Source organism: Haemaphysalis longicornis, unplaced genomic scaffold, assembly GCF_048455015.1.
Source record: "Haemaphysalis longicornis isolate Haplotype H1 unplaced genomic scaffold, Haemaphysalis longicornis Haplotype H1 scaffold_1, whole genome shotgun sequence".
Taxonomy (NCBI): Eukaryota; Metazoa; Arthropoda; class Arachnida; order Ixodida; family Ixodidae; genus Haemaphysalis; species Haemaphysalis longicornis.
In genome coordinates, this window is record NW_027526203.1 from 414,464,979 (window position 1) to 414,609,157 (window position 144,179).

The 144,179-nt window shown below is 48.6% G+C and overlaps 2 protein-coding genes and 2 non-coding genes across 4 annotated transcripts; 2 read left to right on the forward strand and 2 right to left on the reverse strand.

Annotated features, from left to right (window-relative positions):
* Window positions 1–8,066: 8,066 nt before the first annotated feature.
* LOC144156386 (U1 spliceosomal RNA) lies at window positions 8,067–8,231 on the forward strand. Its single transcript, XR_013319770.1, has one exon. It is a non-coding gene; the product is annotated as a U1 spliceosomal RNA (small nuclear RNA).
* A 17,635-nt stretch (window positions 8,232–25,866) lies between these two features.
* Window positions 25,867–85,736, forward strand: LOC144155556 (dual specificity protein phosphatase 22-B-like). Its single transcript, XM_077687072.1, has 6 exons — window positions 25,867–26,004; window positions 42,589–42,708; window positions 44,357–44,473; window positions 67,892–68,016; window positions 70,996–71,167; window positions 73,324–85,736. The coding sequence occupies exons 2-6, from the start codon at window positions 42,688–42,690 to the stop codon at window positions 73,558–73,560; spliced, it is 672 nt and encodes a 223-aa protein (XP_077543198.1). The 5' UTR covers window positions 25,867–26,004; window positions 42,589–42,687; the 3' UTR covers window positions 73,561–85,736.
* Window positions 85,737–99,169: 13,433 nt separating this feature from the next.
* Trnan-guu (transfer RNA asparagine (anticodon GUU)) lies at window positions 99,170–99,243 on the reverse strand. Its single transcript has one exon. It is a non-coding gene; the product is annotated as a tRNA-Asn (tRNA).
* A 2,960-nt stretch (window positions 99,244–102,203) lies between these two features.
* LOC144161534 (terminal uridylyltransferase 4-like) lies at window positions 102,204–105,344 on the reverse strand. Its single transcript, XM_077692191.1, has one exon. The coding sequence runs from the start codon at window positions 105,342–105,344 to the stop codon at window positions 102,204–102,206; it is 3,141 nt and encodes a 1,046-aa protein (XP_077548317.1).
* Window positions 105,345–144,179: the final 38,835 nt, after the last annotated feature.

Below are 144,179 nucleotides of genomic sequence, written 5' to 3' on the forward strand. Positions count from 1 at the left end.
CGGTTTCTTCGCTCGCTGTTTCGCGCTCCATTTCTGTTTGCCTTATAGCTTGTCCTTTTAACCACAGACATTTTTCGCGAGCCTTTCCTGCGGCCACCTGCTCTATTTCCGTCATCCTTTCGAATTCTATTTCGACGTTCTGTAGTTCAAACTGCTTCTTTTTTTTTTCTTGCCTCTGCACGGGCCCGTTCTGTCGCCTCACGCGCTTCTTTCTCCTGTTGGCCTATGCTTAAACTCAGCGCCTGTTAATAATGGGGAGCCGGGAAATATCAAACTTTATAAATTAATTTCGCAAACTTGGAGCTTATAGTGAGGCTCAAAAATCGCATTTGCCTATCGTGGCTTGCTTGTTTACATCACAAGCTTGCGACACAGTTCAGTTAAATCTGGATGTAAAGAACCTCAATGTAACGATTTCCTAGAGTTAACGAAGTTTTTCCTTTTCCCATTGCAATACCCATTGAAGCCCAGGTGTTTACGACCTCTATGTAACGAAGCTGTGTAAGGGTCAACCTTGATGTAACGAAGTCGCTAAGGTGATCATCCATTGTTTTTATCACTTTTACTGAAAGATCGGCCGCAGAATTGCACTAATTTAGCAAATACCAGCAGTACTGTATGGAGCCAACAGCTACGAAAACGTTTAGAATTGCCTCAACCTCAAAGCGAAATTTGTCACGACGATGATGATGAACGGAGCACTAGTGCAATCCCGTAGTTAATAGAGAGCTTTCGCTGACCACTTTCCACGGTCCGCTCCGGTATCGGCGGCCCGCTCGGCGCAACCGGAGCCAATATACCGTTCTCGGCCAAGCGCGCCACGCCTGCGCAGTGGCGCTCCCGCTTTTTTATCGGAGCGGAGAGGACCGTGAAAGACGGTCAGCTAAAACTCGCTAATGTAGCAGCCACTTCTGGTTTTGTCTGTGTAGCGTGACGCCACACCAGGTAGCAAAAATAACTACAGTCCACTTTTTCTCGCCGCACGGCAAACTACCGTGCGTTTCCACGTTTGAATGCGGTGTTGGCTCGAGAATTAAGTCTTGAGGTGCTAGGTCCGCCTGTCGGCAATTAGTCGCGCGTCTCCACGGCAATCTGTGGTATCAGTTCGTCGGCGCTGTGTTCTGATGCTAGAAAACGAAAAGCCTTGTCTTTTTCGAGGCAAACTCACAATTTTATATGCCGTCTCCGCCTGCGAAAAAGAACAATGTCGTCGAGTATCCGAGCGAACACCTTCTCAACAATTTTGAACGCGGAAAAGATAATCAAATTGGCAAAATGGTACCCTTTCAGCATACGGCAAAAGTGATACCCAAGTTTCGTCTGTGATTACGGGGGTAAGTGATCTTGCCTCTTTGGAGGGCCGTTTAGCGCCTAAGCTCTTGGAAAGCAGCAGGCACAATAACTTCCACGTTTGTCACTGTGAAACAAATTTTCGAAAGGCGAGTTCACCTTCACTGATGTCTATCGTTTTGGTTTCTTTTCTGCTTCCTTCACGCGAGTCTTTACTCGAAAGCTACATGTAACGAAAACCTGTATGTAACAAAAAATTGCGAACTTTTGTCTACTTCGTTACTTCCAGGTTTAACTGTATACGCAAACACTACCGTGCTCACTCTCAGTTCACAACGCTTGCTTCGCATCAAGGTCCTGCCGCGGACGCCAGCATTGCCAGCTGTTGTAGATCGGAGGGAGAGCGAACCTGCGACGATAACCCGTGATAGAAGTGGTCCGTCTCTGATGCCCAGCTTAGACGCAAGTGGCAAGGAAAGAGTGCGAAGGAGCCCTGATCGTCAACAGAACAATGTTTATTAAGCAAAATGATCATCGAACGTGACTGAAGTACAATTCGGAACACAGTTTACAACTATGAATAACGGCAGACACTGGCTCAACACTATATACATACAACTTAGCAATGATGAACAAAATGCACCACGATATATTGTGTTTTTGAGAAGCATTTGCCTCGGTTTTTTTCAACTTAACTGTTGGCTCTAGTGTTCGTTTTATTTTTTATTGTGTGATTTATATTTATTTCATGGCGGTCAATGGGAGAGGCCTTAATCCTACTGAGGACCATATCGGCTGATGACGATGAGGATGAGGATTTCTTAGGCAGAGAATGGAGAGTTTTTTTGCACGCGCTGAACAAGGTTGATCACGCTTCCTTCGAATACTTACGTCAGTACATGGACACTAGTCGTACTTTGCTAACTTGTGAAAATTTCATTTTTGTGTGTGCTCCCTCCGACTGATAAATAGCTGATTATGGCTTGGATCAAAGAGAAACTGCTTAGTTTGACGTTTAAACTTCGTTTCCGTTTCTGGGATGAAGCAGTGTATAACCCCCCTCAGTGAGAGAGAGAGAGAGAGAGAGAGAGAGAGAGAGAGAGAGAGAGAGAGAGAGAGAGAGAGAGAGAGAGAGAGAGAGAGAGAGAGAGAGAGAGAGAGAGAGAGAGAGAGAGAGAGAGAGAGAGAGAGAGAGAGAGAGAGAGAGAGAGAGAGAGAGAGAGAGATTAAACATCTTTCATTTGGAGCTGAAGGGTGAAGGATGGTGAGGGCACCGGTCCGCTAGTTCTGCGTACTGTGGCGGCTCAAGTAAAATTCATAATTTTATATTTTGGGGTTTAGCGCGCCGTGACACCTGAGTGGAACTGTCGGGTCATGCTAGTGTTCTTGTAGAGAAAAACTGCTTTTGTGACGCTGCAGTGGTCTCAAGCTGTCCCGAAGCGGCGCGAGATTGATCGGCGGCTTTCCAAGTTAAACTAATCGCTTCTGAAGGATGGCGAATTTGATAAAGCAGTGCGCTGCGTTATCGAAGAAGTTACGAACAAAAATGATTTGGGGTTTTTAAACAGTAGCAGCTCCTGAAACAAAACAATAAAGGTGCTGCCACACAACGCGGAAGCTCCTTACCTTCGAGGGGCGTTGCCAGTGGTTCTGAGGAGATCCGCTGTTTTGCTCCATTATGAGTGCGTGTTCCATGGCCAAGGGTCTAGCGACATTCCTTTTGTTCACAATGCACTTAATTTTATTGAAGAGTTGACTTATCGTTGGGCAGCTGTATGTACGTGCACAAGTCCACATTTCCTTTCTGGGTGAGAAGCCGACCAAGCTCCTGCTGTGCAAATAATGATATAGTCTCAGGAAAGAAGCTCTTGAACTTGAGCGCGATGACCAAGTCGTCATTGGAGACGCCTGAGTTCACAGGGCTTTTGATGAGCATTGCGAAAACCTTTCGAGTTCATGTTCATCTCCTGATGCCATTAATGCATTTGATGAGCTACTTCTACGCGTCCATCCGTTGCCTGATGCAGTCATGACCAAATGATGTGCGCATCCATTTTATCATTTTCTCTCTCACAAAATCCTTTCGCCTACAAGCAGTGATGCTACGAGACTTCTTAAGGTTCCTGGCTATCGGCCTGAATGACGAAGTTACGAAATTTTCACGAAGTTGCTTTAGACATGTTTGCAAAGCGCACCTACAAATTCAGTGGGTGCGTATCAAATATGCGGCGTTCGAGGTGGCTCCGTTGTAACAGACGTACATGCCGCGTGAGGTATTTTTGAGCCCTGCATAAATGGGGGTGCTGGAAGCAGGTGGCCATGCCTCAGATAAACCTTGCCAAGGCTTTAGGCCGTGTATCGAAGAAGTTTGTCTATCAGTTTGGATCAATGCAAAGTTGTTGACATACTATTTGATAATATCAAGTTTTGCTGCTCAAACTGTAGTACCGGGCTTGTCAGTGAAACTCCCACTCAGCCTATCAATTGATTTGGTCACCGGTACTCTTTACCGGCACTTTTTAGTACTTAGAACTACTCTGCCTTGCTGTCAAAGCACTTGGCTTTGACAAATGTCAAAGCACTTGGCTTATGTCGAGGACATTGCCTCCTTCTGTGGGCTCAACTCAGTATCAAAAGATCTCTGAGGTATTCCTTGCTTTTTGGAGAGCTATTTCCTTTATTATGGTCGGCTTCTCTAGAATTTCACCCCCGGAAGGAACGTAAGGGTACCACTAGACTGCTTTAAGTGCAGCCAAGAACGCAGATTCTCTAACTTTTGCGTCACCGCCTCACGCCGCTTTACGCTAGAAACTCTTATATTCTACCGTGCCCTGACGGGCAAGGCTTTTCTGATAGCTAAGACATGGTACTTAATGCAGGTGATTGCATGTGCTAGCACCAAAAGCCTGATTTTTTTATTGAGGAAGTTTGCTATTCAGCATAAGGAAAAATTAAATGTACAGATACACTCCGGATTCCCGAAGGAATCGGAGCAAAGGGCCATGGTGTGGACCTTGTATCGACGCCATGAAATCTGGCGGTTGTCCGGGGTGAGGGCCGTAGGTGGCGATGTGCACAAGGCGTAGGCTTCGCAAGGAGGGTAGCTCCACACCAAATGTTCTGCTGTAGCCTGGTCGACAGGAGCGGGGCGAAAGAGGCACGTGGAGTTAAAAGGGCATGATACAGTCTGAAATTTGGTGAAGTCTTTGCGACATATAGATTGTTTGGGGTGTTTAACGCGCCGATGCAACGCAGGCGATGAGGCGCGCGGTAGTGCAGGGGTCCGGATTAATTTTGACCCCCTGGGGATCTTTAACGTGCGCCGAAATCTCGTTCACACGGGCGTTTTTGCTTTTCGCCTCCATCAGAAAAGCGACCGCCGTGGCCGGGAATCGAACCCGCGCCTTCGTGCTCAACAGCACAACGCCTTAGCCACTGAGCCACCACGGCGGCTCTTTGCGACATATAAATGGCATTAAAACTGGAAAGTCATGCAAAAGGACAATTTGCGTGCAGGGGGCCTCAGTATAGGCTATTTGGGCGTTCGTCAGATAGTTTTTCCGGCTCCGCTTTTTGCGTGATAAACCGAACTCTTCTTCCTTTGCTTTATGCAGGCGGCTTTAACCCAACAGCTTCAGTCATAGGTTATTTCGATGTACACTTCTCTCTACGATAATAATGGGAATTTTTAAAACAGGTGGTTCCAATTTCAAAGCTTGTGTCAGTGCGTTTCTCCTGATGATATTCGGCAACTCTGACGAAGAAAACGTTTTATCATGACCCACCCGGCTCATTTTTTACCCTTCCGAACACCGTATATAAATCCCAATGGCCAGGACATTCTGCGTGGAGTTAAGCGTATGCAATGGCGCCGGGATTTTTTTTTTTTTTGTGGTATTTTTGTGCCTTCTGTTGATTGCCAGTTATGGGGAGCCCCTGACTCCATTAATCATGCCTTTCTAGACTGCTGACGTGTCGTTTTTTTTTACGAGCGTCTTGAGGAGAACTGAAAAAGGACATTTATTCTGAGGCCCTTTCCAATAAGATCATTGGCTGCGTGTGCGCGTGGTAATAGGACCTACGACCTTCGGAACGCGCAGCCTGTGATCGTCCCGGTCAGCTGATTGGCACGCTGACGTTGGCGAGCGTCCAACTCTGGCGGTTTTCAGAGACGTGGTGCCTGCCGCGCAGTGGGCACACTCGGCGACGACTGAGCCTCCTGACCGGGTGACGGTATTTGATGAACTCCTTGCCACGATTGTATTTAGATAACATTGTACGCACACTCGCACACACACACACACACACACACACACACACACATATATATATATATATATATATATATATATATATAAGGTTAGTAGAGACAGAGAGAAACGAGAGAGAGAGAGAGAGAGAAAAAAAAAATTTATTTCTCCAGCAGAGGCTGATGTGTGGGCGTCGCCCCGTGGAAGGCGTCCCTAGTCCGGGATGCCTTGACTTCGGCTGGCCGTCCGTGCTCGGGTCACCAACTTAAGCTGGATATCGGGGTCCGGGCTGGCCAGGGAAGCCCTCCACTGCTCGAAGGTTGGCTTGGAAAGGGGGGGCAAGTCTGGAGTTCGTTGGCACTCCCATATGATGTGGTAGAGGGTGCCAGGCTGGGGACAGTAAGCGCAGAGGGAAGGTTGTTGGGTGGGGAAGATGAGGTGGAGGCGGGTGGGATGTGGATAGGTATTCGTTTGGAGCCGCCGCCAAGTTGTAGCAAGACTTTTCTCGTTTGTCTCTGTCTCTACTAACCTTATTTTTTTCGCGCTCTATGTGAGTTTTTATCTTTTCAGACTATATATATATAAAGAGAGAGAGAGAGAGCGAAAGCGAGAAAGAGATGTTGCACGCATGGGAATTACATGCACGTGTATTTGTACTCCCTTGTAGAGCGCATACGCACCGACGAGAAATGCCATACGAGTGATATGCATGAATGTGTAGAGCTATAAGCATCTGGCCATGACATTAGCTGATCCTTAACTGATTTAATCTGTTTCAGGGAAATGGGTTTGAACTTCATGTTACACAATAAAAAGACCCATGGCCGTGTGGTTTTGATTCCTGCATCAGGAAAAGAAGGACCTGGCTTCAATATGCACAACTTCCTAACTGGCAGAAGCATTTGATATTTTCAGGACTGTGCTCGACTGCGCACTTGCCGTCATGAGCCATGAAAGACATGAACCATGGTAGATGAGTCGGTGGTGTAATTATAGGCCATGATGGCACAAGCGAACCCCGGGGCTATGCCACCCGCACGTCTTCGCCTTCATTCGGGAGCCCACGGCGGAGGGCGCCACAGCCCACTTCTTCTTTGTATTGTAACAATATTTATTCGCAAAGCACAATAACAACAAAAATTGGCCCAGCTTGCACTAGTGGTGCAAGGCGAGAGAAACCTAGCTGCTTCCGGTTGTGCTAAGTTGCTAGCTTTGCTAGGATTTCGTAAGTTTTTTTAGGTTTTGCGATGTTCTTGCTAGGCTAGGCTAAGCGTTGAGGGGTGAGGCCAAGTTTAGCCGGATTTTACAAGGCCGTTGCGGTCAATTCTTCACACTGACAGCGAATTCCAGAAGAAAAGAAGCTAGGCCAACCCACAGCTTCACTGTTTCTCCAGCCTTTCACCTCTAGCGCAAGCTGCGCCATTTTAGATGCAACGCATCTCATGCTCGCCCCTCTGTCCTTCCTGCGTCTGTCCGGCGTTGTCCGCACAGCTGCACCTTTCCTCCTCTCCTCTCTCCGATAGCGAACACTCTCTCCCAAACAGCTGCGGGTTGGCGCAGCGCGCTCTCACTCCGTTGCTAGGCACCCGTGGGCGGCGCTGCGCATGTGCAGTACTCGCTCTCTATCCGCGCTCTCCTCTCCTTCGGGCGCTGTGAATATAAAGCGGCATGCCGCGCTCAGACGGTCTCAGTCGATGGTCGACCGTGTTACGCTTGCACTCTCTCGCAGTGCTCGACGATTGCTTGATGCAATCGTCGAGCCCCTAACTGTGCACTTTACGAACCACAAGGCACTCATTCTCGTCTGCAATAAAGACCGTACCTGAGCATACGTGTACTGCATGTGCATTGCATGGTGAAAATGGAAAATTACGCCCACCTCCCCTTCGCGTGAGAATCCCTGCTATAAGCGTAATCAATACGATGGAAAACGCCAATGGAACCCCTCATGAGATGCATTGCATCACACCAGGGTTCCCGCGAAGGGAGGTGGGCGTAATTTTTTGTTGGAGTTTTGAGGGCTCAAGAAAGACTATCACCTTTGAAATGGAATAGTAAGGGGTGCGCATACGCGTACGACCCTTGTGCTCACACTCGAGTAGGCGGGGAAGCCGGCTTCACTGTTATAATACCCTATTTGCGGTGGTGCACCCTTTACAGGGAGCGCAGTTTTTTTTCTTTGGATTTAGTAGGGGCGAAGCCCCTTAGGGGTTCGGGCTGTCGTCGTCTCCTGTCGTGGTCGTTTCATGTAGTCAAGGTACTAAGACACCGGGACACTCATTTTCCAACACCTCGCGCTAGTACGTAACGCGTACTAAAAGAAAAGTGTATAATGGAGAAAGCCGGTTCAAAATAAACTAACATGATCTAAAGATTTCTGAAATGCTCCCTGTCCGCTTCAGCAATCGTCAAGCACAAGCAGAATCTGTTTGTAGACGAATTATAAGTTGTGTTACACTCAAATACCCACCGGCTGTGGACGCTAGGCCTGATCGGGTCGGGTGGTCGGTCGAAGCAAGAAAAGGCATACTTACTTGGTGCCGGGGCCTTGTTCATCACCGAGGACGAGCCCCCAGGGTGAGGCGCGGGCATTGCACTGCGCTTGCGTTAACCCCTGCCCCTACCCCAAACTGGGGCAGATGGGGCATGCAAATTGCTTAAATCTGGTTCAACTCAAGAGACGGCGCCACCGCCTCAGCAAGCGAACGATTGCTCCTCCCAGCGGCAGTCAGCGCGCGCCGTGTGGCATGAGAGAGACTTACAATCTTTGAGTACACTTATACACTCCATGCTTCACCCCTTCCAAGGTTTCAGGTTAGTGAAGATGGCCCCGGAGTTTTTTTTTTTTTTTTTCTGACGCCACTGGACCACGCCCATGTTTAAACAGCTCCGCTGGTAAAACAGCAATATCTCGGTACATGTACTTTGATAAGGCGTGACAGCATGCAATTCCAGCCTGTCATCGGTCACGCTATGGTGCTAAGAATATGCAAGAATTTTAATTGCTCAAATAGTAATGATAATTTGCAGAAACCGTTCTGTATTCGCTGAGGAGCGAAATTAACCGAGATAAAAAAAAAAACACTTGTTTTCAAAAGCTTGTTACGAAGACCTTGCTTAGTGCTACCAAGTACTGTGAAATTGGTGTGGCGTTACGCTAACGTGCCTGGTATTTCTCATAACTTTCTTTTAGGCAATGGTCGTACCCAGCATCATTTACTACCGCCATCCGCTTTTCATTGTTTTTATTTTCCATGCTCCCACGCAATATGTCTGCTTTTGAAGACATACGAAGTACGTCGGCAAAGTTTACAAAGGGGATAAAATGGCTCTGACATTCTTGTTCGCGACCGAAGAAGCCAGTGTTGATTTCTGGGGGTCGACTGCTCGACATGAAGGCGTAAAACCAGTGCGTTTTCCCCGGTTTCATTTTTTTTACCAAAGTGCATTATGCAGTGACATTATTATGCGAAGTTCGTGCGGGCGGTTTTCAATGTGCTTCTAAACCTAAACAAGGCTATAAAGAGCGCGAAATAAAGGAAAGCAGATTTCACATGATTTATCTCTCTTCTTATACGTTAGCACTTTTAGTGAGGACCTCAGCACCCACAAAGAGGGATTTACTCGCCAAAACTGCCTCATACATCTCAGGGTCTCCCAACTGCTTTGGCAAAGCTTCCCAAGGTTTAAACGAAGGTTTTGTGAATTTGACGCTCAGAAATGAGGCCAGCTAGGAATTATTGAATTCCTGACATGCACAGAAATTTGGAACACACAGGAGTTTTCGTTTACCGCCTGTATAAGAGAGAAAAAAAAATAGTCGCCACGGCCCGGCCACAACTTCTGACCCCATGCTCAGCAGTGCAACTGCTCAACCCGCGTAACCACAACGAGGCATTTTCGGGTTTTAACAGACTAGCAGAGGTTTCATCGTATGTTGTAATTCAAAAGCGAACAGCACCGCAAATAGCAAAAGGAGACAGCAGTAGGATGAAAGGCACGAACGCTCACTTCAAATATTGATACTGATTGATATCGGGACAAATAAGTGCGAAATAACAATGACGTAGGTGTTACCAGACATGCGCGTGACGGTTGGCTTGGAGTGCATTTGGATAAGTGTTAGGGCGTCAATCGCTCTTTTATCGGCAAAAGTAAAGGTTGGCGAGCGGGGATGTAATAGAGGTTCGAACAATAGGACGTTGCGGAACAGACTGCGGCACTATCTGAAAGCACATAAAGAACGAGCCTTTCGGGGTATGTAACCACGCCTTCATGGTAACGCCCATGTGGTTATTGTTTCGCGCGTATGTGTGAGTCCTTATTTCAATAAAATATTACTTGAAATTATACTTCCCCTTGTTTCTGTTTTTTTTTTATTCTGATTTGGGCTTCTGTTGCGCTATTAGCTTTCCTTTCTCTCGGGGAATGGCTCTGATGCCGCTTTACAATAACGAAAAAAAAACTGCCGCTCAATTCTGCTTGTGGGTAGCTAAAAATTAACAACCAGCTTTCAATTTTATAGCTGAAGTTGACAAGTATTGAATCACTGTCGCCAAAAAATGAACCACAAAGGCGAAAATATGAGCGCGAACGCACAATGTTTATAATTCTAGATCAAGATGGTCAATTAGTGACATAATTAGTGTAACTTTATAAAAAAAATTCAGCAGCATTCTATCAAATACCCATGGCATGTCTTTACTATTTCAGAAAAAAAACTTTTGAAATTCGCCTGACCAGGTTAACTTTATGCGCCCGAGTCAAACTTCACGTCGTTTAATCACCCTGTATTCATTTGTCTCCATCGAAGATGGCAAACAGTTCTTGGTTTTAGATCAGCTATATTCCTTTAGTCTTTTCGGTTCTTTTATATACCACACGGATCACTAAAAAAAAAGCTTAAATTTATCACGAAATGACCACGTACTGCTCTTGTCGAGAAGAGGTCGAGTATTTGCTGAGGCTGCCCTTTGACCCGACGATGCGCCTCGTCGTATACCGGCCGCTCCAATGATACCCGGCAATCTGTCGGCCGCTGGGACAGCATATCGCCGGGGGACAAACACTGATGCTTTCTTGCACACCCACGCACTGGCTGCATTTTCTCTCCAATCTTGGAGTGTTCTCTCGGATTGATGGGGTCGGCCGACCGGGAGCGACAAAGGGGCAGAAGGCAAACGCGTGGAAGGGAACGTAGTGTAGGTCACTAATGCCCTCTGCTCGGGCTCAGCGCGACCGCGGCGAGCGCGTCTAAATTGCTCGCTCCGGGCAAGAAGACTGCGGCGAGAACAAACTTGGTCGTCCTCGACCGGAAAGGAATAAGAAAAGAGACAGAAAAAATAACGATTGGAAAAAGCGCTGCTGCGGGCGATCTGGGGTCGTTACGACTTCCCTGAATAACCGCCAGGAGACCCCTCCCCAGGCCGATTAAGGGGATTATTGTAAGAATACCCTCTGAATTGTTTGGCGTCCACGTGTACAGTGTAATAACTAGAGACCGGAACTTTAGGCACGAAAAATCCAGGTTTTAGGCGCCTATAATTAGGCACTGAAAATAGCCATTTAGGCATATATAGGCACTTAATACTCTCGTTTAGGCATATGTAGGCTCAATTCGTGTTTACTTCAGAAGAATATTTTAGCACAGTTTTTGTTTACTTGCAGTGATACCGCGGAAAAATCATGTGCTATGGTAAAGCAATTTTATTTTTTTCGGGAAAATAGGTCGCACAAGAGTTGCCATTTTGAAATTTGCGTGAAATTCAGTGGGACTCACCACCAAAAGAAAGGACTGGAGGCCATGAAAAACGACACCAATGTCAATGATTTGCTGCTTGAAGTTGTACCCTCTTTCAGTCGATAATTGCGTGCGAAAAAAAAAATAACGCTCAACGTCCACGGAAGTTGGGGGAGCGCTCTTGTACTTCTGAATGATCTGATTCAATCTGGACTATGACAAAGTTTGCTGATGAGAACATTCGACCGATATTTTACCGCACGGATTCCAGAAACTTTATGATGGTGGCGGATCTGTCCTCGACCTCCCAAATGAGCTCAGCAGACAGAGTGGCGCCAAAGCCCTCAGCTGCTGAAATGCCTTCTGCTAAGAATGCGAAATAAGCACACGAGTGTGCCCTGTCACGTTGAAGTGTAGCGTGCTGCAAATACTTTGGGCGGCGACGCTTTTGGCGATTGCAAAGCTGTTTATAGAACCGGAGTGTTTTGTGTTAGTTTTGAGCACTCAGCCGAGTTACTGAAAGTGGAACTACGGGCGGTCGTAGAAGAGGCAAAATCGGTAACTGCCGCTTGAAGACATAACTGCGCTTGAAGAAAGATCTTGACTGCAACTGATTATTCATTTACGGAGCAGAACAACCTTCCCAGCTCTTCACAACACCGATGAATCCCATGAATAGTACAGTGAAGGGCAATAATTTTCTAAAAATTGCTGAGCCATTCTGTCCTGTAGATGCATATCATTAGCGAAGCTACGGGAATAACGTCATTCAGTGACTGCACTATATGCCGATTATCAACTGTAGACAGCCCGCAAGATTCTTTGGAACTAATGCTTTTAACGCTAGGTTTCCAAATGCACCTAAGGATTACCCGCCACGGAAGATGACGGGTGTCACTACTAGACTACTCGTAAATTGCTGAGATCCCCATTCCGAAGCTCCGTTTCTCGTTTATTCTTTGTGCTACACGCACTGCATCTTGCCAGCCGGTCACTACTAGACTACTTGTAAATTGTTGATATCCCCATTCCGATGCTCCGTTTCTCGTTTATTCTTTGTGCTACACGCACTGCATCTTGCCAGCCGGTGATGTACCAGCTGTCGGCGGCTGACAGTGCACGTGTTCGTGGCGTTCCCTTAAAACTTTGGTGCCTGTGGTTTGCACGTGGTTTCCCTCAGGAAGCGTCTTTCACCTTGACCGGTGTGTACGCGGCTGTGTCGCGTTCGTTTTTTTTTACTGCTGTTTTTTTTTCATTGCGTTAGCAATAGATAAGGCAACCGGCAGAAGTTTTCGCTGTTGGTCTGCGGGCACAGTGCGTCAGAAACACATAGAACAAAAGATTTCGTGCGGAAAAGGGTGACGTCGGTGAACTTGGCTGCGGTGTAGACTCTGCTACGTCCAATTAGCTAAAGGGAGAATCTCGCTGGTCCGTGGGAGAAAAGCCTCGATTTCCTCCCTTTTTCTACCTTTTTTTTTCTTAGAGTGCAGTTATGCACGCTATAAAACGCGGTGCCTGCGCCGCTCCATCGTTCCAGCACCGTTCCTCCGCTGTCCAACGCTGCAACGTGAACTCCCTATGCGTCGCATCTACACAGGGGTTCCCGCGAGGGGAGGTGGGGTTTTTTCGTGCAAACGGCGTCAAACAAACACCCCGTTGCGGGCTTCTGGAGTGAGAACAGCTCCTACAGGACACCGATTCAAACTATCCAAAAAAGGCAGGTATAGCACCAAAAAGGCATTAGAGGCGCCAAAAAGTCCATATAGTAAAAATAGGCACTAAAAAGCCGATATAGCCAGTTTAGGCACTATAGGCACAATAAACTATTGGGATGCTTTTATCATTACTGCGGCCGCTGTTTACTCAAGGACGGCAAGCTTTAAAACTTTGTCTGGTTCTTCCTGGCTAGGTTCTTAAGTCCCCCCCCTATACATGGAGGCCTCTGTTTTGCCTCGGCTAGCATAATGCGCAATGAAGGTGCGTAAAGACTGGACACGACTGCGGCATAATGCGAACCTGCACAGTTACCCACACGCAGATTTTACGGCGCGTTGTTAACAGCAGTTCTGGAATTGCCCGGGCACTAGGTATTGCTTTTTTATTTTACGGTCATCGCTGTACTTTCTGGTGAGGCAAAGGGGTGATTTTCGCGCCCGGACACGATATTTGCACCGTCTTTGCTCGACCAGTTTTATGCTGCTCTCCCATCTGCAACCGTCGCCTAAGGAACCAGCACATTTTGCGGGCACTTATAACGATCCCATTTCCCATGTAGCGCAAATTGTTATCACAGCAGCTACATAATGGTGATTTGCGAAAACATGTTTACGCGTTTCCCACTAATTCCGTTCACTGATGCCCTCATCTGCCGCGCGAAAGAAGGCGCAGTGATTTTCCCTCCGGCCGAGTTGGCTCTCTTTTCTGCGCTGCTGAAACTTTTATTCTTTTCATTCTACATTTAGCCTGAATGCCAGGACATGCAGGCGTCTTTCCGAGTAGAACAGAGGGTTTTCTTGTAGGCACGGCATTGCAGAGTAACCCGCCGCGGTGGCTCAGTGGCTAAGGCGTTGTGCTGCTGAGCACGAGGATGCGGGTTCGATTCCCGGACGTGGCGGCCGCTTTTCTGATGGAGGCGAAAAGCAAAAACGCCCCCCGTGTGTACGAGATTTCGGCGCACGTTAAAGATTCCCAGGTGGTCAAATTTAATCCGGAGCCCTCCACTACGGCGCGCCTCATCGCCTGCGTTGCGGTGGTGCGTTAAACCCTACAATCAATCAATCAAGCAAGCATTGCAGAGTATCGCAGTGGTGTTTCCTCCGCCTTTAAAGAAAATTCGCTGCGGTTCTGCAGGTATTAATTCTTCTGAAAAAAAAAAGCGCTTTGAGCGCAAAATAGTATATGATGTATCTTTCGAGGCCGAGCACCTTCGGCACACGTGGCACATTAGGCCACTCTGCAGGATGCGAGGTCGCTCTTAAGGCTTTCAGAGTTGTGTTCCGAATCTAAATACTCATTTGCGTCATTGTGGTCTCACCCCACCGTCTTTAAGTGTATTTCGCAAGTGGGTGGAATCAATGGAACGCTTTGGGCTCTCCGGGCGGAGTTTGTCTCCTCTGCGGCAGATATACTTTGAAGTTTATCTTTTTTATTCTCTTATGCGTAACATCATCGTTGCCTGCACTACTGTCATTCGGAGCTTTGCCACTGGGATTCTATTAATGCGATCCTCGTCATGCGCTGTACGTTTCAGCGACTCTGTACTCCTCGCTAGCTGTCATTTGATTTGAACTTGCTGGCACTTCAAAATCGTATGCAGTCCTCTTCACTTCAAGACAATCCCGTCGTCAGGCTTCACCGCGGTGCAATCGAGTTATCAATCATGCCTGCCGTCAACAGCACGGCACGCGCAAGGTGTTGTTGACGGCACGCGCAAGGACGTGCCTGCAACAACATATTTGGCGAATGGCGATGATTCGCGTAATATTTCACTTACCACTTCTGTCTGCATATCGCGTTACGCACGACGTTCTGCTTAGCGCGCTGTAGAAACGCAGATCCCATTTTTAGCCAAATTGACCCATTTTGTGTCATCCGTCAAGTTTACCTTTTTGCTGGAATGAATTGGACACTCACTTGCATTGTGGTGAAGCTTAACCACGGAATTAAATATTTAAGAATATTCAGTGCCCTCCCTCTCTTGATCATAATCATGATGTCCGCCAATAAATGGCACATAACCAATCAGACAGTCGGAAACTGTAAGGTTTTGTTAAATTTTAACAGGCATCAAACAACAATATAGAAATGTGTAAAGACCTGATAGGGAAAAAATAATCTGTCGTAGAAGTCATGTAATCAAGCAAAAAGAGCGAAAAGAAAAAAGGAACAGAAGGAAAGTGGAGTACTAACAGGAAAATTTGATTATCTATTCATTCGCATTCTTCAAATTACCTGCCTCTTAAGCCCCAACCACATGGAGCGATTTTGCAAGCGACTTGGGGAGCGACGCGACTAGCGACGAACTACTTTTCGCCGCGGACCAAGTCGCTCATCGAATCGCTCGGTTCTGGGTCGCCAGAAACAGTCGCTCGCCTCCCGGAAGTGGCCTCAGCGACTAGCCAATTGGAGAGCCCCTACGTAAGCACGCAACCTCCGGTTCTGGAAGAGAATGGGAGGGGAAGATTTTGCAAATCCACGCAGACGGCGTTTGCGGTGCAGCGGCAAAGAAAGCTTTGCGTGGCAAAGCTTGTGTACAAGCTGAAGCAGAAGAAAGAAGGCTCCCGCACACACTGGGTGAGACCCGTGTGGGAAAAACGACGTCAAGAAAGCGAATTCTTCACGGCGTTCATGTTGGAGCCGAGAGACGAGGCGCAGAAGGAAAAGCGTGCGCTATCGCTAACCCAAACCAGTTTTAGAGATGCAATGAAGTGCAAAAAGCAAGGTAGAAAGGCATAATACTCTTTAGTCATGCTTTTTATGACAAATGAACAAAAAAAAATGTTTGCAAACAACCAGCGTACTAAGCGCGTTACTAGGCGCAGTGCGGCAACATTGAAATCGCCATCCTCAGTCGCTCGAGCCGTCGCTGTCATGTGGTTGCCTCGGCGAGCGACTTCGGTTCGTCGACTGCGGATCCTAGTCGCGTCGCTCGTCGCGTCGCTGGAAAAATCGCTCCATGTGGTTAGCGCTTTACAGCCTCGCCATCCACGTTTTTCTCTTTTGTTGTGTAACCCCCTCCCTTTTTTTCTTTTCTCATCTTTCTCCGCGAAAGTTTCGCTCCTTCCTTTTCGCATCTGCCGATACGCGCTAGTAAGTGGTCTTTATCAAGCAGTCAGAGATGAGCCTGCCGACAACCCCCTTCCCCTTTCACCGGCGTCCATGATTACAGGAACGCGCAAGGACATGCCAACCCGCTATTCCTGTCTTATAATACCTCCCTCCGCAGCCTACGAGCCGTCTTATTGCATAAAATCAATCAATCAATCAATCAGGTGGGCAAATGAAAGCACACACAAAGCGTGCAAGATGCACATCCAGTGACTTTCCCAGTTACCCATTCGCGAGCAGGTAATTTTTTCTTTGCCCCGGAAATCCTCGACTCAGTACGTCCTCCACGCAAGTGAACGGCTCCAACAACTTTCGTTTTGCTCGAAATAAACATTCAGTCCTCGCTCACCTCTTCTTGGTCAATCCCTCTGTGTGGGAACGACCATTTCGTCCTGACACAACGACCGCTTCATATATATCTCCCTTTAGTTTTCTTTCCCCTTTTGTTTTTGTTTTGTACGGCTTCTCTCGTTTTGGAGGTGCTGTCACATAATATTCCCAGGCCCTGGCCAACCTCTCTTGAGCAGTACGCCCCACTTTCGTTTGCGGCGCTCCCCCCGTAACCATAACCAGGCGCTGTACACCGTCCCGTCTGAGTGCAGAAAAGCTTAACGAGGTTGGAACAGTCAGAAATGGACGCGACGCCAGGTCTCGGAACCGAGCAGGCAGTATCTCGGTAAGTGATAGCAGCGACCACCAGTCGTCTATAAAAACGGGACGCCAGTAGTAATGTCTGCGCCGCAGCAGCGGTCCTCGCAAGGCTGCAGCGCAACACCGTGCATGCCACTGTCCCGGCCACCACGACGACATCGGGCCCCTGTCCTCGATGCTCTATCAGCGCTACCGACGACGTGAGACGCCAAGGAGTGTCCCCGGCCCCTTCGCGCTGGCGTGGTTTGTACTACCCAGCTTATCGTTACTGCCATAAGCATGAACTACTGTACCTCTTCCCTTTGCTCTAACGTCATTTGTTCTTGTCTTTAGCTTTCCTCCCTACAAGCCCCAGTTTTTTAATAGTACCGCTTTTGTTCTCAAGTTTTGATGCGGTGCATTCGGGTTCGGCCACCGCAGCCTTCAAATCCTACGTGTAATGAAGCCAAGCATACCGTTCAACTAAAAGATGCTGTAGAATTTCGCGATGCCGCAGCGACATTTTGCATTGCACAATACCGCAGGGCGGACCTCATTTTTAAACCAAATGGGAAACTGGGCCTCGCCATTCTTCAAATTCCCTCCGTTGGTCGCAATGATTGGCCTTTCGGGTGCATTGCGGCAGAGCAGACAGCGAGGAGGGTTTTAAGTGTAGATCCCATGCATTAAACATTTATATCGTCCTCTCGTTCACTTCTTTCCTAAACCGAGGAGAAAGGCCAGCTGAACCGCATAGCACCATAGCACCAGTCGCAGTTAAATTTTAGACTTCACGTGATACGGGCGATTTTGCTAACTGTAGAAATATTAGTTTTTTTTTTTTCTGGTCAGAATACGGGCTCTTCCTGCTGCCTGCAGCATGCCCTACCATGCAATTTGTGTGAATCCGCCTCTTCCCAATTGTCACTAAAGCTCTTAAGGGGCTCGACTTGCCATCAAAACCTAAAAGTGTTTTATCGTGATTGCGTCTCAGTAATGGAACCGGCAGCTGATGATTTTGGCACAAACACCAAATATGGCAACTGAAAAGTGAACACAAACAATATTAAAAACCTAAATTAAAAGAGGGTATGCAACCGAAGCGCACTATCGGAGATGAATTATGGGGCAGCCGCTTAGAACCTTACTGAGCGCCTTGGAGGAATACTTGGGTCAATGGAAAGAATAATGATATCAGGAACGTTTAGGGGTAGGAAACTAGCGTCTTGGGTTTGAATTAAATCGCGTGGACGACTTAGTAGCCCAAATTGAGAGGAAGAAGTAGACTTGGACTTCGCATGTAATGAGGAGAGCCGACAACGGGGTACCAATAGGGTAAGCTGAGGCTGGCTACCGAGAGACGGGAGTAAAAGTAGGGGGAGACGCTTAAGTCGAAGGAGAATGAAATGGAAAATATTCGGAGGCAAAGAATGAACTTTGGCATCGCAGGACACTGCAGGATCGACTAGAGGAACGTGGGAGGCGCCTTCGTTCTGCTCTGGACACAAAGACGATGGTGACGATGTTGATGTTGATGATGAAACAAAGAATATTTTCGAAACATCTCCATGCCAAGTAACATGATGCACAGTGTCAGCTACAGTGACTCTCACGATATAATGATTAAGGAAAACCTTTCATGTACAAATATAAAAACGTTTTATTCAATGATGGCGAAAATAGTTTTCGTGTCAGTGCATGTAGTTTAGTTTAGTTTAGTTTAGTTTACACGTACATCTTTGCACCTCAAATACTTTAAGGGACCCTTCAACGCTTTTTTCAACATTTCCTGAAATATTAAGTACTTCCAGAACGTAGCCAACCAACACATCCAGTACTTAGATTAGGGGGTCGCAAAGCGCATTAGCCAAAAATCACTGCTCTATGCCCATCAGATAACTTGAAAACTCGCTCAAAAGATTTTTCTCTCTTTCCTGGTCTTGGCGTTCTTCGACCGGCGGAATTACGTCACTAAGGCCATGTAGCGGCTATTGGCCGGCTTTCCTTCAGTTGCAGCAATGAGCGCATTCGATAGTGAGTTTAAAAAGAAAGCCACAAAAGCAAAGCCGAAACGGAAGGCTTGTCTGCTGCGACGAGCAAATCACGCAGTACCGCTCCGTGCTGGCGATAACTATAGCTTTCGCAGTGCTTCCAGGCGCGAAAGAAAGAGCATGCCGGTCTCACCAACTTTTTTTGGGGTGGCGCAACGGAGTAGGTCTGTAGCATAACAAAAGTCTTGAGTACGCTTTGTTTGGTGCTGTTTGTATGGGACACAGACACAACGCGGTCTACTCATAGCTAAAGTTGATACAAGATGCTGTTTTATTAAAAGTTGCTGTCACTAATTTTATTTGTATGTAGGCTTTAGTTCGACCCTGTATCAAGCGATGTTACCGCATTGCAATTTTTCTGTTGTATTTTTGTTTATGTGATATACACGTATATGTACCCACTCTCTTCTGTAATGCCATCGGCCCTTGAGGGCAATTGAATAAATAAATAAATAAACGACGTACCGAATAAGCTTTGTAGGGATGTCGGTGCTATCAGTGCTAGGGATATATTTCAGCATTGAGGGGAGGGGGGAAGGGATCTCCCACGGAGAAACCGCCTATCGCGCTAGCCATCGGGCTAGCCATCGCGCTAGCCATGGGGCTAGCCATCGGTCTAGCTTCTCGTGCTAGCCATTCCGATTTATTATGTAATAAGAAATGAAGGGAGAAGGGACAAAGCCGACAATCACGTTTCAACTCGAAACATGTGGTCTGAGCTGCGATATTACGCAATGCAAACATAACACTTCGGATTACGTGATGTTACAGAGATCCCATTTTTTAGAATGGTCGTGCGTCTAGCCTCCTTATTCACCAACTAATTGCTCCCTTGGACGCAGGGAATGGCTATTCGGTGAGGTGTATTGCGGAAAAGCAAACCCACGTAAATTTTGAGAGTGTAGGATGGACACGTCAAGCCCATGATCAAACACATATCAGCAACAAAAAAATAATCGCCTGGTACAATCGATAACAATATTTTAATACCAGAAAGACAAAAAATCGAGGTTTGGTAAGCACCTGATCCAATAGATTCCAAATTGTTATTGATAATGAGAAGACGAGAAGCGACGTTTGATAGTCAACAGGTGGCTGTGTTAATCTTTCAATATTAGGAACAAAGACTCGTTTCTGATCAAGACGAGACGTAAAGTGTTTTTTTTTTTTTCATAGTTCGGTACAAATGGGATAATCTTTTCGATTGTCCTGCTCTGGATAGATATTCGTGAGAGCAAATGGCGATGTCGCGAGCACAAGCCTGCATTCCACATCCCCAGCATTTGGTCTTTCTGCGGACTAAGCGCGCTTCGGCTTGGGCAAGAAAACAAACAGGTGTACAGTTTAAACGTACAGTTACCCGCACCCATGTAATGGCGATTCCCGCTGCCTTTTGGAAGCTGCTCGCGTGGAATCCAGACTTTTGCCCCAGAGTTTAGCGTGGTACAGGGCGTGAAAAAGAATTGGACATGGCTACACACACGATATTTAGGACTAGAATTTCGGCCATACTTCAAGTACCTTGCAGCTACGACCAATATAAAACTGGGATAAACCGAGCTGCTTTATCTTGGACTTACTCAAGGCTGTTGACAGGCCTGTTAATAAGCCCCACGTAATGAAAGTGCCCATAATTGAAACATATTGTAAGCAGAAGCAGATTAGGGTACTTAACGCATGACGTTGCAGCTATCCAAGATTTTTTGCGGTGCTTTTTTCGGTGTGATGAGTCAAGTTCAGATGAGAAGTGAACATAGCAGCAATGTATTTAATCGGTGATACTGGCTCAACACAAGCATCGTTCATTCCATTATAGAGGACAATTTTACTCACTCTATACTTTATAAATGTTGGTTTTTGTCCGCCATTTTCTGTACCGCCATTTAGTGTTAAACAGCGACTCAGCCGGAGCCCATAAAAGGCATCCGACATATCCTTTTTTATTATAAATCTCACAATCGTCAGGAAATGAATTAATTAATGACGAAATATTACTTGCTATGTCGTTGATGTGAGTTATAGAGAGCATTGGACCTAGCAAGGTCCCAAAGGACTTTTGAAGAGATGGATGCCAAATAATAGATTAAATAATTGAATTGTACAGTCTCGAATTCGTTTTCCCCCAATTATACTATTAAGCCTGTTTTTTTTTTATCAAGTTGAAGGCCACAAAATCTGAACATAAATCGTTTACGACGGAAATGGTCTAAAACCATTGGGGAATCAGTAAAAGTGGCGCTAGTGCAAAGGACATACGCAGTGAAAAGAGCAGATCTCCAACTACTGAATGTTCACTTTGAGATAAACCCGTCGCGTTGGCTCAGTGGCCAGGGCGTTGTCCTGTGGTTTCCAAGGACGCTGACTCAATCGCGGCCGCAGTGGAATTTTTCTGATGGAGTCGAAAAGCGAAAACGCTCGTGTGGCGAGATTTAGGCGAACGCTAAAGATTCCCAGCTAATCAAACTTAATCCCGAGCACTTAACTAAGGAGCTCCTCACGACCCTGGTGAAGGATCGGCTCGTCAAACCCCAGAATTTGAATTTTTGACTTTGAGATTACATATTCCTTTTCGGAACCAATGTTGGTTGTTAGTAGGCAAGCTGTTTAGGTTAAGGTGGTGAAATAACTGTGAGAAGCAGACTGGTTCGTAGACGATCAGCGTGATAAACCCGAGCAAAGAAAAAATTACACCATCTCCCCGAAGGGAACTATGTGGTGATGCAAAGCATGCGGGTTCCGTGTAGGTTCCACACAGGAGCAGAACTGGCGCAGGCGGTGTCTCGGAGCAGACTGAACGCCGCGAATGGAGGAGAGAATGGAGGAGAGAATGGAGGAGAGACGCGCATGCGCAGTGGGGGTGTGGACGGCGCAACATCAACACAACCCCGATTATGAGATGGCTCCTGGAGCGACAGTGTCGCCGGTGTCTTCCTTGGCCGGCACGAGACGAGCGGAGCGGCGAGGAGGAGAGCGGCGTTATCACAGCTGGTTAGGGCTCCTGGAGCAACAGTGTTACCGGTGTCTTCCTGAGCCAGCACGAGACGAGGCAAGCGGCGAGGAGGAGAGCGGCGTTATCACAGCTGGCGTGGAGAGGGGGACGAGGAGAAGAGGTGCGGACGCCGGACGCCGAGGGACGACGGAGGGTCGACTAAGAGATGCTTTGCATCTAAAAGAAATACAGGGTAAAACCGAAGGCGTGAAAGCGCTGCACCCGCTCATTAATTCAATATTGTTTGACACGAAGGTACATGTTCACAATTATCTCTACCTCGTGTGCACGCGTCACAAGGAAACCATCCAACCGGCAATTTGAGGCATAGCAATTGAGTTCATCACGGTCCGGTATACTATGATCAAATGTGCGTTCTGTAGACACATTTCGCTTTCGTACAAGCAATAGACGGGTCAACCGCAGATACCCTCAAACCACCTCAGTAATTTCTCCCCATCAGATCATGAGGCCTGCTGAGGGAAATTGTTACGGCCTCCCGAGTAAAAACGCAACGATACAAGCATGAGTGAGCCGTCTATTGGTACGAAAGCGAAATGTTGAATCCAAAAAATTCACAATAGATAGCGTACCGGTATACCTTGGTGGTATACCGGCACGCGATGCTCAATTGCTAAGCCTCAGATCGCCGACGGTACGATTGTTATCGTGCGATGTGGGCCCACGTGGCGGGAAGAGTCGTATAGTTCTTAGTTGCCAGTGCAGTGCTGTAGTGCCTTCCTTTTCTTTCTCGCCTTCGCTCGCTTACGCTGCTCCATTACGCTGAAGGCTACGGTGGGTAATTGTGTTCCCAGAAAGAACATTCTCAAGTATACACTTGAAGGTGATTGAAGAAAATGAGATGGGCACGCGGTTTGGTGGCGTGCACAGTATTTTGTTTCGGGCGGGGAGGGGGGGGGATGAAAAATAACACACACACAAAAAAACGGACGAAATGATAAAAAGCAGGCAAGAAGTAAAAACCCCAACAAATTATTTAATACAAAATTGATTTTACTTTCCAGTTTTGCTTTTCTTCAAGGCCACCACAAAATTGCTCTTCGTCGCGGTTAGGGCAGACGTCAAAGTCGCGTGAGCGTGGTACATCGGTTGAGATAGAAAATAGTAACAGGCGGTCGTGATTTGATGGTACGTAGACTCGGTGACCTTGTCCTACCCCCTCTCTCCCAAACACTAAAATTCTAATGAGGGCCGCGACCCCTTTGGCCCCGCCTTGCGTAGGCCAGTGATGAAGTTACTAGCAGTAGAATCGTCAAACATTTTTAAAGGGACGCTGCGTCACTTCCAATAAACGCTTTCACTCTTTCCTTCGCGTCTGGAAACACTGCGAAAGCAATAGTTATCGCCATCGCGGAGTGGCACTGCGTGATTCGCTCGTCGCATCAGATACCCCTTCCGTTTCTGCTTTGCTTTTGTGGCTTTCTCTAAAGTGGCTATCGAATGCGTTTTTTGCTGCAACTGTCGGAAAGCCGGCCAATAGCCGCTGCACCGCTTTAATGACGTAATCCCAGGCGTGGAAGAACGCCAAGACCGCAAAAGAGAACAAAATCATTTGAGCCCGTTTCTATTTGATGGGCATGCAGCAGTAATTTTTGGCTAATGTATACTGTGACCCCATAATCTAAGTACTAGATGTGTTAATTGGCTACGTTATACCAGCATTTAAGATCTAAAAAAAATGTTGAAAAAAAAATTTCAGGGTTGCACCGAAGCGTGAACCAGTGGTACGACGCTACACAAAAGGGGAGAAGGCACGCACGGACGGCACAGTGCCATCCGTCCCCTCTTGCGTAGCGTCTTACCACTGGTTCACACTTCAAAAGACAATGAACTAACGAACTCAACTTGCTACCTAAGTCCTTTTGATATCGGTAAAATGTAAGTGCATCCCTGGTGACACGGTGGCCGGAGTTGTTACGGGAGCTGTGGGCAGTGGTTAATACACATTTCGTAGCATCACCGGACCCGTCCGCAGAAAGAAGCTGACACCCAGGATTTTTTTATCACTCCCTTTTCCTATGTCACGAAGTATCGTAACACTCCAAAAAAGAAAAAAAAACATCACTGTTGCACAGTCGTTCTTTTTTATTAGTAGTAGATGTTGATACCGAAACCGTTTTTTGTTGATATGGCTTTTAGTCGATGTGGCATGAGATAACCTCCTAATTTCAGAACAACCACAATTTTGAAATTATTCTGTCTTATAACGCTTTGTATTTTACATCTTGCTAATGTTATTAAATCTTAACATTAACCGAGATGACTGAATAGCCACATAAAATATCCAGTAGGTACAAAATATCCAGTAGGTACAAAATATCCAGTAGTAGGCCTTTGTTTCCTACAACTTCATTTACCCCCGTAAATAGGAAGCGTGTAATTATTCTGGCAGGAACATTCACCTCCATAACAGTGGATAGACAACGAAGCTTCATAAAAAAATTGCCGGATGAAATTGGCCGCCGACATTTCAGGCATGTTTTTATTAAATGCGTAAACATTCCTATGCGGGCTCAGCGAGGGAACCCATGTGTCTACTTTCAACGCTTGATCTGTCACATTTTCGCTACATAGAAAAATTATATCTGTAAAAGGCCTTATGGCCTTCATATTTCCATGGAGACTACTTATATGGCTCTAAACAATGTCTTTCCGCAATGCACTAGTGTATAGTACTGAAGCCGACTTTATGATCACGGTGCGCTGTGCTCAATAGGAATACACGGGTATAAGGCCTTCGTGCTTTGAAATCGGACAGATTATATTGCCCCCCAAAAAATGTCTTAACACGGCAATGAATTTGTGTGTAGTAGCAAAACCGGCTTTAAAAGGGCCCGGTTTATAACTGAGAGGGGAAGGTCTCTTTTCGGGTGTTCCTGGAAATTTTCGACGCGAGAGCGCAGGGTGCCCCACCTCGCTAAACCGCGTTGTTCGTCACTTTTGGCACTGTCACTTTCGTCGAACTGTCAATCAAGTTCACAGAGCGAAAGACTGCTGAGCGACCTGGAGAGGGCATCGCCAGGCAACGCCAGTATGTTGGAGTGTGAAGCCTCTCACAGAGGAAAAGAGCCGCGCGGGCAAACAAAAGCGTTATTTCAATGTCCATTCAAATAAGTGCAAAAAAGGGGAAAGAGCAAGTGTAATGTGTCGTCATAAAACTCAACTGCGCTTGGAGATAGAGTTTGTCGCAGGTGCCCCATGGTTGTTTTGTTTGTTTGTTTGTTTTGTGTGGTTGTTTTCCTGGCAGAGAAGAAATGATGAACTCTGAGCGTATTTTCACTAGGCGATGCACATCATGATAGCCCAGATTCATTGCTCTAAACTTCAATACTTTTGTTTTCTATTTTAGAGTGACAAATATGCATATTTTGTTTAAACGATAAATATAATCTGTGTTCTGCGCAAACCTGATCTCATAGTTCACACACAATCCTCAGACACTATTTTTTCTGCGTGAGTCATTGCTCCTGAATGACTCTGAAAACCACCAGAACAGGTGGTGCGATATTTCTGGACGTTAAATACGGCTGGGAAACACACCGAGAAAGCAAGAACACGAATGGTGTCGTTCGCTCTTCCTTCGCGCAGCCGACCATGGTGTCGCAAGTTGGTTCCCAGCTTATCGCGTACGAGGCGCCCGCCTAGGGACGGAAAAAATAACGGCCGCTCTCCTCGCGGTCTCAAAGGACGCCGCCGCCAGCCATTCATCGGTATCCCGAATGGGGAGGCGTGTGTCCCGTACCGGGTGTTAGCGCACCTCGACCGGCGCCGTTGGGCGCCAAGTGTGGCGCGTTTATCCCGAAGTGCCTGTGAGACATGCCGCGCTTCCGGGCCTCAGAGGGAGGACTCGGGAAAGAGTCTGGCCATCCGGCGAATTTTTTGTTGCTTCGTCCGCCTTTGTGCGGGTGCCGTCGAGGTGTCCTGAAACAGGAATGCCTCCCCATTGCCCCAGCCCTTTCCTCCGCTAGGCAGAAAGAATAACAACAAGGTCCGCCGCCAGGGGCGCGGCGGCCTGCGCGAGACGAGGCCATCGATTGGGGGGAGTGCGCTAATCGAAAGCGCCGCGTAGAGGTACACCAGCTGGGCAGGCTGCGCGCCGGGTCCCTCGGCCGCAATGCCTGGCAGCGCGGCCCCTGCGCAAGACGCCCTGCCGCCTCCCGCCGCTCCAGCGCGCCCCCTGCGATGCCCTACCTCGACGCCCACGCGGTGAGTCGCACGAGGCACGGCTTCTTCAGGACAGCCCTTCGGGGCATAACGCGGCCGCGCGCCCACAGACTCCGCGCATGCCGTAGCGTTTTAAGCCGGTGCGGCCCCAAGCGCCGGGTCCAGTGCCCGGCACGAGACCTGCGGTAAAAACTACAGGGCCGTGCAGGAGCTTTTGCTGCGTCCCCTGAAAGAAAGCACGTGACAGGGGCTGGATTCCCTGCTTAACATTCCTCTGGCCTGTCATTCACCCAATTAAGATCGCTTCGCTTCCATCCGCTGCTCGAGCTGTCTCGAAGGTGCAAGAATGTAGCGCTAAGCCGTGAGCCGAGTCGGTTGCACACGAAACCTCGATCAGATGTCCGCAACGTTCTGGAAGGGTGGACGAGCAAAGAAAACGCACGCCGCTGCGGCACACGGTACTGTGCTTTCTTCACTCTCCACCGTCTCCGGCCCGTTTGTGTCTCCTGGTGGTAGCACTTCTCCCGGCCAATGTTAGTGATCGTGCTTTAAGTCACCACTCACAGCAATGGGAGAGAAATGCACTTCATCGCTACAGAACGGTCACGTTCTCCTCTCCACCTCATCCACTTAAGGAATCTCCCGAGGGCGCAGTGAAATGAAAAGTGCCTCTTCAAACACCGCCGCAGTTCGGTAGTGTTTCCTCTTTTTTTTCTTTTTTCTCAAAAGGGGGGGGGGGGGGGGGGGGGGGAGTCGTACGTGCGCACCTTCGGCCGACTCATGCGACATTTGTGGCAGCTCGATGATTCAGTTCACGTCCCATGCCTCGATAAATGCGCGAGACCTGGCAACGCGAGTTTCGTTGTGCGCCAGACAACGGCGCTAACCATTGGCACTGAGCGGCGCTTCTACCGTTCTTTTTTTTTTTTCCCCTTTCGAGCTAGATGTAGGAGGGAGGGGCAAAAGAAATACGCCCGCTGTCGTTGCGGCGCGATATATGGGCTTCTCTGAAATTGAGCCGTTCTGCTGATCTCCCCTTCCGCCTGCAGCGTGTGCGTCTGTGACCGCCCGCGCCTGTGCGACGAACCAACTCGGCCGAGAGAAATAAATGACGGACTTGGAATGAAACTGGGCCTTCCGTGAGTTTACTGCCTTTTACGTCCGATCCTAGAATAACGTGGCTGACTCGCTTTTGCTGCGTCCTTTTCCCGCTTTTGGCTTCAAACCGTCTCTTGAGCCGCCGCACGCGGGATAAGGCTGTCCGAAAAAACACCGCCGTAAAGCGCTGAGGGAAACCGTGGGTCACGAAACTGAGCTCAGTGCAGCAAATTTGAAAAAATAGATGAGGGGAATTGAAGCAGTAATGTTGGTTGTGGGAAAAACAGCGGCTACAAGTGTAGAAACTGTCACTGGAACAACATGTACAGGTACGTACACTCTTAAGAGTCAATGGGTCTCTTTTGCCGCAAGAAACCCGAATAAACGAACACTGTCACTAATGCAGCGAAATCGGCCAATGAGAAAGCCCCGGATACGATTTGAGTCAGAATGCAGGCTCTGCAACACTGCGCCATGCCAAACGAAATGCAAGCATTGTTGCAGTGTCGCAGCGCACTGTCGATTCAAATCGTGTGCTCCAGGCTCCAGGCCTCGTCATTCACCGAATTCGCTTCGTTGACGACAGTTGGGCTCTGTGATTATTACCAGTTCCGGACTCACCGCTTAATGTCTGGAACTCCATCCGGTATTCGTTTCCCACGGGTATTCCTACGACGAAAACTCATTGAACTACCCAAAACATTTTCCGCGGGTAGTCCGCGGGTTACGTTATGTCAAACTGCAGAGGACGTCACAAGAGCAATGGCTTTGCTAACGAGATGACGTCAACACCCCGAAAAGGCAGGACGCAAGAAATGCACGCGCATCGTCTCGTTGGCACGAAATTTGAAGGTGTAACCGTTACCCGTTATTTTTATACAATGAATGCTGCAAAAAGATCTGGTGTTTTCGAAACGTGAGGTCTAGACAGGGGAGGGAATTGAGCACGAGGGTCATATGCCTGACAGAAATAAGCGCCTGCGATTCCACGAGACAGGGTTGGTGTTCCTAACGCCTTTAGAGACATTGGGAAGGCGTCTGTCACGAAGCGGAAAGGCTGAAAACAAGCTCAAGCGATGCTGCTGGTTTGGTTATGCCGCTTTATACTGAAATTTTCAGCGAAGTAGCAAAAAACAAAAAGAACGTAGGATTTTTTCTCCCGAACATTTGTGCCAGCAGCTCCAATTTTTTTTATTAACAAAACAGCAATACTGCAAACGAAGCCCACTCAACCCCTCAAACGCGTCACCATGGAAGCAAAAAACAAGGCAGAAATGAACTCAATGTTTGTTTATAACAGAAAGTTGGACAAATCGGTTTTCTGATGACATACATAATTGATGTGTGCTGCCTGTCTAGTTCGCACTCTTTTCTTGTGCTCCGGTCTTTTTTCGGGCTACAGAATTATGTATGTGCAATCTTTATTTATAACGTAAAGGCAATCGGTTTTTTCCTTCAATGCAGCCAATTTAAACCCTCCGATTTTTTCGCCACGCGACTTAGGCATAATTCATCGGCATTGTGCGAATATTTTTCTATGATCGAGCAATTTTAAAAAGTAAAAATGAGCATCTATGGCAATTTAGCCAAGCGGCTCGAAGTTAAAAGCTCTGCTGCTACACAAGAACGCATAAAAATGCCCCTTATTTTTCTTTTGAGCAAATTTGCCGAATCAGGAGTGTCAGCCAATCGTATCAAGGACTTCACTTATGGTGCTCCTTTTTTCGCTTAAGGTTGTTCGATCACTAGGCCAATTATCGCACGGGCCAGTCTTCCTTGTTCTACGGCTAAACACGGCGGATAGGAACTTTGGGCGAGCCGCCGTGGCGGCCTGCGAAGCTCACAGACCCTCGCCGTGACAGTCACCGACTTGTTGCAACAGAAAACATGTTGCAACATCAAACAGAGGCTGTTTGCTTTTGCAACAAGCCTCCGTATTGACGCGGTTTCTGTATACGCTGATGGGGTAAAACAACGTCTAAATGGGCCCTAGCTCTTTGGAAACTGACCGTAAGGCTCTTGGCAAACTGTTGGATGAGCCACTATGCTGCAGTATCTTTGCAGGGGTGACGGGTTCGAGATCCGCGCCGGGGCAAATGGCCATAATTTTTTTAAACGTGAAGCTTCTGTAACTGTTTGTCCGCATTTCGATGTTTCCATTTTTTGCCCTGCGTGCTTTTCTATTAATCGCTTCCGCCATGTACGTTCTCATAGTGTTGTCGGGGGTATTTCAAGTCTTGTGTTTAAAGAAGGACTTGCCTACTATTTTGCTGGTAATTTAGTATTGAACTTTAAAAAAAGAACTACATCTTTTGATTTACCATACCGTTTTCTTGTGAGCGCGAAGGAGGAGGCAGGCGCACACTAACCACTATTATGTGTTGCAAAAAGTACAACTTTTGAGTCGACACTCGCGGAATCGCTGAGGGGACAGTTACGCAGGATGAAACAAGCTTAGACGTGCGCACGACCAGTTTCATGTCGTGTTTCAGCCAATGCGACGTACACTGGTGATGAAACAGTGGGCACCTTGAGCTTGGTTTGGGCGTTGGTTACTTTCGTCCTTTCGTCCTGCGTAACCCTCGAATACAGCTAGAATGTCGATACAATAAAAAACTATTTTATTTTCTACAATAAAACTATTTTATTTTCTTAAATAAAAACGTTTTTATTTTATAGCAAGCCCACTTCAAATGTTCGCTCAGATTTAGGGTTAAACAATCAGAGCCACGCCCGCTGTGTGAGGCCAGTGACTGGTTAACAGCTGTGGTTTTTTAACGTGAACGGATATATAGTACACCTGCGCGCGTATTTTAACTCCACCAGAAAAAGAGAGAGCTGCCATGGTTTGCATGCGTTCGGCTCGGTTACTTATTCACGGGCATTGCATTGATGCCAGGTATGTCCCGGCATGGGCTTCGGCAGGGGGGAGGGGGGGGGGTGGAATGGGCACTTCCCCCCCACCCCGTTCCCCCAAGCCACACCAGAACAATTGTCCCCTTCCCCCCACCCTCTCCCACTTCCCCGCAGTGAAATGAGTGAGCCCCCCTCAAGACATACTTCCCGTCTTTACTTCCCGTCTACACTTCCCGTCTTTAGATGAAGGAAACTTAGTGAGCGTAAGACTTGCGGAGAACTTCTTTATTTGCATAGCAAATCTTCTAAGGTTAAACTAACGGTATTGCGAAGCTTAGGCTAGAGTTGTCTGCTTTCTCTCAAACCCACCGCGGCGGCTCAGTGGCAAGGCGTTGGCACGAGGTCGTGCGTTCACTTGCCAGCTGTATTTTTCACGGCGGCTAAAAACAACAACAAAAAAAGAAGGGCCAGGTGTAATGATTTCGGCTTACGTTATATTTCACCACGGGGTACAAAAGAATTTTCAGCTCACGTATACCATACCTCGGCTGGGATGTTTTTTTGTTTTGTTTTGTTTTTTTTTTTTTCTTTTATGCACTGTGGTTAGGTTAGCGCGTATCTTGTACGTGGTTCCGCAAGTGTTCAACAGTGCGACATTCGAATGTGCAAAAACAAAGAGTAGTTCTTATAAGAAGCTCTTTTATCACAGAGTGAGCTTCGGAAATTGCCGCGCTATGATAGCTCTTTAAAAGCCTACACCAACCAGTTTTCGTCGCTTCAGTAGGTCCTCATAGCGTGCCTAAAGAAGAAAAAAAAAGCAAGAACGCATAGGACATGGTAGAGCTGGTAACCTTGGCCTTCTATGTCCATGGAATGCGCTTTCGCACCGGGTTTGGAATGCCGTACCAGCGCACATGTTTAGCCGACCAACAAGAAAATAAATGACCGTCTGCACCACCGTAATTTCACTCCTCTCCCTGAACGAACAGAAGCGGGTAACCTTGATGACGCTGTCCTAGTTTTTTTAATTAAAGGAAAGCAATTAACAGTTCCGGCCTGATGGCTCCCGTGTTAGTCTTTGGTCGCTCCTGATTGACTGGCGCAGCGCTCGAAATGAACCGGCCGGGAGAGCACAGCGGTAAAAAAAAAAAGTCAAGAGACGATCCGAGCACGGTGGGTAGATTGAAGTGGCTCCGTATATTTACAAATAGCAACCGCCGCGTTTCAAATACCGGCCTATTTACCCAATTTCGCTCTGCATCGCTGTTGCGACAGAATAGATTGCTGGTTGTACCTCGGTGCTTGCTTGCTAAAAGTCAGTAATTTACCAGGGGCTGCGTGGTGTAGAGAACTCGATATTTGGTCTGGTCATTCGACGTTTTTCACGTGTCACGTGGGACAAGTGTTCCGCAGGCCAGTATAATTCAGTTACACAATTTATCTCTTCCTCGGCGTTTTAAAATATAAAAACAAAAAACGAATCGCTGGGAGAGTTTGCTTTAACACGAGAGTGTTTTATTCCCGGATATACAGCGATTTCACCGACGTCATATCCGTCATGTAAATGATGTCAGTACAACAGAGCAAGCGGCCTGTAAAGGGTGCTCCCCTGCACACAGCGTCTTCTTGCGGGGAAGCAATCTTTAGTACTAAAGAGTACGTTATACTTAGGGTTGTTCGTTTTTGGGTTTTATATTTTACACGAAAGTGTTTTATGCCGGTATACACCAAGATTTCGCTGACGTGATATCCGTCACGGAAATGACGCCTGTACACCTTTGCCGAAGCGACCCGCCAGCAGGACGTCGCTCTCCAAGCACACCCACAAGACAGCCGCCGAGCCGCAAATCATGCTCACCTGCAGATTTCGCTGCACCTTTCACTTTCGTGTTTTACCGATTCCTGTGACAGAGAATTCAACCAAGGTTTTTTTTTTTGTTTCGTTCGTGCCCGTGGGGCTAATCGTATTAAATATACGGTCTAAAGCTGACGTAATCCTACAATTTGTCTTATGCAACGAAACTGGTCCCACAGCAGCGTGAGATAAAAAAATACACACTTCTGTACAACACAGTGCAAAAGAAGGGAAATGTCGTAAAGGTCATTTCAGTAGCGGGAAAAAGAGAAAGGTAGGCAATGAAGGAAGCGCAGGGGCCATCTTCACGAGGTCATCAGAATGACCTGAATGGACAGTTGATAACCACTGGCGCAGCATCAGAAGGATCAGCTGACGCTGAGTAGTTAGAGTCTCTGAAATATAAAACATAAAAAAATTGGCCGCGTATCTGCTCCTTCCGTTGCAAATGTCGTCAAAAGACGATAGACTTCGTAGACATTTGCCAAGGAAATGCCCTCCTTTGCTTTCCCGCTCACCTCTCATGCTGTTCCTGTACCGTCGCGCTCATCCCAAGGTAAACACACTAAAGGTTCGCGCAAGGCGATTTGAATTTACCGCGTTCCGCTGCTACAGGCCGGGTTCCTCGATGCCAGCGCTGCAGTACGGCAGAGACGCGCGTGAATGGAGGCGGCCGACTACAAGGTTTATAGAACCGCGTGGTTGTGCTCCACGTGCGTTCCAAGCAGAACGTTGAACCTAGCTAGTGGAACCTTTCGTTGCTGTTGCCGCGTGATTTTTCATATGCCGCCAGGAGGCGGCGGTTTTCTGCAGTAGATGTCGAATATCACTTGTTATCTAAAAACCAAGCATACATGAATTTTTTGATAAAGGAACACTGTAAATATCCCTTGTGTACTAATTTCCTGTATTATATTTGCGTAATGTTATGTTCTTGTTCAACAAAGTTGACAAGTATGAACATATAAACCGGGTAGACGTTTACATTTGGTTGTGAGTATATAAGACTATTGTGCAATATCAGTTTTATTTTGGCCGGGTGGCTGAATCTAGTCACAGACAGACAGACGGACAGACAGACAGACATACAGACAGACAGATAGACATACGAACAGACCAAAATTTCTTGGTTTAAGTAGCCCAAGAAAGACTATCGTCTTTAAAAAGTTGCTTCCATTCCAATTGAGGACGGCGTCACCTCATCGCGTATCGCTGAATACAGCAACGCGATGAACTGAACAGAGCTCGCGTATGGCTTCTCCTTCGTTCCAATTTTCCGCACTGTTTTCGGAGGAAAACATGTTCAGCCAACTAGCCCAACGTTAAGCTTTAAAAATTCCCCGCATTTCCCCGAGGGGAAGAATGTGAAAGTGCGAATGCACGAGTTGAATTTGCGCGGTTCGGTAATGTTCACGAAAGAGAGATCACACACACACACACAACTACAAAGAAAGAAAGATGCATTTATGCACAGACACCTATTTGTGTTGTCGTTCTACTTGATTGCTAGAGCGGATCTCAGCTTTGAAATTTCGTGTCAGTACTCCTTTAAGCAGGTGCATTAGCCCTTCTCACGCCCGATTCTTGGCCAATCCCACACGTGGGTATGTGCCATGTCAGCGGCCAGGCAGCGCGCGCCCATCTCCCCCCGTTGCCAAGGAAGACGAGGAGATTCCTGGCCAATCCCCCACGTGGGTATGTGCCATGTCAGCGGCCAGGCTGCGCGCGCCCATCTCCACGTGCGCGGACATCGCCGGTGGACGCAGGTTCAGGGTCGCTTAAGAAGTGCATTGCACTTAATATCGCTGAATTAGCTCTCCAAGCATAGTGTATAACCACGCTGTCGCAGTATTTGCGATCGAAGCAGAATCATAATCTGCTCTGGGCAGCATAGCTCTGCCATGAAAGGCCCCTGCCTGGCGCCATCTCGAACCGGTTTGCACGTGCGTAGAGAGAGAAAAAGTCACAAGGACGCAAGCGTTTACTAAGCGCACCCGCAGCTGTCCAAAAATGGCTTAGTCGAACGCTTCTCAACAGCGTTGCGAAGGTATTATGCGAGAAAAAAAAAAACGGCCCTGTAGCATAGTTAGCGAATACAATATATGCGACTGTTAGGGGATACCAAAAGGAAGAGCAGGAAATATTATGGGATACCAAAAGGAAGAACAGGAAATATAATGGGGGGCACGGACGCCCTCGTGAAGCCCTTGAAAAATAATGAAATATCTTAGCTACATTCTCAGAAATCACCCCAGGTGGGCTTCACAGCCAAGTCCTAAAACGTCCAATCAGCCTGACCCAAGTGTGAATTTGGCGAATGACGAGGCCAAGCACGCGATTAAAGCAAAACAATAGAATCTTCGTGGGGACAACAGGGCAAATGCCCGCCTCGCGCTGTTCTCGCAGCGCAGATTCCAATTTTTTTATCTAATCACATGCTGAGCCTCGTCATTCGCCAAAATCGCACATTTGGTCGCGCTGCTTGGCCATTCTTGGGCGTTGTGATAAAGCCCACCTGCGGCGATTTCCGATAGTGTATCTCACTCTCGAGAGAAGTGTACACGGCCATGACTTACTTCAAGCACTCACTTAAGGGGCCCCGTGGGACACCCTGAAAGAACATTTGGTCACCATGCCCAATGGGCTAAGAAAATAAACATTATAGGTGCCACGATTAAATGTCAAAAGCACGAATTCATCTTATCAGGCTACCATTGGTGTTTAACGCTGTAAGCTGATAACAGCGACAAAAAACAACTGTAACTAGGAAAGATGTGGTATAAAGTACGAACAGGAGATGCACGCTAAAAGCGACTGTGGGGCTGCAGAGGGGGGACGGTGCGAGCGGTAGAGAGGCGGCAGGAGGCAGGACACAGGTTAAACGAGGACTGAAGGAATTTCGGTGGCAAAATGAAGCGTTCCAGCAGGGCTTGTTACTCCTGAAGAGAGGAGAGTTGCGGCTCTACTTGCGCATAGGTTGGTGTGCGATGTCTGCGAACCAGTGGGATGGATTGTTCCCTCTCAATTGGTTCATTTCGCTAAAATGCACCAGAATAACTAATCGCTGCGTCCAAGGGGAATATTTGACAATCGACACCGACATACGATTAGTATAAAAAATTTGATGTATGCTCTGTCGTCACGATATAAAAGATTCTCGCTCTGCTTGAATAATGTCACAGCGCCAACCGCATTTTTCTGACCAATTAAACTTGTGTGGTAGGCATCATTACTGGCATCCTAGTCATGTGCTGAAAAGTGAACTGTAGTTCACTTCATGGACGGTCATCATAGTCTGGGAAAATTCCTCGGGACACCTAAATCTGCTGACGTGCTTTGAATGCGGAAACTTTATGGCTTCCCCTGGCGATGCTTATCAAATACTGCTTTAAGCGCGGAGTTTCAAGTGGTCTGCTGTCTGCTGTCTGCTAAAAGGGAAGAAAGAGACGCAAGACGATTTACCAGTTTTGACCAAGTTTATTCAAACCCCCAAGGCCTCCGGCGTAGTTTCGACAACAGTAGCACGGGTGGCGGCCCCTCTGCTTTCTACGCCCCTTTCCGTCTTTCGCCGTCGGCTCAACATGCTCCGAAACCGGGCCGCCCTTGCCGCCGGAGTCACCATCAGCTGCAGGTTCAGCATCCTCGAGGATTGACGAGAGAGCGTTGGCAGCGTGATTTGCCACGGGAGGAGACATCCAACATACGCGTGGCAGGTCCGGGGCGCCGTCCTGGTCCCCATCGTTCGAGCCCTCCAGGTCGAGGTTGTGCTCGCTCCCACGCCGATTCTCCCTCTGCGGTGCCTCCAGCCGCCTGCAGGATCCTGCCCGGGCGGTCGTCAACAGCGCCGCCGACGCACCTCCCCGAGATCTCCCCTCCCGCAGCCAGCTGTGCCCAAGGGCCCCAATCTTGGCTCGCTCCTCCACGATTCTTCTACTCGCCGCAGCGGCCTTGAGCGAAATATGCCCCTCCATGTTGCTTAGGACCGCTGTGTTTACGACGATGCTGGCCAAGAGGTTGCGGAGGGCCCACCGTTGGCAGTCGCCCGGCCGGGAGGAATGCGCCGAAGCCGAGGCGCCGTCCTCTTGCGGGAGAGGCGGCGCAGCCTCCAGGTCGTCGGGTCCCTGCGGCCACTGCAGGTGACAGTCCCCGCTCGATGCACGGGCCTCCTCCACGATTCTTCTACTCGCCGCAGCGGCCTTGAGCGAAATATGCCCCTCCATGTTGCGTAGGACCGCTGTGTTTACAACACCGCTGTCCAAGAGGTTGCGGAGGGCCCACCGTTCACAGTCGTCAGGCCTGGAGAATTGCACCGAAGCAGAGGCGCCGTCCTCTTGCGGGAGAGGCGGCGCAGCCTCCAGGTCGTCGGGTCCCTGCGGCCACTGCAGCTGACAGTCCCCGCTCGACGCACGGGACCGTGCTGCGTCGCCCTCCCGGCCCGTCACTTGATCGGGCGTCGGCTCCGCCGGCAGTGAATGCCCTTCGCTGCGACTATCGGTGCTGTCGCTTCCCTGGACGCTTCTCGCACTGGGATTATCGCTGGGGAACGGCGCGTCCAGGCTCCCCTCACGGGTCCCTCGGGTGTTTTGCCCGTCCATTCTGCTGCGGCCCTGTGCAGGGAAAGGTGAGCCACAGTTGGTGCGACTCTCTCCGCAGCAGCCTCGAGGTGTCCGGGCTGCTCGCTCTCACGTGTCCAGGCGAATCTCGGCCTCTTCCGCCTCGTAGCAGTCCGAGACGGCGGGTGGAATTGCTGGGTGGCAGCTCCTTTCGCCTTCCGAACAGCGCCGGAGATCGATGCGCGTGGACTCCCGTTGGTCACAGCCAGTCAGCGTCGTCCACACGACGTGCGCGCGACGCTGGCTGACCCGGTTCACGTGCGCTACCCCAGTCGCCAGACGAATCGCGTTCATGCCCAAATCCCGACGGAATTTCGGCATTCTGCAATCTGGATGTTATAGGCGGACAGATGGTCCTATTACATAATATTTGCAACTGCTAACTCCTTAAGCACCACATTTAAGCGAATTGCAAATACCTATGAGCACAAAAGAAACAAAGAGAAATTCCATCAGATTGCTCCGAGGGTTCGCCAGGCGAAGCGAAACATTTCAGCCCAAGTTAAAGGTCCCCAGGTGGTCAAAATTCATCCGGAGCCCATCACTACGGCACGCTTCATCGCCTGCCTTGCGTAGGCGTGTTAAACCCTACAATATTAACCATCATCATCAAGTATCGAAACCTCGTGCTGGATGACAAGGCGCCGGTGAACATTTGGAACCCCCCATGTGTTCTGGTAAAGATTAGGTTTGCAGCTGCTCTCGAAAGGGGAAGGGGGTTGACGTCATTCGAAGGCTAGCGCATGGCTAGTTCTCGCCCAAGACGCCGAGCGCAAGCGTCAGGAGCCAGCATTTGCCGCCAGAAGAGCCGAGTGCAGGCGACAAGCCCGCCGAGACAACGAGGAACATTTAATAACCTGCCCCATCAGCCCCATCAGCACGTGTAGTGGTTTACAACAGCTGCGCTGGACATCCACTTTCTCAGGGCGGTATGGCGTCAATTTTTTAAAAGTGTACTGAGTGCCGTCTCTAAGATCGCGGTCGCTACCCAGCCACGGCGTCATCAGAGAAAGGTTCGGCTCGATGTCTGGTGCGGAGCCCTGTATAAATTGGATTGAAATTCAAAGGCCAAAAACCCTGGTGACCAATAAGGAAAATGATCAAGTGATATATGTTTCATTCGAACAGCCCTGTGGGTCTTCCTCCCAAGGTGCACCTGAGTGATCCTTCGCGGTGTCCAAAAGAGTGAATTTGACGACTAATGATGGCCCTTATACTCTCTGGCTCATAGTTTAGCTGCATTGTGCCATCGTGCAAAGCAGAGCCATGCATGTATTACGGGATATCACAGCAGTTACAACATTCTCAAGCCTAATCGTATAATGCGATTCGTCACGTCCTATACCACGCCCCTTCGGTCTTAATTATCACAATAATTACCAGACGATGCTTTGCAGCGAGGCACACCCACAGGTGCTTTTAGAAGTGTACGCCTCAATTTAAAAATAAACGATTAAGTACCTGATCTCTCAAAATAGAAAGTCTATAGTGCTGATTTTTTGACCTCGCTACAATCGTTAGATGAAGTTCATAACGTTTCAATACAACAGAAGTGGCATTTTAGTGTGTCCTATCTAGGATCACTGTTTCGTATTAGCAACCACTGGCAAAACCTTTGCAAGTATGGCATCTTGAAATGCAAAAAAACAAAACAGAAACCTTTCGTTTCTAATTCTGTCGGCTTTTAATGCACTAAAGGGAAATTTTGAATATGCATAGAAGCCGTTGTGGCTCGAGCTAAGACGCTTTATGCTTAAAATCCCATCTTTTCTAAAAAAATATTTTTGATGGTTTTATTTGTAGTTTCACTAAATTTTTTCACTCGCCAAGCTTCAAGTTTCCCGTTTATGCGAGAAAAAAAAATCCCAGTTGGGTCACCTAATTGGCTCACTTCCGCCCGAGCTTCAGTTTATTTTCATGAAGTGCCGGATCTGGCCTGAGGCTAAAGCTCTCTCTTTGGAACAGCACAAGGAAAACCTCAGGGATATTGCTCAAGAAGGATGAAACAAAAGCTGCTCCGTTCAACGGTGTTGCAACTCCACGCTCAAGGGCTCGCTGGCCAAGCGCACGATCCCTTGCCCAGCTGCAGTTCTGGCCGGAAATCATGAAAAGCGCGTTGCCGCCAGATTACGCTGCCTGCATCGTTGTCCCCCCTCCGTCTGCTCGTTTGTTTCCGAGCAAAGCGACGGGGAAAATGCGCCTGTTCGAGGCAGCCGAATCGGGTCAGTCTGTGCACGGGTCGCTGTAATTAGTTTAGCCGAAAGAGGCGCCAAGTTGCTCGCTGCGTGTTCGCCCGTGTCGGAGTTCTCTTTTCTAGCGGCCATTTAGGCTGCGTTCTCCGTCAAGCTTTACGCGAAATCAGGCCGTTTAGGCGTTGTGAAAGCATTCCCCCTAACTCATTTCCACATTCCTTGCATGATATCTCCAGAGGGTTCTTGGTTAAAATACACGACTACATCTGCATGTTTAATCGATTCACTCACTGGTTAAAAAAATAATTAGGCATTCCGCGAGGCCATTGCAGAAGTGCAATGGCGATGTTTTAAGGAAACGGAAGTGCGAAAGTTTGTACAAGGGCGTGGCAAGCATGGGAAGCCTCACATGGCTGTAAGAGGAGGCAGGGCGTCAGCACAGAAAAAGAAATGCCGCGTATCCGCTTTCTTCGCTTCAAATATCGTCGAAAGGCGATCTGCCACACCTGCTACGCAACACCCTGTCCTCTCTCCCTTGCCCACCACTCACGCTGTTCCCCACCCTTCTCCCTTCCCCAATGATGAATGGAATAGATGTTTGCTTAATTCAGTTCAATTTTCCCGCTTTCGCACTGCTCGCGCGCCATCTGTTGGCACTTTTTGCTTTCATTGTTCTCGGAACAACTCGAGGAGACAATTTTTTTTTGCTTTAGTGCTGACTTCTATGTCACCTCTCTTGGATAGCGTTCTAACGCAATTTTTTTAAAGTTTGCTTTCGCCGAAACGAATCCCACACATGCTTTTAATTAAAACAGCACCACTTCTGTCAGTTATGTGCTTATGTTCTGGCTCAAACATGCCTACTGTTTTAACCAGTCTTAGTATTTTGGAAATGTCTTGCCCATATGTATTTGTTGTACAAGAATTCCTTCAGGTTTTGTCCGGGCAGTTTAATCGAGTGGCAGGCAGACAGACCAACCAAAAATTTCGCCTTTATAAGTAACCCAAGAAAGGCTATAGTCTTTAATAACTGTGCCTAACGTACGAATCGGCACGCTTCGGAAACGCCTACGGCTTTTCCAGAACTTGTAGTGCAAATGCTGGTGACGATAGGAAACCTCCATTAATGCTCTGCAGCAGGCAGGTTAACGGGACTACGGATGGAAAAGTGGTGACAGTGACATTAAAAAAAACAATGTGCAATGCTCTGCAGCAGGCAGGTTAACGGGACTACGGATGGAAAAGTGGTGACAGTGACATTACAAAAAAACAATGTGCTTATTTCTATTATTAGCATTAAAACCGGGCCATTCTGCATAGCCCTAAACATAAAGCGCATGGTACCCCATGAGCAGATATTTATTCCAGCATAACACAGCAAGGCCCATAGGCTAGTATTCTAGGTAGCTTTTGACCAAGTAATCGATGAATTGGTTCAGAACGGCAGCCGATTAAAATACTAATACGTCTTGAAGCTCGTGAAGTGCGAGAGCATGCCTATTCTTGTAAATGCTGCTGAAAAAGAAATGCAATTGGTTGCAATTATATCGAAAAACACAATTTAGTGGAGCTACAAATTGCGTATTAAAAACTGAACAATTACTTGTAATTGGATATATTACTTTTTTGACGTTACTATACACGTAACCTTTTCTCTTACAATCCCTTGTTATAATACATATATGCGCAGTAAAATCCTTCAGCCTCATTTTGCCCCTGTCCTGGGCATCTTGTTATTAAGCTTCCGCAGCAGTACGGTTTTATTTTCTAATTTTTGGGAGTGAGGTCGTAGGGGGATCATAGCGCCACCCAACGAAGTTCCAGCTCAGCAACAGAGTCATGGGGACTAGAGTTTCATTGGGAGGACACATTTTTTTTTAAGGTCAGTTCACACTACTCGGGATGTGGGGCGGCCCGTCTATATATTGCCAACGTATTTTCTTTGCTGTGCGGAGGGCTCACGTTTTATTATCGCACTAGCACTTTTTCTTCATTGCTCTTTAAAGGAGCCATGAAGAGAAAATGCAAGTTGGTTTTATTCGAAAGATTTCGTGTTTTATAGTGCCCCCAGCGCTTGTCCGGATACAAACGGTGCTTTATTCACTGAGAAATTAAACAATTTAGGTTAAAATTTTGATTTTCCCGCTCAATCGTGCGTTTTCGTGGGCCCAAATGACATCACAGGAACCGACCGCTCTGCAGCCTAGAATACCTTCATTCACGCATCCGCCGTACAGGGTAGAGACACGTATACGCTGGCGCCGCCATTTTCGGTTGCTCGCTCGCCGCCGAAGCAAGTCATTGTGTCAAAACCGCGCTAAAATTATCGCCGCAACGCGGTTTACTAAAGAAGTTTGAATCATATTGTCTGTTTCGCGTTGCTAGGTCTCGTGGGAAACGAAAAGAATAACGCGTTGAGCCCGTTGGCCCAATTGCGGCGGCACGGGACCGTTCAAAGGTTGTCTCCACCCTGTACAGCGGTGTTGGTTTGTTCCCGCGTTTCTTTACGTTCCGTAACCTAGATGGCGCCACCATACCGTGGCAAGCGTTTGGTTTGTTTTTGCCCGCATTTAAACCTGGCTTGTTTTTGTTCTGGGAGAAAATATTCGTTCCCTGAAACAGTGCTCGCTCGACAAATGGAGTCACGTAAGACACCGTTGCTTGCGTCAATCGGCGAGTGTCGTCTGAGACAACTCCAAGCCCCGTAGTGCTGTGCAGCTAAACCAAGCATGGTGTGCGCAGTACGAACAGCAGAACGCATCAGTACTTCTATGTTTACATGTGCTTTCGTAACTTCCACTGTTTGTTCCATCATTCTTATTGCTTTGTAAAGAATGTGCCCTAAATTTAAGCGCAAATCGCTCGTTCGTCTAGTTTGTAAGCTCTACCTAATTTGCGTCTGCTTCTGCCAGCCTCCGCCAATCGCAGAGCTTAGCTCATGTGACATCATAGGTTCTGTTGCGGGAAATGAGCTGGTGGGTCGCATGACCATTCCCGTTTTTCCTAATTATGTAGCTTATTTGAGCGAAGTTTACGTTAAAAGTGGTGTCAGTATGATTCTAACGAGACAATCTTTTGAATGAACCAAACTTGTGTTTTCTCTTCATGGCTCCTTTAAAGGAAGTAACGGCTGACGTGCCCTGACCCCGCAGAGCTCGACAATAACATTTGTTGGTACTTAATATCGATGGTATCCAATAACGAAAAATTAAATAATGTGGACATAATCATCGGAACACATTTTCATACGATAATTAGGAACACAAAAATTATTTTTATCTCGAAACGGAACCTTTCAGTAATAGCAGCACGGGGTAACATAAGCATGCCTTTGTGCAAAGAAAGGTAAATGCGTAAAAAAGCGGGAATAAAGCTTGCGTACCAATGCGCAAAAATATGGGGGCAAATGTATCAGAAGTGTAGGAAAATATAAAAACAGTTGCAAAAGTGCAACAGACGAAATACCAATTCATAGATATAGTGGGGCGTCAGTAAGAATAAAGAACACTATAATTTAAAAATACGCTGATTTGTTACTGATATTTTGCGATATACACTTGTACCCTGAACTTCGCTTCATGCTGAAATTAAGGTGAGCTGTTGATTGGTACTCTTTATTTTTTAGAAGAATCAGACCAATTTAATTCATTCTCATAACTCTTTAAAATTTGTTTATTTGGGTAGGGCATTTTTTTTTGTTATAACTACTGTTGATGTTTTCCTGTTTCGCTGCAGAGCTTTGTCGCGTGTACATGCCTGGGAAATTTTTACAGATATGTTCAAATGGCCATAAGATATATTTTGTTTTAAAACATTGATCTATTTTTGACTTGCAGAAGTCGCCAGAAGAAATTTCATATAGTAGACGTACAACTAATTCCTCCACGATTATACGTTTGTAGTCATTTGTCGCAGCTGCAGTGCCCCAGGTGACGGACAGTATGCAATTTTGTGATAATGCACTAGCGTAATATGCAATAGTGATCTGCTCCTCATCTCTCGTGTCTCGCAGACCCCGGTCACACCCGCCGGAGAGTCCGCCCGCACCGCAGCGGGCCACAGCTGAGAGCCCCAGCAGCATGAAGCCTCGGAAGGCCCTACCTCGAGCACCATGGGTAATGGCATGAACAAGGTGAGCGCGCCAGCAGCGCCCCCGGTCGGCGCGACACTCGGCTCGAAAGTTCACCTAGTTCCCTACCGACTCGATCGACTAATCGAATCGCTCGCCCGCCCCCTCACTCACTCACTCACTCACTCACTCACTCACTCACTCACTCACTCACTCACTCACTCACTCACTCACTCACTCACTCACTCACTCACTCACTCACTCACTCACTCACTCACTCACTCACTCACTCACTCACTCACTCACTCACTCACTCACTCACTCACTCACTCACTCACTCACTCACTCAATCAATCAATCAATCAATCAATCAATCAATCAATCAATCAATCAATCAACGCTCAGACTGAATGGCTGGACCTAGGGACTTCAAATTTCGGGAATACATTCCCACCGTGCTGCACGGGGGGCTCACTAAGGTTAATTTCGGGAAATTACAGCCTTGAGGGAGTAAAAAGAGCTAAAGCGTGTTTTCGCATGCTCCTGGTTATTTCGCACCCATGATTGGTTTTTAGTGATGCATGTTAGCCATGCAAATGTCTACAAACTTGTTTTAGGGCTTCGCCCTAAGCAATCCCTATACTATAGGCTAATCTATAATTGGGTTAAATTGCTGGTTTTATACGAATTCCTCAGTATAGGTGGGACCGTGAAATATTCATGAAATATTAACGCCCAGCCATACTGCTGAGCCTATAGAGACTCGAAATTACGCGAGTCCTGTGGGGAAGGTACACGTGACGTGTGCAAGCGCATGTACCTACAGATGTGTGTGCGTATGAGCGTTATGTACACATCGTGTACACAAATGCGTAAACAATATAGGAAGAAAATAAATGATGGACAGGTGCCTCCTCCCCTGACAGGGATAGGGAGACAGCTGCCGGCCGAAGGTATACCCGGGCTATAAGGCGCCCCGTAGTTGAGGGCCCCGGAATATTTTGGCCATCTGGGGATCTTTGACGTTGTTCAAAAGCTGCACACACGGGCGTTGTGGCTTGCTGCTTTCATCAGGAAAACGGCCGGTACCGAACCCACCTATTCGTGCTTAGCAGCCTTCAGCATTCGCGCTGAGCAGCCTTATCCACTGAGACGCCGGGGGGGAATGGGGAATAAAAACCATCTCCACAGGATGGGCAATGGCGTTGCATTGGGTGTTCCCGTCAGGGAGGAGCGGGTTGGGGAAGAGTTGTGTTTTCCGACGTGCAGTCATGGAAAAATGAAATGCGAACACGAAAATATGGACCAGAGCACACAAATAGCGCGATTTCTTTCCATGCAGGTCAGATTGACATGTGGCCTTATTACAGTAACAATGCTGGGAAATTTGACTTTCCAGATATACCAATAGCGCACCATTATTCGACCTCCACGAACAGTATTTTTCAATTTTGAGTGTACTGGTTCATATCTTCGTGTTCGCATCTCATTTGTCCATGCCTGTACACACGCACACACACGTCCCCTGTCACCATATTCTTCAAGATGCATTAATCCGCCAACTCTCTTGGTAAGTCGAGCCCAGTCGTGCTTCAAGGACAGGAAAAAAAAAAAAAAGACAGGGCGCCGAATAGCAACCCATCGTTCGAGCTTAGGCACACCGTATACGGTGATGGGCTGCCGAACGATTTTTCTTGCGCGGATCACGCAGGTGCTGCCGGGGGTGTACATCGGGAACTTCCGAGACTCCAAGGACCCCGAGCAGCTCCAGGCCAACAACATCACGCACATCATATCCATCCACGATACGGCCAGGAAGCTGCACGAGGTGAGAGCTATAGCTGCCATCGCGTGGGAGCCTTTCACTCCGGCAGGTGCCCTAAAAGCGGTGCTTATCACGACGAGAGCGCTCTTCTCTGTTCCCGTGAAAGGACAAGGTCGCATCACTCGGCTTTTCGGGAAACTTGCGAAGCAACGCTCGTGGCGGCTGCGGGGCCATCGATATCGTGTGCCTGCGGAAGGAAACGCAGAGAGCAGGAATGGAAACCTCTCCGCTCCCCCTCTCCCCCAAAAATACAGATTAAAGGAAGTTGGCTTTAGAGTCACGCTAGATGCACTGATATTGACAGAACGGGGCATCAAATTTTGAAATCTCGGCCACGAGCCGTTCGTAGAGCAAACTTAATCAGCTGGACGCCAGAATACAAACATTTTGCCCATTGGAACTGTGCAGATTAGACATTTCAAAGGCATTGAAATACCCGCAACGTGGACGCGTCCCTGCTTTTTGAGTTTGTGTGTGTTCTGACGTTCCTGGCCTTGCACAAAATTAAATTAAAACTTTCGATGCGATCGTCAGGACTTTCTTTTTTTGTTGTTTTTGTCGTGGCTCAGAAACGGCGAGAAATAAGCGCTAGCCTCAGTAAGAAGGGCGCGTCCCTGTTGACTCGCGTGAATCACGTACAAAAAAAAAAAAAGAAAAAACCCATCCGGCAACCTTCGCAATTGAGATGCGAAGACTGAGGAAACAGCTGAGCTTGTAGTCTTTAATGGCTTTAAGTCGGCTTTTCTTAGGCCTTCCAATTTTATCGGTAAATCGGACACTGATCCCGCCGAGCGCACGCCGTCTCTCTCAACTGCCACTCGCCGACGCGCGCCTCCCCAACCGAACATCTGCGCCACGACGCGCACTCCCCACACCTGCTCGTCGGCGCTTGCCTCCCGGCCACTTCCCTCACACTTCTTCGCCTAGCATTTTCCTCCTCTCGACTTTGCTGCACCGAGTTTTTGGCGACGCCTCTCTCTCTCTCTCTCTCTCTCTCTCTCTCTCTCTCTCTCTCTCTCTCTCTCTCTCTCTCTCTCTCTCTCTCTCTCTCTCTCTCTCTCTCTCTCTCTCTCTCTCTCTCTCTCTCTCTCTCTCTCTCAACTAGGAGATCACGGAAAGGAAATGCTGGGCGCCCCGAATGCGATGATGGCGCATTCAGATACACACCGGTTTCATAACGCGAGGTACCCAGGTTTGATTCCGACCACCGGAAGGGCTTTTTTTTCCCCTTGAGGCGCGCACTCCCCAGACCTGCTCGTCGGCTCCTTGCCTCCTCGCCTCTTTCCCTCCCACTTATTGGCCTAGCCTTTTCTTCCTCTCCACTTTGCTGCGCTGAGTTCTGAGCGACGCCAGGCACGGATGGAACTCAGGCTTAAACAGCTCCGTTGTTAAAATGAATCCTGTACGAAAATACAGCAACCTATTGCAGCAGTTCACGCAAGGCGGCAGCTGTCGACGGGTTGACCGTTTGGATCTTCTCGATACTTTGGTGGGACCCGTTTAATTTGGCCATCGCATTGCATTATGTTGGTGAGCCTACTGGGTTGGTCATTGCGTCTTCACCTATGTAACCCGTGAGAGAGTTTGTATCCCGTTTCCCAATGGGAATCCTTTTAGGAACCGTTGCCTTGCCCTATCATCTCGTCGAGAATTCCTTCCAACAGGAATACTGACGGAGGCGAACCCCATAAAACCGTTACAAGCCCCACGAACGCCGGCGAGTGGGGACGCTCATGGGAAAGTTTATTGCTGTCACCGTAAAGCGCATAACGCGGTTAAGCCACTCCTCGGGGAGCCCCGGGGAGGAATTATTCAACGCATACATGCATGAAGTTGTGACGACGTAGAAGGTTCAGCGCCAAGCGTATACCTAAGGTGCTCTTTCAGCAACACAAGTCGCAAACAGTGCATTTTTTTTATTTTTCTGAAAGCTACGTTACTTGTGCGAGTGTTCTGAAACTGTGTTTTGACTTGAAATAATTTCGTTATGCACATGCAAATGTTCATGCAGAAAACGTACTTGCACGTGATCTCACTGTGCGCTCCTAAGGTTAGAGAAAAATTGTTTACTGAAGGTACATATTGTTTAAATGCGAATTCAGCCTAGTAACAGCGCAAAGGGATGAGGACGAGGATTAGCTGGGACACGGCGCAGGTGTCGCGTCTGCGCCTCGTTCCTTTGCGCTGTTCCTAGGATGTTCTACCAACGCGCCCAAGCTTACACCTTAGCAAATTCTGCGTGCGCGCGTTTGCGCACTTCACCACCACACGAGTTTTTTTTTTTTTTTTCGCAGACAGAAACGTCGCCCATTATGCAATATCTCCTGTACAGAACATTATAGGCGCATTCTTCCGACCCTTGTCACATGTTTCTAGCGCCATAAATTCTTACTCCTAGAAGGAATTTTGCGGACGCCCCATGCGGCTGTGCGACGAAACATTTTTGACTCTAGTAAACTGCTATACCCATGTAATTCTAAGCAGTAGCTTATTTTTTCAAAATATAAAAAGATGGGTGATATGTTTAATGCTATCCTGAATTAATAATATTTACTTTGTTGCCAGATCACTCAACATTTGTTTTTTATTCTTGGTCCACATTATGAAACTGAGTGACTCTATTAACGCAGTTTAAGGTTATCGTTAAGCCACCATCACCATCTAAAACTAAAAACTATATAGTTCATAAAACGGGGTTAAGTGCTTGCACATTTAACACATCGCCGCGGTTTTGCTTCGTTCATGGCAGTTGTAAATGTGGTCTCAATGAAACTGCTCAGTTGACTCAATTTTCTGGGACTCAACAATACCAAAAGGCAGCGGCTAAACAGCTTGCATCCTTGCATAAGCGAGAAGACAAAAGGAAACAAACGAACAAACAAACAGACTCAGAGGTTATACAAACAGAAGCAAAACACGTGCGAGACACCTAGGAATTACATGCTCTGACAAGAAATAATTCTTGTAAGTTTTTCTCGTTCCCCCATCCGCCTATTGCCAACACCTCCTGCAGCATCTAAGTACACTGAGAAGTTGTATTCACCTTAAGAAATCAACCTATGATCACCTTTGACTGCGTCGCAGGTTGCATAGGCTTCCTATTTCTACTTTGGGCATGTTGACAAAATTTTCGGTGCCCTCTGTTCGTTTTCGCGCCGTTCTGTAACCAGATGAAGTGGTAGAGGAACATAGAAGGAAAGAGTGGAGATAGCGCCACGCTGTCAAGGAGACAAGTCGAGGCGTGGCTCGCCAGCTGCCTCTACTTTAACGGGACTCGTGACTCTCGCCATTGCTTGTATACGCGCTGTATCGAATCGAGTCTGCAGCCAGTGCGAGCGGGGAAAGAAGTAAGAATGGGAATGACGGCGACAAACTGCCGATACTGGTGGGCAAAAAAGGAGCGACAAGCAGCCAAAGCCGCCGCTAAAGCGAGAAAACGTGACCGCTGAGACCGTTACGGCGTTAAGAACGATTTAAGAGGGACGTGCGAGGGACGCCGCGTTGCAGACTTTTGAAGCGGGAGCAAGGCTAGCGCATCGAGCCGAACCTCAAGTTCGCGAGGGAAAGAAACGAGATGCTCGCATTTTCTAAGTGATCCACCACTGTATCCTCAATTAATTTTAATTCATTTATAATATGCAGTTTTGATACCACTTGCTTAGAAAATTATTTATACTGTGCAGCTTTTCATTAGGGCTGCTTCTACACGCATAAGGCAAAAATGGCAAACCAGTTAAGCGCCTGAGGGGCTGAACAGAGTAAGCAGGAGCACCCTTCGCGAAGCCACTCCTCCGCAACGTGTACCCTGCCATCCGTCCTTCCAACAGATAACGCCTCCCTTTGCCCCGTTACGTGATACCGCCGCAACAGCCCGAGCATTTGTCACCCAACCCAACCTTTGAGCAGCGGATAGCTCTGCTGCCTCACTAGGGCCCGACAGATCAGCGACAGCCGGTGCGACAGGCCACGAGTGCCCCGGAATACGGGCACCTCAACACGAGGGCACTACTCGCTAAAATTTTTTTCAATAAAGTCTTTAACACGAAAATGTTTTGTTACGGGATACACAGATTTCAACGACATCATATCCGTCACGGAAGTGACGGCAGTACAAGAAGCGGCCTGTAAAGGGTGCAACCCTGCACACAGGGTCTTCTTGCGGGGAAGCAACCTTTAGTACTAAATAGTACGTTATATTTATGGTTGTTCGTTTTCGGGTTTTATATTTTAACACGGAAGCGTTTTATGCCTTCATACACCAAGATTTCACTGACGTCATATCCATCACGGAAATTACGCCAGTACACCTTTGCCGAAGCTACCTGCCAGCAGGACTTCGCTCGCCTAGCACACCGACAGCCGACAGCACAAGACGCCGCCGACGCGCAAATCATGCTCAGCTTCAGATTTCGCTGCACGTTTCACTTTCGTGTTTTACCGTTTATTATGACAAAGGAATCAACCACAGTTTTCTTCTCCTTCTCTTTTCCTTCGAAAATTAAGTTCTTGCGACATACACTGCAGCTGCTTCTGCCAGAGGTTAGGGCAGCAGCATAGGTGAAAAAAAGTTTCTTCCGCTGGTGGCCTACTTAGAGGCAGTTGATTCCAACCGGAGAAGAAAGTAAATGTAACCGCCCGGGGGGAAAGCGGCGGGGCCCCACGTGAGTGCGACCCGGCGAGCGTCACGCGAGCCTGGAGCGGGCACGGAATGTCCCAGATGGACGCGCCGCGCCAACAATGTCCTTTCGACACGCACAGCCGGCACCTCTGGTTGAAATCGATACGGCACGGCGCACCCTTTTTCCCCGGCACATCGGCCGCTCACGCAAGCGGCCGACTACCTCGTGCTCATCGCAGGCCATGCCATACACCACTCTCGTTCCATTATGAATATTTAAGCGGCACAATGCTGTATATAGGCACCCGCGTGATTGCCAGCATCTGTCTGTACATCCGCGTGTCGATTACCCCGCGAGCAGGAACAGGAGTGCACAGAGATCGTCCAGTCTCGTTAACCGCCACCCAAGCTGAGTGGCCTTCTTCCGCGCATTTATTGTCACGCGGAAAGGAAAGCATTGAGAGGCCCGCCCCTCATGATTCACGATCCATCTATACAGCTTGAGCTTAATCGAAACGCCATTGAAATGCATCGGGTGGACCACGGCTGAAGCATCCCCGACCGACGAATCTCCCGACATAAAACAAAAGCCCTTTTTCCTTTTCACAAACATTTTATTTTTTGTAGCCCATCTACCCGAAGACCAGGAACGCGGACCCGTTTTCCTTGCTTTTAATTCCCGAAAGTCTCGAGTAAACCAAGCCTACAGTACAGAGTAAAACGAAACACGCCTTACGACGATTTTTCACGCGGAATATGTGTACAACTTCGAATAATTGAATTCGACCACGCTATACATGAGCTGACACGTGCGCCTTCTTACGAACGACTCGGATCAGACTCCTCTAAGGCAAGGCGTGCGTTGCACAAGTTCCCTGAAATGTAAGTCAGATATGTGCCGGGCACTCGATTGCGCACTGTCTGTCTTACACCCTCTCAGCGAACAAATATTTCCATGCACGTGTACGGTTCTTCCTGGCGCTTCCGCCATTTAGTGGAACGTGTTTCATCACGAAATGGGCGCAGCTATTGTCCACTGGAACAAGCAGTAAAGATGCGACCGGCGCGCCGTCCATAGCGGAGCAGCATTTTGAGGCTGCCGTACCGTTAATCTGGATACGCCGCCGTATACACGGTAATTTGCAGCCTTTCAAATATTCAGCATGTATAAAGGCGGCGCCTTTCTTCTACATGCTTCCATGCGGGGATCAGTATATAACGTTTCGGTTTCGGGAACGAGAGCAGTTGACTGTTTTATGTCGCTTCTTACTACGCCGCCCGACGACGCAGCAGAAGCAAGAGAGCTCGTATTTTGGGCAAGACAGGCATTATTACCGAGGCCCCATGGAAGACAGAAATATTTATGGCAGAGAAAATGGGGCGTAACTTTTCTAGACCGTAAGCCTTGGCTGGTTGCGGCACGGAGCTGCACACTGCACGGGTCCAATTAATAGTGGTGCCGCCGTGACAGTTTTGCGGTATGGCGTCTAGACACCATATGAGAAGTCAAGGATTAAGGACTTGAATACAGTTCTCACAGACCGAGAGAAAAGCGTTGACATTGAACAAGGCGTTAGAAAAAAATATACATTATATACGTGGTGCGGCATGGTTTGGAAGCATTCGGTGTTAACGTGTTTTTCTTTCAGCTTACTATATCCTCGGCCCAACACCGAATTCGACGCAACGGCGAGGTTTATCAGCGAGGCCTTAAAGAAGCTACAAGTGAGGCAAAAAATAACTTGCCAAAATTCTGTTCCCTTCAGGTATCTTGTGTAGCGATTCTCAAATTAGGAGGAATCGTGTTGGCGATTTGCATCAAGAAATTGGACACGATACGAATCGTTACCATGGCGTCGTGAAGCTTGAAGTTACCATTATGAACAGCACAATCGAATCAGGTGATTCAAAGGTGGTGAAGCGTTTAAAGTTATGTGGCAACAATGACAGACACACCATGAGCAATTTCACTCTGTGAAGGACCAGCGAAGCGGTTTTATACACAATGCACAAGTGACACAGAATTATGAACAGAGGTACGAACGCATTAATTGGGAACTGCCCAATCACGACACGTAAACAAAACTCGGCGTAATGACAGAGTCGTCTCAGTGGCCAATTGTCACACACAACTTCCTCCCGTAGATGACCATGCATGTAATTCTGTAAACGGTAATTCTGTAACGTTTACTATGACACCGTCACCTAATTAATTACGACAAGTATATGAAACTCACAGTAACGATAAAGTCGTCCTAGTGGCCAATTCTCATTTATTTTTATTGGAAAGTTTTGATAGAACGAGAGTTACAGCCGTTTTTTGCTGAGTATTAGGGATAAAGTTGGCTATGCCACAGGGCGTTTTTGCACACGCACGGGAAGAATGCCCGGAACCATAGCCAAAAAAGCTTTGCCTTAAAAATTAACTTGCCGCCGCACTTAATCTAGCGGCATCGCAAAGTATAGTAATACGAAACAAAATCGGCTGTGGGGTAGTCCAGTGGTGCCTCTACAACAATGGCGCGTTCGCGAATTATCGCCGCCTACCCCTTTTGTATGCCTCGATGGCTCAGTCCACGAACCAACCTTAAGCTCCGTATGATTATACAGGACGCCGTATAGAGAACCTATGGCTATCTTTCCTAACTAGGCCAACTTCTGTGGCCTGCGCTGTATTACAGTGATAGAGCATTGGGAAACAAGACAAGCCGCCAATAGGACACACGACATGTGATCAAGTAACAGCGCGTTCTCGAACGCGCTTTTTCGAACGCTTTTTCGAATGCCGCGCAACAGCGGCCGTATCTTCCGAGAGATGCAGAAACTCGCACAACACGTTCACGTTGAGAACGGCACTGATGGGCCACTTAGCACTTAATTCATTGCCGGATTCCGAGAGCTGTGCTAGTCGCATTCCACAGCTACTGTCAATTCCGAGGCTCGCGCGCCAAGGATTGCAGAGTCTGTCGCGTGCGGCTGTTTTTTGCTCATGGTTGCTACTGTGGCGTCCTTTCCATCTCGCCTTCGTGTTCTTTTGCTAGCTTTCTACGAACAAACTCGAAAAGCGTGAGTCGTTCTTTTTTTTTTGACGTTGTCTGTCTAAGTTGTATTTCCGTGCTAGTGGTAACATATCGTCTTTGTTGCAATAAATTATTCATACACAAATGACTTCCCCAAGAGTTCAAAGCAGGGGACTTCCAATGTAAAAAAATATCGATATTATTCCATGTGGGGGAATTCGGCTCTGATCCGGACACATAATTGCGGCAGTCGTCGAAAGGTCTGGCCTGCACCCCGCAGCATGTCGAAACTTTCCCGCAATATCGGTTCGAAGGCGAATGGGACACCACAGAAAGCTCAGCAGTCGATACGACGATACAGTGCGACTGAGATGAAAGGAGCAGACTTCCTCGCTGGACAAGCAGTCGAAAGATGCGGGTAGCGACCCTGCCTAACGGTCATGCATACAGCGGCGTGGGCTCAATTTGCAGATCGTCGGGGTCTGTTTTACAGAACCTATATTTACTGGGACACTGTAACTGGGACAAAAAAGGCTTCTCGTATTTACCATGTATTAAATAATGCAAGACCCCTACTCCGCAGGGAGGCAGAATAAGTTTATCGATCGCATACGTATATTGCATATGTTAGTATTCAGGAGAGACCGCCTGTGGATGAAGAAATGTCTGAAGTTTTTGACAACGGTCTCTCACACTTTTGGTACTGAATAGGAAACGAGCTCGTTTAAGGCGGAGCAGGATCCAGAGTGACCTTTTAGGGGTAATGGTTAGGGCTACTGTCGGGGGTGCTTGGAAGAGAGGGCACACGCCCTTCCCCAATTATCTTGTTGGGCCCGCTACTAATTTAATATGTACGGGATTTCGGAGAGATGAAAGCCATGAAGGCGTAACAATAAATAACTGGAACAAACTTACGACAAGTAATAACGCAGCAGTTCAAAAAGGTTGTGCAAAAACAGAGTGGTGAGCTGGGCAAGTTGGTATGGCGTCATTCAGGACAACAGCGCGAAAAAAGATGTGGATGAAGGTAACGGAACGGACGGAACGGAAGGGAACGGACAGGACGACAGGCAGCGCTCGTCCTGTCTGTTCCCTTCGTCCACGTCTTTTTTCGCGCTGTTGTCCAGAATGTGCAAAAACATTTTGCTCAGTTCTGTGTATTCAAGCACAAGGTTAGTTAACGCAAATATTAAGTTCATAAAATGGTTCTGCTGGGTTTCTATGAGGTGCCCCGTCTGTCCGGAATGGATGAGTAGGAAGGGAAAACACGCCCAGAGCAACGGCAGTCGCCACACGTACGACAGCGGAGGGCTTCGGGCCATAGCTCGCTTTTGCCGGCGTGAGGAAAGCGCTCGAAGCCGTGCCGGTACATTCGCTCGCGCTGCGGCTTCTAATGCGGCCGCCAAACAGGGCCGACGAAGCCTTCGAGTACACAAGCTTATGCGTCGAGCGCGCATTCGCCACGCTCGTGTGAACCGTGAGTGATAGATTGGCACTGCACGGCAGGACGGCCCATACGTGCACTGCGTATCGATTCGCGGCCGCTGACGCCATTCACGGCCCATCCTATATAAAACGCCAGGCGGGCGGCTCGCGGCTATTTTTTCTCCGCACGGCTGCCGCAATGCATTCCCGTGGCTGTTTGCGTGAACAGTCGCTAGCACGCAGTTTGGGCCGGGCTGTCTCCTTCTCTGCTCAACCCTCACTTTGTCGGAAAAGGAAATACTCAGTGTATGCCTACCATCTCGGCCACTTCTTCGGGTTACTACAGCCTAGCTGTCGCGAGGTGGTACATCGAGCATGAACTGCGTGCGCTCTCAAAAACCTCATCGTCAGTTGTCAGTCGTTCAAATAAAAAAGATCTTCGAACACAACCGAACCTAAATGGGTGGCTTTCAGCAGCCTTCTGCAGATAAAACAGTGCAAGAGTAATGGCATTTGACATCGCTGGTCGACGTCAGGACGGGAGGGAAAAGAAGCCTGTGAACGTGCACAGAAACACGTGTTGTACAGAACAAACAACAGGAAAGCAGGAGTTAGGGGCTAGCTACGCCGCAGATACGATAGCGCCCCGCGGTTTTTAACCGTCGCAGAGAGATCCGCTATTCACTTGCGGAAACACGCGCTTGCGGTCCTTTCGCGGAATATCGTGGTAGGCCCGGACAGCGAAAGCGGATCCGCAGTCATGAACACGCTGGAATCTAGTAACGCTTTCAAGGAACTGAATGGGTGGCCAGCAAGTGCGCTTGTTGCCGCCAACCAACCGCTTTGAATTCTAAGCCGAGCCTGACAGTATCGTGCACTTTTGGACCGCTGTACGTTGAAAATACCCTGGAGCTTAGTTTGTGTCTGAACCAGCTGCCAATATCTTGCTCTCACAAGGTACAGGCAAAGGCCAGCTGACATGCTTGACACCTGTGGGCCGCAATTTCCTGCCTAAATAAATGCCAAATTTCCGATACTGTGAACTCGCAATGACAGGCTACGATGTGCTGGGGCGTAACAACTTGTTTCCGTTTCTTTCAACACTGGAAACGGAAGAAGAACAGAAAAGATTCCAGAAATACGGAACATCGATTGACTTAACACAGAAGAAGCCACGAGCAGTATTGTTCGCACCTGAACAAGGGTTCCTAAATTGGCCACGTACCTGCTTGCTTCGTCTGTCACGTGACCCTCTTCTCTGTCCCGTCTCTCACTTCTCGCACCCTTTCCCCTCCCTTCCAGCTGTTCCCATGGTAAACGCCAGGATTGTTTGCACAATTCAATTCCGTTTTCTCGCGTTCGCAGGGTTGAGACAATTTGTTACTGTTGCCTTGGAGCGCCTTGAGCTGGAGCTCGACCTCTTTTTTTCAGTTCAGTTTCTAGTTCTAGATCTCCTCACTTCGACCACGAACGTGCTCTTTTTCTATTTGTAAAGAAATGTCACCGCTGCTGGCAGTTATGGGGTGATGTTTTACGTCGAATACGCCTAACGTTTTCTTTTTTCTGAACAATTTGACATATATGAAGTATGTCAGCAGTTTTCGTAGCTAAGAAAGGTTTTGCCTATACTACTTGTTCGAGCTTTCTAAAAACTTTTAACCCGGCGGCTGAATATGGTTACAGACAGACACACACACACACACACACACACACACACACACACACACACACACACACACACACACACACACACACACACACACACACACACACACACACACACACACACACACAGAGACAGACAGACAGACAGACAGACAGACAGACAGACAGACAGACAGACAGACAGACAGACAGACAGACAGACAGACAGACAGACAGACAGACAGACGTCAATTGTTTTTTCATGGTGGCTATTTACACGTGTAAGCTGGGTAAGGACAATTTGTTCGTATAATAAACATCGCTGACGAATAGCAAGCGAGCGCTTACTGAGCTAAATGCGCAATGATATTATAGGCGTATAAATAAAAAAGCGTACGCGTAAAGGGCTCGTCGGCAAGGGTAATACACATAATCGCGGCAGAGCACTTCTACCTTTTCCCGCCCACCCCTCTTCTCTTCTGAGCTGACTAATAGCCGAGCCGAGCCGCGACGAGCAGCCATCGTTTCTGTCCGCAACATCACCCATGAGCGATGGTGCGATGGTGGTCCTCTTGATCCACGGCCTAACCGCCTGCGCTGACAGCTGGAAAACTACCGGTAAGGCCGTGGATCATAGAAATGACCGGACCGGGGGCGTACGGTGCCGCCATTTACAAGACGCCAAAGCGTTTATCCAGTAACGTGTACGTTTAAGGCCCCTTCTTTTGTAGGAAACAACTCTGTGGGATCTACAAAAAAAAAAACGATCCGAAGAAGTGTGTGCTTCTCGGACACTTGAAAGCACTCTCTTCCATTGTATTTGGCACTTATTGCCTAAAAAACAGCGTCACTTCTGGCTGCGTTCAGATATCTCTCGTGGGAAATAATACATGATTTTGTGAAATGACGCGCGAAAGAATTTGTATGCATTTACAAAAGCCTAAATGTGACGCTCTATTGTATACGCAAGCCACCTTTGCATGATATCCCGCACGAATCAGTCGCTTCGGATGCGTACAAGCGTGCAAGTAATGTTTTGCAGCCAGATCACAATATCAAAAACCCTGCGTCATGGCTGCAACAAAAAAAAATGGCATGGTGGAGAAATGTTGCTTGAGAGAAAAAAAGTGGGTGACTATCTTGTCATAGCCCTCAGACGGCACTTGGGAAAAGAAATGAGCGTGTAGAGCTTAGGGCGCAGCGTATCGAGCATGAGACTGCGATGCAGTGGAGCTCATATAGCCGGTGCATTCGCAGTTAACAGCGTGTAGGCGGTAACAGGCTAAGTGCTCCCAGAAAACGACCCCGGTGAACTATGCGTAAACGCAGTAAAAAAAAAAGAAAGAAAAGACCGTCGTCGTTTTCTTTAGCTTCTCGTGTTCTGTTCTTACTGTCGGTTACTGAACCGATCACTATAACCCAAAAACGTCAGAGCGCGCCCGCACGCACACACACTGACGCAGTTGGAGAGAGAGCGAGAGAGAGAAAAACGGGGAGAGCTTGCGTTTACAAGCCATCACGGGGGAATGTTGACACGAGCGCCCACATCAGCTCTTAGCAATGTACATTCCCTTGGGGCCATGGTTGCGTCACACGGTGAGCGTACGTTCGCTTTTCTCTGCCGCTTCGCTGCCCCTTGTGTCGATCTGGCGCCTTTGCTTACGAAACTCAGAAACAGTTGCCTCGCGCAACACTTGCCGCAAACGGAAAGCGATAGCGAAAACTGGTAGGTAGGAGAACACCTCCACAGTTCAGTGGGAATTTCGCACTTTGAGATCCAGTTGTCCACGTGGAGCAGAGAGATATTATTACCTAGGCTTAAGCTGGTTGAAGTTATTAGACAATGTTTATTGCTCACTTTGGCGACATTAATGCGGTTAAAAAACATCGTCTAATAACTTCACCAGCTTGCTGTCTAAAATGTGTAGGCCATGTTTTCTTGCCCGAGACACACACCCACGCACAGATTTACGATACTATTGGTCTCGTATTGTGTTTTTGGCCAATCTGCTGACGTAGACTTTGACGACACACTAGCAAGTCCGTAGTGTGCAATTTAGGGCATTGTTAGCTTGCTTAGCTTGTGAAAGCTGTGCGCCAAAAAAACAAAGAACTGATATTAGCGATGAACTAGACATGATTGGAATTTTGAATAATGAGATAGCGTCACATCATGTTGGGAACAATAAAGTTCCTTACATGTACTAGAGAGGAATCTGACGCTAGCATCAACGCGACTCTCTGGAGGCCGCCCTAAGGTCCCTTAGGCCGCTCGTATTTTTGGCGCCGTCTGGCGTACGTGACTGCAACCGGTGAAACCTCTCAATCGGGATTGAAACGTGCCGTGTAGCAGCAGCGGTGCGTCGAGCGCGCTTCGCTCCAATCCGGATTGAAAGTGCCCGTGTAACAGGGGTATTACACACTTTTTGGAAATACGTTTGAAATTGCTGCTTGTCTATACAGCTTCTCGTGCTTCCGGCCTTCTGCTGCCTCGTTAAAGCCTTTTATACAAAACCGTTGCACCAACTCTGAATTCAAAGTCCACCGCTTTTATTACCAATCTTGTTTAGAGAGTTCTGTGCAGCTTTATAAGTGTCTTGTACACTGTATACGTGCGCACTCTATCAACGTTCACTCCTTAAGGCCCGTTCACACTGCGACGAAAGCGACGGGAATTCCGTCGCTTTGTCGCGCGATGACAAAAATTGGTCCCTACTGACCATTCGCCAAAAACGATCGTGGCGCGACACAGCGACGGAATTCCCGTCGCTTTCACTCGCTTTCGTCGCAAGTGTGAACGTGCATTTAATTTCGTTTTTCGATTTTACGTAGAAAGAAAAGACGATTATCTCCCACCTACCAGGTAGAGCATGATTTCACGGCACAGTACAATGACGTTTTTAATAAGTTTACCTTTCAGCACGCTGGACACAGCAATGAAAACATCGAATTAACTGTACAAGGCGGAGGGAAACGTAAAAGTATATACGTGTAGAAACAACTTGCCTTGGCGTGTTACTTTTAAGCCCTTATTCTGTAATGCCGTATAAGGAGGTTTGTCTCTGCCGCGCAGTTACTACAATGATATTTTTTGAGACTGCCATGACTTCACCACGCGCAACACTTGGAAGTGGTAATTGCTAATTACTTTTTACTCTTACCGTGGAAGCACCGAATTTGTGTAAATAAATAAAACGCCACTTTTCCTGTTGTTGAAAAGAACCCAACTCCATTCGCACTTTCTGTATGCCGCCGACCCGTTAGCTATTTTTTAAAACCAGTCTAAATCGCTCTCAAAGAAGTAGATTGAGGTGGCACTTTTTTGTGTGTGGGTGGTGGCGGCTTACGAATAGCGCACTTTTATAAGCTAATATTTGCATGCGAGCAAATATGCACCGTCTTAATTTTACGCTGATCCAGATATTACCCGCGCTCGCTAATTGTACGCTGTTTGAACGACAGTACAGAAAGTACAAGTGGCTCACCCTTCATTTTCCGCTCGCCTGTCAGTGGGTCTATTTTGATGTTTCACAAGCGTGTATTTGCCATTGATATTTCTTTTCATCTCTCCTTCAGCATTGTATGCTCTGCTTCTTAAACATACTGCTCGAGCCAACCAAATCAAATTGACTTGGTTACCCCTGTGGATTTAGGCAGCATCGTCTCACTGTTACGTGTGCTAATTACTGTTATACTCTTCTCGATGCGGTAGTGAGCGTCCTCACGAGTCCGAGTCACTGGTTTTAAACAGGCCAACATCAGCCTAATTGAGAAGCGGGGATATTACATGGCTGCAGGACAAAATAAAATATTTTTCCAGGGCAAATGCACACTGGAAAAATGTAATTTAAAAGCAAGAGGTCTGTCTTTATTGAAGAATCACGTCTGTAGTTGACGGTTATTGGAGTAGAATAAAAAAATCGCGTGGTTACCTGTTATCGTAAATTCGCCAGAAGACCAGGGCAAGGGGAAGAAAGTGGAGTACTGAAATCCAAACATTTTTTTTAATTCCGTTCTTAACTAGCTAAGAAACTGTGAACCACGGCACCACTGCAGATGCTCTTACACACTCAGCAACGGGCCGCAACACCCAAAATATCAAACGTTTCCTTTGATAGTGCAGAAACCGGGCCTGCAGTCCTGCTCAATACATGTGGCCCAGACAAGATAATTCCGGATTCGTGCCTTTCAACAACCACGACTTTCCGTCGTGGGCAGACTCCGGCAATAGCAATATGCACATTAGGATACGACTAAAGCAATAATCACCGCCGTCTTCCCTTTTAGCTGTCACCTATCGGGCTGCAGTCTATCCGCCGAAAGTGGGTTAGTTCGGTGTTCATGACAATATTTCATCACACGTCGTATAAAGTCGACCAACCTGACCACGTTTCCGCCACTTTCCTTTGTTTATAATTCTCCGCTCTCCGAAAAAACACATAATAAAAGAACAACGGAGCCCCGTGGCCCTGTGCTTCAGTGCCACAGCGTATACACCCGGGCCCGTTACTACATGGCGGCGAGCGTTTTTCGCTAACGTCGCCCCTCCTCGACGTCAAGGCGGCTGCTTTTATAGCGGAGTACGGGCGCGCATCTTGGCCATTCTTTCCCCTCCCTGCTCTCTGATGGACGATGGGCCGTATACGCTTTCAGAATAGAACAATGGCAGCCATCTCGCTAGGCTGACGCCACAATACCCCCGCCCTTAGCGTTAAACCCGCGTATATAACCCCCGCTGTGACGCGGTCGGCCCGCAGCCTCCCCGCGAAGCCCAGCTTGACCGAAGCGGAGAAATGAGGCCGTCACCGGAATGCCATATGAGGGGAAACCTGGAGGCTGGCTACGGATCCGCTCTAGATTGCGCCCTTCATGCGGCGGGACGATACGCGACACAAACCCACGACAGCGCATTACGAGATTGTGACCCTTCGCCGCCAGCACTGCTGTTGCTGCTGCTCAGCCAGCGCGGACACGCCGAAAGCGCCTGCACCGGATGTTGCCGTGGCGACTAAACCGATTGTGTCCCAGGTAGAAGGCGTATAACGCGACAAAGCTACCAGGAGCGCGCGAGTACCATTTTCGTGTTGTGCGCTCTCCACCAACTGCTGACTGTTGGCAGTCAGACTTAGTGATCTTCCTGGGCAAAAATGCAATACCGGGAGGCGAAATGACACATTGTATGAATTGACGCGTCTGAAAATGACGCATTTACTGACCCCATTGAAACATCTGCACAGCTAAGCATAAGCGAGGCCGCACGAACCTCAGTTTGCGACAATACGAATTTTAGAAAATGGCGGGGGTAAATTATTTGTCTTCCATTTTGGGGTATGATATAATAGTACATAGGAATATACCGGATTGGTTCAAGGTTGGGTTCGGGCAGCTTCTGTTTGTTAGCATGGTGGTTCGCGATTCTCCCGTCGATTAGCGAGCATTGAACCAATTCGCGAATCAGTTCAGCTATATATAAACAACATGGGTTCGACACACATACACACAAACATTACACGCGAGCACACCCGGAGGGGCACAGCACCGCCCCGCCTGGTAGCCAAATTGGTTAGGCATCAGACGCGACATCCGAAGGTTCTACGTTCCCTCCCCACCCGGGGCGCGTGTTTTTCTGCGCTTGCTTTACCAACAGTTCAAGTTATTTTCAATCGACGAACCATCATATTACTTCCCCTATGCTGCCCTTTTTGTTCTAGGCTGTTGGCTTTCCTCTGTGCATTTATTCGACGAGCCCCTCGCTCCTAATTATATTAAGATAGGTTAGGATAGGTGGCGAGGCAGTGGAAGTGGTAAGCGAATATACCTACTTAGACCCCCGATGCCAACCATGAGGCAGAGGTAATTAGAAGAATAAGAATGGGTGGAGTGCATTCTGCAAGCATTCTCAGGTAATGAACGGCAGCCTACCATTGTCCGTGAAGAGGAAAGTCTACAGCAGCTGCATCTTACCGCTGCTCACCTACGGGGCAGAAACTGTTTCTGTTTGGCAATGCGCAACAATATACATAACATGTGAAGCAACCTTTCGTTAAAATGGGCATGTGTCTAAAACTAGGTGTGTGCGTGATTCAGGCAAATAAATGAGCAGCCGGAGGTCCGCCGAGACTTGAGTCCACCAGGCTTTACTATCCCCTTCCAGTCATCCTGCGAATGAGCATCATTAAAATATATAAACGGCACACTACCGACGCCGTGCGAATACGCGTCATTAAATTATACATACGGTACACTACCGACGCCCCGGAACACCGGTGGGGCTTGTTTGATAACTCAGATCTTTTATAAATCTCTTCCTAACAAATTTGCGCTTTTTCCAGCTTTGGAAAGTGCTTCCAATTGAAATTTTGATCACATTTGATTTAAGTTCGTCATTTTTTTTATTTCACTTGCATAAAAGAACCACAATTAATAGTACAAGACACTCCTGGTACTGCTGCTCATAGCCTATATAGAAGATGATAAATATCTCCGCGTAAGTAAACAGCCAACAGTCAGTACAAGCGCTCGAAACAGCTTTACAGCATCTCCAGACCTCGGCGGGCATTACAATCCGCTTAGGACTTGCCCGTACGGCAAACAAGTAAAGCCGGAGCTTAAACACACCCGGCCAAAGGAGGATTTTCGGAGTAAACATGACCCAGCGTCTTAGAAAGAGTGAGGTTGGCTCCACGTCGCTGTCGTGGCTTACCGAACGAAAGAGATAATCGACGCACTTGTTGCAGCATTTTTTTCTCCAAGTAGTTCAAGAGATTGCTTAATACGACTTTGCAGCCTTCATTACGGCCGGTGGCTAGGACTTTCTTCTTCATTAGTTATATGGCATCCGACTGGTCACTCGCTAGATTTAACAAAAAAAAACGGGTTGTATCGCTTCCAGTCCATCAGTTAATCCCCCGTCGATGTATAAGCATGTATGCTCAAACTCTATAGCTATAAACACTTAAACTGGACGAGCACTTGATACTGACATTTATGAAAATGTTTTATTTTTACCTACTCCTTAAACACAGTCCGTAAAGGATTGAGGGAGCCCTAAAATGAGCCCATCTTCGTCTCCTGATATCCACCCCTTATCCCGTTCCTTTAGGCTACAGTACACAAGAAAACAAGCACACCAATGAAAATGTAAGAAAAAAAGACCTAGTCACTTGCTGTTTCTTGTCATGCTCAAGTAACATCGAATTAGCGGTTAAAGCAACGACGAGAAACTTGGGCTTTGAGGTGAGCCGTAGCGGAGGGGCAGTTATAAACCCCCTGGGTATTTTTAGCATCCACTGAGTGCGCTTTCGCATTTAACCTCTCTCAGGAATTCATAAATATGGTTGCTGCAAGGGCGAATCTATTTTATGATTGGATCGTCGGCAAGGCAGAGCCCTGTACCCGCCTGGTCATTTTTTTCAACTAAATCTTAGACTAAACGTATTTCTGTAAGTACCACAAGCGGAAATTGCTTGAACTGCGCTTTCAGCATAAATTCCGCAACTGTACAACACGTGAGGCAGGCTTTTTTTGGTTCAGGGAAAGATGGCCATCTCAGGTGCAGCTTTCCGGCTCATCGCAGTTCATCCACAAGGGATTACTCTGAACCTCCTCAGTGTGATGCACAATATTTTTTCACAGCTAAAATAAAAGGCGAAAGCTTGCTTTGTGCACGCTCTCAAGTTTAGCACACTGCTCTACTATGTTCCAGAACTATGGAAACCATCCGCTTGAATACTATGGGCTGTAGCTTTCAACAACGAATTGCATAAAAACTACATAAGATTCTGCAAAGTATTAAAGACGATAGTCTTTCTTGGGCTACCTTGATGCGAAAATTTTAATGTCTGTCTGTCTGTCTGTCTGTCTGTCTGTCTGTCTGTCTGTCTGTCTGTCTGTCTGTCTGTCTGTCTGTCTGTCTGTCTGTCTGTCTGTCTGTCTGTCTGTCTGTCTGTCTGTCTGTCTGTCTGTCTGTCTGTCTGTCTGTCTGTCTGTCTGTCTGTCTGTCTGTCTGTCCGTCGGTCCGTCCCTCGATTCAACCGCCAGGCCAAAAGGCAAAAGGAATTCTTAAACTAGAAGTTTATACCGGCAAAACTTTTACTAACGACTAAATCTGGAAACACGCTCCATAGATGTCAACACTGCTAAGCAAAAAGAAAACGTTAAACATATTTGATGTAAAACACCAATAAATAACTGCTATCTTCTGTGTTTTCCTCATTTTTGCGTTAGCAAATAAAAATACGCGGGAAGAACAATGTTTTGACCCAAAAATACAAAAAGTTCTAGCGCCCGATTCTTGACCTCGTGGCAGCATTCCAAGAAGTCCAACAGTAACGAAATGTTAAAGTAAATAGCACACGAACAATGGAACGCGGTAAAAGCGAATTGACTTGAGCAAAACTCCACCGTGTTTATCGTGGGGGGAGCGAGGCAGGAAAGGAAGAGTGTGATAGGTGGGCAGGAAATAGAGCAGAGGCATTTACGTTGCAGGGGCGGCAGAAAGCTATCGTCTTTCGGCGACATTTGCAGCGAAGTCAGCAGATACGCGGCCATTTTTTTAGTTCATATCTAGGCCGGTTCCTTGCTCTATGTGAAATATAACTTTTGTCCAGTTGTTTTACTAGGTACCTTACTGTCGATCTTTTGAGCGAAAATGCTGGGGATGTTCTGAAATCCACATTAAACCTGCTCTACAGATGTTTACAATAACTACATGTTCACTTAATATGTACCAAGAGAAAATAATTTTTCATGGCACTTAATTTTGCCTGCGTACTTTGAAGGCAAAAGACTGGCTGTACTTAAAAAAAGGCGTTTTTACTGCTACATTGTACTTGCGCCATTTTCTTCGCCTCCTCTTCTTCGTCTTTGGTGGAACTTACGTGAACAGGTTCCTTTAGTGCTACATCGTGTTTGTGTTTTTTCTTCGCTTTTAACATGAAAGTGTTTTATCCCGTATACACAAAGATTTGACTGACATCATATTCGTCACGGAAGTGACTCCAGTACAACGAAGCAAGCGGCCTTTCAAGGGTGCACCCCTGCACACCGCGTCTTCTTGCGGGGAAACAACCTTTAGTACTAAAGAGTACGATATACTTAGGGTTGTTTGTTTTCGGGTTTTGTATTTGAACAAGAAATTGTTTTATGCCGGGATACACCAAGATTTTACTGAGATTATATCCGTCATGGAAATGACGCCAGTACACCTTCGCCGAAGCGACCCGCCAGCAGGACGTCGCTCACCAAGCACACCCACGAGGCAGCCGCCTACCCGCAAATTATGCTCAGCTGCAGATTTCGCTGCACCTTTCTCTTTCGTGTTTTACCGATTCCTATGACAGAGGAATCAACCACATTTTTTTTTCGCCTTTAGGCGCGAATTTATTCGACAAGCCGACTGGTGACATACACCAAAAACTTCCCCATAATCAGAGTTCTGCAAGGCTAGGGTGATCCTATTCTATTCACGTGCTGCCCTGTTCACATGCCACGCGGCACGCACTATTCTAAGTTTTCTTCCACCGTTACCAACGTGCAAAGGTAGCGCGGTGGTAACGCACATGGCTCCTACCTACTCTGGTAGGAGCCATGAACTAAATTCCACACGAACTAAATTGTGTTCTAAAGTGAAAGCCTTAAGTGCCCGAGCCTGCGAATAACCGTCGTCGTCGTTGTTGTTGTTGCAGTTGTTGTCCGTTCAAGAAAATAGCCGCCGCTGTAAAGAGTAAATAAATAAGAGTTATGTGTGCGATCCAATAGGATTTAAACCCGGTTCTCCACAACTGCACCCCAATGCGCTACCGCTGTGCTATCGTCGCACGTTGCCAGCGATAGAACAAAAGTTGTTGGCATTGTTGTTCTTCTGTCTTTCTTCGCCGCACATACCCACTTGAATGACTGGCCAGGTATCGGGAGCTTTGAAGGGCTAATGTTCCCGCCCAAAAAAATTCACGAAACTATGGAGTGGAAACGTAAAAGCTGTAGAATCGTGCGTACCGCGTGACACCTGAACTTGATGGCATGTGCGTACAAAAGCTGCACACCAGCCGCGCAGAGCATGACTATAGGGCAGCTGTGGCGTGTGCCAGTATGCTTGCTGACGTAATTTGAGCAATCTGGGCCGTAAGATGAAGAAACAAAAGTGAGGAAACAGACACAAACACGGTGTAGCAGAAAGGAAGCCGATCGAAGCCTTCCTTCCTTCCTTCCTTCCTTCCTTCCTTCCTTCCTTTCTTTCTTTATTTCTTTCTTTCTTTCTTTCTTTCTTTCTTTCTTTCTTTCTTTCTTTCTTTCTTTCTTTCTTTCTTATGTGCCTTTGTGCAGTAATGTGCGCAATAAAGTAAACACGGTCCATTTCAAGGCCTTCAGGATAGTAAGTAAGCATGTGCACTACGCAGGACAAGGAATCTTTCTTTCTTTCTTTCTTTCTTTCTTTCTTTCTTTCTTTCTTTCTTTCTTTCTTTCTTTCTTTCTTTCTTTCTTTCTTTCTTTCTTTCTTTCTTTCTTTCTTTCTTTCTTTCTTTCTTTCTTTCTTTCTTTGACTCTGCCGAGAAGCGTCGAGCGTTGTCTGGCGACTGGCTTCCTCCGCATCAAACCACGCCATCTTCCGCTGTGGGAAGACGCGCTGGCAGACTGCGTGGCAAAGCTTCCACGGTAGCATTGCGTGACAGCAACACAACATCCCACGCCTGTGTCAACGTACGTTTTTTGCTTAGCATGGGGGAAGTATCTTTGTTCCGGTGGCCGGCATTCTGACGGCAGTCATCGCCATGTTTTTCGCTGTTCTTTCATTCATCCATGTTACTGCCGAGCTATGCGAATTTCTATCTTTGCATTCACACAGCAAGCCCTGCCGTGACAAAGAACGATTCGGTATTTCCGTGTATGCTGTGCTATTGAAGATAACATAGCCCATATATAAGTGCCCAAATCTACATTACATTACCTGCGCAGCTTGCAAGGTATTGTTTGTGTCTGTCTCTGGCCTTCATAGGTTTTAATAGCATAAAAGCCAAACACATTACCGTTTATAGTATGGACGTAATCGGAACAGTAAAAGCCCGAAAAAATACAGTACATGCAGGTTTCGCGTGATGGTGACTTATTACGACGAACCAAACTAGGTACCAAGTATAATAACTGATAAATGCGAGCAAACCATCGGACACATCTGTTGCAATAAAATTCACACTGAAGACTAATTTCTGAGTTATACGGAGTTTTCAACAAGTACGCAACATCTTCTGATATTTGTTTTTCTTTATAACGAGTAATGCGTTATATCTGCTTCTTGTATGTCGCCTGGCTTCAACTTTTTAAATGATAAATGAACACGCGAAACAAACTGTATTGCCCTGTTCGAAAATTGAGTAGTAAGAAGTCGCAGATTTTTAGCGAATTACTATCTTCCTACTCTGAAAAGGGACAAGTGCTGCCTTCAGAATCACTTTTAAAGTTTACGCTGTTTTATGTCGGCACTTCTTATGCGTTCTAGGGTAATTTATTAATCTAGATTGAGTTATGTGGAAGCACAATTTTCCATAGAGAGTCGAAGCTCTATGGCCACATTTTTCGATTTTGAAGCAGACAGGAGTATAGTAGCCGAAATCAGTAAAAATGGGATTGTCCAGGGTCGTTTAACATACGTGGTCATTCAATGTTCGCCATGTACTTCACGCAGGTTGCTTCCACTTTCTTTTTAATTAATTTATGTGTCGCTTTCTGCGTCCTTTCAGACGTCGACACACACACACGCACACACCTCCACCCATTCACTTTTGGGGTATCTCTTTTGTGGGAGCATGCAAGCAGCGCCATCACTGGGAGTGGAGAAGCAGGAAGGGGGGGGGGGATTTATCGTGTCCTTTATCTTACCGATTCATTTCCACCTGTCAGAATCTTTTTCATGGCCGCTGTTTTGATCCCGAATACCTTCCAGACCTCGACCTCCCTCGAAAACACTGAGTATGGTTCTGCCTGTGTCAGTAAGCAAAATTTAGATCTATTTCCTTCAGCATTCACGGATAATATCTACAGAATATCTACCGACGAGAGCTTGACGATCCTTGTAGTATATGTTCTCTAAACGACGGCGGGGAATCTACCCGCGGTCGCGATCCAGTGCTCTTGCCATGACAGACGGTGCTCCCCTGGAACGGCCTACGAGGACGGAGCATGCGCAGTTGCCTCGAAGGGACTACGTAATGGCGCGTTACGCTGGCATAGCAACTATTTGAACGGGAAATTGGCATCTGCGTTGTAGGCGCCCCCATCAACTCAGATGTCGTCGCGAAAGCCGCTGGGTGCCAATCTCACGATTGCAACTCCCAGGCGCCCTGGTTACCATATTGATGTGTTCCTACGCACCCGTATTCATTTACCATCGAAAAAGAAGCGATTTACTTAGTATGGCAGCAACACCGAACGTAGCAGTCGCGTGGCGCGGAATATTGCTGCGCAAAGATGCCCAAAGAAGCAAGACGCCAGCCCAAAGCAACGTGAAGTGTCACGATGCGGATACAAAAAAAAAGACTAAGCGACATGCTGCTGATCTGGTGCTCCAAAGCCCTCGATGTGTGTCTCCTGCTGATATCACATTGGGCTAGTTCCATTTTTTTAAAGCTTATGTGCCTTTGTGCAGTAATGAGCGCAATAAAGTAAACACGGTCCGTCTCAAGGCCTTAAGGATAGTAAGCAAGCATGTGCACTATGCAGGACAAGGAATACCTCTGCATCCAGGCGTCGGACACCCCCGGTCAGAACCTGTCGCAGTTCTTCTCCCAGTCCAATGACTTCATACACCACGCCCGAATGGACGGTGGCAACGTCCTTATTCACTGGTGAGTCCTCATTGGGGCGCGCCAGTGCCTCCGCACGAGTGGGTTCATTTATTCAACGCGCCCAAGCTACGCCGAAGCCGTAGTGGAGAACTCCGGATTAGACTTGGCCACTTGGAGATCTTTAACGTGCGGAGAAATCTTGCCACGCGGGCCGCTTTTCGCCTCCATCTGAAAAGCGTCCACCATGGCAGGGATGCAGTATATCTCCTGCGCTTCCTTTAGGTATAACAAGCGTTAAGTGTAACGCCATCCTTTTGATGTGGCTGCCAGTTTGCCTTCCTGTGTGTGCTTTTTTTTTCTTTTGCAGCAGCCATGTTATCCTTATAAATTTTGTTTTTCATCTTCTCAACATATCGGTCGTTGTTACTTCCCTCGTTGGGAAACGGTACAGGCTCAAGTATAATTTACAACGCGTTTTCGAGCTTCACCAGCTTACTACCCCACGCCCGACAGAGAGAGAGAAAACCACATTTAATAAAACCTGTGGTGAGTGTTACAGGACGAGGAAGAGTTGTGATATTGAGGGATAACGTATCTACATCCACGGCTTTGGCTATATTCTAGGGTGCAAGCGAACAGGGTATGGTAGTTTGAGCCCTGTGCACAAACTTTCGACTCAGCGGTGTCGTGAACGGCAGCACCGGCAGCCCACCTGTGCTTCAAATTTGTTATTCTTCTGTGCCTGGGAAAGTTACTAGGAGGATTTTTATGTTTCTAGGTTTTATATCTGAGGCCAGTTGTTTTTGGTGTGTTGTTTCGAGCAATCTAGGAATGTCCATGTAAACTAGCGGTGAATGGGTGTCGTTGTTTCAAACACTTTTGCTTGCAATATTTTCAAAATAAAAACTCTTGCCTCTTATTTACTGTTTTTTAGCTATTGGCGAGGAGAATGGTAAAAAGTAAGCCACATCATGCAAACCGAGTTTGGTACGCCATGTAGCCTACCTGCCGCAAGTTGGTTTTTCCGCCCTTCTACCCTTAGTGTGGCCGTGCACGCTTTACAGGGGTGAAAGCACACGCGTAATATGCATGATGGTTTGACTGGACAGAACCATCGACGAACTAATGCAACTATTGAGCTCGGTAGCGTATAAACACGCAATAGTACACAAAAATGTTCATACACATATGTAAACTTGGATTACTAAAGCTGTTGGAGATCGCCCAAAGTGTGATTCTGTCGGGCCTGTCGTGCTGCTACGCCGTGTGACTTCCTACTACTACTACTTCCAGGGGAATGGGAAAGGGCAGGGAGGCTTGCAGATGCCTTTTTCTTGTATTTTATAGCCCGATCATAATACTTTTTGATAGCTAGCTTGTTTCGGGGTTCATTGTTAATGCTGTGGTGTTATGACACCAGCAGTACACTTACAATCACGGTAATGAATTGAGTGCATAACCCAACTTTTTACCCTTATCTTAAACACTCCACGGGGGATTTTTACGGGTCAAATTCAAAATAGAAAACAGGTGAATAGCAGCGCGTATGTAACCTCTCACGCTGGTTCATCGGCTAAGGTGTTCTTCGGCTTAGCTTGAGCCGCAGAGCTAAATGGGTGTTTTTGTGTTGTGCGCGAACAACGAAAACACTGTATGAACGAGATTTTGGCTCCCGTTAAAAACTGAAAGGCCGCATAATTTTAACAGTAAGCCTTAATGGAAGGAAGTCACTGAGTCAACATGTTCCTACGGCGCGTGGCACCCTACTGGGGTTCGTGATTTTTTTTTTCGAAATAAAAAAACTACTAAAACAGAGTTTGCAAGAAGTGACTGCTCGTGATGGTGTTTCTTAGAGAAAATATGAAAAAGAGAAACGTCTGAAAACATAGCTTGCAGGCCGTACGACTCCCATGAAAGAGAACTATATTCGGCGGGAATTTTCGAAAAACAATTCCGCTTGGAAGTCCATCTTGTATGGTTCATCTCAGTTTTTGCAGATTTTAGTCCATCTCTGACGTCAAAAGTGCCCTAGGAGGGGTGCCTCAATCCTTGTGGTGACTGCGTGGAAACGCAATATATGCATAAAACACAGCTCGCAGAGTGTCAAGCCCGAAGAGCATCTTGCCTTAAAGTAATAATTCTTGAAAACGTACGGTTGGTGCTCCTTTCGCAGTACTGTGGTGCGGAGGCAATTACAAGAGGAAACATAGTTCTCTGTGCTTTGCAGCACGCAAATGATGTGCGAGCTCGAGAGTCTGACGCCTGCCACCTGCGGAATTCACACTCGCCTTCCTCCAAAACGGGCATCCGCGCGTACCATTCATGCTGCACGAGCACTGTGACACGAGTGAAGTCAGTTGTTGGCAGAGGCAGAGGTGCGCGAAAAGGCAGCGATGTGATTTTTGGCAGCATTGATAGCGTGCGAAATCCGTAATACCACACACGGAGAGATTATCCAAGCATAGGCATTGCATGGATAAAGCAGCATAGCAAATATCAAGCAGATTCGATTCACCATGATTCCAAATCGGTATATAGGCGCCGTGGTGTGCAAGCGCAGTGTTAGTTCAGTGAACCACTGATGGGAAAGCGCTCGCAGCGTGCTTTTCTAAGTCAAAATGCTTCCTGAAGTACAGCGGTAACCTGTCCTTAAGACTTCTGATGCCACCTCGCCACTGGTGGCGCGATTTGCGCCTTTTTACATACCCAGTACGGCCTAGGCAAGGGAAAATCGTCGCCGCTGCAACTACACCAGGTAGCTCGAGCTGTTGCTCAAGAGCGTCCTTGTTGAGAAGGTAACTTGAAGAAATGTTTTGCGGGGGTACTGCGACGCTCACAACAACCGCACGCGATGCGTTGAATGTCCTTCTGGCGGACTACTTCCCTCTGATGGGGACACAGCTAGGCACCTGCCAGGTGGTAATCAAAGTGACGATATTTTTTACCTCAGGATTTCCGACCCCGAGCTTCAGTATGGCGACGAGAGAAGCTCACAGCCAATAGAGCTCACGCAGATGTCCTCCGCTGCCGCACGCGCAGCCTCGCAGGTGTGTCCCGCAGCGTGACCATCGCCGTGGCCTACGTGATGTCGGTGACGACCCTCAACTGGCGCGAGGCACTCAAGGCAGTGCGAGGAGCGCGGAGCATCGCGAACCCCAACTTCGGCTTCCAAAAGCAGCTCCACGAGTACGAGTGCAAGAAGCTGTACGAGGTGCGTTGCAATTGGGCCTTCCTTCTCTCCCTTCGGGCCCGTCTTCATGTGTACCGTCTGTGTCTCCTTCAGCGTGAATGAACGGTAGCGCTTGTCCTGTAGCCTCTCATGCGTCCGCCCCCCTCCCCCCCCCTTTTTTTTAGCGCTTTAACCACATCGCAACGAAGGATCTTTTAATGCGTACGTACGAAGAATAAATAAACGATACACAAGAAGCTCAGATAACGGTCACAGAAAATGTATACCGTGTTAGTAGGTCTGTTCGAGCCCAGCAGCCCAAGACAGGAATCACTTATACAGCAACCATTGGCCTGTAGCAGTGAAAGCGTGCTTCAACGCCTGTGAAAATCACTTCTAATGTCAACGGGTGCAGTGTTAAAAGCGGTGAAAAGCTGGGAAATGAGTGCACAGCATGTTCGCAACAGAAATACACTCTAATTCACAGTGTTTTCGCTTCTTCAATGACACTGCGGTACACACATCACGTTTGAAATGGAGCTGTGCCTTCTAGGCAGTACGGCATTGGTCCTTTTGGCAATGTAGAGTTTTAATAACACATAGATACCAGCGGATTGTTTAGCTGGGAAAAAAATTCCTTCCACAAACGGGCCGTGCGCAGCCCGAGTAGATGGCGAGGCGTCGTTTGGTATGCAGTACGAGAGCAGAAACCGCGACTTGCCAGCGAATGTTCAAAATTATAGCGACGTTGTGATTGAAGCTGATAGCATCACTGTTGACTCTTAAAGGAGTCTTGTTTTACTGCCATCGCATTAGCTTTCGTCTCATGGCAGTTTCTTCACTGTGGCTGATGCAAACATGAAGAGGGTGTTGGTGCTGAAGGCAGTTCCAAAAGCCGTCTGACCGAGCACTGCAATGCACAGAGCCTGCGCCAACACGCTTTCACTTATGCCGCCTCTCTTCAATATCGGTCTTCAGCTGCCACCGCCTTTCCTTCAAGCTACCGGACGTTCCATACCGCGTGTTCTATTTGTGACTGCCTGTGATATGTATGAAATAGCGTAATTAATTTGCCCTCGGTTGAAAGCATAGCTTTATGTCGTTTCGTTACCTAGGCTTTAAACGTTAATGCCGTGTGGCGCGTTCACACACCTACGGTTCGCGTGGAGAGCTTTTGGACTGCTTATGCGCCTGCCTGCCAGCCCCACATCCACACTGAACCCCGTAGCCGAACCTACACGAGCTCTCCCGAAAATAATCGTGTATTGCTTCCGCTTGCACCCCCCCCCCCCTAACCCTTCGAGGTCCTGCTTAGTGCGTTAAGCCCAAACTAACTGCCTATGCACAAAAACTCCCCCCACCCCCACCCCCCCTCGCTTTCCTCTTGAAACTACCTCGACACCCGTGAACAGGTTTGTTACTCTCGGTCCTCTCGCTTCTTTCAATCAAGCATATCCTGGGCGAGTCGGTCTGTGCCTACAGGCAGGGACGTGGAGAATCGGGACAGGACGGGCACATTCGTAACTATTTAATTAGAGAAAAGGCCGGAGACTTAAGATGAAAGGTGCGTCATGAGAGATAAATATTGTGGTTCGGGCCACGTTACAAACTTATCTAAAAAATTGTCTTCATTTCCTTAGATTCATAGGAACCAATCATGAACGAACAGTGGTCGCCCTTTCCATCATCCTGAGCGGAACGCTCAAGATAAGCGAAGCATACTTGGGGTTTTTACTCCCTGATCGTGTGAGCTTCGCTTTGTAGACCATTAAAGCGACGTCAAAAAATATCGGAAGCAAAAGCCACTCGTGCAGCCACTTGTATGTAAGTTTTCCGGATACGTTTGTACGACTTAATTGTAGCTTAAACCACAACGTAATTTTTTTTCGGGGGGTGGGGGATATGCTTAGGTACATGTCTTTTTCATAAGTTTTCCAAAGTGTACAGTCGCAGGTTAGTTCCCGTCCCAGCGGTTTGTCCGCGTTGTATTCGCACAGTTACGGCCCCTCGAGCGATCCCCGATCTTCCCCCGCTCCAACCACCCTCAGATGTCAGATGGTTGTGTGAAAACAGGCTGTTAGCCCACAGTTAAGCCTTCTCCTCAGTCAGAATGCAATTAATGCCAACAAGCGACCCATGGGTTAGGCTTACTCTTCACCGTCGAGTGAAGCTGCTGCTGCTGCCGCGCGCGCCTGCAGGAGCGGAAGCGGCTCCGGCAGAAGTTCCCGAAGGAGAGCTTCATCGAAGACGAGCAGGAGTGCCGCAAGCTGCTGGTGGCCTACCATAACTCGGCGCGGCCGCTCGAGCCCAGCCCAAGCATCTGCCGGCGCACGGGGCCCCAGAGCCTGACGCCGCCCTCGTCGCCCCGCAGGCGCCGACACCGCAGCCCGTCGCCCTCGGCCGGCCCTTCCTCGAGCTACGCCAGGCCGCCATGAGCGGCCCGGACACCCGACGGGATGTTGCAGCTCGCCGGGCCAGCTGCTTCCAGCGAGCGCCTCGGAGCACCCCACCCCGGCGGCCTTATCCCGTCTCTCTCCCCCCATTTTTGCGTGTCAGGGGGCTCGGCATGCGCTGAACTGAGCACGGAACGCAGTGACTCCAAAGCGAAAGCGTCACCCTTTGTAGAAGCCGATTTTCACGCCGCAGGTGAAGCGCCATATAATACTGAAGAAAAGATAACCTCCACTGTGCTATATGTTCACTGAAAAACTTGTAACGGCATTTTATTTTAGCCGGTATTATTTTTTCTCACTGAGTTGAGGAAGCCAGAAATATCCCGTCAAAAAACCGAATCCACTTACGCCTGTATGCAACAATTTTCAGAGCTCTTCAGGTCGCACCTAATATCGGTACTTTCCATATTCATTATGAAGCATCACTGGCTCTCTGAATGTCATTGGGCTTCAGTACAGAGTGCCGAAGAAAAAAGCGTGAGCTAATCAACGTTCCACGGCATTTTCATTTAAAATTGATGATCTTTACATACGTGACAGCCTCACCCACTACGTTTACATTTTTAATAATACTGTATGCGCGCGATTTGTCTGAATTGGATGCATTTCAGTGGTGGACTCTTTCGGCTGATGTCCTGATGTTAACACAGCTCTCGCTTGTCACTGATGTCGATCAAAATAGCGCGTTTGGCGCGGTTATTCACCGCGGTTTTGAGAGCGTGGGAACTGAATGAGAAGTGCTCAAAACAACGAATGTCAGGGAGAGGTTAGTATTTTTCAGGATCGACAAGAGAGATGGGCGCAGTAGACGACCGTTCAAAGTTTGCCTAGTGCTGTTTCAAGTTACTCCCCGCCTGTTCACGGTCATTCGTGAGCACAGCTGGCGTAGTGTCCCAGTGTGCCCTCAATGACCACGGCTCCCTTCAAGTAGGTAGGAAAGAAGGTTCTTATAGCAAGTTAGAGTACATCGAGATTTATTTCCTTATTCCTCGCCAGTTTAAAAGGTGCGCATTGTTCTTAGAAGGGAAAAAAAGAGAGAGTGAAGAAGTGTTACGTTTTCCACAGGTGTAGATCACGCCGCCCAATGATGTAGTTAATGATGAGAAATATTGTGGTGCCTTTCTTGTTGGAGACTGCCTCGGTGTTGTTGCTTTGTTTATTGACGGTTTCCGCTAAGTGGTGTAGAGTGTTGTGCGTGTACGCAGCGTGCGTGCATATGTATCTTGGTGCGCAGCCTAAGGCACATTTGGTATGCACGTGTGACAACCGTCCAAACCTTATCACGTGCATCCTTCCGGGCGGTAGCATAGCCGCTGCGCGGCCAAGGGCAGGTCCAAGAGGTTGACCACGATGCTGTCATATCAGTGCCGATAACATCGCAGCAAAGTTCGCAATTCGAAAACTTGACTTACAAGGTTCGGCGTTCACGTGGAACCCTGGGGTAGCAGATACACGCATCGCTAGAGGCGCATCATATCAAAAACTGGCCGTCCATCCCAGTGAACACAGGTCAAAATGCGAGAGCATTTCCCGATTAGCAGTGAATGTTTAACAAGTTTACAATGTAAATGTGGTGTCATGACAGAAATGTGTGATGGCGGGAAACGTTTGCATCGACTCGCCAGGAATTCGAAATAACCCGACGCGGAACGATTGACGCAATCGGTCCCAGTGCGGCCTGTGCGGTGGCAACACGTGGTTTGCCCTGCTAGCGTGGGGTGACATCGCGGTGAATCGGTCAAATTCCGTCGCACAGACGAGCTCTTGTGATTCCCAAGATCTTTCCCTCGAGACGACATGGAGTTTCGCTGCCGGCGAGCAGCGAAACTGCGCCGCCGACTCTTTCGTTAGCCGAGCAAGCTCAGTTGAGGAGGCGGAGCAGTAATTAGCCCGGCAGTGCGTGGGGCGGTGCATCATTTGCGTATCATTCGTTGTACCAATGGCGCTGTTAAGTGGTGCGTATCTTGACTAGGACAGCCAGTAACGTACTGGTGAAAAAGTATCAAAAAGGAGGGCCCAACAATCACCGCGCAATTTTAATGACCTAACGCTGTTAAGGATCTAAAGAGCAATAAAAATGAGATATGCGAGGGTTCTCAATTAACCTAAATTCGCGCACAGCTATCCGTGAAACTCTTTAGAGTTCTGAGGCATGACACAGCCTCGCAGGCGAGCGAAGTTAGCGCGCCTGCTTTCAGGCAGCGATCCTCGAAACGCGACTGCGCTGAGTGCACTAGTAGCTTCGCCCCTTGTTCCGGGTTGCCATTTCCAGACTCCGTGCTACTGTACCGAAGAAGAAAACAACGAAAGTGCTTATTACTTCCGATCGGCACTGAGGTTACCGTCGTGGCAGCCTCTTGCACCTGCTCACGGGGTGACAGTTTCAGCGAACAGTTACGAGGCTTGCTCTTGTCTTTAAAAAAGGAGAATGAAGCGTGAGGACCGCACTTATCATAGGCGAAGCGAAAGCATTTGCCGCGGTGGTACGGTTTTCAGAAAGAGTATCACATAAATGTGGCATTTGATTGCGAATGAGAGGCTGCGAGCGCTTGCGTCAGTCTGGTATCACGTACGCAGATCCGCAAGTGGGCTGTCTGGTCTACGCAAGCGGGGAAACTGCTATTTCAAATGCAGCTACGTCACTGACCATCGCGCCCATGAGAATAGAAAAAACCCATCCACCTCATACATATTTGGTGCATTCTGAATGCCATAGATCTATACGAATCGATTCCCCAGAGATACCTTTTATTGATATCGTTGTTTCCAATACACTTGCTACTGGTTGTGATACGGAGGTTATGCACCCACTTTACGCTGTCCACCCCTTCGCTTCCCCACAAGGAAAGTAGCAAGAACCGGAGCCTGGCACGCGTTACAGTGACGTAGCGGGTATCGTCCCTGAGAAGCGCTTGTTTGCGGCCTACGTTGTTTCATTGGGCCCGTTTCCTGCTTGCGAAAACGGGCATCGGTTTCACTCGACACCTTGTTGCAATCTCAAGACAGCTTTTTAAGACTCAACGTGTATTTCTGCGTGGACGAGCCGGCCCTTGAGCGAAATTTGCCGGCCGATTGACAGCGGCACGAAGGAGACGAAGACGCGCTACTCCGAGGTATGCTGTTCGTGACGCGTCCCGGGCAGTGCTAGTCCGTGGACGGAAGGCATGGTGCAGTGATATAAGGGCTGAAGGCTGAAGGTGGCGATGTTCTCGTGATGGGCGGCGGCTCGCCACACGTTTGCATGGCTGCCGCGACTGGAACCATCCGGTTTCAAGAAAGAACAAGACGAGAAAGTAAAACAAGAGCGGGTTTCGGGATCACAAAGCGCCATTTATCGGTTAAGCGATCCATTCGAGCAGCCCTCAGCACCACCTCGTCTCACACCACGAGCCAGGAGTCCAAGACAGGCTTGGGGGCGCTCCTCAGAGAAGTTGTCCGAGGTCTACTTTGAACCCTATTAAACACCCCCCTCGGAAGTGAGGAAACAATATATCTAAACCTCTAGGCTGGCTTAGCAAGCACTCTGCCGCAAGCAAGCTAACTCGTTATGAGAGACGTAGACTTTGCTGTGCCTTTTTCGATATAAGAAAAATCATTCCTGCACTGTAAATAACACGTTTTATAGCAGCGTATGTTTCCCTAAACTTTTGACTACAGCACCACCACCCAATCCATACGCACACACTCGCACACACACACACATAAGCATACAACATACATACATGCGGTAGATTGTAGAGGAACAGAGAGACCATTTGCTCATTTTATCACTTCTGCTTCAGCAGATCGATCTATTCCAGCAATATTATCCTAGAGGTTAGTGACCAATCATACGCGCGTCCCCTAGCTTTGACAGCTTACTCGAGAGCCCCGTGTAAATACGTTCCCTTCCGCCCATTGTGCCGTTCTACCTTTTTCGCCACATCCTGGCGTCCGGTGAGCGGCCCTCCCACGCGCGGAAGTACAGCGCCCAGTTCGTGCACTCCAGTCTTCAGCTGTAGCTCCTTTTGAACAAGTGTGAGGTAAACTAGGGCGCCTCCTTTATGATCCTGGACAGCCAGGCAGCACCTCGAGGCAGCGGCGAAAAAGACGACCGGGCGCACATGTGACGTCCCAGTTTAGAGCTCATAGTTCAGCATTAGCATACGTGCCCAATTACGAACTCCAAAAAGTGCTTCGAAAGGGCCTAACTAGCGATGCATGGAGATATACATGGAGATCTGCCCTTGAAGGCATGCAAAAAAAAAAAAAACATCACAGGGCAGAACAATACCGACACGCAGGGGAGCATGCCATTACAGATTTCTGGTTACGAATTTGCCCGTTGTCTTCTGTAGGTTTTTGGATGTATTTTTGATAACTACTGAACTGTTATAAAATGTGCACTATTTAAAAATATTACTATCATTTTAGTATTGTTAGTTTATGAAAACATTAAGTTACTATATAAAAAGATACTAACCTCAAGAAGTCGTGGTGCGAAATTCGTATTTGGCTTATGTTCACAACTGAAGTAAAAACTAACCGCCTCGTTCTTTCAGGAGCTGGCTCACGCGTCATTGCCATAGTGTCTAAAGTGACAGCTAGAGCGTTATATATTACATAATTCAGGTGATTCTGCGCAGGCACCCCCAAATTTGTCGTACAAACACATCGGAAAAGTCATGACCTGAGGGAGAGACTCTCGACGGTTCGAGTTTTGGGGCTTTAAATGCGAACGCCCTGCGAGGTAGCTGCCAGGCTCTGTTAGGCCAAAGCGAGGCGCTGGTTGGGCTATTTCCTTTAGGCGTTGTCTTGGTAGCTGCAGTTTAAGCTCTGGTACGAAATGTGATAACTGATGCACTCGAGACGCTGACGGGGATGAAAACATGGCGATCCAGTTGTACTCAGGTTGTGTAATACAGGCTGTGAATAGTATAAAGCTGTCTAGGCCGACGTGCAGTATCAGATTAGATAGGCACGAATTTTTCGCAATTTCTCTTCGCCGAAACTCTACCGCGTTCTTAGCTTAAAAGTACAAAAGTTAAAAAAAAAAGCAGCAATTTTTCTCTGCGCTTTCTTCTCGCTGTTCGTTTTTTCCATTTTCTCTGTCCTTTGCGACGTAAAATTCAAACAGGAAATTCCTGTACGGTTACAAAACAGCAGAATAGTACGTGACAAGTTAAAATAAACATTTATTTCAGTGGCTCACACGCAGGATTTTCTCATATCGGCCCCTTTTCTAATTCGCACATTTTATTCTTTCACTCTCCTTGAAAATCGTTAAATTGTTAAAATGGCGAGAAGAAAAACGGAAACATTGTTTCGCGACGCTTCAGTTAAAAAAAAAATAACGTCACATTCGTCGAAAGCGAGCACATAAATCTATTGTGTTAACTATGAGTTTGGACACTTATTCAACAATCCATTTTAGTAAAACAATTGCAACATTTATGCTTGTGAGTGGCACTGAACTGACGAAAGAATAGAGAAATGAATGCTCAGTTACGTTCAGTTGGGCGCCATCCACGCTCACTGTCCTGATTTTCGTGTTGCGAAAACATAACTTGCATCCTTGCGCAAAAACACGCTCATCCGTGCGGTTTCGGTGTATTCACCCCCGAATAAATTGAATTTGTGTGACCGCATAACGAAAAACCAGCTTTTTTTTTTTTTTTTTCATTTTCACACCTTTTTTTAGAGCTTAAAAATGTACTTTTTTTTTTTCGTGCTCACAAAATGAGCCCACATGCTTGCTATTAACCGGGGGGCTAAACCACGCTTTCTGCCCTCGCTTTGTTGCACGTAGAACGCTCACCAATGTATAGCGCCCGCCACACCCACGTTGGCCAATCTAGAACGCCCGGACAGCCCTTGGCTAAACACACGCACGCAGGCGACGCTAATGTATATATAGCACCTTTCCATTTTCAGTCGATAAAGTTAATATTAAGGCAAGCAAAAAAAAACAGTAACTCGTGTACATCGAGCCTTGTTTCTGTGCTTCAGAGGAACCGTTCTTGCAATGACGGCGCATTTAGCGTCGATTCAGCATTTTCCCAGTGCCGAATTGCCGGCTTTTCTCTTTTTTTTATCCCTGGAAATCGTTTTTCGCGCAGTCTCATTCCTCGAGCAGGTTACCGGTAGTTTTGGGAAACAATATAGTCTGCGTTAAAAACGCACAGCTTCTGATCAGAAGCGCATTTAAAGACTCGCACAGCCATTATGTAATCAGGTAATGGGCAAAAATATTCTGCAAAAAAACACTACTCTTTTTTTCAAAATATTTGTGTGGTCTCACGTAGACTGCTCAGAATGTCAAGGGAAACCCAGCGAAAATCAGCTTAAATACGCGGCAATAAAGAAAAAGCAACCAGTGAAGCCAATCATAAGCTCAGTGTTAACGCATTTGTACCGGCATGGTTTCCGGAACAGCTGTACTTACGCGCGCGCACAGCGTAATCTGATCACAAAGGTCACGAACAAGTCGCGCCATGGCTGCTGCGTTGAATGCTCTCAGGTAGCCATTCTCCGAACATACTGGGTGCAGCCGAAAGTGTTGCAAGAAGTTTTTCCCCAAATTGCAGGTTCTGCTTATCGCGCAATCGTGATTTGTGTAGCCTAACAGAATCGAGCTAGCCTTGCGAACAGGAAACGGCAAAATATGGATGACGGAAACGAAGATACATGCACCCATTCACCAGTCCTGACAAAAGCAACAAGAAACGCTCACACAGTTGAGATTGACTAGCTCATTTAGACAAAAAAAAAAAAGATTGCAATCACTGTGTATCAGTCCAAAAAAGAAATGCAGCTCCGAAAAACGCTCCGAAATCAGCTTCGGAAAACAAGGCAGATACCGAGGTGGCATTCCCAAGCTTGTTCATACGCACAGTGTGTTGTAACAGCCGTGTATACTGGCGAAATTTCCGTGCAGTCCCAATGGTTGTGATTTTATTTTTTCGCATGTACTCGTGAAGAAAGCTCCGGTCAGATTTTCACGTTTAGCCCAGTCCCCTACAAGCATATCCTTGAGGCAGTTATCCCACCCACACGCCCATCGGTCGCAAGTATATCTGCTGCCAGTTACTGGCTGTGTCTTTTGAGTGATTGATTGATTGATTGATTGCTAATGGTATACCCTTTGTAACGGGGTATTGACGTGTCATCCACGCTTGCAAGGAATGACAGCGCCACCTGGTGAAGTACCCAGGCAACCTAGGAAGCTCTCGTTCACGCATGCGTAGTACAGTAAGCGGTATCCATCTTTTCCGATGTTGTCCCTGGAACCCCACACAGTAGCGGTTTGCCCCGTCCATGTGCTTTTGTTCTTGGCAAGGAATCACTAAAAGTAATCTCAGCACAGAAAACAAATAACTCGGTGCTTCTAGCTTGGAAAAACTGTGCATGTAGGAAAACTTCTGCTGCAAATTCACCTGGATCCAGCGGTTTCCTTTTTTTATAGCGTACTCATTATAGTGCAGTCATATCGTTCACTATTATTTTGTATGCTTCCGAAGTGCTTGTGTCTATAGGACTACATTTTTACGCTTGGTATGGCCACCTTGTGGCTTTCGCATGCACGAGTGCTTAGTTTTATGCTTACTTCGTTCTTTAACGACTGTTGTACCTGCATAGGATATGTGGTTCGCTTTATACCAAGCGATTCAATTTTTAGGCAATACGCAATTACAAAAGCGGCGCAGGGTTGCCTGAACAAAAGACAACTAAAAATAAAGGGACGACTTCGTCATAAGCCTGAAAAGTTCGAATAGGATCAGTTTATGTCGATCTTTTCAATGATCAGGGTGCGCACAACTGCGCACCTCGGTGTATTGTAGCTACAAGGTAGTTTGGACAGCATGAAAAACTCAAGAACATCCTCCAGTCATTTGTTTTCTGTTCAGGTGACGGAAAGGGCCAAAGATACCCCCCCCCCCCCTACAAAAAGTATTCCGCAAAAATATGCACAAAACGGCGTAGAAGAAACAAGTTTGATAGGCAATAGGATGAGGGTAGCAGAAGAAGCTAAGAACAAAGTGACTGCTTATTCACGTTTTCATGTTTTGACTTGTGCTGGTGCATTCTAACTCACTTCAGCGACAGCCAACTTTTACAGCTGGTTTGCGATAGGCACCGTGTCTGAAGTGGAAGCGCATTTTTCTTTCGTTTGAAAAAGTCTGCTGGCGCATTCTTGCCCTTGCCTCCTCAATACCCATCACCAAACAAATATTCATACTAATACAAGCGGTCCAAAATCTCGCCCCATAGGTTGTTCATGACACCATGGCTCTCGATAGTAGCGCCGACAAATATTATTGCGGAAATGAATGTTAAGTGCAATTGTAGTAAACGAGGCGTGTTGGTCATTCCTTGTGATGGTCGTGTCTCACACTCGCAAATTACCCTTTGATCGGTTGGCATGGGTTAATAAAATGCCAAAGTTGTGACGCAGTAATTGGAGATACAGGTGTTCGAGCCCCATACTAGGTCTTTGACCATTCGTAGACTACAGTGTAACCAGTTACTTTCAGTCCATGGCGCAGAGTAGTTATAGGGAACCGTTGAAAAATCTGAAACTTAATGCTTGCAACTTGTTAATTTGCACTTAGTATGCGTGCTTCACTAAACGAAACTATCAATAATTTTGGCGGCATCTCACTTCTGCTCGGGTAGTGTCCAGCATGACGCTAGAGAAAAAAACACCCTTCGGGAACCTGCAGGCTATGTGCAGGACGTCAACTGTTTGGAACGGGAAAAACGTATTTGTCGTCAAAGAAACAAAGGACTTCCTAGTTCCCTAGAAAAATTCAGAACAGAGCAGCGATGCAAGGGTCAGCGAAATGGGAAGTTCACGATTCCCCTGGCGAAAGCAGACACCCCTTGAGCGTCTGCACTGCACCCATACATGGAGGCACTGCGGTGCAGCGTTCCCATCGTTTCCTTCTGTGCTAGATTTTTGTCCATTGCGTATAAAGACGTCCTGCCATAATCACTCACTCCGATTTCCAAGGCCTTGTTTCTGGCTGGCGCAGTGTTTCTCAAACAAAGGATGAAGGAAATCTTGGGGGGAAATAAATCTTTTTAAGTATTAGTTCCCAACATGGAATTTGGTTTCCTCCCTTCTTTTGTAATGAATGCTGCCCAGTGCTGTGTATGGCTGACTGCAGATGTAAGGACGGAGGGACCGTCTATTTTCGTGGTGCCTGTAAGCGTCGAAAGTTGAGCAAGTTCAACAACGACAAAGGATAAGCATCGCCGCCGAGGATGAGGGCCAGAGTAAGCAGAGATAAAGGAGTTGAGTGAATGAAACAGCGACTATAGGCGCTTGGCACAATTAAGTTGCGTTCCTGTATGCCCCTCAAGAGAAGCCACGACAAGAGGCGAGTATTTTCCAGACTACCCCCAGCGTAGGCCTCAGTTGCAGTGAACACGATCAAACGTCGTTCATTTCCTGAGCCACGTGCTCACTCGCATAGGTGCTTAGAGTCGGCGGGGAAGACATAGGGAGAACGTTGCAGTGCGCTCATGCTTTCCTTTTAGCTGACGTGATATACCTTTACCCTTTACCAAACATATGCATATACAGTATAACGTCGGTGCTTGTAACATCACTAACCGCAATATAGTTTTGTAGCCAAGTGCGAGAGATGCAGTCTACACTACATTTGTTACCTAAAATGTGACAACCTTTGGAAGCATTCCCTGAACACGAGCCGTTGTGCTTGATCTGCATACCGTGGAACATGCAGAGGTTTTTGCCGATCTCTCCCAGTGCGTTTTTTCTGGGGCTGGTGTACACAAGAGGCGTCGGTAGAGATTCCCACCGGTGCCGATCACTTTTCAATGTACGCAGTTGTGCATGCATTTGCCCGTTTGTAATGATCTTATTTAAATGGGCAAGGCCAAGGTCACGCTGTGGCTGCAGCTGTCGTGACATTTCTAACCAATGACGTCATCTGAAGTCTCAATAAACAGCACGGCTAAAGCTAGAGACATGCCTGTTATGTCGGTGGCCCGAACATAGAATCAAGGGCCTTAGACTCTAGCATATAAACAAAACCAATGTGTTGCTCTAAACGAGTACTGCGATTATAAGGCCCTAATGTTAAAGTTGCCTCTACAGAGAGGAGGAGACGGACACGGGTTCCACTATATCGACCTTTTCTAGATCTTTAGCCAGGGATTTCCATCGCATAAAAAGAAAAAAAGGAGCGGATCGAACTTTTGTTCACAAACGTCTTGCTACAACAGTCGGTGTCAGTGTAACAGATCTACGACGGGACGCAAACTTTGCATGTACGTCAGGCGAATGTTTTTTGCGATGTATCTCGCTTTTATTGCAGAAAAAATAATTTTAGAAGACATGGTGTTTTCTAAGAAAATAAAAGAATCCAAGCTTTATTGCAGCCTAAATAATCTTTCGTGAGTTATTTCTTAAAATGGTTACCCAATACCGGTAACTTTACAGGGACAGTTTTTTACGTCTCTGTTACGTAAAACATCGATAAGCGGTCGGCAAAGTTACGACACAACCATTGGCTATCCAGCGAACAGCTAATTTTACGCCATTTTAAACGTTGCTGAGATGCTCTCGGTCTTATGAATGAGAGGTAGTAGCACATTTAAACCGAGTGATAATCGGAAAAATCGGCATTCACAAGAAATACTTCTTGAATGTTACATTCTCGTTTACGCAACGCACGTTGTCAAATAGATACTGCAGGCACAGGGGAATAGCGTGCTGAATACCGATATGCATTCTTTGCGTATGTTTATTGAAAAAATATCGGTTATTTCCACTGTTGTCTGCGATCAAAGGGTCTTTCAAAACAGAATTTTTCTCGAAGCATACGCCTTTCATTCTATGTGTTGAACCGTTCTCAGTATACCAGAATATTGGAAAAACTCTAAAAAAGGACAAACATTCATTTCTTTGGCTGACTCGACTCAAAGCACATTGATGGCCCGACAAAGGTTCAGTTGCCGCGTATAATTCAACTCGTGTTCATGGGGGAACTCAGTGAATTCTGAGTTATCCTGAGCCAGCGACATATGGCCACGATAATAGGTCTGTCCAACTCACAACGCACGACTCGAAAGCGTTAGCGCACCACCCTTTGCGGGCTTCAGCAGGAGTGTCAAAATATGACGCTGGTTGCGGCCCAACAATGACTCTGGTTGCTCTCTGTGTGCTCATCCGAAACTATCGCTCTGCTTGAGAGGCATTGATCCTCTCCTAAATAAGATACGATTGAGCAGTGCGTTTTGTATGGTGCACAGTGCTGCATTGCTTCAGTTTGCTAAACCAAGAACCCGAATAATAAGTTACCGAAATATTTGCATTGTACCACCCGCACAAAAAAATCGCCGCTCTTGTACTCCAGAAGGTACTTGGAATATTGTTACTCAAAAAATCGTTTGACGAAGGTGGCCTCAGAATATGCACACATCACAAGGTAATAAGCTCAACCACAAGATCTTCGAGATTCTAAGCCGCCGTCGTTTTGGCCCGTTTGGACAGTTTTGACAGTTTTGGCCCGCACTTTGTGAACCTGCCCGGAGCAACTCCCTGGCGGTGCCACCATTGTGTGCGTACTTTTCCAGGCGTACGTTTTTGCTCTGCTTCGGCAGCACTTATTTTGGCAGAGCATGCAAGGGTGTGCACTCGTCCCGCACTCCCTTGCTCCACTGCGAAGTCCAGACGCCCCAAGCTGCACTACTGAGACAAGTGATGGAGGGCTGAATTGGTGAATTGTTGTATACTTTTACTCCTTCGTGCAGTGCAGACGAATGGAACGGACTCAGTTTGTGTGCTCCGACTCAGGTTTAATTGCCCTGTTATAATGTGTGACTCACGCGTGCTGATGTATGCTGATCCGAAATAGTTACTTCACCTAAACTAAGTTTTGGCAAGCTTCAAATTGAAAAAGTGTTCTAATATTTTGTGTCGAGTGTACAAGGTGGAAACGTAGCCTTGCAAGAAAAACAAAAGACCAAAACAAAGGATCAGGCTGTGCGTTGGTTGGGGTCGGTTGGCCCATGTAGCCATCTTGCAGCTTTTAACGAAGCTTTAAGGGCATTTTGTGTGCTACGCAGAAAAATTGTCCTGCCGTTTTTGTATAATTGAAGGAAATATCTTCAGTTCACAATAAAAGCTTCCAAGGTTTCACTTGCAACCTGTCTGTTTCATGTGCCTCAAAGTCAAACCTGTGGAGTTGAATAATCAGGCTTGAAGTACTCTGCGGTTTATCATTGATATCGTAACTGCGCGTGGTTATGCAGATCATCCTAGGGAAAGATAGTTCATAAAATGTAGATTGATTGATTTATGAACTTTATTATAAACAGCAAGTGCGATTTTAATGTGCCAGTCGGTTTGATTGATTGCGGGGTCTAATGCACCGACGCTACACAGGCGATGAGGCGTGCCGTAGTGGGGACCTCCGGATTAATTTTCACCACCTGGAGATCTTTAACGTGCGCCGAAATCTCGCACACACGGGCATTTTCCCTTTACGCCTCCATCAGAAAAGCGGCCATCGAGGCCGGCGCCAGCCGGGTGAGACGCGTCCTGGATGGACAGGTAGGGGCCTTGGGGAATCTTAGTGTGATGTGGAAGACAGCGTTCATATTCGGACAATACTGACATGTGGATGTGTATAAGGTAGGTAACATGGCCTGCTAGAGTGAATACTGAGAAAAGGTTTTGTAGTTTATGTATGTGTTCGATCTGGATTCAGCGTGGTGGATGGCGAGTACTTGCACTATTTTAGTTCGCAGTGGGTGAGAACATCGGTATAGATGAGCAGGAGGGTGAATGAAATCGGGGGCGTGGTTTTTTGGAACGAGCCGTTTTCTGTGTTTGATCTGAAGTAATAGAGCTTCGCTCTAAAAAGCACGGACCTGGAAGATTACCCTCGCTACCATCGCTTGAATAGGCGCTCACACCAGCCAGTCTGGTTGCCAGATGACATTACGAGTCACTGAAGAACGTTTTCAACTTACCCAATGTGACAGATATACGTAACCCAACGAGCGAAAACGAGTGAGCAACACTGCCCAACGAGGCTTGCGCAGTGTTGCCCCCCTGTGTAACAGTGCTGCCAAATAGAAAACCGTTGGGTATATGCAAGTAACCCATAGAAAAGTAAAATAATGGCCGATTTAAATACTTGCAGCGAGTTACCTCAGCAAATACCATAGAACACAACCAGTCTCAATTGGTTAAGCACAGCTTTTGACTTGAAATGCCTTGTAATGACAATCATTGTGCAACAAGTTCATTTTAGTCCAGGTTTGACCACGAGTATGCGAATAAAAACATGCAAATTAAATACAGTAGACTCACGTTTGGACGAACTTGAAGGGACCGTGAAAATTTGTTCGTATTATCAAAAATTCGTCTTAAGCTGAGGTTTTTTGCATTGTGGATGTTACCAGAGAGTGGTCCATCTTAACCACGAAATTCGTCTTAACCGAGTTTGTATTGGCCGGAGTCTACTGTATATAAGGAAGTCGCGACCAGCCACACTCGAGTACCCGTCCGTCTACATCTCCACTGCAAACATTACAGCATACAATTTGACTCAAACACTGTGCTCTCCGCTGTGATATTAGGGAATCGGAGCCTTATGTTGGCACTGAGCGACACGGCCGGGCAAAGTTTTGGCTCAATCACATGTCATATCGATTAATCAAATGTATTCCATGGTGTGCACATTTTGGCGATTTCTATTGTGGAGAAACGGATCCGCAAAATTCATAGCTGAAGGGGGCAGAATCAGAAAGGGAAAACGGCGTTTTATAACAGTTTTCGCAGAAATTCCGCGCAGGCTGCAAAACGGAACGGAACAGACCGTGCCCTCTTACACCACCTCTCTCCCTAGAATGAATAATTACAAGGGCATCTGCACGTCACCAGTGTCTTTACTTTTTTTCTCCGTCGGAACGCCACATGCACAAGCCCAGCATCACTGTCCATCACTCCGGTCTACTTCCTAGCGTTGAGCCTGTTCGCCTCTGCGTAAACCGTGAACCCAAGCATGGAGTCGTCCACCTTGTGCATCTTCGTCTTCTTCTTCTTCTTCGAGCGGCCGGGCCCCTGGGCCTGGCCGGCACCTGCGTCGCCCGCGGCACCGGGCGAAGCTTCCCTGGGGGGCGATACAGCGACTGCTTCCTCCAACTTGCCTGCCGCGCTTTTCTTGAGCCACTTCCGCCGCCTCTGCAGGAACTCGTTACCGAACTCCACAGCATCCTGGCCACTGCCAAAGAAGTTTTTCACGTGCTCCTGAACCTCGCTCGGGGACTCGAGGTCCTTGAGGATCGACACCGCGGTAGGGATGTCCAGGATTGACGCATAGCTATGCATCCTCCACACGGCCCACCTGGTCAGCTCATCGGTGGCCACCTTTCTCGCCTGCTCCAAGAACAGCTTTGGCACGACTTTTTCTGCCCTCTGGCGGGCCCTCGAGCAGCGCCCGTTGTACTTGGACGAAGTGGCCTCGTGTCCAAGTTCCGGAGGGCTGGCGCCAGTCGGCTTCGCTGCGGAACAAGGCTCCTCTGGCCCCGGCACAGAAGCCGCCGCTTCGTCCCAAAACCCCACAAAGGGATCAGTATCTGGGGGCACGTTGACGAAGCGCAGACTCTTGTACAGTGCAATGAGCCTGCTCTCTTTGTCGCTGTCGCCGGCGTGCTTGGGCTGCTCGTCCCCGCTCACCTCCTCATTCATCTGATCCTGCGGTCGCTGCTGCTGCTGCTGCTTCTGCTGCTGCGGCTCACCTTCCTCCATCCTTCCCGCTCGTTGAATCACTTCCAGTTGAATCTCCGACGGGATACGCAGATACGCTGGCAGGCAGCAATTCCAGAGGTGGCCAAGTGCCAGTCGCTTTCGGCTGAACCTCCAACACAGTCCGCGGAGCAGCGCTGCGTTCTCTGCTAGGTGGAGCGAGAGTGTCAGCTTGTAAGAAATGACAATGATGATGACAATAAATTGCTGTTATAATACCTCTTGAACAAAGGTTCCCGCTCTAGCAAAGGGGATTAGCACAATATACGTTTTTTCTTTATGAGCGTTGCCAATAACCAAGAAGTATTCGGCTAAAATACTGATTCTATTGTGAGCAGGTTCGGCAATAAACAATGGTCGAAAATCAATTTAATTTTAGGACGATCTGTAGCAGATTCATTATAGGGGCGTAAGCACGGATCCGATTTCTGGGTGCTGTTAAGAAACCCCGATTTGCCCATGATGCTTCTTTGTTTGTTTGTATGTTTTTACGTTTGCCTACGACTGATCCCGCCGAGGCACCGCCTGCTATTCCCCATTCTTTACTTTCTATGGCCGCTTACCCACTGTGCTATCAGACGCTGATGATAACTTAATTCTGTCGCAAAATGTGGGAAAGGCTAAAGGAGAAGTGGGAGTGTTCCAGGATTACCCCCCTGCTCTGGTGGCGGAGGGCATGCCTTGTGCGGGAGCGGCATATTCGGCTAGTTAGACGACCTTGAATTGTTGGTTAGCTTTTGGTTAGCTTTGGGTTAGCTCGGAGTGTTTCGTTGTCCGAGTAACCAAAGAAACGGAAGGAAGCTCACACTAACGCGTAAAAGAGTTGAAGGTAGCGAAGATATACCCAACCTTTACGACCATCACGACGGTTTATGTCCGGGTTTACAGCCGATTTTCTTCTTCGCTGCTGCCGGAACGACCTCTGCACCATCATTTTTGCTATAAGTGGGGGCTTGCTTCATTTTTTTGGGGAAAGATAATCATCGGACATCACCTTGGAGGAGTGTAAGCAGTGACGTGTCTTTCTCGTTCCGAAAGGGTGTTGCCATGATAATGGGGAACGCTGGAGTTTCTTTTCTTTTTTTGTCTAATCTTGGCCAATCTCCCAAGTGGGTATGTTTGCCTTGCAAACGTGCGCCGATGACGCTGGGTGGTCACCATGAGGCAGACACACACGAGCGCTAAGTATTTTCTTGGTTATTTTAACTGCAGGGTGGTCATCGCATTCTTGGCCAATATCTCAAAGTGGGTAAGCTGGGCTTGACAAACGTGCGCAGGGGAAGCTGGGCAGTTGTCGCGAGGCACGCACACTCGAGCGCTAGGCATTTCCTTGGTTTTTTTCAACTGCCGGGAGGTCGCCACGTGGCCTGCGCTCGCTCGGCAATTTCTTTGTATTTTTAACCACGGGCACGAAAAATTACGATTTGCTAAAGAGCTTCGCTCTGAAAAAAGATGAAGATAAAAGTTTATTTCCAACAGGCGATTGGTATCTGTAGCAGCACAACGGCTGAAGCATATATGAAGTCTGAAGCATATATTTCGTCGGCGGCCATATTAACGGCAATAGCGAAAGAATTCTTGTAATGCCAGGACGTAGAAGGACAAATCGAAAGCATTACTCGCCGCACAAAACTCGAAGGAGCACTCACAAGTTCGATAGAAGTAGAAGTTTATTAAAATGCACTAGGCAAGTGTTACAACAGTACAAAATTTTACAGACAAGGGTCCCAAAGTCGAAGACTGTACCGGGACCCTCGATAAGTTAACAACAGGGGTAATCACTGATTAAATTGTACCTTAGCGGTGGCTCAGAGGTACAGCACTCGCCTCGTATGCGGAAGGTACTGGGTTCGAATCCTGGTGCCGCCGGGCACCCACCGGTTTCTTTAATGGGTACAGGCGTCCCTGATCGAGTGCGGACCCTTGAAAGGGGAATCAACGTCTGGAAAGCTGCCTTTACCCTATCGAGGGGCCCCTGACCCTTGTCCATCTGGCGGGGCCCCCGGCCATCATGCCGCGTTTGAACGGCCGATTTAAATAGTTGCAGCTAGTTCCGTCAGCAAATAACATAGAACACAAGTCTCAATGGCCAAGCACAGCTTTTGACTTGAAATGCCTTGTAATGACAAGCATTGGGCAACAAGTCCATTTAAGTCCAGCTTTGACCAAAACTATAGACCTATACGGCGCGAATAAAAAAAATGCAAATTAAGTACAGTTGACTCCCGTTAAGACAGACTCGAAGGGACCGTGAAAATTTTTTGTATTATCAGAGGTTCTTCTTAAGCTGAGGTTTCTTGCATTGTGGATGTTACCAAAGAGTAAAAGTGTTGTCGGCCTTAACCACGAAGTTCTTCTTAACCGAGTTCGTGTTGACCGGAGTCTGCTGTATATCTGAAGTCGTTACCGTCCGCTCTCAATACCCGTCCGCCTACTTCGCCGCTGCGCAAATGGCAGCATACAATTTGACTCAAACACTACTCTCCGCTGTGCCATTAGGCAATCTGAGCCTTATGTTGGGACTGAGCAACACGGCAGGGCATATTTTAATAGCGAATCTGTTAAGCAAATCGTTTGTGTATGGTGTCCGCCGTACCTAGAAAATACCGAGCGCTCGTGCACGCGTGCCTCGAGCACACGTTTATCAAGCTAAGCATAGCCACTTAGGGAGATTGCCCCCAACCCCCCCCCCCCCTCAAAAAAAAAAGAAACTCTAACGTTCGCCGCGTAGACCTCGAACGCACGTTCGTCAAGACAAGCGTACCCGGGGGATCGGCCAAGATTGGCCACAAAGAACCTCCAGCGTTGCACCTGCGGCGCTTAGTTTAAGGAGGAGGAGGAGGTAGCCTTTATTGTGGCAGGAAGACTCACGTCAAGTGGGGGAAGGGGGTGTGCACGTTCCGTTCGTTCATTTCTTTCGATAATATTTTCCCAAAACATGCTAACATGCTAAGTTTCTTCCAACCAACTTAATTAAAAATATTTTCCTGGCTCACCAGTCTGAATACCCATCGCACGTGGTTATTGGAACCGACGCCTCGGTAAAAAATGAGAAAGTTGGGGTGGGTATCTTATCTCCGGCATTGATTGAATTAGTCTTTTTCATTGCGTCTACCAGATTATATTCCCATATTTTATGCAGAATTCCTGGCTATTCTTCTTGCTGTCCTGAAACTCGATTCGGCGCAATCTTCAGTGATGATACTCACTGATTCCCTTTCCGTGTGCATGGTCCTTTCCTCGGAAACTGTCAGTCCCATGCCTAAAACTTTTTACTCCTGCGTTCCCACTTATGTGCGGGTAATTAGGCTTGTTTGGCTGCCTGGCCACTGTGGATTAGCCCTTAATGAAGCCGCCGATACTTTAGAAAAAATGGCATTGGCTTTACCAATTGTGGAGGTGCTTATTCCCCCGTTCGCTTGCGTGTTGCTAGCGCGTTATCGCCAATACCTGTTGGCCCAGGACGTGTCTGATCACGGGCTGCACACTTCTCCGGAACTCGAACATTTCAGGTTTCGTCGGAAAAGAAGCCTCTGCCAAACTCGCTTGTGCGAAGTTTCGCTGACCTCGTTTCGTTGCGGTGTTTCCCCACTTAATAGGTACCTATACTGGGCAGATCTAACAACCTCACCCTTGTGCCGCTTCTGCCAGGAAATTGAATCAGATGGACGTTTCTTCCTTTTTTGCCGCCGATTCTCTCATCGTCGAAGAAGGCTGCTGGAGGCTCCCCTGCGGCGCCTTGGAATGCCACTAACTTTGCCAGTGCACGAAGGGCACGAAGCTAGGCCACTGCCATGGGGATGTTTTTCACGCCATCCATTCCTTCATTTCAGAGACGGCTCGTCTGCCTTGCTAAAACGATTCCAATCAGGCTCTCTCGTTCATCTTTCTTTTTAGATTTCTCTCATCAGTCTATGTACTAAATTCTTTCTTCGACTGTACCATTTTGCCTTATCTGGTTCTTTTTATGAAAAAAAAATCTTCTTGGCCAATCCCCCTGAGTGGGTATGCGCCACTTTCTGGGCCACCACCACAACCACCATTCGTGGACGAAATCCCCGCCCCGCGTCGTCCACAACTGGATCCGATTTACAGCCAATTCGCAGCGAAGAAGAAGCAAATCGACTGCAATCATGTACTTAAGCCATAGTGATGGTCGTGAAGGTTGCGCACAGCTTCACTACCTTCAAGTTTTACGCGTTATTGTGAGCTTCCTGAATTATTTTGGCTCATTCACATGTCATGACTGTAGTGATGGCAGCGGCGACGAGTCCCGACGGGGAACTGTCTTCCTTGCCCTTTGTTATTGTTCACATGTAGTTGCGTAGCTTGGTTCTGCCCCCGCCTCGCTCTCCATCGGCAAGGAAGAATGTGTTGCCTGCCGCCAGCGCCAGCATGTGGCAAAGGCTTATAATGGCCGTGGTCATCGCGTTGGTGCGCGGCGTCGGGGAAACGTTTTTTTTTTCCTCCTGACTGTCAAAGACGGAAGGGGTGGAGGTCAAAGCCCCTGGGGTATGCACTCTGCTTGGGGACAGGCCGGGGGCTGAATGCGCGAACTACTTCGAGTTTGCCCGGAGCGGCGGTTGCGAGAGGACGCAAGCAAGACTCGCTCCCGTGGCGGTTTCTGGGCGCCAGAACCCCACGCACTTTTTCGCCAGCCATAGGGCGGTTCAGCACCCTTTTTGCGACCCCCTCGTACGCTGGGGCAGATATTAATTGAAACTCAGTTATCCCTTTCTCTTGTACCGTGTTTCGATGTCTTTTTAAATACTTGTAAACTCTGAAAGTAGACTTTTTCTTCATCATCTAACCCCCCCCCGTCTCGTCAACGGGTACCTCACACCCCTCCACAGGGACACCACCCTCCCTCTACAACGACCTGAAATTTACTATGTCGATTCATCAAATTTTCTCTCTGGTGTGCACCTATTATTTGTATTGTAGGGAAACCGATGCGCGGAGTGCATAGCAGAAGGGGGCACAATCAGAAAAACTGAAACGGTGCTATAACTGTTTTCGCATACATTCCGCGCGGGCTGCAAAAAGGAACGCGAGCACACTGGTTATCCCATACTTGCCTCTCGCTCCATTTCACTACTCCTTTCCCTAGACTGAATCCTTAGAAAAGCATCTGGATGTCACGAGTAACTTTACTTTTTCTCTCTGTCGGAAAGCTACATGCGAAAGTGCAGAACAGCATCACTGTCCATTGCTCCGGTCTACTTCCAAGCGTTGAGCCTGGACGCGTCTGCCCGAACCGTGAACCCAAGCATGGAGTTGTCCACTTTGTGCATCTTTGTCTTCTTCTTTTTCGAACTGCTGGACTCCTGGGCCTGGCCGGCGCCTGCGTCGCCCATGGGACCGGGCGAAGCTCCTCTGGGTGGCGATACTGTGACTGGTTCCTCCTTGCCCGCCGAGCATTTCTTGAGCCATTTCTGCCGCCTCTGCAGGAACTCGTTCCCGAAATTCACGGCATCCTGGCCACTACCAAAAAAGTTTCTCACATATTCGTGAACCTCGCTCGGGGACTCGAGGTCCTTGAGGATCGACACCGCGGTGGGGATGTCCAGGATTGACGAATAGCTATACATCCTCCACACGGCCCACCTGGTCAGCTCATCAGTGGCCACCTTTCTCGCCTGCTCCAAGAACAGCTTTGGTACGACTTTTTCTGCCCTCTGGCGGGCCCTCGAGCAGCGCCCGTTGTACCTGGACGAAGTGGCCTCGTGTCCAGGTCCCGGAGAGCTGGCGCCAGTCGACTTCGCTGCTGACCAAGGCTCCTCTGGCTCCGGCACACAAGCCGCCGCTTCGTCCCAAAACCCCACAAAGGGATCAGTATCTGGAGGCACGTTGACGAAGCGCAAACTCTTGTACAATGCAATGAGCCTGCTCTCTTTGTTGCTGTCGCCGGCGTGCTTGGGCTGCCCGTCCCCGCTCACCTCCTCGTTCAACTCATCCTGTGGTCGCTGCTGCTGCTGCTGCTGCTGAGGCTCTCCTTCCTCCATCCTTCCCGCTCCTTCAACCCCTTCCAGTTGAATCTCTGATAGGGCTCGTCGGATACGCTGGCAGGCGGCGGTTCCCGATGTGCCTAAGCGCCAGTCAGTCGCTTTCTGCTGAACCTAAAACACGGCCGGCGGAACAGCGCTGCGTTCTCTGCTAGGTGCAGCGGGGGTGACAGCTTGTCAGTAATAACAATGACGATGATAATTAATGGCTGTTATAATTCCTCTTGAACAAAGCACCGCGCTCTAGCAAAAGGGATTAGCACAATATGCAGTTTTTCCTTGATGGGCGTTGCCAATAACCAAGAAGTATTCGGCTAAAATAGTGATTCTCTTGTGAACAGGTTCGGCAATAAGCAATGGTCGAAAATCAACTTAGTTTTAGGGCGATCTGTAGGAGATTCGTTTTGGTGCGTCAGCACGGATCCGATTTCTGTGTGCTGTGAAGAAACCCTGATTAGCTCATGATGCTTCTTTGTTAGTACATTGTTACGTTTGCATCTCGCCGTGGCACCGCTGGCTAATCCCCATTCCTTCTCTTCTTCAGCTGCTTACCCACTATGCCACCAGACGCTGATACTGAAGATAACTTATTTCTGTTCAAAAGTGGAGGACATGCAGAAGGGGAAGTGGGAGTCTTCCAGGATTCTTCCCTTCAGGTGGCAGAGTGCATGACTTGTGCGGGAGCGTCACTTTCGGCCAGTTGGAGGACCCCCAAAAAACGAAGGAAGCTCACACTATCGCGTAAGCCTTGAAGGTAGCGAAGCTGTACCCGGCCTTCACGAAGATCACGACGGTTAAAGTCAACGATTGCATCCTATTCGCTTCATCGCTGCTGCCGCAACGACCTTTACTCCATCATTTTTGCTATAAGTGTAGGATTCCTTCATTTTTTTTTTTTGAAGTTATAATCACTGGACATTACGTTCGAGGAATGTTCGCTATGACCTGTCTTGCTCGTTCCGAGCGAGTTTTGCCACGATAACGGTGAATGCTGGAGGTTCTTTTTTTTTTGGCCAATCTTGGCCAATCTCCCAAATGGGTATGTTTGGCTTGAAAACGTGCGCCTACGACGCTGGGCGGTTGTCGCGGGCAGGCGCACACAAGCGCTAAGTATTTTCTTGGATTTTTTTTAACTGCTGGGAGGTCACCGCAATATCGAACACCGGTTGTGGACTTGCTCTGGCCTGTAGCACTGTGTAGCACCCTGTTCCACAATTGCTGAGCGCAGTTCCATCAGAACCTTGGCTTGCGGCATAGAGAAGTACATGTCCGCAACGTCGAAGGAAAAGCGGAGGCAACCCTTATTTCATTCTTCAACAAAAAAGATGTCACTGCTGCAGAACTGGGTACCTTGGAAGGGTCGCTTACGCGTACCCTGGCTAGATACTAGGCTAGGTAGGCCGAAAGATGCGCTTGCCAGGTGCCTGCTTCCGAGATGATAGCCCTGAACGGGACCGCCTCTTTGTAGAACAGGGTGCTACACGTTTTCAAAATGCTGCTGGGATTTCTCTAGATAGCTTTCTTGAGCTCGTGCAAGCCTACCTGGTGTGCACCATTGTTCAGCACGAAGATGCGCACTATGTCCAAAAGGGCGGCATACGCATAGGGTCCTGTGTAGCCCCGTACCTGTCCGAAACCTTCCTGGTAGCATGCGGAAGGGCAATCGAGTCCAGTATCGAAGAAGGCAGCGTCCTCTCCATTTTTCGGTACGTAGGCGACTTCCTTGTCTTGTGCAGCACAACCGTACGCGCTCCACCAAACCGTGGCCTGAACACTGTCCTCAAAGTCCTCTAGCAATGCTGCCCGGATCTCTTTTTCACACACGAGCTCCCCGAAGACGCCTCAATCAGGTTCCTGGACATCATCAATCAATTCCTGGAGCAGCACGCCTGTTGGGGGTACGAGCCCCGTTCGTCCAATGCCTTTCTTCCAAACGCGTCTGGCCACTACAGGACTGTGAAGCGAGCAGTGGCCACTACGGCCTTGCTATCGGCACTCAAGTAACCCGGTCCGCAGCAGATGGCCACCAGCTTCGAAAAACAGGCAAGTCGCCTACAAAACGCCGGCTGCCCGAAAAACTTGCTGAGTCCTGCCTCCGAAACGCTCCTGCAAAGGATAAAGGGTAAAGTGAAGAGACGGCCTCGTCAACCCACTCAAGAAGACAGAAGACGTACGGCATTTTTGCCGTACGTACATGGGTTTGGCCGTGTCATGAAAAAATTGGGGAAGAAACATGGCTCAAGGTCGTATTTTCCGCCCCCAACAAGGCGTACGGCATCTGTCGTAAGGTGAACAGGTGCGCCCAGAGGCCAGTTTGCGACAAAAAGCACCGCACAAGATACGCGATTGCAGAAAAAATATGGTATACAAAACTCCCCTGAGGTGCCGGTCCGTTTACTTCTGACAAACCGGTCGTTGCCTGAACGACAGGGCCCGAGAGCATGCGGCTTCGCTCCAAGCAACGCCTTCCGGCCCCCTTGCTGACCACGTTCGAGAGTGCCACTGTGAAGCCTACTTGCACGAAATCGCGGTTATCGGAAGGAAGAAAAGCAGGATTGGATGAGAAATAGTAGAAGCATTGGCTATAGACGAAGCTGGAGATAGCTGCTTCAGTGTGCCGTCTGTGGCTCCGTCCCGAAGCGAAAAGGAGTTTCTGCGCAGCGATCTTCGCTAACCATATCACTGACCAGCCTAAAAAAAAATTATATTTTTTTTTATTTTGTACGTGTATGTCTGTTTTCTTCCAGTAAAATTTCAGCTGTTAGTCAGCAGTGTGTCGTGTGTCTCCCTCTCCCTTTGTGTTCATTTTTATTCAAGCTGATTCCCATCGCGAAGATGTACCAACTAGCAAAGACCAGAGCACGCGTCCGATATTGAAGTTTTCGGTCGTAACAATTCCTATGCTGGCAGCATCGGCTGCACCCTTCGCACGTCATAACGTCTGAAATGATTAGAGACAGGCCGCCTATATCACGGACCGTCGCACCGGCCTCCGTAAACGCCAACTCCCCGAATTTTCGGCGCATCTGTTCCCTCCTATAGAACACTATCCCGTCCCTGCGCCCCAACACCCAACTTTCTAAACCGGAAGTCTCTTTCAATACAATCTGCCGCAACTCACTCAACTTCTGACCCTGTATGCGCTCCCAGAGGTTCCATCTTTATTTCTAGTGTCTGCAGAACGCTAGACGGACGGCTTCCCCCTGATAATCAGGCCGAACTGCATCATCGTCAACCGCTCCCCCGCGGCGGAACCGTGCTCTTTCGATGGTCCAATATGCTATACTTTCCCCGATTCCACCTACTAGCATCGCACTAAATGACATCACTTTGACTGGGGAACACACCGACCTCACCTAACACCCAGCCATACTTGCAATTTCTCGGCCCACACTGCCACGATCACAATGTAGCATCGTTTTTAATCCCGTTTAATTGTGATTTGTTTTTTGGCTATGCCGGAGCGGATGCTCTTACATGAAAACATCCCCCGCGCTACCCACGCACTGACAACGCTCTTACCCCTCCCCACCTTTCGCGCACAAAACAGGGACGGAATTCTCAGTTTTGTCCGTATCATGCCCATTTCAAGGTGCTCGTTTCGAGCGAGCTTCCCTGAATGGCTGAAAGCAGACTACCAGATATAATGTACTACAGACATTGGTCGGAGGCATACTGAAAGGGACCTGGAATGGACATTTTCGAAACGGACACCACTCAGAATATCGCCCCTGGTTCGCCCGTCTGGAATTTCTGGGACCATTTCGTCTCTCCCATGTGGCCTTCCCTTCTGCGTCCTCCTTCGCCTTTTCTGCCAGCACAGCTATTGGGTTGCAGGTGAATACATTTAATTAGTGAGTAGATGAAAATGCTTCTCGGGCCAAGTATTAGTGGCTTTTCACTCCTATGTGCTATGGCCTGAAGGAAGATATTGAAAGTGCAGATTAGGCTACCTCGCCTCGGAAGAGTGTTGTAGAAGGGTGTATAAGCTGGGCAAGGTGGCAAGTTCACGAGGTAACGGAGGTAGAAAGGGGCAAAGGCAAAGGAAGGTGATAAGACTAGCGTTCATTCGGAACTTAACAGTAAGCAATGCAAACAATGTTAAAAAATTCCACTCTGTGATGGTCGATGACCAGCGACGTTTTTTGGCACGCGACATAGACACGACAGGGAATTTAGGCGAAAGGTGCGAGCAAATTTTTTTCACCGTGGAGTAAGTTCGAGCTCTGTATGCGTGGATCGTTAACAGGAAACTATCATCATCAGGGAAGTGTAGAGGGGGGAAATGCTAGGCCAAGAATAGTGAAGGAAAGTGGCGAGGAGGCACGGAGGCCACGAGCAGATGATGGGAGCGCCCGCCTCAAGAAAAAAATGCGTTTTGGGAGGTAGGAGCAGAGAATCCCCTAGCTGCATCCACTGTTGTTATTCGTTGTAGGCGCGATGCTTGGGCGTTCTCTTTCGGTAGAAACAAACAAACAACACGCACACACGCACGTGAAAGCCGCTGGCGGACGGGATGCCAGGAGAGCTCTCGAACAGCAATTGGCGGGAGCAGACGACGTACGCGTGAGTTTTTGCGCTTCTGCCGCTTACCTATTAGACGATTTAACTGGAGAAGCCGCCGCCTCCGCCAACTGCTTCGTTCGGTGGCCGAAACGTGGTCGGTGATGCTTCCGTCGGCGGGGAGAACCGCACGTGCGCTTGCTTGGCTTTGAGCGCACTAGGCGCTGGCTTGAAGGTCAGAGGAACGGTACCAGCCGTTTCCTGGGTCGATACCTGAATTAACTCCGCTTAAAAAAATTGAAAAAAAAAAATGCGCTGCCCCAGGGAGGGCTCGAACCTCCAACCTTTCGGTTAACAGCTGAACGCGCTAGCCGATTGCGCCACGGAGGCCAGACGAGCATTTTTATTTAGAAGGCAACGTGTATGCTTTATACTCCATTCCACAAGATTATGACATTTACTACCGTTAAACGTGGCCAGGTTTCGATTGCAGGGCAAGCTTCCCGGACGAAGGGTTTCTTAGCGCCGTATGCAGCAACTTTAGCCTAGCCTCCACCTCATTCCCTGTCTCCCCATCTGCTGCGGACTCAGGTCCATGACTTTAGTCCTCGGTTCTTCGGGGGATTGCGACCGAATACTCTACCAGAGTGGCCAGATTATTACACTTCTAGGAGTGCTTATTTGTTCCTTAAGCCCCTTGATACCGTTTTTCATAGTAACGTCGCACCTTTCTATTTTATCATCCCCGGTATTCGCAGATAGCTTTTTCATAGAAATTATAAAACTGTGACTTACAATTAGCAATCCTGAATGCCTGCCAAGAGAAATCCTTCCGCGTGTGTAAAGCCCTTCTAGCAGTTAAATGTAGCACCAATAAAGCACGTGTTTCAACCTTTTTTTTACAACCATACTTCTCCCGTAGAAATAAGTGTGTTGACAGCAGACAAATTCGTAACTCCACTGGGAGCTAATTAGGACAAGTTAATAAAATTCGACGTGATGACAGAGTCATTTTAACGGCCAGTTGCAGTATGGTGTTTTCCGAGCCATCTATATTAGATGGATAGCTACAGAGAATTATTGAGAAAGTTAGCTTTGCCGTAAAGCATTTCGGCGGTCATGGTGAACCATGGGGGAGCAGACGTACACAGCTCCGCTGTAAAAAGCGTTGCAACAGAACATGCGAGGACAATTTCACAAAAGGAAGGCGGGCACTCCCTTGTTTATGCATAGGCTTGTTGGGTTTCACTTGATTGTGTTGAGTAATGATTGTGTCAAGTCATTGATTGATTGATTGATCGATCGATTGATTGATTGATTGATTGATTGATTGATTGATTGATTGATTGATTGATTGATTGATTGATTGATTGATTGATTGATTGATTGATTGATTGATTGAGTAAATTTCAATGTAAACAGAAAGCGCAAAAAAAGAAGGATAGAAGAAATTTATTGAGATTGGGATGTCTCTTGACTTGTAGGGAAAGGAAAGGGAGGGAAACTACGCAAGTCTAGTTATGCAGCCTCGCAAGCGAAGTGCCATAAAGACAGCAGAGTAGCCTCCTGGCTAGCATTTGGTGTCATATGCACTCTTGTAAGGCGGTCATCCCAGCTGGAGGAGCAGGAATAACATTTATTCAGCTGTAGAGTTCCGTAGTAGGAGGCCTTCTCAGTCCAGGAAGCTTTGGTCCTTGGCTGGCCGGCGGGCCCTGTCCAACAGTCGTTGCTGGTCTTAAGGGCGTGAGCTGGTCAAATGGTCCTCCCACTGCTCCAGGGTTTGGTTTGGTAGGGGGGTTAAGGATGGTGATTGTCGGCACTCCCAGACCATATGGTAGATAGTGTTGGGTGTGGGGCAAGGTTGACAAGTCAATGTGTATGTAGTTGGGTAGATGGCATGTAGTAGTGTTCCGTGAAAGTTGGTGTTAGTTTGCAGCTGTCTGAGGGTAATGGCGTTCTCTCTGGTCATCTTGGAAAGCGGTTTTTTTTTTTTCGTATATGCGTGAGGCCATCGCATTCCCACAAGACGTGGCGAATCGTGGATACAGAGGAATCAAAATATGCAGGTGACTGCAATCACTGGTGCAGCTGCCGTTGCGGAAGCTGATGCCGTGCCCCGGTGCCGCAATTTAGCTAGGACGTATGGTGTGAGTGCAGAGCTTGTGCGAGCCGTGGCAATAAAAACCTTAGCCTCTCTCGGAAGCCCGTCGCTGAAAGGGTTTCCCATGTGCGGTACTTGCGCTTTAAGCGCAGACGAACGTTCAAAGTGCCGTAGCCGCCGTTCTTTTTCAGAGATAATTGGCAATGGTGTTAACAGGGGGACCTCCTCCTGCGCGCGTTGTGACCCAGAAGCCACACGCGCCAGGTTGTGGGCCGCCTGGTGGCCGGAATGACCCTGCAACCATAGCAAATGAACCGCAATGGTTTTCTGATTATGTTGTTTGGTGCAATGCTTCGTTACTGCGAAACAGTATATGTCGACGTCCCCTACCACCCCCCCCCCCCCCCCCCCCCCCCCTTCCCCACTATAGTTCTCATTCCGGTGAAGCCACTTTACTCGGCATCACTCCGGCGTTCCTTTTCGACACCGCCTGCCCCTCTTTCACAACTGTTATTTGCCGGTGTCTTTCGAGTATATATAAGCACGCGCACTCAAACGGTTCCCGGTTTATGCGGGCACGTAAGGGGAGCGGCGGGAGGAGGGGGGCGTGCACGCGAAGCTACAGGTTCCATGCCCTCACTGATGACATGTCTGGTGTGCTGGCAAGAGGCTTACACATGGACATCAAACAGCCGAATACGACCTGTCTGGTGTCTTCACTGGTCGAGCTGATTGGGCTGTGTGTTACGCAGACAGTAAGGTGCCTACGACGCTGGGGGAAAACAGACAACCCCATGTGTGTTCGCTGGAATAAAGCTCGAGTTCTTCCTATTTTTATTAAGCTAATTGCCTAACTCAAACGCAAATTACAAACAAACGTGGTTTGTTTCGTGCACTCCGTCGACTGCGCCTAGCTTCGCAGGTCATTTATCTTCACAGAATGGAAGGGCACTAATTTTCGCAGTTGCCGCTAGTGGCACGCAGATCCAATACGGGAGATTCCGGTAGCGAGTTCATCGACATTCTTCTGTGAGGTATTCTCCACGTGAACTAATGAAAATAACGGGGATTATGCTGATGCTGTTTATGAAGAAGATGATCCAGGTCGCATGTTTATTGCAACAGATGGCATATTTATTGCAACAGGCGCGTGGAACAGGTCCTTGTTGCTTATACATGCTTAGCATCTATCGTCTGCCAAAGTTATAACTAGCTATTCTCTTTCTGGCGGCTGGGTGTGTTCCTCCCTTCACACTCGCTGGAGCCGGAATCCGGCTGACGCGGGCACATTTTGACGTGGTGGCCAATCTTTCGGGCACTCCTTTACGCGGTGGCCAATCTTGCCACACCGGTGACACCCTCGGTCGTTGGGCCGCTGTCCGTCGGTGAGTTTTCGCGAGTCGAAGAAGTAGTCCACACGCGTGGAATAGATAGGGGGAAGCTTGTCCATTGGAGTTCCGAAAAGGGACCTTCCCTTGATGAAGGCCTTCATTATATACATGTACATCTTCGGAGACACACCAATGCCGAGATTGTGGTGCAAGTCAAAAGGATCCTCTATGGCGATGCACCGGCTGTTCCACATCTTCTGGAGCTTGCTCAGGGGAGCCTTCTGACGGATGCACACCACGTGTTTCTTGAAATTGAACTCCTCCGTGTAGAACCGCAGCATTCCCAGCCATAGCTCCCCCACGGACTCCTTGTTCTGGCCAAACTCGCTCCACACGTTTTGCAGACGGTCGATGTCCTCAAAAAACCACGCATTCCAACCTTCGATTACAACTTCTGGCTTTACCTCCCCATCTGGGTACAGTTCCTGCAGCACTGGAATGACTGGTGGCTTGCGCTGCTGGAGGTAGTAGAGCGTCATGAGGATGTATGCATAGGAGGACAGGCTTCCCCGTGAGGCATCACAAATGTCGCACGTTTTCGCAAAACGTTTGATGGTGTAGCCCAGTTCCCGGACTCGGTTGTCAATGCTACTGTACGTTTTCAGGAGCCTTGTATTGTGCTGCGCCAGCCTGTTGTACAAGCTGATGTCGGCCTCCAAGCCACTCGGGACGTGGAAAAGTTTGACAATTGGCACCTTGGCGTTGGTAATGGCAATGACCTCGTCAAGCTCTGGGTGTTTGTAGAACTTCCTCGCAAGATACTTGATCATTCTGACATGACTGATGTCCTTGCCGTCTTTACTGCTGTTAAAGGTCAGACAAATGTCGAGATCACACCGGGCCAAGCCAAAACCGTTGCACGACGAGCCGTACAGGGTCAGCTTGGCGTCTTTGTGCGACTCCCGAATCAAGGACTGCAGTTCCTGCAGCAGGTCTTGGCGATCTGCCTCTTCTTGCGGTTGTAGAGCGCAGGCATTCATTACGCCTTGGCAGACATCGCTGAGTATCCTCGTGAAGTTCCGGGTCATGTCAGGAAGCTTCTTTAATTCGGGAAGGCGCTGGTCTGGGCAGTCGTCGCGCAGATGTCCACTCTTCTGGCAGAACGAGCAGACCAGCGGAGGCACCTTTCCGCCGGCAAGAGTCTTCCGGGTGAAGCTGTAGTGAAAGTCCCCCATACTGCAGAGGTCGAGTTCGTCCAATATCCTCTGAGGGATCGGCGGTCCCGGTTTGACAAACTGCTGTGGCGGAGGAGGCGTTATCGTGTTGTGAACTTTGACTTTTGTGGACGGGTTCGGAAATGGGTAGCGGTTGGTAACGACATCGACATTCTCGTCAAACGAGAGGTACTTATCGTTATCCTTAGCACCATCCCCTCGTTCTTCCGCGTACTCATCACCGCTATTTACCCTGGTCAAAACCGAGCATTCCGGCAGCTGGCTCTGCCTTTCCTTCTTGCCCTTGACCTTGTCCTCTTCCTGGTCAGACTCAGACTCGAACTCTGAGTCGTCTTTGTAGTAAGGCGGACCCGGCAGCATGGTGAACATGGGCCCCGACCGGAGCTGGGGCAGAAGGAAGTAGGCGGCTGAAGAGCGCAGGCACTCCTTAACGAACAGGTACACCCGCTCGCTCGGGATGGAACGGGCAAGGTTCCATTTTGGAGAGTAGGGATCTTCGATAGCAATGTATCGGTTGTTCCACTTCTTCTCGGCGATGAGAACGGGCTGGGACTTTCTGATACACACAACGTGTTTGCTGAGCTTGAACTCGACGGCGTAGAAGCGCAGGAGCTCAACCCACAACTGGCCCACGGAGCGGTAATTCTTGCATGCCCACCGGCCCTCCAGATCTTTAGGCTTGACGTATGACTCGGACTCATCGATCCCTTTCCCCTCGTGTAGAACAGGCAGCACGGCAGGCTTACACTGCTGCAGGAAGAACACAGTCATGAGGGCAAGGGCGTGAGCTGGCAGCGTGCCTTTCTCTTGCTGGTCGAGGCCACAAATGTTGGCCCAAAATCGGAATGCGACCCCCAGAGTTCGTACCCTGGGGTCGAGCGACACGTAGTCTTCAAGAAGCCTCGAGGTCTTGAGCGAGTTGCTGTTGTTGAGGCTGATCTTGCAGGAGAGGGTGCTGCTGACGTCCGTGAAACGTATTCGCGGCACCCTGGAAAAAAAATCCGTCTGCACGTTCGAATACTTGGGGCACTGCAGAAGCAGGTCGCCAGTTTCGATGAAAAGCTTCACGGAGTCCGCTTTTCCGACTGAAGACAGGTCGATATCGACCTTGCTCGTCTTCAGGCCAAAGCCGTTCACCGACGAACCATGCAGCATGAGCCTGACATCTGGCAATGTTCCCTTGATGTGGGCCTCCAAGTCCTCGGCTATTCTCCTGCGCAGTTCAACTTCCCCTCTCGTCAGGCCGTGCTCCTTGGCAATCTGCTGGACGAAGTCGCTGATTGCACCGCACTGGATGTTGACCGGGTACGGAAGGTTCTTGACGTCCATCCGCAGGTCACTGACGGCCTTCTTGGTAAGGTGTACGTCCTGCTGAATGTGCTTTTCAGCGTACCCAACGTCGTCAAGGTGTCGCTGGCAGAGATGGCAGTAGAACTGCGCCCGCGGGAATAGTGTGGATTTTTTTCGGAGCGGCAGAATGCGGTGCTGCCTGAGTGTCTCTAGCTCTACCCTGGATGGGCGGTAGACCTCCCGCTGGTCTCTGTCGGTACTACTGGGACCGAAAGGCCCGCCGGTGGAGTTGGCCCGCCGTCTCTCCTGATGGAACGGGGGAGTGCCGAGCCTCTGCTGTGTGAATGATTGGCGGTTAACCAGGGCCCTCACGTCCCCCCGAGGAACATCACCTCCGCCCTCTTCGTGCACCTGGCAGTTCTTTGGTCCCGCAGCGGTGTGCTTCGTACCGGCGTAAGCATTTGCGCACCGGTCCCGATTTCCGGGCTTCTGCGAGGACTCAAGAGGTCGGCGGTCGGTGTCGTTGCGGGGCATGCCAGATGCCGTGAGCCCGAATGGCCGCTGGGGTCTTTGAGCTGCATACATAATGGGATATCCTTGTTCCGAGTTCATTGCCATTCTCCGTTTGCGTGGAATTCTCCGCGTGCTGCGTGCAGTGGTGTAAATGATGGTGATTGTGATGTTCTTATGGATACCATTTATTTTTCCAGAGAAGAAAATGGGAACGTAAATGAAATTTACGGTGACGAAATCTCAAATTACATAATAATTATGGCCGCCATATGAATTCCACCTAGCTGTAGCAGAAACATCAGCTCGAGAGAGAGAGGGGAATTTTATTGAAATAAGAAAACACAGAAAGGTAGGCCTGATGGTAGTATATCTGGCCAGCTATTCTGTGTGTGGGAAGGGAATGGGGAGGAAGGAGCGTGGATAGAGAACGAGAGAGATGAAGATGGAGGAGAAATGAATAAATGGCTATGTAGAGAAGATGCCTATACTTATACTGTGCATGTGTTAAAGTTCACCCGGACGGGCCTCAACTACAATAACGCTGAGGGGCCGCTGCTGCGTATAAATGTGAGCACAGCTTTAAATGCCTTGCGGGAACGCTGCGCGTCTGGCCAAGGGCCCAGCAGTACTTCCTCCGACACCACACGACAGTACAAACTGGCCAATGATCTCCCTAATTGTTCTCGAGGATGCGCGTAGCGTGGGCAGTGGCAGAGAACATGCGAAATAGTCTCTGGTAGGCGGAATGTTTCACAATCGGGGTCACTCGTAACGCCGATGAGGTGCTTGTAGCGACGGGTAAAGGCTACGCCAAGCCGTAGTCGGTGAAACAGCGTGGCGTGGTTTCGCTGAATACCAGGAGGTAACCGAAACTTGCAGTCGGGGTCCAGACGGTGTAGTCTTCTATGACGATTGTCAGGGTGGGACCAGTGACTCGCCGAGGCGAGGCGGATAATGTTAGATAGAAGGGCGGTCGTGTCCGTCCTTGCGAAGGGCAGACGTACAACATCTGCGTTTGCAGAAACCTTCTTTGCCTCCTCGTCAGCCCAATCGTTACCAGCTAGCCCGCAATGGCCTGGTACCCCCTGAATGGTGAGGACATGTCCTTGTTGCAGTGCCAAGGAGCATATATAATTCGAGTACTTCCGCAGCAAGGGCATAATAGGGTCCTTGCCTCATAACTCCGTTGAGGACCTGGAGTGCTGGCTTTGAGTCACAAAACAAGGTCCAAGCTTGAGGTGATTCACGGGTGACTAAACGAATCGCCTCCCGTATGGCAACCAACTCAGTAGCAGTATAAGTTGTCTTGTGGCCCAGTGTGAATCCTCGGGTACCTCATAGGCTTGGAATTAACACAGCCGCGGTGGACCTGGATTCAGACATTCAGACACGGAGCCATCAGTATATACATGTACAGTTCCGGCGTACTTGCCTGTCAAGAACGCTAGAGTCAACTGTTTGAGGGCTATTGATGGCAAAGAAGACTTCTTCCCAATTCCCGGGATGGAAAGGTGGATTGATGGTTTTGATAGAACGCACAGAGGAGTCTGTGAAACCACCATTGGGGCGAAACCTGGTGGAATTTATATGTTGATGTCGCGAAATTGCTCCCGCAAAACTACTACTCGAGCACGTAGTAGGAAGAGCCGATAATAGATGGTGTTCATGCCTTGTGAAACATCTAAGGTAGACTAGAAGGGTTTCGCACAAAAGAAGTGCATCCATTGGAAACACACGTGCCTGGGCAATTGTGCCCACAGTAGAGGTACATCGTGGTAGTCCCAAGCATATCCTGAGGGCTTGTGCTTGCAAACCCTCCAATGTACGCCGGGAAGAAGTCCGCAAGTTTGAAATGGCTGGCAGGCTGTAACGAAGATACCCCAAAAACAGGCTGCGGTACAACTGGAGAAGAACGCTCTTAGATGGACCCCATCTCATTCCCGCCACGAAGCGAAGAACATGCACAAGGCTTGAGAGTTTAGTCTTCAGCGAGGTGATGTGCTTCGTCCACGACAGACCGCGGTCTACAGTCACCCACAAAAATCTATGGTGCGTGACGTAAGGTATCAGTGTCCCCTCAATAATGATAGGATATCGGAGCATCGACTTTCTGGTGAATGCAAGAATGGCGCATTTTGCTGAAGCTAAACTGAGACCTTGACGGCACCAGTACCTAGACGTCGTTGTTGCGGCTCGCTGTAAACGGGCTCGCAGCTGCGGTCGAGTTACACCAGAAGTCCAGATGCAGATACCGTCAGCGTACATAGTGACTCTGACAACTTCAAGCATTTCGTCCACGAGACCGATTAGGGCAATATTAAAGAGGGTGGGGCTCAGTACTCCTCCTTGTGGAACACCGCGATTAACCGGGTGGCGTCCTGTGTCGCCGGCAGACGTGGACATGAAGATTGTGCGACCATTAAGGTAACTCCAAATCCACGCATAGAGTCGGCCGCCTACACCCACAACCTTTAGAGCATCCATAATAGCATTGTCGCGTACGTTGTCATAGGCGCCTTTGGTGTCAAAAAACAATGCGCCCGCGATTCGGCGACGGTTTCTTGCTTGCTCCACTGAAGACACCAGATCGATGACACTGTCTATAGAGGATCGACCTCTTGGAATCCTGTCATGACATCCGGGTAAATGTTTTTCTCAAGTAATCATTCGAGTAGGGCCAGCACCCGATTCATCGCCTTGGCAAGCTGCATCAGCTCGAAAAATTCAGGATAAACTTAAAGGGGTCCTGAAATGCCTTCCGCCGATGCATGGATGTACATGTAACCAAATAAAGCAATGTATTAGCAATCTCCTCCTGCAAGAATTTTGTTAAAGCGATGAGTATTAGCTGAGAAATCGTAAATCAAAAACCGCGCATTATCGTCGCGCCGTATTTCCTCCTCCTTTCAACTGTTTCTTCTCTGTTGGCCTCCCCTCCCATGATGCTTCGCTCCTCAGCGGTGACGTACTTCCGCTATTGCGCTCCCACAGACTGCCGTCTGCTACGGGCCAGCTCTTTCGGCTTTTTCATCTTTGTTGACACCATGGACACTCCTCTAAAGGCTGGAAAAGCGAACGAAAGACCTGGCCGCATGTGTGCGGCCTGGCCTTGCCCTTTCGCGGCGAACTCGCAGCAGCGCAGGGAGAATCGTGCGCTCATTCCCTTTGGTGCACCGCGCACTGTTTATCCAAAAAGCGCGGTCTCAGATGTGGGCCCGCTGGTGCCGGGTCTTATTTTGCGGCGGTTGTAATTCCTACTACCGGCGGCATGTGAAAAAAAGACATTTTAAACCGACACAGAACCCGTGCACAAAACGCGCCGGATCGGATTGCTTTATCAGTGGCGATGAACGGGAAGGCGCAGAGCAAACCAACGCCGCACTCGAGCGCATCCGTGTTCTGATAGTCGTAAAATGTTCAGGCACTCCGGCAGTCCGCTAGCAGAACAGCCGCCCAGTCATTTCGGAAAACGTTTAACAGATGGCGCCGTATGCATTAGCATGTCGCAACGCAAAACTGATGAGACGTTCTACTAAAACTCCCCTCGCGTTTACGTAGCGGGACGCAAAAATTTAGCGTTTAGCGTATGCAAAGGCACAAACGCTGTACTAAAACTCTCTATTAGCAGCAAAATAGCGTGCGTACGTGAGGCTGCTTGCGTTTACAAAGCTGCACGCCGAGCGCTTACGTTTCAAACCTAGTGACATCGTTTAAATACACTCGCAAGCACAGTGTAACGTAGTCACATATCAACCGTATGCTCAGGCGACAAGCAAGAGCTTATTTTATGTGGGGCGGAGATTGCGCATAAAGGCCCGTTCGCACTTGCGACGAAAGCGAGCGAAAGCGATGGGAATTTCGTCGCTTTGTCGCGCGACGATCGTGTTTGTCGAACTGTCGGAAGAAATTTTCGTAGCGCGACAGAATTCCCGTCGCTTTCGCTCGCTTTCGTCGCAAGCGGGATTGGAAAGTTCTGCCCCTGCCGTCTGCTACGGAGCGCGGAGGCAACCGCGCGATCTGCTCGGGCCGGACGAACGCGCACACTCCCGCACGGCAGCGCCCCAAGCGGCAGCCGGCCGCGTACATCGCTCCCGGCGCCCGCCTGGGGCCCGCCCTCGGCACACTAGCAACACTAGCCAGTATATTTCAGGCACAATAATGGAGGAAAGATCCATTGCTTCCGATGAACCAAGTTCTTTGCCCCTGTGTTTTTAAATACGTGAAGTGGTTAGCACGTCGCCCTCACGCAGCTCTGTATCGTCGTAGCATCGCTGACTGTCCGAACGAAGCTTACAGCTAAGCCAATGCAGCGACCGAAGCTGTGTGTGTGTGTGCATCGCCTCCTGTGTGTAGCGTTCGTTTCGTGATGAAATGCGACGTTGTACTTCTGCGGGTGGATAGTGCCTCCCATGGTCTGGATTATCTTTCTCGAACGACGAACGACTCAACCTCGCATGGGGTATGTGTAGTGTGCCTGGCTAAAAGCCTTCTCGCTTGCGTGCCAGAGTTCAGTGACTTGCTGTTCGTCCCCGCAAACAAGGCGCGAGGTGAGTGCCGAATTTACGACGGGCAGGAGTAAGCAACCCATCGTCTGTCAATCGCGGTTCAGACTTGCAACGCATGTTGTGACGTTGTGTTCGTTCGAAACGCATCTCTGGTTTGTTTTGAAGTTGAATAAAATGTATCCGTCAAACCCGGGCATTCGGCTCAGGGCGTTCTCTGCGATTGCACGAAAGAAGTGCCACGGGGCTTCAACGCTTTCTTTAGGGAAGGTACTCAGGTAAGAGAATATCCATGTCGTGTTATGGCCGTGTTGCATTCAATGCGAACGGTTAAGCGTTTGTTTACACTTGTTTCGTTTGTCGTAAAATGTCCAATCACTCCACTCCGCTGGCAGATCAGCCGGCGAGCCGACGCTGAGCAGACGACTCATCTTTTTGCCGGAAGTGCGTGAAAAAGCCGCCCAATAGCAGGATGTCTAGCTCATGACGAACATATGGGAATCGATGATGTAGACATGTGAAGATGGCGGCGTCCAAAAACACGAAGGAAAGGGTGAGAAAAAAGCGACAAACTTTGCAACAAAAGTGTGAGCTTTCCGCTGCGCGTAAAAGAGTAATACTTGGCATAGCTGACGTTGACTACCCAATCTAACGATTGCGCTGGTTCATTTAGTGTGCTCAAAATGCCTTTCAGGGCCCCTTTAAGAGTGCTAACGTGTGGGATTGAGAAATCATTACGTGCCTTTTAATTGGAGCTGTGCGATGGATTGTCTTATGGGAGGTCTGTCGTGATTGTTGATTGATTGTCGGGTTTAACGCGCCGATTCAACACCTGGACTACGAGGCGCGCCGTAGTGGATGGCTCCGGATTAATATTGACCACCAGGGGATCGGGACACACTAGCGTTTTCCCGTTTCGCCTCCATCAGAAATGCAGCCGTGATCGAGCCCGCGTCCTAAAACTCAGCAGCACAACACCTTAGGCACTGCGTCACCGCGGGAGGCCGTATTCCAGTGATGAAGACGAAAATGATAATGGTAATGATAATCATTCCCTTGAAGTATTTGGCACGTACCCACAATTGTGGATGGGGAAGGGCAATAGCGTTGTTGACGGCGCCAGAAGTTTTGTACTATACGATGCTCACAACGCCTTTTTTTTTTTTTTTTTGCATCGTAAGGACATAATTCTATCGTATTTCTACGACTGCACCGTTGCTTAAAAAGACGCTCTAGAAAAGTAAAACTTTCCAGAATGGCACGTCACAGAGTCTTATTTGTATTTTTTTTTTTTTTGCGTTTTGGCAGCATTCTCCAACGTAACTGCGTGGATTTTTTTTAGCGCGACAGCGCTTGAAACGCTATCAGTGAAAAACTCGTAGCACCTCCTGAGGGAACGAATGCCAAGGCAGCAAAAAGAGGAGGGCCCACAACGCTCATGCGCTTTGGGCATGCGCAAAGCAGCTCGCCTGCTGAGCGAATGAAAGCCGAGCCAACTAATAAGGGGAGTCTTTCTTGCTACCAGACGTTATCCTGGCACTGCCTCGTTCGCCTTTGCTCAGTCGCTGGCGTTGCGTAGTAACGCTTAGGCATGAATGAAGGGGGAAATCAGTAAACTAAGCAATTAGCCATAACCTTGCTACACAAGAAATAACCATGTATCACTATGGAGCAGCTCCCCGCCCACGCGCTAGTTGGAATTCAGCCCTTAAAGGTTTTAAATATTCGAATGCTAAGTCACTTTTATGAAAACTGGATCAAGAAACCCGTCTGTCCGTGTATGTAGTTTGATGGGTCACTTCAGCTTGATAATAAAATCCTTTAATAATAGGTCGTTGAGCCTCCATGCTTTGATTGGACTCATTATATTTCCAATGAAACGATGTATTGCAACTAATGCGATTTTCTATTGTACGGAAGCCGACTATAGAGGAATTTGAAATATGCTGCTCCATGGAGATAGATGGAATCATAAAGCGCTTGGGCCATCTTACATTCGTGTAATACTTTCTCATTTTGCCTTGGGAAAAAATCATAGCCAGCTTGCACAACGGTGCAAGCCTGCTGCTGTCACAACAGAGCTGTGTTCGTCTCACTAAGCTAAACTCGATGAACGCCATATAAGTCACTCAGAACCATTGAAAACGAGCACCTCGCCTTCGCGGTGTTTTCATAGCTGACCGTCTGCTACAATTTTCGCCGCGGCCAATTACCCGTTCAACGAAGATGTCCGGGCGCTATTAACATATGTACTACTATACTGCAAAAGAGAACCGGCAAGCACACACTCCTTACCACAAACTAACATGTCTAATTTGTGGACCTGTACTTATGTAAATATGTACTGATGGCCGCTCGCCGGCCCTAGTCCTCTCATTTGCTTATAACGATGCACAGCTGCCTTAGCATGAGCAAATGGAGCGGATTTCGAGTTTCCAAGCGAGACGGGAGAAGCGAAGCGAGTTTCGGCCATTTCGGCCGGTGCGGCTACCTAGTAGGCATAGCACTGCATACTAAAGAAAGCAAACCCAACAGACATGCCAAGCCGCCAGCTGTGGTCTTCTCATAGGCCATAACCCCCCACCCCCCCACCCCCCCGAACTGCATGGATTCCCAGGCACAGTTTCCTCTCTACTATACTTACTAAGAAACTATATGTTCATAAATAATACACCGTGAATTCGCGATGTTCTTTTTTTTTCGAGTAAGAAAAACGTAAGCAATCAGTGACGTGCGTACGTATAGTTATGACGACATGCAGTGTAATTTGACGCTTAGCTTATGAATGAATAAATTTATTATAGAAAGGATGGCACTCTGGCCTGTTGGGGGAGATAGGGGAAGGGGTTCAGGGTCGATAAAGCTTAAGTTCTATTGACGAGGTAAGCCTCCTTCACGAAGGCCCACAGTCCAAGTAGCACGTCGTTGGCGTTATTCCTTGGACAGAGCCAATCCTGCAGAGATGTGACGCCAGGGGGCTTGTGTCTTGCTCGGATTCCTTCCAGGACCCTACATGACCACAGCAAGTGGCTGATTGTCGGTCTATCTTGGTGGCACAGGGAGCACAGAAGCCGGTCTGGTGGAACTTGTGCGTTCTTGTGTTGGTGGTAGTGTTCCCAGCGAGCTACGATGTCTTCTGTAAGGGCGTAACCCGTGCGGGCCTTTGTTAGAATAACTTGTGCAGCTCGTGAGATGTTGCGGGGTATCGGGTGCTGTAGCTCGGGAATCGTTGCTCTGAGTTCTTTCTTGCTTCCTTGTCGAAGTGTCTTCCTGCGTTCCTCAGGGGAAGGGTTATGTGAAAGAAAAGGCGCTGTAGACTCCGAGGGGTGGTTGAGAATTGTTAAGGCAGAAAGTTGGGCTAGTTGGTGTTGACTTAGATGCATATTACCAGCGAAAAAAACAGACAGGGACGAGGAAAGAAGCAGACGGGACACTCGCTAGACTTCAACTGAAAAGTTTACACAAGAAACACGTAATATGTGAAAATGCCAACAGGCAAGGATGATAGACCTTGCAAGTGATAAAAACAAACAAAAGAGATAAAACTGTCCACAATCTTATGCGTACGACCCACACAACCAAATTACATCCCGCGCATGCGGCCTTGCAAAAAATTCAGCTCTTTAGCCGTCAGAGCGATGGAAGGCTTACTGATACAGTTAACTGCCTCCTTATGAATATAGAAAGCCTCAGAAATTTCGCGCTTTGCTTGGTCGCGCCCGCTATCTAAGACACGTGTAGCGCCAAATGCTGGAACACAACGGGGCGATGTATTAATGACCGTCTGAGGGAGCATCGGGCTGCAGTTTCATCGCTTGCTGGGGGGGGCCACTTGGCCGACCATTGTAAACGGTGTCCTGGTTGTGTTCCAGCATTTGGCGCTACACGTGTCTTAGATAGCGGGCGCGACCAAGCAAAGCGCGAAATTTCTGAGGCTTTCTATATTCATAAGGAGGCAGTTAACTGTATCAGTAAGCCTTCCATCGCTCTGACGGCTAAAGAGCTGAATTTTTTGCAAGGCCGCATGCGCGGGATGTAATTTGGTTGTGTGGGTCGTACGCATTTAAGATTGTGGACAGTTTTATCTCTTTTGTTTGTTTTTATCACTTGCAAGGTCTACCATCCTTGTCTGTTGGCATTTTCATATATTACGTGTTTCTTGTGTAAACTTTTCAGTTGAAGTCTAGCGAGTGTCCCGTCTGCTTCTTTCCTCGTCCCTGTCTGTTTTTTTCGCTGGTAATATGCATCTAAGTTGAGAATTGTCTCCCTCGCGAGCCCATGGGCCTCCTCATTCCCGGGGTTACCTGTGTGGCCAGGTATCCACTGCACTCGTATGTCGATGTTATGGTCACGCTGGAAGGTTCCACAGAATTCTTTTATACGATGAGGCGTAGTGCAACGCCGCCTGTATAAGGCAGGCGGCGTTGCGTAGTGTGTCGTCGTGGCGGGGTGCGTAATGCTTTGATGGCTTCGAGGCTATCCGTGAAGATTATAACTCGAGTTGTATTTTCAGCTATAACGTCTGGGATCATCTGAGCACCTAGGAGGATGGCTTGCAGTTCGAGTTCAGTAGTGGAAATGATATCCATGGAGGAAAGAATAATCAGGAGAGGCCCCTAGCATGCCAATGCATTGCGAAAAAGTGTGGAGGAAGTTACGTCATTTTTCTTGAGCCCATGGACAATGTTGCTTACTTGTTTACAACTGCGGCGGCCAAATTTGGGTAAATAGAACGGACAAGTTTTTAAGGCGCTTGGTATGTCGCTGCCTCGCTACGCTTGCAAACCAGCGCAGTCGGTACGATAAACGTTTTTAGATTAGGCCAGTTCGAAAACTCCGCCGTCGGAGGCGGCCTTAACTCGTACCCCGGTGGCAGCGGCGGTTACGTCGCGTCGAGATCGGCGGAGCGAGCCGCTGCCGCCGCCGGCGACCTGCCGGGAAAATCCCCTACGTTCAGCGTTGGCGAGAGCCACAGTTCGTTCTTTGCTCACTTTGTATTTCTTCGTTGTGAAGTGAAGTGAAATTTATCGCTGCTGATACGTAGCGCGCAAAGACCGCAGTGCTGTACGACCCCAAACAATGCTCCCTTCGTCTGCGTTCGCCATCCCGCGAGCCTGTTGCTATGACGACGACAAACGCTACTTTGCCAGGCTTAAGAGCGGAAAAATCGTCCTTCTATCTCAAAAACGAAGGCCGTTTTTCGATTGAAACTTTGGGTGAGGGTTAGAATAGGCAAATTGAAGGCGAAATCAACAGCTTAGAACATGATATCGCAACGAGGAATTAGCGACGGAGCTGTTTTCGCTTCGAAGCGGGAAGGCAGGGCGACGCCATGTTAGTCAAATCAAACCGGAGACAGCAAAGGATGATGGGATAGAGTGCTGGGCTCCGTGGGCTCAAGTCATGGCGGGACACGGCTTCACAAATGTGACGTCAGGGCCTCTCCTAACCTTTTCTTTCCTCCATGATGATATCATTAATTGAAAAACACTTCGTGCTCGTTCGGCTTAGGTCGGTTGCAGCAAGTGCTATGAGGAGGCGAGTTTCGTCCATGGACCCATCTGTGTAAATAGTAGCGTCTGTTGATTGCACATTACAGGTGACAGTCGCTTGTGTCTTTCGTTGATGGGTGTGGCTAGTCTTGTGGGTTTTTGTTGGTAACGGCTTCGAGTGGGTAACCAGTACATCTTCCCATGGAGGTATGGTTGGTTCGAACGCTGTAGCTTTGAAGGAGCGGTCGTCGAGTTCCAACAGACGTTGACCTTGGGGTGTGAGTAGGCGCCTGTCGTGATCCGTTTGTGTCCGGTGAGTTACAATTTTATGGAGCGGAGGAAGGTGGCTGTACCGGTATAGCTCTTCTATTTTAGTATGGTGGGGTAGCCCGGTGACTACCCTCAGGGTCTGCAGGTACAAACTTTCCAATTTGCTCGTCTGCACTTGAGTAAGGCGGTAGTGAATGGCTCCATAACATGCCTTCGATACCAGAACTGCCTGCACTAGTGTACGTGCAACGTCGTTTGTGGCGCCCCCAAACTTATTAGAGATGCGCTTGATCAAGTGTAGTAGTTTCTTCCACGTTGGTGTCAATTGGTCAAGCCATGTTTTGCCTCCACCTTGCGTATGTATCGGCATGCCAAGGATTCGGATCCAACCGTCAGAGGGTTGTGTTAAGGTGCGACCCTGCAGTGTGAGGGCCACCTTTTCTTTTTTCATTGAGTAGCCCCATACCGTCAGAAAGTGTGTTTTTTCAGGTGAGACTTGCATTCCAGTGGGGCCAGTTGTCTGTTCAACTATGAGAAGTGCATTCTGGAGTTCCTCACATGCCCGTTCAGTACTTACGTAATCGCCTGATTCTGTCCACAGTGTTATATCGTCCGCATATATTGTAAAACGTACAGTGGAATCCTTCTCAAGCGCGGTGGCAATTCGTCTCATGACCACGTTGAATAGGATCGGTGAAATTACCGATCCTTGTGGTACGCCGACATTATTACTGTACACTCGTGAGGTTGAATTCCCATTGTACCTCGTATGTACGGCCACATAGGAAGCTTTTGATGAAGTTGACCATTCGTTTCCCTGGGTAGGCATCTTCAAGAGCACTCAGAATGGCTTCATGAGTGACGGTATAGAATGCCTTCTTCAAATCTACGGCGACCAAAATGTGCGGTATTTTTCTTTTATGTTTGCCCAAAATCCTTCGAAGTAGAAAAAGGCTGTCAGAGGTGCCCATGTTTGGGCGGAACCCGGTTTGTGCTGGGTGAAAGAAGCTGGTGGACTCTTCCAGATGGTGGTTCAGACGATTGACACACATTATTTCAATAAGTTTGCATATGGTGGGGGTCAAAGAAACTGGCCTCAAGTTAGTTACTGTGCCCGGATCTTTGCCTGCTTTAGGAATCGGCGTGATGACGGCGTGCTTCAGGTGTGGTGGCAAGTGGCCAGTGACCCATATGTGGTTGATCGATTTAAGAAGGGCTTGTTTACATTCCTCGGAGAGGTTTCGAAGAGTTGCCCATGTAATACCGTCTTTCCCAGGTGCACTTCTGACCCGGACTTGATCAAAAGCACGGACTAATTCGGCCATCATGAACGGACTCTCTAGAGGGTTAGTTTCATCTACATCAAGGTCCAGAGCATAGAGAGTCAGGAGGGGGTGAAGCGGGTTGAGGGAAGAAGGCTTGTGCGGCTTCGTGCGTGATTTCCATGATCGATTTGTTTTGCTTGAGTGCAATTGTGCGAACGAGATTGTGAGTCTTCGTCTTTCCCTGCAGAGCCTTGAAGGTATTCCACAAGGTATGTAGTCCCGTCTTGTTGCTGAACGATGCACACTGGGTTTGCCAGCGGTCTCTTGCGACCATTTTAGCATGCCGTCTTATCTGTGCAGTTTTTTGGCGCACTTTCAGGAGATCTTTATACCTGCAGCCATTGGAAAGATATTTCGCATGAAGTTGTTCTCGTGTCTCCCATAAGTTTAACATGTGTTTGTCTGGGGTGAGAAGTTCTTCGGGAAGGTCTATTTCTTGAGTTGCAAGAATCATCGCTTGAGTTGCAAGAATCATTCTTGAGTTGCAAGAATCATCCATGAGTGCACTGATCTCACTAGAGGTGGAAGAGGGGTCGACTAGATGCTGCCGGAAAAGATCCTAATCCGTGCAGCGGACTTTGCGTTTACGCTTTTTAAGCCCGTGTTTTAGCGAGACCTATATAGGGTAATGGTCACTTCCCCATGGGTCATTTTCACAGGACCACGAAGAACAGAGATTATGCGATGTCCACGAGAGATCCGGTGTGGTACCCTTTTGACGAGAGTGCAGTGCCGTCCTAGTGGGAACGTCAAGATCGTTAACCAAGGTAAGGTCGGCTGCTTGGGCTTCATGCTCCAGCTGAGCTCCCCTGGGGGTATTTCGAGGGTATCCCCAGATAACGTTAGGCGCGTTAAAGTCCCCTCCAATGAGGATGGCGTCACCGGGAAAAAGGGAGCGTAGATGCGTCATCCAAGTGAAATCACCCCTGTTGGAGCGGCCCGTTTCGGGACGTAAGTATACGGACACTAAAATTATCTTTTGTGGCGAGTTCAAGTCAATGCGTACTGCTACGACTTCCTGGAAGGGCGTGCAGTATGCTGACGTATCCAGCTGACAGTGCCGAATATTTCTGCTGATAAAAATTGCCGCTTGTGCTGTGGGTTCAAGTCTTCCATCATGAAGAATGCTTGGCTGGAAGTAAGCGCGGTATCCATTTATACTGGTTGTTGTACCCCTGGTTTCTTGAAGTAGAAGTGCCAGGGGTGGTGAATGCATGGTCCGTAACCTTTCGCTCAATTCAGCGCCATTAACTCGGAGGCTACGGCAGTTCCATTGCAGGACTCTATTGGCTGCGATCATCTTGGCGGCGTCGAAGTGAACGAGAAAGGCTGTCGTATGAACGTCGCCGTTCCCAGCGTTCCAGGGTCGATTTAAGATGGCCAACTTCCGAAGTCAGCGTGCCCAGCTGCGTCATAATCATTTCAAATTTGTGTCCCAAACTGTCAAGTGCTTCCGTTGTCAGTGCTTGCTTCTGGGTAAGATCTTTAAGCACTTGATCATGTTTCTGGACGGTGGTTGACATGCTTTGTACAGTCGGCACCTCAGAATTCAATCGTTCATTCATTATTCCTTCATCGTGTCTGTTTTTTATATTTGTTTCAGAGGCTGCAGGCTGCGATGACGATGACTTGTCATGGCTATGCCATGATTTCGAACCTGTTGTCTTGGAAGCAGGTCGGTTTGGTGTAGAACGCCGTGGTTTCGACGAAGATCGTTGTTCGTTTGCGCGCACCAGCTGAAGGGGGTCGTCTTGAGGGCTCCGTAGTTCGGTGTCCCGGGTTTTGTGAGGTGTTTGTATAGATACTTGCGGGACAGGAGCTGTGTGAGACGCAGAGACGCTTCTTCTATCGTTTTTCGTAGAGCAGCGATTTCCCCTTCTATGTTGGCATGGAGGCCCATGGAAGCCTTGGAGGTATAGCTATCTTTGTCGTTCGCGAAGCTGACTGCTTTGGGCGTTGTAGACATCATCGTTTCGGAGAGTACGGGATAGCTATCAAGATCTTGGGAGCCCTGCTGTGCCATTTTGGAATTGGTGGTTCTTCTACGAGAACGGCTCCGAGAGCGGCGTTCCAGTCGGTCTTTGTTTTCTTTCAAGCGCTTGTCTTTTTCCAGGCAAGTGGCGTCTGTCGCCAGGTGACCGTTCCCCTTACACGTGACGCAGTGCTTATCTTGTCTGTCACATTCTTTTTCGGTGTGACCGGTGCCACACCGACTGCATATTTCGTCATTGAGGCAGTACTTTTGCATGTGGCCTTCTCCATGGCAACGGTAGCAGATCAGCATTCGTGCAACGTATGGGGTAACCTTGCATAATTCGCTGTAGTATTTGATTCGCTTCGGCAGTACAGATGAATCAAATGTAAGGAACGCCCTTCCACTTTTGCACATCTGCCTTACCTCGAGCACATTAGCAGTTTCACACCGCAGCACACTACGAAGTTCCTCGTTGGTATCATTAGGGTCCGTTGTGATGAAGCCTCTTGAAACATTATGGCCATAAAGACGAAAAATTTCGACTTCAAACGCTTAGCTTATAAAGATCACTACCAAGCTATCAAATATTGCGCATAAAAGATATAAAGATAAATTGGCCACATCTTTCCGCGGGGGGAAACCACGGGGTGATGCGACGCATCTGGGCGGTGCTTGTAACGGTTGCGCCGACCATCGCGGTAGCAGAACTGTTAGTCTCCATTCAAATCATCGGTGGTCATCGGATGTCACCGGAGCGGCGGCGGTGGAGCGACTGAGCGGAGCGGCGCAGTTATCGCGTTTATATGTACCGCGCGTTAACGGTGAGGGGAATGAGAGAGAGTAGCGCATGCGCATGTGTTAACCGAGCGCTAACGCGCGCTGACGCACAGCTGGCATGGCGAGGGGAGCGAGCGCTAACGCAAGATGGCGCTGCGGTGAGAGCGGCGTTACCGCGCAGCTGGCGTGGCGAGGAGAATGGGGGAGAGGCGTGCGGATGGACGCCGGATGCATGCATGGAGGGACAAGGCGAGTTAAAGAGATGCGTCGCATCTAAAACGCTTCGGATGTCTTATAAAAATTAGGACTGCAGCTTAGGCTGGCGAGAGAAACACATTTTTTAAGGTTAAAATTGCCGTCAACACCACAAAGCGATCAAATAACGTTGTTCGAAAAGCTACAAAAGCGAACGAAAGGCGTGTTAAGCAAAATAACATACATAATCTTTTTTACCGCATTAACGTATTACTTTTAATCGCGTTTAGTAACATAGTTGAACTCTCAGCTTCAATGCAAGTTTTGTTGCGTTATTACGTTCCCGGCCGTCCCCGCCGTCACGCTATCGCCTGCTGCTATGTTACAAGTACAGTGCTCTAGAAAGAGCACCGTAGTTACAAGTTCACGGCGTGAACACCGAAAAATACGGCTGTTACCATCGGTTGTCTGACGCGGTAAGGACAGTGAAACGCTAGCGTACTGATGCCGCCGATTCACTCATTCGTCAAGCTCGAGCTCAATTAGCGCCGTAATGAATAAAACAGACACTTTTCTTTGTTATTTTTCTCTTGAATTCGATCTTGTGACCCACCTGCTTGCTAGGAGTGTGGACAAATTCCATGCGCTGGGTTCTTTGTAATGGAGAGGCTTACATGTACTGCCCTCTTAAGCTGCTGTTACGCCACATAAATATTTTATTGCCAAGCACACAAGCAAAATACGGGACGCTATTTTTACATTCCGTCATCGCAGATTCTGAAAAAGTAAAAACTATTATTTCTTTCCCTAGAAAAAAGTTGTAAACCGAGCGTCATGCGAAACTGCACCTGCTGTAAATACACGGAGATTTCACGGCGCCGAAGGTCGGTGAAATTTTTTGCCCTATTTAACGGCGACGGCAGCCGCAATTTGCAAGCTGTTACGTAACATCACGTCATTTTTACGCAGACTGAAGTTGCGAATGCGTGACGCAAACGTTTCCGCCAACTGTTTATATTACGTCACGCCCTCTCAGCCAATCACAGAGGGGGCATGACATACAAGCCATATTGTTGTTGAATAGCAAAGACAGGCCTACGTTCCAATGTCTGCTGCATGTTGTCTAGATTTTTATTGCCGGCCAAGAATTATGCGTTTTCAGTAGAGAGAAATAAGGCAAACGTTAAAACTGGGGCCAGTAAACGTCATGAAACATCAAACTTTGCGAAAGCACGCACAACCACTTTTTCAGCCGGAAGCACGTGACCAAAACTGAAAGCCAATCACACAAGGCTTCCGGCGAAATTACAGTTCACGGTGAATTCAAGGAGCCGAGCATAGGGCACCATTATCGGTGCAGCCGCAACAGCCGATGACGCCGAAAACAATACATGATTCCGGGGAGCCGGTTTTAAAGTATGGACAATTCGCTTTCGGTTAAGCAACAAGCATGTTTTTCATAACCGTGCCTTTTTGTACGGCTACATGATTGGCATGAAGCAGTTCTCAAACAGGCATTCGACTAGCCTGCAAGAAGTGGCAAAAAAATTAAAGCAGTTACCCTCAACGTGAAATCTGTCAAGTTCGGAGCAGCGGTTTACCAAAGGGGCTGTGGAGCATCTCTTGACTAGTTGGTGGTGGTGGTGGTGGTGGTGGTGGTAAGACGCATTTATTTTATGTACAAGGGATACAAAGACGCCATGTTACGCTTTGGGGAATTTTGGTGTCTAGGGGAGAGGGATCAGGTAATGAGAGTTGGGGGAAAATATCCGTGGGCAGTTTCAGCGCTCTTTGTGCGGAATATATAGGTATTGTAGCGACTCAGCGTTGTGACGCCGTACATAATTGTCAGGTGGGATCGTTCTCCCGCGGGACGAGCAGAAGCAGAAGCCAGCTGCTCCAAGTCGGCAAAGGAGAACCGTTAGCATAAAGTTAATGGAATTGAACAACATTGTCGGGAGTGCAGTTGTATTACAGCGCACAAATATAAAGAGAAATCCCGACCGACCGAACGACTGACGGAGCTGAAGCTAAACCTTCTTGATGGTACGGACCAGGGAGAGCCTCCCACCGTCCTCCGAGGGCCCGGGCCAGGGGATCAACGGTGCCCGGTGAAGAATTGCGTGGGCACCCCAGCAAAGAAAGAACTGAAACTAAAGCGTGGCAAACTGTTCGCATGGCGACGCAGTGAAACATCCCCCTCGCGAGGAGCACGATCAAATGCAGAGCATTTCCGGGGGCGCACGACGTTAAGTAGTTTGCGTTACGTTAATGTTGTTGCACTTGTGGCAACTGCTGACGAGAGAGCGCTCGTCAGCAGTAATTTGAATGAGTCAACGATATAAGGCGCGTTCGTAGCGTCCCATTCTGTGTCGGCTTTGTGGCGCAGTGGGTAGAGCACCATGTACATTGCGTTCCGCCCGCAGGGTCGAGGGATCGAAACCGGGCGCCGGATAGTATTTTCTTTTATATAGTGTAGGGGGAAGGGTGCGGACAACGACGGTGCGGACTACGACGGGACAACGCGGGTGACATCGTGAGTTACTGAAATGCTCTGCATTTAAAATTGACATGTGCAATGGAAGTGTCTCGAGGAAGTTTCGTAGAATGGTGTGCAGGCGCCATTCTTCTCTCTGATTGAGACGATTTGGATAGAGCCAATCATTAAGGCCGAGTGGGCTTGCCGAGACTAGTTTCAGTACAAGCCTGGAGTTAATACCAAAAGTAGTCAAAAGAGGGCGCCGCAGCCTGCCTACAAATAAGAATTTCAGGGACCTTACCTACAAAGATACATTGGATGGCGTTTTCATTCATTTGGGGTAATTAATGCGTTAATTCATGATTTCTGTCTTGTTTTATATTATTGTGTACTTATTTCCGGCCTAGCAGCGACAGCCTTCATGCAGCGCAAAGGTAACCCCCAACACTTTGCATACGAGGAACGTGGTCCTGTGCGGCGCAACGGGGTTCACATCGGCTTCGCAACGCGTGGTACCCAGGTTCGATCCCGACCAGGGGAAGCCATGACCTTTTCGAAGCCTCCGTTTGGCTGTGTGACGCCGTGTGACTGTAGTGGCTAGATACCGTCACCGCGGAGGAGCTACGATGACAAGCTGGGCTCCTAAAGTGGCCCACACTTTAAAACGAATGTTTATTAAGCTACCCAGAGAAGTTGCCAAAAAATTGCTGCGACGTAGCTCGGCTAGGGTCGGTTATTCAATCGAGAGTAGCCGAAGCGAAGTTTGCAAATTTAACGATACGGCTACTAGAACGTTTCGTACTGCGAGCACTCACTACCCACGTTTCATCAGTTTCAGAAGCTGTTGTCGAAGTCGAAGGCGTCGAATTCGTCTTTCAGCATCCTTCTCCTGACTCCTGCAGCTCGCAGAGGTTGACGTTCTACACTCGTTTTCGCGTGCCGCTTTGCGCGCTCGTATTCATGTTTCCGCTTTAACTCATTCGTAAGCCGAGCGACGTCTACAGTATGATCCGAAGCAGCTTGCCGCTTTCGCCAATGGGGCCGCGCAGACAACGCAACGTCGGCACAGATTGACCAGAGTCCTTGGAGTGGTGCCCTTCCCTCCTTCACGCCGAGGGAGGGGCAGCACTCCAAAGGTGGCGGCACTCATCCCTCGGCGGTGTCACGTGGTTTCACCTCAAAGTCAAACTCACGCACGGAGAAACTCGCTGGCCTAGGCCAATATTTATTTCCATATAAAAAAAAAAACATCAATGAGAACACGGTCAAGTCACGGCCCCAACGGCTCACAAACGTTGCACTGCCGGTCGAAACCAGAAGGCATTGTGGTGACAAAGCCGGTGCAGACAAAATTATCGAGACAGAAGCAGTTGACAGAAGCATGAGTCTATCCGTCTGCGGCCGGAGCGTGCGCTTCGGTTGTCGTCCGCATAGAGTTTCTCAAAAGCTAGTGAGAAACTGTATGGTCGTACGCTCGCCAAACTGTTTCGCGTTGCATGACCGTACGTTTCATTTATCGTCAGCGTGGCAGACAGTTTCGCTTGTAGCGTTGTGTGTTGCACCATTCCTGCGAAAACGTTGCTGGCAGGATAGTACACAGTCAACGGCGCATATCTATTATCGGAGACGATCTCTACGCATTTCATAGGGTTTCGCCCACCGTCTTCGTCGTCTGGCAGAAACCAGAGCATGCAAAGCTTGTGAAGGGTAAAGTTGAGACTGAAACTAACACCGTGATGCCAGAAGCAGGGTGAGCGGGAGCAGAAAGAAAGTGAAGGAAGATAGGGGTGTGAGGGGATTGGACTCAATAAAAAAAAACCAACGACTGTAGACAGCTTCGTTGAACAAGAGCGGTGAGGAGCAAAGCGAAATAGAGCAAACAAATTTGAAAAGTTGTGGTGGATGCTATTCCTTTATTTGCAGCACACGCCTACTCGAGCGATTTTCCCGCAATTTGGAGCTTTTAGGAGCTAATGGGCCCGGTTGTCAAAATTCACAAAACTATGAATTGGGAAAGTGAAAGTTGTAGAATAGTGCGTGCCGCGTCCCACGTGAACGTGATGGCACGTGACAAGGACAGGCGCACACCAGCCCTGCAGAACCCCAATTCTAGAGAGGCTGTCGTGTGTGCCAGTCTTCTTGCTGACGTACTTCACTACCAAATGAAAGAGAAGAAACTGACGCAAACACCATATAGCAGAAACGAATCCGGTCCATGTAATTCATGCCAAAATACAACAAAATGAAAGCAAGAAAAAAGACGCAAGCACAATGTACCAGTAAAGAAGTTAAAAATCGCCAAGCTTTCGCCTGAGGCGCAACAGCGGTTACACAAACATCGCCCAAAACAGGCAGCGAAAAGCGGACGGAGGGTTTCGATAACGTAACACCGAGCATCAAAAATTTTGAATGTGGCGCGTTTCCATCACTTGTGTTTGCCAGTCGGCCTTCATCACGTGATTGCACTGTCTGCCAGCGACGGCAGAAATGGGCAGAAACTGCTTCCTAGGACGACCAGTTTCAAACAAAAAGCTGGTATGAACACCTGAAATAAAAAAAATTACTTTGAAGTAAAAACGCGTTAATAAAATAAAAGCGCGATAAAGTGAAGTAGCTCGATTTGCTTGCCCTAAGTAGCCACCAGTGCAGTAGTGGAGCGAGAGAGAGCACTGAAAAATGCGCCACGCCCTAGTCGCGCCTTCTTGGAGCGCGCTGCCCTGGACGGGTTACGTCACCTCAATAATCAGCAAATAGCATGAATCGCATTTTTATAGCGCTTGAACACCGCTTCGAAATATTATCATCACGTTACGTGGGCGTCGCTAGAGCTCGTGTCTCGCGAGTTCCGCTCAATCATGCTCAATCTCGGGCCTTCAGGAATAGCCCCCCCAGAACAAAAAATAACGGTTGCAGTGACGAGTCCTGGAAGCACCTACAATGCGAGTTCAACGGTCAGAATGACTGACGTGACTCGCGCGTCAACCCACCAATCAGAGCTCGCTACTCCCAATCCCCTAATTGGAGATTTTTCAAAGATAATGATGACGGCCCGCAGAAAATTACGCATACCTACTCTCAAAATTAGTTCAGGTTTGGTTTGTGGTTTGAAGGAAAAGGAAAGGAAGTGCACCGGGGTAAAATTAGTATAGGCACTCAGCACAAAGGGCTAAGTATAGCACTAATAATGAGGGCCGGCTGGGCATCAGTGCGCAATGAATACTTAAGGTGTTGCACACACTGGGCGTTTAAAGTAATTATTTTTCAACTATCTTCGCTACAACCTCAGCGCGCTTAGACTAAGGGATGACTGAAGTCTAATCAAAGCTTGCACGTGCGTGCAAGCCAGGCTGATACAATCCCGTCCAATAGAGCAATCTGAGCACTTCTTGAACGTATGCGTACACTTTAAATTACGCACCCTTCCCCTCTACTTAGCCAATGGGCCACCTAAGTAATGAAATTTATGCAGCTCTTTCAGGCACACTCAGCACGTGCACGCACACAGCACCGAGTATACAGGCGCTCACACAGGCTAGTGTGGTTGCCAAATGACAGTCCCAGCGTCTTACTGGAAAACATTTTCCTTTTTTTTTCTATTGCCAGAGCAATACAAAATGGAGCAGAATAGCAGGCGTCCGGTGTCGGAGTGCGACGTCCGGCGTCTGTAGTAGCGAAACGGCTCCTAAATCTCCCATTGGAATGCCGGCAGGGGTTGACTGGCCAACGCTTCAACAAAACATACCCGCAGAGGCCAATTGGCCAATCTTAATTGACCAGTTCTCTGTATCAGGCCTCTGTACCAGCACAACGGCTCCCAGACCTGCAATTGTCTTCTGCAGGTGCCCCGGACCAGGGACATAGCCAGAGGGGCAGGGTTGGGGTTTGAAACCCCTCTGAATTTTTTTTTCCAGGCAGAGCGTAAGCAAGACTTAGTGTTCGTTTCGGCTAAAGTCCTCTTTTCGGATAACCCATAACCCACCCCTTAGCAAAAAATATCTGGCTGCGCCCCTGCCCAAGACATCCTGGCTCCACAATCTCCCATTTTGCTCGAAATAAAGCTTCATTCCTCCGCCTCCTGCGACGCCTTCCGTACGGTGCACTACGCGGCACTGCGCCCCGAACCCAGTAGAGTTCGTCTATATTGTCCCGCAGGGAGCTATATGGAGGAACTCAATACACCAAGGCTGAAGCCTCAACCTCGGTAGTAGCGAAGCGTGGCCGTTCCCGCTAGGATACAGCAGATACCTCGCAGCAAAACTCGGAAGCATTGCTCCCAGCGCAAAACTCTGAGGATCATAAAAGGGTTAACAGCGCAGAAAGGCGACGACACACAAGCAAGAGATGACAGGACAAGCGCTGATGTTTTGTTGTCGTCTTTGTGCGCTGTTAACCCCTTTATATGATGCTACACCAACTAGCCCACCAAGCCATTCTCGTAATCTGAGGATGACTCAGCGGCGTTCAGTTGGCATAATTGATTTCGCATTCACAAATCACAGGTCATTAGGGGTTCACGGAATAGTTATCTCTCAGCAAAAGGCAATGAGGTTTGAACATTTGACTCAAACAGGTTTGAACATTTGACTCAGGCACTGAGCGACACCGCCGAGCATATATTTTTGGCTCAATCACATGTCATGTCGATTTATCAAATGTTCTCCCTGGTGATTTCGCTTGGTGGTGGTAAAATCACCTGGTCTTTTGGCGATTTCTATTGTACAGAAACAGATGCGCAGAGTGCATAGCTGAAGTGGCACGATAAGAAACGGCGCTTTCTAGCGGTTTTCGTACGCATATCGTGCAGACTGCAAAATGGAACGGGAAGAGACCGTGACCTCTCACTCACTCCCTCTCACTAGACTGAATAATTACAAAGGCATCTGCACGTCAACAGTGTCTTTACTTTTTTTTCTCCGTCGGAACGCTACATGCACAAGCCCAGCATCACTGTCCATCGCTGCGGCCTACTTCCTAGCGTTGAGCCTGTTCGCCTCTGCGTGAACCGTGAACCCAAGCATGGAGTCGTCCACCTTGTGCATCTTCGTCTTCTTCTTCTTCTTCGAGCGGCCGGGCCCCTGGGCCTGGCCGGCGCCTGCGTCCCCCGTGTCACCGGGCGAAGCTTCCCTGGAAGGCGATACAGCGACTGCTTCCTCCAACTTGCCTGCCGCGCATTTCTTGAGCCACTTCCGCCGCCTCTGCAGGAACTCGTTACCGAACTCCACAGCATCCTGGCCACTGCCAAAGAAGTTTTGCACGTACTCCTGAACCTCGCTCGGGGACTCGAGGTCCTTGAGGATCGACACTGCGGTGGGGATGTCCAGGATGGAAGCATAGCTATACATCCTCCACACGGCCCACCTGGTCAACTCATCGGTGGCCACCTTCCTGGCCTGCTCCAAGAACAGCTTTGGTACGACTTTTTCTGCCCTCTGGCGGGCCCTCGAGCAGCGCCCGTTGTACTTGGACGAAGTGGCCTCGCGTCCAAATCCCGGAGGGCTGGTGCCAGTCGGCGAATTCGCTGCGGAACAAGGCTCCTCTGGCCCGGGCACAGAAGCCGCCGCTTCGTCCCAAAACCCCACAAAGGGATCAGTATCCGGGGGCACGTTGACGAAGCGCAAACTCTTGTACAATGCAATCAGCCTGCTCTCTTTTGCACTGTCACCGGCGTGCTTGGGTTGCTCGTCCCCGCTCACCTCCTCGTTCACCTCATCCTGTGGTCGCTGTTGCTGCTGCTCCTGCTGCGGCTCGCCTTTCTCCATCTTGACCACTCGTTGGACCACTTCCAGTTGAATATCCGACGGGACTCGTAGGATACGCTGGTAGGCGGCGGTGCCCGAGGTGCCCAAGCGCCAGTCGCTTCCGGCTGAACCTCCAACACGGTCGGTGGAACAGCACTGCGTTGCCTGCTAGGTGGAGCGGGGGTGACAGCTTGTCAGAAACGACAATGATGATGACCCTAAATGGCTGTTATAATCCCTCTTGAACAAACGATCCCGGCGTAATAAAGGGTATTTGGGCAATAAACCGTTTTTCCTATACCAAGAAGTATTCGGCTAAAATACTAATTCTATATTGAACAAATTTAGCAACTAAACAAAATTGACGCAGCGCGCACTAGTGGTGCACGGAAGGAGAAACAGCAAAGCTGGGGGTCGACCTATATGTGGTATTCGTTGAAAAGTTTAGCTGTCAATTTCTTCTCTTGGCAAGATTGGAAACGGCCGCAGACATAGCTGATGCGCCACGGACATGGTGTGGCTTGGGCCACTGCGCCCGTACGCCGAAGAAACCATATTCTCAACGGTATACTGTCAACATAGATGTTATTAATCGCACTCACATTGGACTCGAGGCAATACTTCGCGTTCGGTGAGATAGAGTTTGTTAACGTGCAACACAGTCATGTGCTTAGCACTGACAAGTACCGCCACCCCGCGGAGCCCGACGTAACGAGTGACGGCGCACTCACACGGTTGCCTGAATGCGCGCCTCGCCAGTGAATACAAGCAATAGCTTCTCCCCACACTGACAGCGGATCCCAGGAGAGAAGAAGCAGCCGGACCCCAGCAGTGCAAAGGCTTTCAATGATGCGGCTTTGCTCTTCGCAACCCCCCCCCCCCCCCTCCCTCGTCTTTTCGACCCATCCCCGAATTCCCGAGCTCAACCGACTAAAAACGTCACGTGGGAAACACAAAGGCCTCCGGTTCTACGGGGGGAGCCCTGTAGCGACCAGCGCGCCACGGTCCCTCGCAGCGAAGACGACGACGAAGGCGGGAGCTCCTCACGTGGCGCAAGCCCACGCGCAAGGCGCGTGCCACGCACCATTCCCTGTTCGACATTCCACCTCGCGCCAGAGAAGAGAGCAGCTGACGTGTCTTCGGTTCCTCGCTTCGATTTTCTGCTTCACCTTTCGGGGTTTGGCCAAGGTGTTGTATTTTGGGTCAATTTTCACTGCGTTTACAGTGTAATTTTCTAACGGTGAAACTTCCCCTAAATTGTAGGTTCGGGAAGCAGGCGAGCTGAAGTCGTTCAGCGAGTCCCGGCCAGGGGCCATCGCCCTGGTCGGCTTCCCTTTCTGCGCCTCTGAATTTCTTCTCGAGTGGTGGCGTGAACAGGATCCCTGTGGCTCCGGTGCCAACCAATGGAGCGTCGATTCGGCTCAACCATCCCGAGGCAGTCCAGTCGGCCTTGCAGGGTGCCACGCAGCACTACCAGTCGGTGGCTGAGGTCCGGCAATTTGACAAGGGTGGCCTAGTGTGTAGGTCCTCAGACCTGTCCTGCATTTCTGACCTGCTAAACTGTCGCATGTTCGGCTCCATTCCAGTGAGTGTGTTCATCCCTCATCATCTTGCGTGCTCAAAGGGCATCGTTCGTGGTGTTAGCGCAGAGTTGTGTGCCTCGGACGTGCTCCACAAATTTGCAGATGCTGGTGTTATTGCGGTATACCGCTGTATTCGAGAGGCTAACAGTAGCTTTTGGATACGCGGGTGTCGCCTCTCGTCAGGTCACTGCTTTGGACTCTTCCTTGCCTTCACTTGTGGATGCTGCCGTTGCAAAAGCCATACCAGCAGCAGTTGACCGCCTTTCAGGTATATTTTCAGAAGGTTTTCAGCAAATGCAAGCTCAAATTCAAATGATGTCGCAATTTTCTCAATTGCTCTACGCCTTTCAGGGCATGCTTGCTTTTATGCAGCAGGTAAATCCGAACTTACCTCAACCACCATTAAGCATTCCTCAGGCCCCGCTGCTCCTCTTCAGAGCTTTTCAGTTCCCCAGCCAATAAGAGCTTCTTTGGTACCGCCACCCCATACAAACACCGCGGCTAATGACACAACGGTGCTTGCGCGAGCGACATCGCAGAAAGCAGCAACGGCGCCAGCTGTCATTCCCTCCATCAGTCAGATCACCCCGCACACCCCATCTACTGAGAAGCGACTGTTGTCGAAAGCTCCCCAGGATGCTTGCCAGCCACCTATTGATTGTTCCTCAGACCCGTTGCCTCCAGACTCGTGCGATGAAACATCGACGGGGGAGATGATTGTGACCTTTTGCAGCAAAAGAGGCACGTCACCTCTCCCAGGCCCTTCGACGAAGTCGAAAAACAGGAAAGCCTAGCTGTGCGATGACACATCGGAGGACATCCTAACCAGAGCAGTGACTGGTGTTACAATGCAATTGCCGCTCGATTCATTCTTCTTCTCCGGACCTTTTTTAACTGCTAAATTTTCACCTGAAATAAAAATTCTACAGGAAACTTGGTTGGACTCCGGCACAATTTTCTATGTTCCCTAACTATAACCTTCCGCCTGGACCGTCAAGGTCGCGGTGGCGGCTTACTGATATTAATATCAATTAACTTCTGCCGTAAAGCGTTTAAGACTTTCGACTTCTTGTCCTCAGAATGTGAGATTATTGGCATTGATTTGCTTCTGCCGGGATGCCGCCCTTTCTCGTTGATAAATGCGTATTTTCCCCACGGAGTTTGCGAAGTTAGAGCTTTAGATGCGGCCCTTTCGGTTTGCCAGAAAGCTGTGGTTGTGGCGGGGGACTTCAACTCGCACCACGTATCTTGGGGATTTAGGACTGACACCTCAGGGAAACGTCTTTGGGAATGGTCAGGGATAATAACCTACACTGTCGAAATGTAGGCAATGCCACATTTATAAGTGGACAGTCTCGGTCTGTCCTAGACCTTACTTTTGCGACCTCAGGGCTCGTATCCTCGTGATCCACAATTGACTCACCACACCCCGGTACTTTTTGACATCGTTTGCGCAGCGAAAATACCAAGCCACAAAGTACATTCGTTTGTCAATGTTACTAAATTCTCCTCGGAGCTGTGCAATGCAATCTCAGCTTTTCCACCTATGGAGCGGAACAACAGGGCTGAAAGCTTTGTCACAGCTATTAAGGATTCCATCCTTCGAGCAAAATTTACGGTATCCTCAGTCCATAACAACTCTTGTAGCCCTTGGTGGAATGAGGAATGTACTAGAGACTTCCGACGTAGAAAGCCGCCTGGTAACAGCTTCTCCACAATCATCAGAGTCCGGCTAACTGGGTTAATTTTAAATTTCACCGCGAAAATTTTAAGCGAACTGTATCACGTGCGAAGGAAACATTTAATATTGGCTGATTTTCCGCCCTATCACAACCGAATCGTAGACAAGCTTTATTCAAGTTCCTCGGGTCTAGGAAATCATGTTCCGTCTCTCCGAACGCCCCCTCCCTGGTTCGTACGCCAGAAGAATCCGTTGAATTCTTAGAGACCATAGCGAGTGATCTACAGCTGCGGTTTGCGACATGAATTCCGTCGACAGGCTGTCAAAATGTCGGCACGGCTGACTTTGAAGAGGTCGCTATAGGCGAGCTAGATAGGGTGATTTCCCGTCTTCCAGCGTCTGCGCCTGGTCCAGACGGTATCACCACAGCGATGATTAAACTGTTGTACAATGAGAGAGAGAGAGAGAGAGAGAGAGAGAGAGAGAGAGAGAGAGAGAGAGAGAGAGAGAGAGAGAGAGAGAGAGAGAGAGAGAGAGAGAGAGATAAACTTTATTTTGAGGAAGTGTCTCGAGGAGAATGGTGGTGTCCTAATGGTGGTGGCAGGTAACGGGCTGAAAGTCCTGGACGTCGCCTCCTTGGTTTAGGTTGGTGGTCCCGTGGTGGCCGTAGGCTCGCGCCTTCTGGTGACCTCTTCCGCCCTCTTGACCTAGCGGACCTGTAGGTACGGGTCGGGGCTGCGAAGCGAGGCCTCCCACCTCTCCTCAGAGGGGATTTCGGGGAAAGGGTCCTGGGGGCATGCCCACATAATGTGGGCCAGGTTGGCATGGGCGCCACATAAGGGGCACGCCGAGGTTGGATAGAGGTTGGGGTGGACATGGGTCATGGTGGCCGGATTGGGAGACTCCCATCTGGAGTTGGCGCCAGACGTGGCTTTGCTCTAATGTCAGGGATTTGTCCGCCCGAGGATAGATCCGGCGGGAGAGGAGGTAGTAGGTGGTAATATCATGAAAACCGATCAGACGGTCCTGCGCGGACCGGGCTCCGTGGTAAGGGTACGGGTTCGGCCGAGCCCGGATAGTAAATCCTCGAGCTAGGTCATGGGCCGCATCGTTTCCCTCGAGCCCAGAATGCTCGGGGGTCCAGATCAGTTGTACTGGGGATTGCGGGGGGTCCCTGAGCAAAATTTTGTGCGCCGTTGGGATATGCGTCCAGCGGCAAAATTTTGGAAAGCAGTTTTAGAATCTGTAATGATTGTTGCGGGTGCGGGGGTGAGTGAAAGGGCGAGCGCTATTGCTGCCTCTTCCACCGGTTCTGGGATGGGCGTCCGGACTGTTACAGAATCGAGAATTCTGGTGTTGGGGTAATTTTGAACGGCGATTGCGGGGAAAGCCTCTTTGTGTCTGTACTCTGCTGCATCGACGTACACAACTTGCGGATCATTTTTAAGCTCCGGCAGACCTGTTGAATGTGGTTAATATTTCTCTTAAAAACGCGTGGATACTTCCTGAATGGCGCTTGGCCAAGATTTTGCCTTTTTTAAAGAAACCGGAGCTTGGATAAACAATTGATAATATTAGGCCAATAGCACTAACATCCACCTTTGTAAAAGTAATCGAGCGCGTTTTGCTTCTCCGTATAAACAAGTTTTTGAGCACAAGGAACATACTAAACTGCAGACAAATTGGTTTTAGGGAAGGATGCTCTATCTGGTGGGCGCATATAGACTTGGAAAGTCGCATTCACTGGGCCCGACGAAAGAAGCAGATCGCAGCTTTGGTCACTCTGGACATCTCAAAAGCTTACGACAGTGTGGAATATGATCCTTCTAGATCTCCTAGCTCGTTATTCGTTCCCGGGGTACATTACTGCGTGGGTAGCGGCTTTTCTGGAAAAGAGAGAGTTTTTTCTGTTACCAACATGGTTACGCCTCTTCTCGGTATGAGCAGACACGTGGAGTCCCCCAGGGGTCTGTTATCTCCCCAGTGCTATTCAATGTGCTTTTGAGCTCCATACCCATTCACCGAGATGTGCATACATACGTCTATGCAGATGACATCGCCTTTTTCTCTTCATCGCAAGACATTCATTCCTTGTTTCATTCCCTTCAATCATATCTGAATGCCCCGGGAGCATGGCTGGATACTTTGAGATTTTCTTTAAACATTAATAAGTATGTCATCCTCGTGTTCCCTCTTACGGACCAAATATTGATTTCATTATCGTATCACCAACAAACCATTCGTCAGGTTGATTCACTAAAATATCTTGGAATCATATATGACAGAAAATTGAATTGGCGCCTACACATTGAACATATAGATGCGAAAGGCTCCCGTGCTGTAGCTCTACTAAGGGGGCTTAGCCACAAAAGAACAGGTCTGAGGGTAGATACACTCTTGATGATTTACAGCATGTATGTTCGACCAATTTTAGAATTTGGGTGTGTTTTGTTCTCTGGCTCTGCGACCTATAAGCTCCTGCCTTTGGTAAAACTGGAACGACAAGCATTGCGTTGCTGCTTAGGCCTACCCGGTTACGTCCCGATTCGGGTATTGTACTTGGAGACCGGAGTCCCAACGCTGAATTCCAGTTTTAAATATCTAACCACCAATGCATTTGCAAAGTTCCTAGAGTCACCGCTGGCCAGATCACAGGCTGTTTTTATCCAACACGCAATTGAGTTTTTCGGTCGTATCCGGCGCCCGCCGGTCATTTTTGCCAACTCTTTACTTCATCCATTAAACGCCACGCTCCTTTCAGTTCCCGTCTTGCAGTCTCAACCCACAGTACTGGAGGTTTCTTTTGATAATATTTTCCCAAAACATGCTAAGTTTCTTCCAATCAACTTAATTAAAAACATTCTCCTGGCTCACCATTCAGACTGCAGTCTGAATACCCATCGCACGTGGTTATTGCAACCGACGCCTCGGGAAAACATGAGAAAGTTGGGGTGGGTATCGTCTCTCCGGCATGAATTGGTACTTTTCATTTGCAGATTATATACCCATATTTTATGCAGAATTTCTGGCTATTCTTCTTGCCGTCCTGAAACTCGATTCGGCGCAATCTTCAGTGATGATACTCACTGATTCCCTTTCCGTGTGCATGGCCCTTTCCTCGGAAACTGCCAGTCCCATGCTTAAAACTTTTTACTCCTACGTTTCCACTTATGTGCGGGAAATTAGGCTTGTTTGGCTGCCTGGCCACTGTGGATTAGCCCTTAATGAAGCCGCCGATACATTAGCAAAAATGGCATTGGCTTTACCAATTGTGGAGCTGTGCTTCCCCCATTTGCTTGCGTGTTGCTCGCCAATACCTGTTGGCCCAGGACGTGTCTGATCACGGGCTGCACACTTCTCCGGAACTCGAACATTTCAGGTTTCGTCGGAAAAGAAGCCTCTGCCAAACTCGCTTGTGCGAAGTTTCGCTGACCTCGTTTCGTTGCGGTGTTCCCCCACCTAATAGGTACCTATACCGGGCAGATCTAACCACCTCAGCCTTGTGCCACTTCTGCCATGAAATTGAATCGGATGAACATTTTTTTTTTTCATTTTTTGCCGCCGATTCTCTCATCATCGAAGAAGGCTGCTGGAGGCTCCCCTGCGGCGTCTTGGACTGCCACTAACTTTGCCAGTGCTTTTGTCTTTTGGGAGCCCGAAGCTAGGCCACTGCCATGGGGATGTTTGTCACGCCATCCATTCCTTCATCTCAGAGACTGCTCGTCTGCTTTGCTAAAGCGATTCTGATCAGGCACTCTCGTTCCTCTTTCTTTTTCTATTTCTCTCTTCAATCTACGCACTAAATTCTTTCTTAGACTGTACTATTTTGCCTTATCTGGTTCTTTTTAATGAAAAAAAATCTTCTTGGCCAATCCGCCTGAGTGGGTATGCGCCACTATGTGGGCCACCACCACCACCACCACCACCACCACCACCACCACTTCGGGCGCTCCTCACGACGGGCACGCTAACATGCGCTCGGTATTTCTCGCTAAAGCCACTGCGCGAAGGTCGTGCCGGGCGCCTGGCGCCAGGGGAGTTTTTTCTCTTGTTATTTTTTTGCTAACGCCAACGGACCAAGCTCAAGCTTAAACAGCTCTGTTGTTAAAACGACTGCAAATTAACTTGATTTTGGGACGATCTTTGGCAGATTCGTATAGGTGCCTATAAACACAGATCTGATTTTGGAGTTATGTCAAGAAACTCTAATATGCTCATGATACTTGTTTGTATTCTGCTGAGACATTTTCATTTATTTTATATTTTTACGCTTGCCTACGACACATCGCACTGTGACATCGCTGGTTTAATCCTCATTCGTTCTTTTCTTTGACCACGAACCCACTGTGCTTTAAACACTGATGCCCATGATAACTTAATTCTGTCCCAAAATAGAGAAAGGAGGAAGGGGAAGTGGAAGTCTTCCAGGATTCCTCCCGCTCAGATGGCGGAGTGCACTTGTGCGGGAGCGGCATCTGCGGCCAGTTGGGCGACCCGGGGGCTTGCTTTGGGCTCCGAGCCAATAAAGTCGCCAACAGCGCTCGGCACTAGTGATGGTCATTTCTGGTTGTAGAGTTGGTGGTCGCGAGCCATACAAGTCCAAATCATGTGAGTGAGTGTGGCTCGCTGTGTGCACCACTGTGCACTTCGTCGTTGGAGCGGCCCTTAGTTGGTCGTGTCCCTGTACCTGCCTAGACGCAATGTTCCCTCGTAACTGTATACCGGGCCGCCATTTTGTAACAACAGACCACGGACTTTAGAATTTCGGCAGCCGCCCGCTAGGCTCCTGTTGTATTGCGAAAGCATTAAATGGCTCACTGTGCGAAAAATTCAGGGAGACACTTCAGTCTGCTTAAGGCCGACCTCCATGCAGCGAAATGTCGGCGAAAAGGCGGCGAACGTCGCCCGGCGGCGGCCGCACCGCCGCCGGCGTCGAAAATACGGCTGTTCGCCGGCGATCTACGCGAGCTAGATGTCGAACGCGCGGCGGCGAACGCGACCGGAAGCGGCAAACTGCATTTTGAGGCCGCAGCCAATCACAGCCTCGTACTTCGTTGTACTTCCTGTCCTGTCTTCCATCGGCGGCGTTCGCCGCGTCACGTTGCATGGAGGTTGGGGTGGACGAAAACTGAGCGGCGCGTCAAACCACGGCGTCCGCCGCGCCAAGTTCGCCGAGAAACTTCGCTGCATGGAGGTCGGCCTTTATGGAGAGAATTGCGAAAGCATTAGATTGCTTCAAGCCGTGTGACCCTACCCGTTTGTCGCAGTAGGGCGTTTTAACAGCAAAGCCGGCCAATGTTACTTCTAAGTGCGGATCACTTTAGGGTCCCGGGATGTCGTCCATCCAATGTCGTTTGGCGTCATGCACCCAGGCTGATACTGAAACTAGTCAAGAGAGGGCGCACAGCACCCAGACGCCACAACCATAGAGTTTCTCAAGCTGGTGAGAAACTCTATGGGCACAACCACAGCCTCTCGGAAAAAGAGCGGTATCTCCCGCTATGGACGCCGAACAGTTGGCACGGTTCGAGCGACAGTGGGCGCTTGCTCGCAAAAGACAGCGACGCCGGAGGGCCGATTCGTCTGTGCAACAACGTGTAGACCCTTTGCTGGCAACAACAGCGGAGCACAAAAGTGGTGTCCGTGCAACAGGTTTTTACAGGGAAGTGGCGGGGCGTTGGCCCTCTTGGAGGGACGCTTCTCTTGGGAATACCTTTGCGCAGTGAAACCAAGGAAGCTGCAGTAGGACTTCGTGGAACAGATCCTCCCACCGCCCATGTACTGCCAACCACCTCTTGGCCGGCCGAAAAGTGACGTCCTGCGCCAAGTACGTACGCTCCCTATCCCGACCGGCTCGAAGGATTTTTTCTTCCGTTTTTACACGTGTGTACTGGCTACTAAGGCAAGACAGGAGGAGCGGGTTTTTTTTCTGCCGGGAGGCGCGAACTGTCTACTGTTCGGAAGGAGGGAAACGGCCGAGCATGCATTTATGGACTGTAACACTGCGCCCCATTTCTGGGATGAGCTGCAGTGCTCCTACAACACGCGCTAGAAAATCACCTGGACGAACTTGAAGTTCCTGGATGCGGCGTCGGAATGCCCGCTCCTCCGCAACTGTACATGTCCATGTAATAGGGCTCCACTCGCTATTGGCGGTGAGATGTTTGAGTGGCGCCCCCTGGCTCTGACGTCGGCTTAGGGACTCGCGCCGCTGTCTTCTGCTACGCTCCGTTGGTTAGGGGCAGCAGTGCCTGCGCTAGAAATCGCCCGCTTTGATGTTTTAGTGCATTAAAAAGCCTATTTTTAGTAATTCAGTTATTTGTGCCAGCTTCTGACACATCTGAATAATTTCAAGCTGTACCCCCCCACAAGTTTGCAACACACGAGGAGAGATAGAACAACTTTATTCAGAGCATTGGTCAAACGATCGTGTGTAACTCATCGATTATAGCTTATTCACAAGGTTCAGCGCTCAGAGCTCCTCGATAAGTATTCAAAATATGTAGGCTTCCCTCAGTATTTTTGAGATGCTCTTATGAAGACTCAAGAGTCGAATGCTACGTACCAGGCAGCGGGCCCCTACACGCGCATCGCATAGCATGAAATAAAGCGGCTGCATTCTATTTCTTTCGTTGTTGTTGACTTTTATCATGTGAATGTTTTCTTCTGTGCCCAAGGCATTAATTTTTCTGCAACGTCACAAACATCTTTTTAGTAGGTTTCGAGATGTTTGGCAGGCTCACAAAGATAGTGTGGATATTTTATACAGGCGGTATGGCATACGTTCCCTTCTTCACAAACTGGCTTTCGTTATGGCTGCGTGCAACAAGGTGCATATCCGCCGCGTGAGTTGTTTATTCACATGCAAATACAAGGAGAAGGTTTGTGCTACGCCACCACGATCGCGCCCCAGACAATGTTGTTCATATTACCAGAAGGTGGCTTTTGGGCTTCGAATTTCTATTGTAACCATCGTTATCATAACGAACTTACTCTCAACCCGAAAAATTATGACATCATCACGGTTTTAAATGCTTCATATACTCACTAACGAACGTAATAAATAGTATACGTGCATATTTTACAAGAACCGAAACCGATTAATGTTTCCAAGCAGCTCTTCCAGGCGTAAAGAACAAATCCTGGTCTACTTGGGATGGCTTTCTGTGAATTGAGAAGAAAACTACCCTTACTTTCTTGTCCAGGAGTGAGGACCTGGCCCACTAATCAGCTCGACTTTACTATTAAAGAAAGTTTTCTCCTCCTCCTTCTCCTCCTCCTCTTGAGAGTTTTCCTATAACGCAAATCTGGCTACTGGGGCGATATGGCTGTGAGAAATGAAACCGCAATTTCACTCCAGGTCTGAACAAACATTGTGCTACTGTATCTTTACCGTAGACGTGACTCGTTTTGCTCAATAAACCTCCATACTGGTTAGAAGCCTGGTATAAAAAGAGCACGCGCCTATGTACACAGTGGGTTATTTGGAAATCAACCTACATTTTTTGCGTGCCATAGTGCATGTCGACATACTTTCATGCCATGACAACGTAAAGTGATGTGATGCAATACTTTCTAGCGTTCGGAAAAGTTGCAAAAACTGTTTTACCTTACAAATGATTACCTTGAATCGTAATGCCTTCTGCCAGAACCGACAGCCCCGAAGGCCTGGAATTTGTTTTGGTCTTCTATTTTCGTTGTTGTCGATTACTAGCAGCTGGCTGTTACCTTTGTTCGAGAGATCGTTTTATACAGAAGCTGACGCTTAGCTCCGGCTCTTCGCGCTCCGCACAGGACCGGCTTCGCAAGGAGTGGGGCGACGGCGGCAATGTTTCTTCCGTAGCGGTATCCAAAACTATACTTCAACTCACGCCTTGAGCGATTTTAAGTGTATTATTATTATAAAAAGTTACGCAGACGCGAAGTGTGGTGCGGAGAAGCATCAGACGTGAACCGAGCGCAAAGAAACAGCAGGGAGAGTGAGCCCGACTGAAGCAGACGACAAATCCGAGAATCCCTAAGCTGTCGTCACGGGGGCGCGCTTCGCAGCGCCGCCCGTGGTCGCGCTCACCGCCAATGGAGGGCGAGAGTCGATGCGGTCGAATGCACTGAACGCCCCCGACCGGTGTGGCGGCATTTTTCGCAAAAGGCACAACGGGTAGTGGCCGCCCTCCACGGGGCTGATTCAGACTCCGAGCTACGCGACTCACTGGCGCGGGGGCCAGTGATGCCAATTTAGTGGATTTTCCGCTAAATCTGGCGGATTTCATTTTATTCTGACGGGGAAAAAATTAGTCTAGCGGCTAGTGGATTTTTTGACGGGCCATTTCCATACATAGCGGATTTCTGGCGGATACCTCACGCAGTGCACCGATTCAAAATCGCTCTGCTAGAAACCATTTCCGTGTCCTCTAAAAATGTAGAAATTGCTTAACTTCAGAGGTTAGGAGGGCTCCTGTTCACTTGCTCCGCCTATCTCAGACAAACAAATCCGTGAGGTTTCAAAACGGCTCTGGGACAATCGAAAAAATTCGAAACCAGTAGAGCAAAATCACCCTCCTGGACTGGAAGCAAATATCGTCCACGCAGTCGTTCTGGTGTGAAGTCCACTCCTATAAGGACGCCTGCGGCGAAAACCCGTTCGCCGAGCTGGCCGGATTTTCCATGTCGATGCTCGTGCATCCGCAATCAAATGCCGAAGTAGAGATGACGTTTAGTCAGCTTAACATAGTAAAATCCAAGCTGAGGAACAAGCTGAAGCCTGAAACAACAAACGCCATCCTCGTCGTAAGAGCGGGACTGAAGTGACACGAGAAAAGTTGTTTTGATTACGAACTTCCCCAGCAGTTGTTAGTGCAATCGGGACATCTGCAACTTATGTGCAACCAAGTCACCTTTCTGGTCACTCAACAAGTACCAGCGGTCCTGTGCAAATGGTGTCATACGACGACAGCGGCGACGAAGAGCTCGACGTGTTTTTCACGTACCTGTGAGTTCTTTTTTTTCATCAGTGTGAACATTTATACCTTTTTAGCCTCATCTGTGATAAGGTTGACCAATGACGACCACCGCAGCACTGAAACCTCAAGTGTTCTGTTAGACTGCTTGGAAGACTCTTTTATATGTTATTTCAGCTCTCGTAGTTTTTGGGAGCCTTTAAGAATGATAAAGGTATTTATCATACGAAATTGCACTGTTATTTTAAATAAAATAGGCCCTAGTGGGAAATTTAGCGGATATGTTTTAGAATGTAGCTGAATCTGGCGGATTTTTAATTGCTTTTTAGCGGATGTCTGACACCCAGCGATGGCAACACTGCGCGGGGCACGCGAACTCTCATGGAGTTCAAGTCTTCACAGCAGAGGAGATGAGACTCAATTTGAGGGCTGGTTCCGGGAAACACCGGAGCCCACTTCCACCAGGAAATGGCGTTACTTAAGAGCTCCACTTTCTTCCTTTCCTTCTATCCCGTTAACTTCAAACTTTGTGCAATGACACAGTGGCCCTGTGGACAATCTCTCTAGCTGAAACGTCACAAACGCTCCGCGGCTTTGTTGGCAATATTCCTAGCTTACACTTACTAGGCTAAGCACACTGACCCTTTCCTCGCGTGTCACCTGAAATATTTTTTTGTGTTTTAAGTGAAACCACGGCAGGAGACGGGACGGATCGGAGGGCAAAAATTCGGTGTCAGGCTGCCAACGAATATTGTCGGGTGTGTTTTGTTTTGACCGTATTTAAGAAATTCGGGCACTGATAACGCTTGTTTCTTACGCAACGATCTTGGAGGTGAGGCTAGTTATGCTAGTACTACAAGCGATGTAACCAAAGCTCCCTTATTTGGGTCACGAAAAGCTCTCGCACATCCCCAGTTTCCCCTACGCAAGCCACGGTAGCCGCGAATGGAATGGAATGCGCCGCTAGAATTCTGGCGTTGATAACGCTTGCTCGTCACGCACGGATCTTCCAGACAAGCCCCTTCATGCTAATACTATAAGCGATGTAGCCAGCGATCCCTTATTTCACTCACAATAAGCTTTCGAAAATCTCCAACCTCCATGACGAAAGCCAAACAAGCCAGGAATAAGTGAGCCATTTAGAACAGAAATAGCTTGCAATTTGTCTTTTACCGCAGGTTAAATTACCGCAGGTTAAAAAGAATTTGAATGTTTTCTGCTGAAATGAATGACCCTAAACCACGAGACGCACAGGGAACCCGGACGCAGCCGCCCGCTTTCCGATGCTTCCTCGCGCTGCGTCGACGCCGATATCTGGCGAGCATAGACATCTGGCGAGCATAGACATCGGCGTCGCTCGCGCGTCAGCTCGCATAGCCATGCATTTTTGGCTTGAAAACCCGGAAAATACACTGCATGAGGTTGGACCTTGGCCGCATGGGCCGTGCCCGGCCTGGGACAAAAAGAAGCGGCTTTTTTTTTTTTTTTTTGACACTTGTGTGGCGAATATCACCCTGTATGGATCCATACAGGGTGATATTCGTCCAGAACGCACCTTGCTCGGTCAGAGAGAATTGTACCCGGCCTTGGTGTTTCTTGTTTTCTTCAACGTTGCCCCTTCCCTCACCGAAAGCATTTATGTCAACCCTGGCGAGAGGAAAGGAGTCTTTTGCTTTCGAACTCACTGCAGGTCGCGGCTAGGAACCCGCGGCGCCGGCTGGACCCCGGCAAGCTACTAAGCCCCACTGCGGGCTACTTCTGCTGCCCTGTGTATGCTCTGTAAATATTCCTGTACATAAACTGTAGGTAGTTTGGACATCGGAAGCTGGACTGAAGCTGTTTGTCAATTCTAGGCGTTGCAAGCTGATTGCAGCAGCACAAAAAAAAAAAAAATGTGCAACAGCTGACCAAGGTATGCGGCATGCCATTGAGGAATTAGTGCGCCGAAATTTACTCACGTGGTGTTGACGGATTGTTTTTATTGGATTGAGTTGGATTTTTCGGGGATTTCGTGTCCGTTCCGCATGGCAATGCTGCTGGCCGCTTTAAAGCCTATTTCGGTTTTGAACCCGATTGTAACGCGAGGCTACCTTTTAGCCAAAGAGGGTGCGCCTTAGAATCGTGAAAATAGGGTAGCTCCTTTTCCGGGAACCCCGCCGTTCCCCGCACCTCGATCCTCTAGACGGGGTTCATATAAACGCGGAAGGGGTCGAGGTAGCTGAACCCGCCAGTAGACTCGACCCTTTCTCATCGAGTCCATGTATCCGGGGCTACAAGTGCAGGTGGGCGTGTTCCCTGGCCATACGGTCAGGGTAGTTTTGGAAAAGGCGAAGGACAAGATTTGGGAAAATATGCAGGGGCAGAACGTCGTGATTATAGCCGTAGGGACTCGTTCTGCAAGGAAGGGAAGCGGGAGTGAGAAAGCAGCTGGAGAGGGGAGTGAGGAAGATTAGGACGCTGTGCCCAAATGTGCAGGTCGTCGTGAGCTTACTACCCGAGATTATTGGGAAAGAGGTGCATGCGGAGAGGGATACGATGGCTGTGAATAGAGAGATACGAGAGCTAGGCTATAGTAAGGCGATGGATTTCGCAATCGTCGACATCAACACGGATGTCCGACGCATGGGCTGAAAGAGGACGTCCCAGCGGGACGGAGTCCTCTTCAGCGGGCAGGCGGGAGAAGCCATCGGGCGGCGACACGCGGCGCGAGCAGTGGCATTTTTAGGGGGCCGCAGGCCTTTGTGAGGAGGGAGTAAACTGCGAGCAAAAAGAGATAGCTAGGTTGGTACTGGTGGGTGCAGTTCGAAGAAAGGGGAGACGCCGGCGTGTAAATAAGAGAGGGCGAGAACTGAAGATGCAGGGTGGCAGGAAACAAGAGAAATGGGTGGAGATTCGTAAACAGCTAGAAGAGGAAGATATCCGGGTATATGCAGTGACCGAGACGCAGCTAAGGGACCTGGAAGAATCGGGGAGTATGTATGGGAAGGTTTCAATAGGACGGCTGGGTCGAGAAAAGGCGGATGAGTCGGTGTGCTTATACGACAGGGGGCAAATTGGAGAAGAGTGAAAGGGTGAAAGAGATGGTAGGGGGTAGGTGTTAAGTTCGGTCTCCTCATGTAATTAATGAAGGCCGCCGGTCGCTCATGTATTGGCGTCGCCTCCGCTGGTAGCTGCTATCCCGTGTCCCTTTCATGCAGCCGCACGGACGCCAAGTTCGGAGACGCGGAGAGCGGGTTTTGTGCCCGTCCTTTTGTGTGTCAAAAGACGGGGGCGATTAGCCTGAGTATCTCTGTCGCGTCGGAGGTGGCTGGGTCATTCGGCATGACAAGCTGGCGGGAAGCTGAATGATGGTGTGTCTCATAGTGTCGGAATGTCGGAAAGGCGCGCGGTGTAAGTTTTTGAGAATCTGCGAAGCCGGCGCCGGGCGCGCTCCGTTGACGGGTCGTTCGCCTCGATGACGGTCGCCTGGGCTGGCAGCGTCTCTTCCCGTGGGCTGTTCAGGCGGGCGGGGGCGCCCCTTTCGACTCCCTCTTTGTCCCGGCGCGCGCGCAGACAAGGCGCCAAGGCGAGGACGCGGGAGGAGGTCAGCCGCGCGAAGACCGCTCCAAGCCGTCGGCTTGGCTTTTGAGCTGAACGTAATGGTGTGTCCACTTTAGGCCGCAGATGTCCTGTATTTGCTGGTCGGGTGCAACAGCGTGCGTGGGAAACGCACTATGAGTGCATAAGAGAGAGGGTTGGGTCACATAACCGCAGGTGGGGACACATTTGTGATTGGCTGGTTCCTGTGGCCAATCAATGGTTTGTATTAATTGTTTGAAAAGTTTTTCTCTCTTTCTTGAACGCCCCCTTCTTGGAGGCGGGGTTTTTGGTATCAAAACCGGA

Excerpts from the sequence above, each read along its gene's own strand:
- LOC144155556 (XM_077687072.1), top strand. The coding sequence starts at position 42,688 with ATGGGTAATGGCATGAACAAG. Across the intron at positions 42,709-44,356 it reads TGGGTAATGGCATGAACAAG|GTGCTGCCGGGGGTGTACAT; the intron begins GTGAGCGCGCCA and ends CGGATCACGCAG. Across the intron at positions 68,017-70,995 it reads GGCAACGTCCTTATTCACTG|CCTCGCAGGTGTGTCCCGCA; the intron begins GTGAGTCCTCAT and ends CCGCACGCGCAG.
- LOC144161534 (XM_077692191.1), bottom strand. The coding sequence starts at position 105,344 with ATGCCCCGCAACGACACCGACCGCCGACCTCTTGAGTCCTCGCAGAAG.